Source organism: Ascaphus truei, chromosome 2 (genome assembly GCF_040206685.1).
Source record: "Ascaphus truei isolate aAscTru1 chromosome 2, aAscTru1.hap1, whole genome shotgun sequence".
Classification (NCBI taxonomy): domain Eukaryota; kingdom Metazoa; phylum Chordata; class Amphibia; order Anura; family Ascaphidae; genus Ascaphus; species Ascaphus truei.
Window position 1 is genome coordinate 57,055,415 of NC_134484.1, and position 121,896 is coordinate 57,177,310.

At 43.8% G+C, this 121,896-nt stretch overlaps 1 protein-coding gene and 1 long non-coding RNA gene across 2 annotated transcripts; both read left to right on the forward strand.

Annotated features, from left to right (window-relative positions):
* Nucleotides 1-19,848: 19,848 nt before the first annotated feature.
* Nucleotides 19,849-28,083, forward strand: LOC142488508 (uncharacterized). Its single transcript, XR_012799456.1, has 3 exons — nt 19,849-20,078; nt 20,331-20,406; nt 27,803-28,083. It is a non-coding gene; the product is annotated as an uncharacterized LOC142488508 (long non-coding RNA).
* A 33,031-nt stretch (nt 28,084-61,114) lies between these two features.
* Nucleotides 61,115-106,279, forward strand: EIF3E (eukaryotic translation initiation factor 3 subunit E). The gene is made up of 13 exons (XM_075582474.1): nt 61,115-61,273; nt 64,138-64,255; nt 66,281-66,398; nt 74,025-74,067; nt 75,096-75,200; nt 79,755-79,880; nt 81,315-81,439; nt 91,248-91,374; nt 91,713-91,814; nt 98,692-98,801; nt 104,096-104,198; nt 104,577-104,711; nt 106,111-106,279. The coding sequence occupies exons 1-13, from the start codon at nt 61,184-61,186 to the stop codon at nt 106,147-106,149; spliced, it is 1,341 nt and encodes a 446-aa protein (XP_075438589.1). The 5' UTR covers nt 61,115-61,183; the 3' UTR covers nt 106,150-106,279.
* The last annotated feature ends 15,617 nt before the right edge of the window (nt 106,280-121,896 follow it).

A 121,896-nucleotide genomic window follows, 5' to 3' on the forward strand; every position in this document is an offset into this window, starting at 1 on the left:
ACATGCATAAATAAAAATACCAGTTCTCCATATCTGCCACAGAAAAACAAAATCTTATTTCCTAATAAAATCATTCTCATGTGGCAATCAAAAGCATCAAATGCCAATCAAAAGATTGAATTGACATTGTATACATGATGCATAAAATCTGAGCACCAAGTACACTCTACCAATCAATGTTAACAATAAAATATTCAGAAGAAAATACAATGAAATCCAAACAAGTATACTATTTAAACCAAGCAAGGCAAGCCAAATAAATTACCATTAATTAATGACATCCCAAAACAATTAAAATACCATCCAAATCAATTACACAATTAACTCTTTTAATCGTTAAACAAACCCATTCTCCAAAAAAGTTAACATCTGACAAAATAGTAGTACCAAAATAAAACCACTATAACAAAGCAAGCCTCACCCTGACCTAAAGTATACCATAGAACATCAAAAATGACATCTATCTAATTAAACATTACATTACACACATTTAACAATAGCAGCATATCAAAATACATTTAAATAGTGCAAAACAAGCATTTCCAACCAAATCATTTCTTACCCTGTATGTATATATCGATAGAGACATACATACATACATATATACATACAGTGGCAAGAAATGAGAATGGAAAAAAATTGTATCACATAGAATAAATGACAAAAAACAGTTAAAGTTCCAAAAAAATACATTTCTTTAGTTAACTTACCATTAGCTGGCCAACTCACCGACTCCCATTGAACACCAAGCTCTCCAACCAATCCATGCACAGCAACAGGAACCCATAAAATAACAAACCATAACAAAATAAACTAAGACTTTTTTTAAATCCAAAACGTCTACAGTATCTTCATCTGTGTTCTTCCGTCTTCTTTCGTGCTTTCCCTGGCCTTAGAGCGCGCGCCGTCAGTGGGCATGTCTGGGGGCGGGCCAGTGACGTCACAGAGCTGGTTCGCCCTTATTGGGTGAATCGCTCACGTGACCGGCCCTGCGCTCCGGCAAGCGAAGAAATTAAAGATTTCTTAAGCCACACGCTTCCGCAGCCGTGCGGAAGCGTGCGCGAGCCTCTGCTAAAGCCGCTCTCATGCGGCTGCAGGGGCTCAGTGCCGAGCAGCAGCACGCCTCAGCATGGGTCAGCGCTTAAGCGCTGACCATGCCCTAGGCCTTAGGTCTCTTATGTGTCCCAGCATCTAGATAAAAAGAGAGGGCTGTTTGGAGCCATATATAAATGCCAGGTAGTCTTTATAGATTCAAGTGAGCAAGGGCTGAATGTAAAAGCCTTTTAGATCCAGTCTGGGTATTGTCAGGCTGATGCCGTTGTAGAGTTAGATATCAAAGCCCTGTGACTATGGAATAAACAGTGGATGGCCAGGATAGGGAGGGTAGGTATTCCTCTGGCCCCGGTTCCTCCGCGCTTCTTTCCCCCCCCCCTCTTCTTACCCTCTGGTGGCTGTGGGGATAGTTGCGTGTGAGGGGAGGGTGAAGGGAGGTGAGCACATCGCCGGAGACACGCTGTGAGCACAGTACAGGGCGCCACCATTTTAATGAAGCTTGCGCATGTGCGACAGAGCACCCGGCGGCCATTAGAAGAATTGTGCATGCGTAGTGCATTACCAGCAGCCTCAGGGGCTGCTGCAACACATGACCCACAGCAGCCAATAGGGCGCCCAGGATCTCCTGCAAGGCGATAGATACATTTTGCGCACTTGGCAAGCCACGCCAGTCGGAGCTGGGACAAGGAAGGGGTAGGTTGCATGTGCAGGTGTCTGTGGCACCTGCACTAGGCCAGATACCCCCTGTTAGGCCACAGCTAGGCCGCAACTCCCCTCAGCTTGTGGCTGCTGCAGGGACAGGCCCATAGATAGGGACACTGTGTCTATAGCATAATAGTGAGGGGCACAGGCAGGACACGCTGCATCCTGGATCAGGGTGATCTGGGACCAGATCATCCATCTGTGCTAAAGAGACTATTAAGGTGGTACCATCCAGTAGGGACCCACCCATCGTAGAGGTGGAGGCATCACGGTTCATCATTGGATCCGTGGATCCCATCTGCATCATCTGCACGCCCGGGTGTGGACACGCCGAGCAGGTACCTCATCTCACCAAGTGCACCAACTATACATGGGCTAGTGGGGCAGTGCTGTCTCACACACTTAGGTGGGTGGTTGGTTCTGTGGACACTGGGATGGTCCTGTGCCCGGAGAAACTCAGTACATTGGGGTAGACTCTGCAGGGGTGTGGACACGGTGTTGGGAAGGCACGGTGAGGGGTTGCGGCCCTGCAAGGCCTAGTATTGCGGTAGTGGTGCTATTGTTTATAATTGTTTCTATGCATATAGTAAATTGCTATTGTTTTACTACATCAGTGTGTATTGGTCATATATAGTCCTGCACGGGGCTATCCCACATAGTTAAGATCCCACGCAGGTTGAGGCGCTGTCACCCATCAAATCATGTACACCCCAGGCTCCCTGCAGCGGAGGTTCAGGCCTCTTGTAAGCCACAGGTAACGCACCACACACACACCATAGCCGCCATATCTCCCAGGGAGTGGGGGAAAGAGCGCTACACTTATTTTTCATATTAATGGTTTGTGCTTTGCAGTAAGCCAAGAGTAACTCAGAGTAATGAATGTCTGAGAACTTCAGCCATCCAGTGTTATCCCCAGGGCTAACAGACTTATTTGGGCCCATGGGACTGCCCATGGCAATGAAGAAGTCCATGCCTTCTTCCTGAAACACTGTTTTTATTTCATTTTTGCATCTCTCACTCTTTTGCCTGTTAAGAGACCAAACAAGTAAGCTACCCCAATTACCCTATATACATAATGTGGAATAAAAACACATACAATTTAGCAGGGAAAACTTTCAGTTCAAGCAATACCCTGCATGTGTGTGAGCAAATACATGTAGCATTTAAAAAACATTTTTTAAATACATTCTTAATGTATTCTAATGTAACAAGCATTTTTGTTCCTATAGCAACCATTTACAAAGTCACATCCCTTTCCGCTACTGAAACAGCATCACCTTTTTGAGCCCTGACTTCTCTAGCAGTGAACAAATTGAATCTAGTGCCTGCTTCATCACATGTTCTTCCTCACAGAACTTTGTCTGCAGCAGAACAAGACCCAAGATGCATTTAGTAAACCCCATGCCAAATCTTCAGCGACCGATTACAGGAGAACGGATCGATCAGCAACTTAGTTAATCACTTGTCAGTGTTTAGATTGTAAGGATGTACATATTGAATGAAAAAAAAACTTTATTTTTTTTAAACAACAGCTTGAACTGCAGTTTTAATGCATTAACCTAGATTTTTACAAAAGAAATTCAATTCCATCTTTACATTAATCAGAGAAATACGGGAAGAAAAAAATGATATGGTAATATATCAATAACTAACAATACATGTAATTATTGTAATTATTGTCCTACAAATCCATATCTACATATCAATAATCTGCTCAATCCATCATTGCTCTATTCTTTTGTGTATAGAAAGAAATTGATCTAATCCGCTCGCCTAGTACAAATGTAATGGAATTTTAGCTATGGTGCAAGGGAGGAGATAATATAGTACAGACAAATTGATCCTTAAGGATCAGAAAGATCCTCCAAAAATTGTACTCTATGGCATTTGGGAACAAATATGCTGAACAGGTAAATCCTGCAGATCAATAGACTGCTTCGGCTCTTCTGGACTACTAGGATCAGTTCATTAAAAATGAAAACAATATGGATAAAAATGTTTGCAATGTCTGATGTACATGTGACCCTTCAATAAAATTTAAGTTGAAAAAAAAAAAAAGATGAAAACAATAAAATTGTATTACATCAAAAAAATCAATGTGACACGGTGTGAGTTATTTACAGTGTAATATAGTTACAATAGTGGAGTGGAGTGGAAGTAGTTTAATGTACTTGGGATATTGGAAGCGTGGGAATTAGTTAAATTGAGAAAAACGTGTTGGCACCTATGGTGAGGTTCAAGATTAATAAACCAAAATATTTTAGTCTTAGTAGTTACTATTTTCCTGATGCCAATGTTTGTCTCAAATTGTATCTAATGTTGTAACAATGGTGTCTGTGGTATATTATGCTATTGATCACATATGCTTTCCTACATAAGTAACATGTGGTAAAGTACCTATTTCCACTCAGCTGAATGTACAGTGAATGTAATGGTGGTTGTCAGGGCCATCGAGAGGGCTGGGGGGAGAGCTGGGACGCTGGACATGTGTCCTAGGCACGGTGGCTATGAGGGGCCCGTTCGGCACTGGAAGTTGGGCCCAACTTCTTGGTCCAGTATGTTGATCCTCTCGTTGCCATCGGACCCCGAGTCTTCCCAGCTGCGAGACTCCCTCACTGACACTGTCCCACGTCGAGACTCTGATGTCGGCACACGCCGGAAGCTGGGCCCAGCTTCCAGCACACACCGGCGTGAGAGGTTACCTTGTTTCACCTACCCTGGGTGGTCATCATTGAAGTTGGTATCCGTTCTGCAATTGGCTATACTAAATGTGGTCCGTTTGACAGGAACCCACTGGTCTCAGAGAGGAATATATGCCTTATCTCATGTGATTAAACTTACCTTTAGAGGGTGAGTCAGGGCAGTCAACACTGTTTGACTGAGCTGACACATTGTAGTCACTCAGTTTCATCTGTCCTGGAATATATCAACCCTGAAATACATTGTGGCTAGTCAGTCTTTTAGTTACAGCTATGTTTGTCATATGTGGCTAATAGCTATAAGTAGCATTATCAGTGCGCTATTACCATTTTGTAAGGAATCCACACCTCGGTTTACTGCTTACCTTGCCTTACAGACCTGTGCAGTCCTGGAACACTACCCCTGGATATATTCTGCAGCTGTGCAAGCTATTACTGCAGCCCCAGCTTGGGTTCAGTCATTAGAGCAATGCTTTAATACACACCCCTTTTGCTGACCTTTAAATACAGCTTTCCCACAATGCTTCTCTGCCGAGCATAATCCTTCTTGGATGTTACCAAGTGTTCTGCCATAAGCCCCTGGCTTGTTCTCTCTTGTTACTAACTCTGTTATTGTCCTAGTTCATGTTCCTGGTTTCTGGGCCTGCTGCTCTCTCTCCATTGCAGAGTGTCCTGGTTCCTGTGCTGTAGCGGTGGATCTCCAGCGTAACTTCAGCTCCCTGTTTCCTGAGACCTGCTGCCCTTCCCATAGCAGAGGTCTGTCTCTGAGTCCTGAGGCCTGTAGCTCTCTCTCCCCGCACAGGCTCGTTCTGGACTCCTGCGCTGAAGCATTGGTTTACCAGTGCTGCCAGGCAGTGTGCCCACTCCGGTCAGCCTTCCCCTTCCTGAGACCGGTGCCATGGGCCATAGACGCCACTCGCGCAAACCCCATTTCCGACCTGCAGCAATTTTGCTGAAGCAGGAAGACCTGCTTGGTTCTCCTATTGCCGACTCCCTGCTTGGACTATGTTTACCATGATGTCTCCAATCCTGACCCTGGCGCGTCCACTGACTACGCTGCTCTCTCCAGTCCCGACCCTGCTATGTATGACTACGAACTGTGCAATCCGGATCAGCCTGCGCGGTCTAAGGTTGGTGCTTATACAACCCCACCTCAGCCACGCGGTCCGACCCTGGTTTGTGGCGAGCACAACCGTGACACATATACACCAATTCATGACTGGTATATATCTCCAGTGTGGGATTAAGGTACTAATCTCATATATAGCAGCTCTGCCTAAGGGAGGGGTCTCTTGTTTTGTGTCATATAGGCATTTATTGCACATTACACAATTACTATATGCTAATGAGCAGTTTATTCAGGACACTACTATCAGTATAAGCGCTAGAAATAGGTTTTAATCAGAATTTTGTTTTCCATATATCTGTATATTATAATAAAATTTATTTGTTTTACATATTAGTGGAGCAGAGTGCATCTAAGGGGATCTTACTCTATTTTTGTATACACATTTACCCTTATCCTCGATTGCACCACTCCAGTAAGTTTAAATCTTCAGCTGAGCAGGATCCATCCCCCCTTGCCCTTCCCTGTTTATTCATTTGGAGACTCTGATGTCGGCACACGTCGGAAGCTGGGCCCAGCTTCCAGCACACACCGGCGTGTGAGAAAGGCTCGGCAAGGGACAGTGAGGTAGGCCCGCAGCTGAGGAGAGCCTGGGCTCAGTGGCAATGAGAGGATCGGTATCTGGACAAAGAAGATAGGCCCAGCTAGAGGGCGGGCCCAATTGCTTTGTCCAGCCACCGGGCTGCGGGCCTTCCGTACTGTCCTGCGCAGAGCCTCTGTCTGACGTTGGAACGTGCAGCAGTATGAGAGAGCCCCAGCGCGAAAGCGTGAGAATGGCCCCTTACAGCGTGGGAGAGCCGGGGTCTGAGACCATCCCCAAGGTAAGTGTGTGTTTTGTATGTATTTGGGGGGGTATATGTATTTGGGGGGTGGGGGTTTGGAATTTTTTTGTGGAGGTGTAGGGGAGTAATTATTGTGGGGGGGGGGGTGTCCAGTGGGGGCAATGAAGGAGCGGGATTGAGTGAGAGGGTGGTAATTGATATAGGGGGAGGAGAGTGAAAGGGGAGTAAGGAAGAGAGAGGGGGAGGGGAGGAGAGAGTGGGTTAGGGTGAGATGGGGGGAGAGAAATACATGGGAAGAGGGGAAAATAGGTGTGAAATGGGGAGGTCCTGTCGGAACACTAGTCCTGGACCCCGGGAAATCTGTCTGTTGCCCTGGTGATTGTTGTCACTTTTTGTTATCTTGAGAAAAGTCCAAATGAGGGACTGAAATGTTGATCCTGAAATAAAGATGAGTCCCACTTTCTTCTGTACATTTAAGCATTTCTCCAGTGATAGTTTTACAAGTGGATGTTATCGTGAGTGCACTTTTTAACCATTTCTACTCAACTGAATGGAAATTAAGGTGCATTAGAGCTTAATATCATATAAAGTATATAAAATGTAACTTTATTTATGACTTTGTCATACATGTTAAGCATAAAATCGTTAAACGTTAATGTACATAGCTACAGTATAAGGCATTACAGGAGTTTGGTTGCCACCCACCAATCCAACCTTTGAAACTAATGTAGTTGTCTGTATTTTGTGCCTACTTAGGCCCCAAAAGAATGGATTATAACTGAACTGAAACCCGATTTTCCCTAAATATTTGCCACTTAATTGAATGTTACACAGCAACATCTACCACACTCTAGTGATTGTTCCCTTTACTCTCAACAATAACATTGAGATTGCTGCATCATTTTTGCATGATATACTGTGTGTATATATATATATGTAGCCCCGGGTTTGTTTTACCCTCCTTGACCCTCTCTGTAGCGTGGCGAGCGATTGCGGGTGCCGCCGGAGCCAGCGACGGACCCGCCGGCAGAACCCGAGGGTGGGGGCTAGTGCAGGGAGCCGTGCGCTGTTCCCTGATGCGGCCGGTTGCCGGGGACGCGAGCGGTCCGTTGTTAGGGCCGCGATTGCGTTGCCGAGGTCCCGGCGGCTCGGGGAACAGGGCGCCGCCATTGCGCGATAGTTCGCGCATGCACAGGGACAAGCAGGCGCAGGGAAGGCCCTAGACAGATCGCGCATGCACAAGACAGCGCAGAGGAAGCCCGCGAAACCCTAGCCTACCAGGGAAGGCTCTAGGCAGGGACTACGAGTCCCAGGAGCCTCTGCGCGCCCCACGAGATGCCAGGGAGCCAATAGGGCTGAGGATCTCCTATAGGAGAAAGGATACATTTCGCGCGCTGAGCCCACGCAAGCAGTTGGAGCTGGGAGCAGGAAGGGGGAGGAAGGGTGCAGGGAGCAAGTGGCTCCTGCACCAGGTAAGGATTCCCAAGTCCTAGGCAGGCCCCAATCCCTGTTAGGGTAGGGGGTAATTGATAAGGGACGGCCCGAGATAGGGAGGTTGCCCTTAGGTGTGAGAGGGTGCATGCTTGTCAGTGTCACGGCTGGTAGTGCTGTGAGCGCTGACAAGTAGGCACAGTGTGTGCTGTGTATTGTTGCTGCATGTTGTTGCTGCATGTTGTTGCTGCATGTACCGAGTGCAGTGTGTGCAGCGTGTGTTGCTGTCTGCAGGTTGACTGTGTGTGCAGTGTGTCTGCTGCAGGCACTGTTAGTTAGCTAGTTGTTAGTGAGGCTTAGGGGACTTGGAGAGTTAGGGGAGTGGGACAGGTCATAACCCCTGCAGGCCCATAGGAGTTCCCCAAGCCACCACAGGTTGCTGTACTACAGGGACAGGCCCTAGGTTAGGGTTCCTGTCCCGTTAGTGCCACTTAGATAGATAGGGACACAGCGGCTGCTGCTGTTCCTGGGAAGCAGTTCGGACCCACGTTGGGGTCCGCAGAGACTACTCCAGAGTGGGACCGCCCTGACGGTCCACGTGCCGGAGTTCGGTTGGGGATCAGATGACGTCATCCTACAACTGACCCTTTGCGAAGAGTTGCTGACCCGAGCACCGGAGTGCTCGGCAGGTATCACATATTCCTAAGTGCACCACCGGGCCCTTAGCTTAACTGTGACTGCGCAGTCACCCACGATCTCTGCAAAAGTGCGGGACATTGGGTGGGGGATTACTGGACACTGGGTGGGAACACCCGATATTGTGTGTAAGGTTATACAGTTATAGCATAAGGTTATATGTGATGATATTCTCTATGCATGTAGTAAAGTATTAGTTAATATAAATCACTGTGTATGTGTTTATTGAGCGTCCTGCGAGGAACCACTCCCCCTTTGGTGGGAGCCATCGCAGGTGGAGGCGCTGCGCTATGTAAATATGTGAGTATTACCCCAGGCTCCCAGCTAGCGGAGGCTCAGATCTCCTGGAGCCGCAGGTGTTATACTGCGACCAGTAGTCCCTTAGGAAGGTGTTCAGAAAAAGGGCTACATATATATATATATATATATATAGCAACTGTAAATATTACTGTATGTTCATTTGCATGTCTTAGACAGGTCTGCAACCCTGTCTTTCCCCATTATCGCCCAGCATACAGCGCTTCCACTGCAGCAAGGGATTCTGGGAAATGACATGCAAATGAGCACTCAGTGCCACCTTTTGTCTCAAGCTCGTATTAAACAAGCTAATCCGAGCTTGAGACTAAAGGTGGCACTGAGAGCTCATTTGCATGTCATTTCCCTGAATCCCTTGCTGCAGTGGAAGCGCTGTATGCTGGGCGATAATGGGGAAAGACAGGGTTGCAGACCTGTCTAAGACATGCAAATGAACATACAGTAATATTTACAGTTGCTGTATGCTTTACCGTGGAGGGTTTTTGTCACTTTTTTTACCCACCATAACCTTAATAATTGTTATATATATATATATATATATATATATATATATATATATATATATATATATATATATATATATATATATATATATATACAACTGTATGCTCATCTGTATGTATATATATATTTATATATAAAATTATATTGATGTTTTAGTGCCTTTCTAGATACATATTGTAGAAGGTGGAACCCTATTTAACTGCAAAATAGAGATTTGTCGTTTTTACTTCATTTTAAATCTCTCTCTAACTATACGATGGGACTGATCGCTTATATCAGTCAGACAGATGTACCCTCCAATGTTTCAAATGTTTTGGCTCCATGTTAGCTCCGTGAATTGAAATGTGGTTTAGGTCTTTCAAAAACGTTGATATTGAGTCTAAAATGAAACCAGCTGCAGATGTACTATAGCACTCATGATGGTACCCGATCACAGATGACTTTTGGCGCACGTTACTGTATGTTTGTTTGGATGGAGCTTCTCTGAAATATCTTGTTATGGATTTCCTGCCAAAATGCATTCAGAAGTGCAATAATGGCAGCCACATCGGAATACCATATAAATATAATGCCAAATACATAGAATTTGTTTATAAAAAATACTAATAACATTTTAATTGCCCAGCTCACTTTAAATATATATATATATATATATATATATATATATATATACACATATACACACACACACACACACACACACACACACGCACACACACTGGTTACATGGTATGATTAAATATACTGTATATATATAATGATTATAGCATAAAATACTGCCACCTTTTGGTTAACTTTTGATCATAAAAAGTAGCTTGTTTGAAAACTCAAGGATCGAATTAGAAGACGTTTGTTTCTATGAAGACTAAAAATATACTTAAGATTTAAGAGCTGAATGTCATATGCCATCAAATTATAGATTACATATACATCGATGGGAAGGAAGATTAAGCTCCTCTCAGCTATACATGGCATTGTCTATGTTCCCTCAATTTCAAAGGCAGGACCAGCACCCAGCCCCACCCTGATGAGACCCAACAGGATGGTTTTTCACATAACTTGTTTTTGTAGGTCAAATTCAAGGACAAACTCTCCCTGATACCATGTTCTAGGTAGAAGTGGAACAACAATATGGCCCCAATTGTATAAAAAAAAAAATATTATTAAAAGCAATGTGATTTTGACCCGTTGATGCATCTGGTACAATTGTATGCCCCAGAATTGCACCACTTTTACCATGATACTGTACATAATGAATATAGAATCACCGAGAAGAATACTGTGAGAAGGTTTGAAGCATGTGGAAGTATGGGTTGGTAAACATTAAACTGTGGTAGTGTTAATCGGGTCACTTTTGCATCGAAACTCCCATTGACTTCAATTGGAGTTTCTGTGTCATAGTGCCCCAATTGGCAATAACACCATTTAATGAATAACCCCCAAAGTAGCAAAAGTAGCAAAGTAGCAAAAGCCAAGTTAAGATCTCTCCTTTTTTTCCTCATTCCCCTGTTTTTATAATGCATCATGTTCAGGGAGGCTCGGGAGAGGTTATGTGATTTGAAAAATAAATAGCCAATAAATAGACAAAGGGTAGCAACCTTTCTCTTGTTAGCAGCCACATTTCTCTAGTGCAGAACTGGAAAAAAACAGCAATTCATCCAACCCTGAAGTGGAAAGCTAAGTGTTGGCAAATGCTTTCATTGGAAAGGCTTACATTTGCTCTGTGTAATGTATTACAGTGACAACTGCAACCCTGATCAAGTGTTTAAAGTTTATTTTCCTCCAAAAGTATCTCTAATATTGCCATGCGTGGTACTATGATTCGTTTCTCAGTTGATATTATGCTGCCAATGGTATGCAAACTGGCAACAACCAACTAGAGGGCTGGGTAGGACACAGATGTGCCGAATGTGCCTGATTATGATGTGGAGCAGGGCCGACTTAACAGCATTCTAGGCCCCCGGGCAAAGCAGTGCACTGGGCCCTGACTACACAGCAATTGTTATCCCCAGCTGTTAATTGCCTCCCGCAAATCCGTTACAATATTCTGCTTCCATAACATTGCAAGCAATAAAAATGGCAAAATGTCTCTCGCTAATGCAGACATGCCAACTCTCCGCTACAAGTCGTAATTTTTATTCCTTCTACCAAGTTAGCGGGAGATTTGAATGTTGAGGCGGGTGATCGGAAAATTAGTGTTAAATTCTGGTCTGCGCATAGATTAGCATTGGGCCCCTATGCTCGTGGGGCACCCAGGCAACTGCCCAGCGTGCCCATGCGTTAAGACGGCACTGATGTGGAGCTCAATATCACTCTGTGTGTGCTGTGGGCTAGAGAGTTCTTGTGTGTGAGTGGTGCTGATGCTATCGCCTGCTGAACTGCATGTCTCACTGCTTAAATAATTTGAACTTAGAGGCCGTGTTGTAAATCCCGATCCAAAACAAGTCTCTTCAGTGGGACTGAGAACTACTGGACTAACAGGATAGAGTCTTTCAAGGAACCAGAGACTGCAACTCTGGGGTGTGGAAACTTTTAGTTGTTTTGCCTATTTTGTTGAATTAAAGATCTGCGTCTGTTGTCCATCCTCTCATTACCCTACAAAACACCTAATAAATCAAAATACATAAAAATACAAGCCTGCCTCAGTCTCATAGTTCCAACATGGAACTATACAAAAGCTGTAAAATATTTCAACAAAATATGGTTTCTTTTGGAGTTAACAATCGCTTAGGTACAGTATGTTGTAAAAAAATGTCTACAAGCAAAAAATGAAGCGATGGGAGTCTGAATGAGCACCTGAAACCTATTCAGCACTGTGTCTACACCACTTTCTGTATGTTGGAATAGACAGTGTTGGCCAAAAAGTAAAATTTACAACATGCATTTTTATAGTGGCTGAGTCCATCAGAGCTTTACAACTGGAAGGTTGGTGGCGTTTTTTCTCAGGAATGGGAATAGTAATACCTATGCAGGCTTTTCCCTAAAGTAGCATTGCTAATAGTCATGGTTCATCTCATGTAGCCCCCAAATTAGGTTTTTCCTGTCCCATGAGTTGGAGAGGTAATGACCTTTTAAACACTGTTACACTGCCGTACCTTGTGGTGGGTAACGCAGAAGTCAAGGCGGATCTAATAGAGAAATTATTTTTGAATCTCTTTTCGTTTTGCCTCTGTAGGCGCATAGAAACTGAAAAGCTGACATATGTATTTGTAATGTATGGGGGATTCTCCTCATTTTAGCAAAGGTAGTTATTTACACCTGATTCCTTGCATATACTGTGGCATTGATTTTTCTTCATGATGTAATTTGGCTTAAACCAATATCTGCTCTTCCCTCCGTCTCAATCAATCTCCTCCTTTTAGAATGGCCCCACACTTGGGGAAGAGAAAGGCCAACGCTATCCTAATCTAGAAGTGCTAATCAACCCTCTACACTTGTATAACCTAGATATCCATGCGACAAAGCCTATTTCATGACGTATTAGGAATGATTTACGAAGTATTGTATGTCTTTATTTATATAGCGCCATTAATGTACATAGCGCTTCACAGTAGTAATACACGTGGTAATCAAATAAATAACAGATAATATAAATAACAGATCATGGGAATAAGTGCTTCAGACATAAAAGTAACATTAAGGAAGAGGAGTCCCTGCCCCGAGGAGCTTACAGTCTAATTGGTAGGTAGGGAGAACGTACAGAGACAGTAGGAGGGAGTTCTGGTAAGTGCGTCTGCAGGGGGCCAAGCTTTATGTATCATGTGTTCAGAATATCCACAGTGCTTTCATACGCTTGTTTAAGCAAGTGTGTCTTAAGGTGGGTCTTAAAGGTGGATAGAGAGGGTGCTAGTCGGGTACTGAGGGGAAGGGCATTCCAGAGGTGTGGGGCAGTCAGTGAAAAAGGTTTTAGGCGGGAGAGGGCTTTAGATACAAAGGGGTAGAAAGAAGACATCCTTGAGAAGAACGCAAGAGTCTGGATGGTGCATAACGAGAAATTAGGGCTGAGCTGTAAGGAGGAGCAGAAGAGTGTAAAGCTTTAAAAGTGAGGAAAAGAATGGAGTGTGAAATGTGGGATTTGATCAGAAGCCAGGAGAGGGATTTCAGGAGGGGAGATGCTGAGACAGATCTAGGAAAGAGTAGAGTGATTCTGGTAGCAGTGTTTAGGATAGATTGTAGGGTAGACAGGTGAGAGGCAGGAAGGCTGGACAGCAGGATGTTACAGTAATCAAGACGGGAGAGAATGAGGGCCTGAGTCAGAGTTTTAGCAGTCGAGCAACAGAGGAAAGGGCGTATCTTTGTTATATTGCGGAGGAAAAAGCGACAGGTTTTAGAAATATTTTGAATGTGAGGGAAGAATGTGAGAGAGGAGTCGAGTGTGACCCCTAGGCAGCGTGCTTGGGCTACTGGGTGAATGATCGTACTTCCAACAGTAATGTGGAAGGAGGTAGTAGGGCAAGGTTTGGGAGGAAGTATGAGGAGCTACAAGTTCTAGCACCCATTTAGAATTAAATATCGTAAACATGAATTCAATTTAAAATATGAGATACTTTAATGCAAGAGACTAAATTAAACATTAGGAAAGTGGAATAAGTACCCAAAAGAGCTGGCCATCCAAATGGTAAGGTGGGAGACATACAGAAACATTAGGAATACATGGAATAGTCCAACAGCTTTGTCACTGGTGTCTGTGACTAGAACATTTGGTAATTGCATTGAGAATGTTACAAGTTTATTTTGTCATGCCAATGCCTACAAAAGTACAAATTGCATTATTTCAACATTTGATTCATCAGTTGGTCTTGTATCTCTGTTTAATTTTGTTTAACACAAGATGTGAATATAAAATTATGTGACAATGAAAAGCAGATTTTTCTTCTGTGAATACAATTTTATTTTAATTGTCTTCACTTGTATCAACGTAGTCAAGTAGTGTGAGGCACATGTTTTATAGTCAAAAACTGGAATGCAAAAAGTCATAATTCCACAAAACATGTGGCCCACCACTCATTGCGTAAGTGAGCTATCAATTCCAATAGCCTTTAAAATTTCTCATGGGGAACCATATGCCATTCTATGCCATTCTAAAATATTAGAAGGTATTGAATGACTGTTCTTTTCCAGAGCTGCTTCTCTACAGTTGTTTATTAAAATTTTCATTTTTGTCCATGTTCTAAAATACAAAATAAAGCCTGTATTAGAATGACTGCATCAAGCGCAGTACAGGACTGCTCCTACAAAATATATACCCAGCTATAGGGTAAATAGGTATTTCATGACCGTACGATTTAGATGCATAGAGATCTTGAGTAAGCAGTATAAAAATAAGGTTGACGAGGATCTAGGAGAATGAAGAAAGTTTAGCATGCAGGAGAACGGACTTTCAAGTACTTTGGAAGCAAATGGCAGGAGGAATACAGCCGGTAACAAATAGAGACTTGTAGGAGGATGTTTAGACACAAGCAGTGTAGTAGTGAAAGGTACAGATGGAATACCTTTGAGAAGGGTTGGCTAACTCCAGTCCTCAAGGACACCTAATAGGTCAGTTTTTAAGGATATCCAAGATTCAGCACAGGTGGCTCAGTTGTTGACAGAGACACTGATTGAGATACCTGTGCTGAAGCAGGGATATCATTAAAACATGATCTGTTGGTGGCCCTTGTGGACTGGAGTTGGCCGCTCCGGCCTTAGAGGATAGATCTTGGCTTCCAATCAACAATTTTACTTACTTTAAGAGATCTCTTTGTGCTTTTGTCGATGCTGTTTATATTGCAATCCATTGCTTCATTCAGAAGATATAAGCATTTGAAAAATGAAGTGTCTGGGGGTCAGAATTGAGCTCTACCTGTAGCCAAGTGCAGTGTGAGGTTACAATGGGGTCGTTTTTTTTAAAGAGCAGGACATGACTTGGGGGGGAAGGGGGGGCTTACATTTTATGGCCTAAACTCATATAGGCTTCTGGGGGAAATTGGCGCTTTCAAATAGTTAGCTATGGCTTGAGATGAAGTAAAGAGAGAGCGAGAGGAAGGAGGTAGTCAAAGAAAGACTGTGTGGAGTTGTATTTTTGAATGTTAAGCAGTAAGGAAACCTAGTGTTGTTTAGTAAGAAAGGTGATATATAAAGAGGAGAAAATGTACGAGTGTGAGACTTCCTCCAGAAGTTTTCAGAGGAGTGCGTTCAGGTGCCAAGTATGTGTATTTGTGAGTTTATCCAAGGCTGAGGTCAGTGAAGTGAGTGGGATCAAGGATAGCAGGGGCTTATTGATCTAGAGAGGTGTAGGTATTGACAAGGTTGTCAGTGTCAGAGGAAAACTAAACTGAAGTGAGGTGCACAATTAAATCAGATGGTGGTCAGAGAACAGAAAAGTGGAGAAAGAGAAGCAAGAATGGGAACAGGTTTATTAAAGACAAGCTCCAGGTAGTAGTAATCTTTTGTGCTAGACTCAGCCCATTAGGGGAAGTCAAAGGAGGAGGTTAGAAAGAGAGATTAGTGACACAGAAATCAGATGGATCATCAATATGAAAGAAAAAATGATGATCGATATCAGCGCTGCTCCTTGGGATGACAGACTCACCAGGTAGGTAATAAAATCATTTTATTACATCTACATAAAACAGATACTAGAACATAACAAAAAAGACCTCCTCCCACATGTTTCGGGTAAATTCGCCCTTTCTCATACTCCTTGAGAAAGGGCGAATTCGCCCAAAACATGTGGGAGGAGGTCTTTTTTGTTATGTTCTAGTATCTGTTTTATGTAGATGTAATAAAATGATTTTATTACCTACCTGGTGAGTCTGTCATCCCAAGGAGCAGCGCTGATATCGATCATCATTTTTTCTTTGTTACTTCTGGATCGTGGTCACGCAGGAAGTGCGTCATTACCCTTTCAGGTATCACAAGACCAGGAGAAACAGAGGGGACGGACTCTCGTGAGCTGTGTGAGCTCCATCCGTGGGCTGCTGCAATTGCGGCCGCTGGACCCACATGGACCCCGCATCTTCAAAAGGTCTTTTTTCCTGCTCCGCACTTATATCTTATTTGGCTACTAGCTGTGGGGGGCCAACCTTGAGTGGACAGACGGTTCGTTTGGATATCTGGATCATCAATATGACAACAGAAGTCTCCATTTAAGAGAGTGGGAGTAAAAAGAGAGAAGGAACATCTGATGCAGGTTATCACACATACTGAGAGATACTGGGTTAACTGCTCTTCAAGTTAGTGTATCCCATCCAGGGCCATAGTAACAACATTAGGGGCCTCCAGGCAAAGCAGTGCACAGGGTCCTGCCTACACTGTCGCTCCCAGCCTCCCACGCACTCACTAGCAGCAGCAGGCACCGGAAGTGCTGCACTGCTAGGCTGCGAGCGGTTGTGGCGCGAGCCGGGGTGCCGGGCGGAGAGCGAGCGGAGCCGGGGTGCCGGGCAGGGGGAGAGCGAGCGGAGCTGGGGTGCCGGGCTGGCGGGCGGAGAGCGAGCGGAGCCGGGGTGCCGGGTGGGGGGAGAGCGAGCGGAGCCGGGGTGCCGGGCGGGGGGAGAGCGAGCGGAGCCGGGGTGCCGGGCGGGGGAGAGCGAGTAGGGTTGCCAGGTGGCTTGTCCAAAAATACTGGACACAATGGTGAAAGGTGCGACGCACGCGAGAATCGTTGGTGGGGAAGAATGTTATTTATAAAGGACCTGACTGTTATGTCATTTGTTCTAAATTTCACTCCAAGTATTCACCAATTTATATTCTATTTTGTAAAAAATCTGGGGAGGAGTCTTGGGAGGGAGCACCATTCCGAGGATTGTTTTGGGAAATAGAATATTAATTAGTGCAAATTGGTGCATGCTTGGAGTGAAATTTAGAACGAATGACGTAATGGTCAGATCATTTATAAATAACTGACCTGCAGTCATACTGTACATGGCGAGCAATACTGATCTTACTGCTCCTCCCACAAATTCCAAGATTGTTGCACCCCCTCCTCATCCTCTCTCTCTCTCTCTCTCTCTCTCCCCCCCTTGTCCTCTCACCCTCCCACCCCCTTTGTCCTCTCCCCCCCTCCCTTCATCCTCTCATCCCCCCATGCCCCCTCCTTTCATCCTCTCACCCCCTCCCTTCTCCTCTATTACTCCCCATCCCTTCATCCTCTCACCCCCCCCTCCCTGTCATTATCAGTACAGTAGCTTTCAAATTTAGACTTCAAAATCCAGCTTTAAATTGCATATTAAATCATGCCATTGGATAAGTAATGCGATATCTTCCAGGTCAGGGGAGCGCTGTAAGTCTCAGTGAATACACGTGAGAGAGTGGGAGACAAAATATATGATGGTGCAGACAATAATCAAAAGTGAATCGAAACTATAATGTGTCAGTGTCACTCACAAATTTCTTCTGTCAGTAAAGGCAAATCACAGACACTTCTCTCACTGATAGGAGCCCTTGTACTGGACTGTCAGGTGGATGGCTGTATAACGGTAATCCGTCTTGAATGGTGTGCTGTTCGTGTGATAATCCCCTAATGAATCCCTCCCAAGGATTGGGATGGAAAAGGAAAGGCGCACAATGGTGTAGTATGTGTAGCCAGGTCCCCTCTTCATACCTGCTGCCCCGCGACCCCTACCTCGTTTCGTCCGCTGCCGTGGGTCACTCGATGGACCCGCCGGCACGTCAGGAAGATGGGGGCCAGTGCAGGGAGCGCTTTGGCGCTCCGGCGGTCCCTGGCGGCTCCCGAGTAGGGCGCCGCCATCTTACTATAAGTCGCGCATGCGCAGTGAGTCCCGACGGCCCTGCAGAGTTGCGCATGCGCGAGGATAGCGCGAGGGGAGCCCGCGAAACCCTAGCCTACCAGGGAAGGCTTTTGGAAGGGACTACAAGTCCCATGAGCCTCAGCAGCACCCCAGGTGACGCCAGGGAGCCAGGGAGAAAAGAGATACATTTGGTGGGCTTGGGGCACGTTAGGCAGTTGGTGCCAGGAGAAGCTAGGGGAAGGAGGTAGGGTGCAGGAGTCAGTGACTCCCTGCACTAGGCCAGCAGCCCCCAAGGCACCAGCTAGCCCTGAGTCACCCAGTAGTGTGAGTTGTGTCAGGGACAGCCCCCAGTTTAGGGACCCTGCCACTTACTGTCTAGAGCCAGATAGGGACACAGCAGAAGCTGCGCGTCCGTGCAGAGGTTTGGGCTCAGACCCTTGCTGTTGCTGCATCAGCCATCCGGGTGGGATCGCCCCGGACGGTAGTTCCGGTGTACAGTCGACGTCGGGATCCTTTGTGAAGTTCCTTGGCAGGTCCGGGCACCGGAGTGCCCGGCAGGTAACCTACAAGTGCACCAACGATTACTATCATATTCACAAGGGACATAGTGGCTGCGCAGTCACACATATCATTCTCACTTGAGTGTGGGGGTAATACTGTGTGGGGTTACGGGACAACGGGTGGGATCATCCAGTGGAGGTGGAGGTAGCGTCCTGCGCGACGCTGTGTATTGTGTCTCCTCTAGGGAGGGACACCAGTTGATATATATGTGCATATGTGTACGATATGGCCTGCCAGTAAAGTCATTGATTGTTTTACCTACGTTGTGGAGTGATATATGTATATTTCCTGCGAGGAACCACTCCCCCTCTGGTGGGAGCCATCGCAGGTGGAGGCGCTGCACACAATATAGTATTGCGCGAGTAACCCCAGGCTCTCCGTGGCAGAGACTTAGGCCCTGAGAGCCTACAGGTGACACAGCACATAGTAGCGGCTTGCTAGCGATAGGAAGCAGGGTTACATATGCAAAAATAATCTATTACATATCACACAAAACATATGTATGGTACGCTCACATTTGAAATTTAGGAGCAGTATGTGGGAGAGAGCCGATGGTACACATAAGGGGTATGTGCCGACTTCACTGCTAGCTCGTCTGCTTCCGCATGCGTCACGTCCTGTGACGTCTTGAGTATGGGCGGAAGCAGCTTCACCGGGCACTCGAGTATAGTAAAAGAAAAGTAAGGACACACACACACACACACACACAGAGACATTCACTCACACACTCACTCAAACACACACACACACACACACACACACACACACACACACACACACACACACAGGCAGGACACAGGACACAGACAGAAAGACAGACACACTGAGACACACACATACACTCACACACAGATACACACATACACACACAGATAAACAGACACACACATATACAGACAGGACCCAGATAGACAGACACACACTGAGACACACACACACAGGCAGGACACTGAGACACAATGAGATACTAAAACACACACACACACTGAGACACCCACATACACTTACACACAGATAGACAGACACACACTGAGAAACACACAGTCAGGACACAGGTAGACAGACACACTGAGACACACAGGCAGGACACTGAGACACACACTGAGACACACAGACACAGCCTCACCTCTCTGCAGCATGGTTTTCCTCCGCTCTTTGGCCCCACCCCCCAGGCTCCTGCCACCTCCCGATTGGCTGAATTACACTGCAGCAACCAATCAGAAGCTGCCCAGCCCCCTGCTCTATCCCATGTCCGGTATTATTTCTCATATACCGGACAGGGGAAGCAAATACCGGACACCTGGCAACCCTAAGAGCGAGCCGGGGTGCCAGGCGGGGTGAAAAGCATTGGTGGGCACGCATGGGCCGGGCGTGTGAGGCCCCCCTATGCTGTGGGGCCCTCAGGCAACTGCCCATCGTGCCCATATGCTAAGACGGCCCTGATCCCATCCCAAGAGAGATTAAGGGAGATGATGTAGAGGTAGGTGTCTGATAAACAACAGTAACCTACAGAATTAGTATGTCCTCATATGAATGACTAAAGCACATCTTAATGTGAACTCATCCTCCTTTAAGAATAGATATAAATCAATGATCAATGAATACTCTTTGATAAAGCGCAGTGAAACGTGAAACGCGTAAGAGATTTTTCCCTTGCTGCTCTCAATGTGCCAATAAATAATTTTTTTTCAACTAGTTGATAACAGTCCTGTTTACTTTTTCCCACAAGCAGATGCACCGCCTTACAGCTTAATTTTATATCAACTCGCTTTCGGTAGACAGTTCATGAGGATCCATGCAACAATGAAGTGAGTAAAAAAACTTTAATACAAAGTATCACTCAAATGTGTAAAGCCACCATGCTATTATGTTGCAGAGTTACTAGTTTTGTGCCTAAAATATTGGGCTAGTTAACCTGCAGGTTAAGTGGGAGTTCGTGGTGAATACATAAAGTGAACTCAATGTGTTTATTCACACTGTTGGACATCTCCTCTGAAATCTAATTACACTGTCTGGGATCTTTTTATAGGCTGAGACCTGTGTCTATTTGCATGTTTACATGGACTTATCTTAGGGAAGCATCACCTAAGAGTTTTACTCCTACCGTCTCTCCTTTAAGAATAGGCAACAAAGTTAATAAATACATTTGTCATCTGTTGTGAAGGCTGTAACAAACTAATTTGCACCTGTAAATTGTATTGTTAATCTATTCATTGTACAGACGTTTTAAAGCAGCAATCTCATCTGTAAAAAAAAAAATGTTCCTATGAATCATACCTGAGACGGGGGTCCCACTGAGGTGATCGGTGGCTCGACGTCCAGGAACCTCCTGGTTCTGGAGAAATGTGTCTGTTTTTTGCGCCAGCTTTTCATTAAAAAAATACAAATATTGTGGCGTATTACAAACATAGCCACCAGGGTCACCAATAGAAGGCCGCAATGTTATCTCCTGATGTAAAAAGTACAAATTGCATTATTTCGACATTTGATTCACCTGTTGGTCTTGTATCTCTATCTAATTTTGTTTAACACAAGATGTGAATGTAAAATTAAGTGACAAAGAAAAGCATATTTTTCTTCTGTACATACACTGTTATTTTAATTCTCTTCACTTGTATCAACGTAGTCAAGTAGTGTGAGGCACATGTTTTATCGTCAAAAACGGGAATGCAAAAAGTCACAATTCCACAAAACATGTGGCCCACCACTCATTGCGTAAGTGAGCTATCAATTCCAATAGCCTTTAAACTTTCTCATGGGGAACCATATGCCATTCTAAAATATTAGAAGGTATTGAATGGCTGTTCTTTTCCAGAGCTGCTTCTCTATAGTTGTTAATTAAAATCTTCATTTTTGCCCATGTTCTAAAATACAAAATCTCTGAGCCCCAGGGGGTCTTAAAGACTGTATTTGAATGACTGCATCAAGCGCAGTACAGGACTGCTCCTACAAAATATATACCCAGCTATAGGGTAAATATGTATTTATGGCCTTAAGATTTAGATGCATACAGATCTTGAATAAACAGGAAACAAAAAAAAGCGCAAACCGCATTGTGAAGTATATCAAAATATAATTCAGTTGTGATAAAGGTAAGTATTAGGCGTACATCAGATTAAAAGAACAAACGCATTGAGTGCAAACAGCACAAGAAGTTACCACTCCGCAACAGGTATCATGAAGCACTGGAAGTCTGGAAGTCACAACTATGGAGATCCGTGGGGTCCTCCTCACGCCCTCGGTGCAGAGTGTTGCAGGGATCCGATCAGTCCGGTGGAACACCATAGAAGAAATAGGCTAAAGCGCTCCAATGCAGGTATAATATATAATGTAAGCCAAACCACTAACCAAGGTAAAAAAAAGTATGATATAGTACTTAATATGCACTGGTATGGGTACTATCCTCCTGAAGACAGGTGGTAGATGGTACAAGCCCACTCACCCTCAGTCTCATTGGCAGGTTCCCCTGAACATCAGCAATACTCACATCTTGGTAGTGGCAGGCAGGCTGTGCAGCTTCAGATATGCAGTATACAGGAAATATGGTGAACAAAAGCGCACTAGCAAAAACGGAGCAGGAAGGACCCAATATCAAAAATGAATTAAAAGGGCACTTTAATGTGACAAAAGACCCATCCAACGCGTTTCGAACGTCACAGCGTTCTTTTTCAAGGATAAAACACAATGTAATAACATCCATTAAATACCCTCTTACCTGTGAGCCGTTTCGCGGCAAAAATCGGAACATGATGATGTCATGACGCAATGCGCGTCATTGCGCATGCGCCGAGCGACCCAGTGCCGTTCTAAGGGCAAAAACGTCCCACCAGCAAAGTAGCCATGTTTGTTAAGGGCAAAACAAGAGGAAATATCACAAATCCAACCACCTTCAATGCAGTACAAGTTGCCATGGCGCCCACACGCAATGCTAATCATTGCGCATGCGCAACACGGCGCTGCAATGTCAAGAACATAAAAATCACAAAAATTAGAAAAAAAGGGGAACATTCTAATCCATAAGGGAAAAATATATGAGCCAAGAACAAGTAGCTGGCCTCTTTATCTAATCATAAAAAGAAAAATTAAGGATAAAAAAACATACATAACCACAATAGATAACAACCAAATGTCATAATTTAAAAACATATAAATGACACAAAAAACATGTAAAACACAAAATATGTGTAATGAAACCTAAAGACCAGGGATAATATAACTTAAAGTAACACATAAACAGCATTCTATAATACCTCTAAAGTATACACAAAACGTAAGAAAACAAGTATACTGTATACTGTAAGAACTTAATCAATGTTAATTTGATCAAAATCCAATTATTATTATCCAAAATTATTACTTTCATAAACAAAGATGAATAGTATATTACAGAAAATGGGTTAGCTGCCAATCAATTTTCAGACCCATAGGGAAGCGCGTTTGGAGAATGAAGATCCAATACGCCTCCCTACGGTTCAGAAGATTGACGCGATCACCTCCTCTAGGTTTACAATTGACCAATTCAATGACCAAAAAAGAGAAATTCCTGATCCCTCCTTGACCACATTCTGTGAAGTGTTTAGAAACAGGATGATTTGTATCTTTCAATCTAATGAGCCTTAAATGCTCTAACATCCTGACCTTAAGAGCTCTAATCGTTCTTCCCACATATCTTTTGCCGCAGCCACATGTTATGAGATATACAACAAATTGACTTTTACAATTTATAAAACTATTAATATAAAATTCCTTGATTTTAGATTTTATCCCATCATGTGACTGCGGCAAGACATCTTGTAAAAAACTTTTTGCCGGCTTCATATGTTTACATACATTACAGGAACCACATTTAAAGGAACCCCTGGTGATATAAGGTCTATCAGAACCAGGAGTAATTAGGTCACTTGGGGAAACATATGATCCAATTGTTCTCGCTTTACGGTATACAAAAGCAGGGCCAGATTCAACATATTTTTTGAGGACAGGGTCCATGGATAGGACATTCCAATGTCTGGAGATAAAAGAGTTGATTTTTCCACTTTGTTTATTAAATTGCGAAATGAAAAGAGGACATTTATTATTGGAATTTGCCAATCCATGCGCACTATGCTTTTTCACATGATTGTCCCTATTAGAACCTGCTCCGTTTTTGCTAGTGCGCTTTTGTTCACCATAAGTCCGGTGGAACAGCCTCGTAAGGGGAAGATTCCTCCCGATGGTATTGGCATGTGTGGTCTCACTGGAGTACCCCGTCGCATCCAGATGACGTCACGGCGACGTGAGTCAGAGTCCCATCCGTAGACGTGGTACGTGGAATCAGTCCGGTACGGAGCAAAGTCCCAGTCGCACCAAAACAATGGGGACACTCCCAGAAGCCACAGTTAAGCCACCAAGCAGGAAAACAAGGGCTGATATCGGGCAGTACACTTATCCTACGCGTTTCATAGCTAACGCTACTTCATGTATCCCTGGCCAACTCCAGTTCTCAAGAGCCCCTAATAGGTCAGTTTTTATGGATATCCCAACTTCAGCACAGGTGGCTCAGTTGTTGACAGAGACACTGATTCAGACACCTGTGCTGAAGCAGGGATATCTTTAAAACATGATCTGTTGATGGCCCTTGTGGACTGGAGTTGGTCACTCCTGCTTCTAGAGGATAGATCTTGGATTCCAAGAAACAATTTTACTTACTTTAAGAGATCTCTTTGTGCTGTCTCGATGCTGTTTATATTACAATCCATTGCTTTATCCAGAAGATATAAGCATTTGAAAAATGAAGTGCCGGGGGTCAAAATTGAGCTCTACCTGTAGCCCTGTGCAGTCTGTGGTTACAATGGTGGTGTTTATTTTTAAAAAGCAGTACATGACTTGGAGGGAAAGAAACTAACATTATGGGCCTCATGCAGTAAAGTCCGATTTTTAATTCGCCATTTTTGACAGCGTTAGTATCACGGTATGCAGAAAGCCCCGAATACCAGTGATAGAAACATTTTCAAACATGGCAAGTAGTTGGCGACAAAATCGTCCCTCTAAAAAGGGCTCACCCGGTGAGTTGATTCTGCTGCAGAGAGAGAGAGCTTCCTCTCTCGGCCGACATAAAAAAAAATGTAATTTAAATTTTATTACTAGTGTAGATGAGCAGGGGATTCCGGAGCAGAACCGGTCACGTGACGTGGGTCATTTACATGCATAGGAGATACTGGCACCCCATAACTGGACCTGTATCTCAGGAAGCAGGGGTCCATGGACCTGAAAATAATGTGGTTCTGCTCCTGAGACCACCTGCTCACCTACACTTGTAATAAAATTAAAATATGTAGTAAGCACCAATAAACAACCCACCCCCTGTGCCCCCACATAAAACCATTATTTATTTATTTGAACACACGATTGATAACATAGGCCAGTGGGGTTCCCCGGGTGGTCCCCGCTGGCCTGCGGTACAATTCGTGTTGTAAAAAAAAAATAAAGATGGCCTACATTTCAATAAATACACCTCCACCTCCCAAACACATACAGTACAGTAATGTGCAAACTAACTATTATCCAGATATGGATAATAGATAATTTGCCCATTATTAAACAAAACATTAGCCAGCCCGCATAAATAATGTAAATAAAACCACTCTACTTACCCCTGCCATAAAAAAATACAATCTAATGGCCCCTAACCCTTTAATCACCTAGCGGTTAATAACCACTATAGTAATTAGGGGGTTAACCCACACTCTCGCACTACCCACCCGGGAGGCCTAACTACCCACCCCGGACCCACTATACCCACCCTGTACCCATTGATTGGCATAGAAATATATCATACCAATACAATATGGGCATAAGCTACTATAACAGTCAATGGTCATCCTAATACAAAAGCATGAATGTCCAAAATAGACAATAATAAAACATATACAACAAGCACCTAAACCCCCAGAAACAAAAGTTAAAATCACTAGCCAACCAAGCAATTACCTAAATAAAATCACTAGTTAATCAATTAAAGAAATAAAACCACTAGGCAAACAATTACATAAATCATATCACTAGCCAAACAATACATTTAATACATAAAAGCAGTAACCAACACAACAATTAATTAATACAACCACTAGGCAACACACAAATTAAAACCAGTATCCAACAAAATACATAATTAAATAAAAACGCTAACAAATCTGTCAAAAAAACAATAAACAAGCCATCACAATTCAAAACAATTTAATCTAAACAATAAACAGAAATAGAGAATATAACAGCCAATAGAAGAAATACATTTGGCCAAAAATGCATTGGCTACCACTGTATTAATCTGTACCCTAAACAGGCACAGATTAATACATTAGCAATCAATGGGTAATGAAAAATATTAAAAAAAAAAAATCTAATAAAAAAACCTGTAAAAATAAAAGTACATACTTTCAATATTTATCTTACCTTTAGAAGCGTTGGCCCTCCGAATCCTGGGGAACCAGCTAGCTCTTGTACCGTGACATCATGAAACTCAATCCAACGCCATCCACCGTGAAGATCCGGAACAGATAACAAAATTCTTCTTTCTTTAATCTTCTCTCGTCTTCTTCTTTCTTCATCTGTGATTATTTCTTTATTTTCTTTATCTTCTGTTTTTATCTTCTGTCTTCATCTGTTAATCCAATAACCCCATGTTAAATCCACGATGTTGACCCGTCGGCTTCTTGAGCTCAAATTAGACGGCAAATGGTTCATACGCCATCTGATTGGCTGAGAAAATCATGTGCCCTTTTTTTATGTGACGTCATGTAAAGGGACTGAAGCCAGCTAATCAGAATGGCTGTACTTCATATCCCTTTAACATGAAGTCACAAAATCCAACATGGCTGTCGTCACATGGTACTTCAGCCAATCAGATTGTGAGAACTACATCATGAGACGGGGGTCCCACTGAGCTGATCGGTGGCTCGACATCCAGAAATCTCCTGGTTCTGGAGAAATTTGTCCGTCTTTTTTGCGCCAGCTTTTCATTAAAAAAAATACAAATATAAAGTTATAAAAAAAAAAAAATACAAATATTGTGGCGTATTACAAACATAGACATTGCAGCTTTTCTATTGGCCACCTGAGCAAAACCTGACCCTGGTGGCCATATTGTTTCTCCAATTTGTCAAATGGAATCCCCGTCCACTTGAGCTCACCAATACAGAATGGGGGGGGGGGGGGCACCAATGAGCTCCAAGGGTCTCACGGTAAAATTGTAGACAAAAAAAATTGTAGGTGGGATTGCTTCTTTAACGAATCACTGATATTTTATTTAAATCTCTCAATTTGGCAAAAACAGCTACTCATTCTTGTGAATACACTAATAAGGAACATTCCATTGAATAAGAACTGTGGAAAACAAACCTATTTTCTCAACAAGGTTTGCTAATAAACCCTAGATTTCCGACTCATTTTTACACCCTAAACATGTTATTTAATTCAGAGATGAAGTTACACTTTCAAAGTTTTATTTTCTCTGTATTCCTATTCTCCAGATCTCTTATGCTACAGATTTCCACGCAACGCCCCTTTAAATCCCCTCAGGTGTTAATTTATTCTTGAAAATATATCAAATCTATGTTCTTCTTTCATTGAACTGTGCTGTCAGGACTTAAAAGTGACAAATGTGGTATTCAAATTTCCTATGCTTACAACCTCCGTAGTATCCATGAAATGAATGAATCGCTGGATTCATAAAGACATATAGAGGTGCAATTTGCAGAAGTGACAAGTTAATCTACATGTCTAAATAGATCAGATTAAATTGTTTTAGGATTTTGTCAAAAAGAGTGTTCACATGATAGAAAAGCAAGAAAGAGAAGTACTTACCAGAACAAGCATATAATAGGTTCCAAATGTTTCCTTTACTCTCATAAATACACTTTTCATTGTGATCTTGCCAAAATTTCAGAAGTCTAAAATTACTGGCACATTTTCAGCTTTCATTAGATTTCACTTTAAATTAATTACACTAGCGTGCTGGTATCACACCTTTTCTGCTTATACATCTATTTGATTGATTCCATGTTTTCTAACACATGACAGACAGTGCAATTCAAAGGAGGGAAAGCCAAAATAAAAATTTCAGGCAAAATAGAATTGTGGTAGTAACCCACCCCTCCTCCAGCTTATATCAAATGTGTATTTGGAATTAAATTCAATCTTTTAATGAAAATCTCTGTCTAATTCCAGATTGCTTCTCTGGGCCCTCGCGTCTTATTACTCTGGTCCAGTGAAGATTCTTGGATGACATTCATCCTCTGCATGACCTTGAATACAAGATGCAGGTTTTTTTAATCATTCATAGACTGCTACACAATGTTCTGAGCCATTGTGGTTTCTAATTTTGGATTTCTGGTTTTGAATTGGGGTTATTTATTGCTCTATCACTTCCACTCTCCTCTGGCTGGAGAGTCTTAAAACAACACTTCATCTGACTTTTGATCAACTTGATTTCAAGATAATGCTGGCATTTGTATGTATGTATAGCCTTATTTATATAGCGTCCACGGCTGTACTCAGAGTTTTACTAAGGATACAGTACAGGGAATTATATTACAATAAGTACAACAAACAAAGTCATACCCACCCCCTCTCACCCTCCCTCCTCTTTTCCATTCTCCTGTGCCATTTGGAATGCTCGCTCCCTTTCTAAGAAGTTCCTCACTGTGCATGACTTCTTTCTCTCTCACTCTCTGCTTCTCTTTGCTATAACTGAAACTTGCTTCACTCAGTCTGACTCTGTACTGGTAGCTGCCCTCTCTTATGTTGGCCCTTCTTTCTCCCACACACCTCGCCCTGATAGGGGTGAAGGTGTGGGGCTCCTGTTCTCCTCTATCTGCCTCTACCGAACCCTTCCTATTCCTCCCTCTCTGGCTTTTCTCTCCTTTGAGGCTTACACTTTCCAGATTTTCTCCCCTCTCCCTGTCCATGTGGCGGTTATCTATCGCCCGCCTCATCCCCCTTCTGTCTTTCTCTCTCACTTTGAATCCTGGCTCTCATTCTCTCTCTCCTCAGACTCCCCTGTTCTTCTCCTTGGGGACTTCAACTGCCATATTGATGACCCCTCTCTCCCTTGGGCCTCCCGCTTTCTCTCTCTAACCTCTTCTTTTGGCCTTTAACAGTGGACTGCAGCCAGCACCCACAAGGATGGCCACTACCTAGACCTGGTTTTCACTAAAAACTTTTCTCTCTGTGTTTTCTCCATTTCCCCCCATTCCTTTCTCTGGCCATCATCTCATCTCATTTTCTTTCTCTCTCTTGTCCCCTTTTCCATCTCCATCTACCCCTCGCTTCTGCAGATTCCTGCGCTCTATGAACTTACAAGCTTTTGTTTCTACTTTACACTCCTCTCTCTCCTCTCTCAGCCCTGCTCCAGACCATGACAACCTGATCAAGAACTACAACTTTGCCGTATCCTCCTCTCTTGATCAACATTCCCTGCTTTCTCTCTGCCGTTCTCGCCCTTCTGATCCCAGACTCTGGCTAAATTCTGACACGGGCATGCTACGTTCCTCCACTCGTTCTTCTAAACCAGCAGTGCACAAACTGAGGCGCGTAAGATTATTTAGGGGGGGCGCAGGCTGCGTGAGGCGAAACCTGGGGGCGGGCAGATGCTGTGCACAGGCGGCGTAGCTCCATGCTGCTGCTTTTCTGTGGCTTGCTGTGGGGGCGGGGCTTCTCTGTGCTGTCTGCTTCTTTCTCTGTGCTGCGGGGGCGGGGCTTCTCTCTGCACACAGACATCCCCTCCTCCTCCCCCTGTCTGTTTCCCCACCGGAGCATGCTTAGTACTCCCAGGTGAAAGTGTATGACTTATGAGTGTGTGTTGTGATATGAGTGTGTGTTGTGATTATGTGTGCTGTGTGGGTGCTGTGATTGAGTGTGTGTTGTGAGTGTGTGTTGTGCCTGTGTGTTGTGATTGAGTGTGTGTGTGTTGTGATTGAGTTTGTGTGTGTGTTGTCAGTGTGTGTGTTGTGAGTGCGTGTGTGTGTTGTGCTTGTGTGTGTGTTGTGCTTGTGTGTTGTGCTTGTGCGTGTGCGTTGCGATTGTGTGTGGGTTGTGATTGAGTGTGTGTGTTGTGATTGTGTGTGTGTGTTGTGTCGGTTGTGATTGTGTGTGTGTTGTGATTGAGTGTGTGTTGTGATTGTGTATGTGTGCTGTGTCTGTGTTATGCGCGGGCAGGGGAAGAAGTTGTGCGCGGGCAGGGGAAGAAGTTGTGCGTGGGCAGGGGAAGAAGTTGTGCGCGGGCGGGTTAGGCGAAGAAGTTGTGCGCGGGCAGGTGAAGAAGCTGTGCGCGGGAGGGCAGGTGAAGAAGCTGTGTGCGGGAGGGCAGGTGAAAACGCTGTGCATGGGAGGGCAGGTGAAGAAGCTGTGCATGGGAGGGCAGGTGAAGAAGCTGTGCGTGGGAGGGCAGGTGAAGAAGCTGTGCGCGGGAGGGCAGGTGAAGAAGCTGTGCATGGGAGGGCAGGTGAAGAAGCTGTGCATGGGAGGGCAGGTGAAGAAGCTGTGCGCGGGAGGGCAGGTGAAGAAGCTGTGCGCGGGAGGGCAGGTGAAGAAGCTGTGCGCGGGAGGGCAGGTGAAGAAGCTGTGCATGGGAGGGCAGGTGAAGAAGCTGTGCGCGGGAGGGCAGGTGAAGAAGCTGTGCACGGGAGGGCAGGTGAAGAAGCTGGTCGTGGGAGGGCAGGTGAAGAATATCTGCGCGGGAGGGCAGGTGAAGAATATATGCGCGGGAGGGCAGGTGAAGAAGCTGTGCGCGGGAGGGCAGGTGAAGAATATCTGCGCGGGAGGGCAGGTGAAAAAGCTGGTCGTGGGAGGGCAGGTGAAGAATATCTGCGCGGGAGGGCAGGTGAAGAAGCTGTGCATGGGAGGGCAGGTGAAGAAGCTGTGCGCGAGAGGGCAGGTGAAGAAGCTGTGCATGGGAGGGCAGGTGAAGAAGCTGTGTGCAGGAGGGCAGGTGAAGAAGCTGGTCGTGGGAGGGCAGGTGAAGAATATCTGCGCGGGAGGGCAGGTGAAGAAGCTGGTCGTGGAAGGGCAGGTGAAGAATATCTGCGCGGGAGGGCAGGTGAAAACGCTGTGCGTGGGAGGGCAGGTGAAGAAGCTGTGCATGGGAGGGCAGGTGAAGAATATCTGCGCGGGAGGGCAGGTGAAAACGCTGTGCGTGGGAGGGCAGGTGAAGAAGCTGTGCATGGGAGGGCAGGTGAAGAAGCTATGCATGGGAGGGCAGGTGAAGAAGCTGTGCGCGGGAGGGCAGGTGAAGAAGCTGTGCGCGGGAGGGCAGGTGAAGAAGCTGTGCGCGGGAGGGCAGGTGAAAACGCTGTACGTGGGAGGGCAGATGAAGAAGCTGGTCGTGGGAGGGCAGGTGAAGAATATCTGCGCGGGAGGCCAGGTGAAGAAGCTGTGCGCGGGAGGGCAGGTGAAGAAGCTGTGCGCGGGCAGGCGAAGGAGCTGTGCGCGGGCTGACGAACAAGATAGCGGCCACGTGATGGTGTGTGTGTGCACGCGCGGGGGCTTCGGAGGTATGGGGGATGAGCACGCCCCAGTGCTGTGATGTCAAACTCCCCTCCTTCCAGTGTCTGCCCTGCAATAGCGCTGTGTTCCTGCTCTCCTCTGCTGGGAACCTGCTTCGCTGCGATCCTCTGCAAGTGAAAGGGTAGGTGTGTGTGTGTTGTGATTGAGTTTGTGTGTGTGTTGTGACGGTGTGTGTGTTGTGAGTATGTGTGTGTGTTGTGCTGGTGTGCATGTTGTGATTGTGTGTGTGTGTTGCGATTGTGTGTGGGTTGTGATTGAGTGTGTGTGTTGTGATTGTGTGTGTGTGTGGTGTGTGTGTTGTGATTGAGTGTGTGTGTTGTGTCGGTTGTGATTGTGTGTGTGTTGTGATTGAGTGTGTGTTGTGATTGTGTATGTGTGCTGTGTCTGTGTTATGCACGGGCAGGGGAAGAAGTTGTGCGCGGGCAGGGGAAGAAGTTGTGCGCGGGCAGGGGAAGAAGTTGTGCGCGGGCAGGCGAAGAAGCTGTGCGGAGGCGGGCAGGCGAAGAAGTTGTGCGCGGGCAGGCGAAGAAGCTGTGTGCGGAAGGGCAGGCGAAGAAGCTGTGCATGGGAGGGCAGGTGAAGAAGCTGTGCGTGGGAGGGCAGGTGAAGAAACTGTGCGCGGGAGGGCAGGTGAAGAAGCTGTGCGCGGGAGGGCAGGTGAAGAAGCTGTGCGTGGGAGGGCAGGTGAAGAAGCTGTGCGCGGGAGGGCAGGTGAAGAAGCTGTGCGTGGGAGGGCAGGTGAAGAAGCTGTGCGCGGGAGGGCAGGTGAAGAAGCTGGTCTTGGGAGGGCAGGTGAAGAAGCTGGTCGTGGGAGGGCAGGTGAAGAAGCTGTGCATGGGAGGGCAGGTGAAGAAGCTGTGTGCGGGAGGGCAGGTGAAGAAGCTGTGTGTGGGAGGGCAGGTGAAGAAGCTGGTCGTGGGAGGGCAGGTGAAGAATAACTGCGTGGGAGGTCAGGTGAAGAAGCTGTGTGCGGAAGGGCAGGTGAATAAGCTTTGCGCGGGAGGGCAGGTGAAGAAGCTGTGCATGGGAGGGCAGGTGAAGAATATCTGCGTGGGAGGTCAGGTGAAGAAGCTGTGTGCGGAAGGGCAGGTGAATAAGCTTTGCGCGGGAGGGCAGGTGAAGAAGCTGTGCGCGGGAGGGCAGGTGAAGAAGCTGTGCATGGGAGGGCAGGTGAAGAAGCTGTGCGTGGGAGGGCAGGTGAAGAATATCTGCGTGGGAGGGCAGGTGAAGAAGCTGGTCGTGGGAGGGCAGGTTAAGAAGCTGTGCGCGGGAGGGCAGGTGAAGAAGCTGTGCGCGGGAGGGCAGGTGAAGAAGCTGGTCGTGGGAGGGCAGGTGAAGAATATCTGCGCGGGAGGGCAGTTGAAGAAGCTGTGCGTGGGAGGGCAGGTGACGAATATCTGCGTGGGAGGGCAGGTGAAGAAGCTGGTCGTGGGAGGGCAGGTGAAGAAGCTGTGCACGGGAGGGCAGGTGAAGAAGCTGGTCGTGGGAGGGCAGGTGAAGAATATCTGCGTGGGAGGTCAGGTGAAGAAGCTGTGTGCGGAAGGGCAGGTGAATAAGCTTTGCGCGGGAGGGCAGGTGAAGAAGCTGTGCGCGGGAGGGCAGGTGAAGAAGCTGTGCATGGGAGGGCAGGTGAAGAAGCTGTGTGTGGGAGGGCAGGTGAAGAATATCTGCGTGGGAGGGCAGGTGAAGAAGCTGGTCGTGGGAGGCCAGGTGAAGAAGCTGTGCACGGGAGGGCAGGTGAAGAAGCTGGTCGTGGGAGGGCAGGTGAAGAATATCTGCGCGGGAGGGCAGGTGAAGAAGCTGTGCGCGGGAGGGCAGGTGAAGAAGCTGTGCGCGGGAGGGCAGATGAAGAAGCTTTGTGCGGGAGGGCAGGTGAAGAAGCTGGTTGTGGGAGGGCAGGTGAAGAATATCTGCGCGGGAGGGCAGGTGAAGAAGCTGGTCGTGGGAGGGCAGGTGAAGAATATCTGCGCAGGAGGGCAGGTGAAGAAGCTGTGCGCGGGCAGGTGAAGAAGCTGTGCGTGGGCAGGCGAAGGAGCTGACGAACAAGATAGCGGCCACGTGATGGTGTGTGTGTGCACGCGCGGGGGCTTCGGAGGTATGGGGGATGAGCACGCCCCAGTGCTGTGATGTCAAACTCCCCTCCTTCCGGTGTCTGCCCTGCAATAGCGCTGTGTTTCTGCTCTCCTCTGCTGGGAACCTGCTTCGCTGCGATCCTCTGCAAGTGAAAGGGTAGGCTGCAACTATATCAATCATACTATCAATGTACAGAAATAATTTAAAAAAAAGTGAAAACACAACATTGAAAACGGAAAAAAATAAATACATAATACTGTGGGTAGGAGTTTGGATGACACTGGGGAAAGCAAGCCAAAGAGCAGGGAGAATAAAAAGGCAAATGGGAGAAGGAAAAATGGGAGTGGGAAGGGAAAATAAAGGGGGGTGGGGGAGAGAGGGAAGGGAGGTAGTAAAGAGGTGGAGGAATGCCACACCCCCGCCCCCCAAAGTATTGCCTTTGTGCACGTACGCTCTCCCAAGCTTGGCGCTTGGGGAGACAAACAAAATTGGCTTTGAAGCACGCTCAGCAGCAGTCAATACACACACACAGCCACACACACACACACACACACACACAAATAGCCCCGATCCACCCTTGCAAAATTATGCAGGACACCCTGTGCTCATGCTTGGAGAGTTGGTGATGTCACCGCTCTCAGCGGCAGCGTGGACACAGCCTAATTTTGCAAGCGCGAGCTGTTGAAATATGTAAGTATTTAGACATATTTGTATTTACATTGTATACCATTTAATAAAGGTTTTTTTTTTTTCATGTGATTTTGATTACATCAGGCAGGGGGGGCCCGAGAAATTTCATGGATGAAAAAGGGGGCTCGGCATAAAAAGTTTGCTCACCCCTGCTCTAAACGCCTCTGGAGGAAATCTCACACTCACGCAGACTTCCTTCACTACAAATTTATGCTATCCTGGTTCAACTCTGCCCTCTCTCAGGCTAAACAACCCTAATTTTCTTTATTAATCAACACGCACAAGTCTAACCCATGCCGACTATTCTCTGTCTTTGACTCCCTACTCAGACAACCCTCAGCTGCCTCTTCTTCCTCCTCCATCTCACCTCAGGACTTTGCTAACTATTTCAAGGAAAAGGTGGAATCCATACATCAGACATCCCCTCTGTTTCCTCCTTCCATCCAACACCTCTTCCTAACTCTCCTCCTGCCTTCCTTGACTCTTTTTCCGCGGTCACAGAGGAGGATGTGGCACTGCTGCTCTCCTCTTCTCCATCTACCACTTTTCCTCTTGACCCTATTCCCTCCCATCTCCTAAAACCTCTTGCTCCTACTATAATCCCTATGCTCACACATATTTTTAACTCCTCCCGCTACTCTGTTACCTTTTCCTCCTCCTTCAAACATGCAACACTTATACCATTACTCAAAAACAGGAAGCTTGACCCCACCTGTCTTTCTAACTATCGACCTGTCTCCCTCCTGCCTTTTCCCTCTAAACTCTTGAACGTCTTGTATTCACTTCCAGAGCCCTTAGGGATGCGTACTTCCAATTTAATCTTGCTCTCTCTCTCTTACAGAGAGTCAGCTGACTCCTCCATAGTGCAGGCACCTTCCCCTCACCAATTCTCAACTATAAACCCACTCCGCAGGATGAACCTCGTATACTTTAACTCAGGAGCATACCCCTGGAACAGAGGATACCACCAATAACATTGGTCAGGTGATAGGAGCTCAGATCCTGCGCTATCAGATGTGGTATGCACAGGTGAAAGGGCATTACATGATACAGAGGTTGAAGATATTGTTATAGACACCTCTGACAGAGATCCCGAGGACCACCTAAATGAATTATAGGATCCTCTACTCCCTGGCCTATTAATACATCGGGATACAGTTATTTCTCCCTTAGACTCCTCAGAGCTTTCACTCAACCATCTTCCCTCTTTCACATCCTCTGGAAACCTGGTTAGCACAAAAGGCTGTACAGTAGGATCTACATGTGATACTCTTTGTGAACCACAAGGTGATGATGGGGCTGTGGCAGGGGTAGAATGGGCCTGAGCGCAGTCCTGAATGTCCAACACAGGGTTGTGACAGACGGACATCTATTACTAGGGCCGGTGAATGGGGCTTAAATACGTCCATTAACTGGGGTATGGAAAGCGGCTTCCCTTTCCTTTCAACTGTGGACTTTGCCTGGGATGCGGTCACGCGATGACCCTTTCCCCGCCCTGCAGGGACACGCTTCTCCGTGGTACAGTCAGCCTTCACCAGGCTGGTGACTTCTGTCGGGGGCAGGCCCACACTCACCACTTCTGGGCCCAGCGGTGGTGCGACCGGCTCCGCGGCTGCCATTTTGGTGACGTCATAGCTGCGCGCCAGTCTCGCGAGACCACTGGAGCAGCTCACGCTGCTGATGACGTAATTTCCAGTGGGACCGGAAGCTCGTCACCGAGACCGGAAGCTGCGCACCGGACGAGGCCACACCCGGTGCCTCAAGGCCATAGGCAGCAACTGGAGCAGCTGAAAGGTAAGAGTTGGACGGCTCACCCACATCAAGGTATGAGAGGTCTACTAGTTCCTCCGCAGGCAGCATACGGACAGCTTCAACGTCATCTGGGATGGCAGATCTCGGCAGACGCTCCGGAACCTCCGCAGCCTCGTGGAAGGACGCCTCTGGACCGGGACTCATCAGGGATGGACAGGTACAGGAAGATCTCTCTTCCGCAGGGTCCACCTGGTAGAGATCTTCATCTAGGGGGGGACACCTCCGCCACGACGCGATGACGGGTCAAGCCAATCGCCCAGGCAACCAGGCTTATGGAGCTACCATGTTCCGCGGTCACCAGGGGACTCACACCCGACATCCTTGGGGCAGTAAACTCAACCTTGTCGGTGTTGAGAGGTACCGATCCCAAGCCCGGGACCATGTGTACCATCGTTGTAGGCCGGACTGGCCGTTATAGGGCACATGGGCCCACCACAGGGTCCGCTACCGCAGCTGAGGTAGGATTACGTGGCATGGAACCACTAACGCTTACGCACACATCTATAAAGGCGCATGGGCCCAAAGCATCCGTGGCTGAAAACAGGAATGGAACCGCCCCCGTCGGGGTGACGGCTCGCGAGGTAGGCACATATAGCTCTGCAGACACAGGGCTGGCAGGCCACAGATAATAGGTGCCACAGTGTTGGCACCGCGCACTTAGGCTCACAGGGCCACCAGGCAGGCGACAATGCACACACACACAGCGCAGATGGAATTGTTCTCCCACTCTCACTACCAGGTAGCCACCTGGAAGAGAGTAGTTGGATACAAATCCAGCCATGGTACAGTGATTTCTCACGTTGGTAAAACAGCTCCTCTTACTTTCACAGCTCACTGATGAATGAGCCTTCAGAGGCAGGGCTAACTCCTCCCAGCTATAGCTTCACTAGGATTGGCTGAAGGACTCGCTTATAGCTCCTCCCCTGGGTGGTATTAGAGGCAGGGTTGAAGCAAAGTGTGACCTGCTCTAACTATGCCAGGCACGTTTAGGGTCAGGACCAGGCTTTGGGGCCGAAAGAATGCAACTGAGCTTTGCAGCTTTTGCAAGGTTTTGCAATTGCAAGCCTATGCGGTCTACTGCTCTGGCGGAAGCGCCATTTTGGATGACTTAAGTGCACACTCACCATGCGGTGACAGCCATTTTGGATCGCACCTAAGGTACACAGGATCCCTGCCACATACAACAGAGCCTGTTCCTTTTTGTAGTAAAAAAAGGGGTACATGCTCCCAGGACAATATTCCCTTCTGGGAGCCCCCAATACAGAACATATCATTAGCAAAGTGGGGGTCATGTTGCCACAGATGCACTATCCGGTATGACTTCCCCACATTACGGGGTACGCCCAGCACAGTTGCGCTAGTTTACTGTACCCCTCCCCTATTTACCCCCTTTGAGGGTCAGGGTGCTGCCGGGTGCACCATTCCTCAACAACTAATGCAGCAGGTTGTCCCCATACATAGCAGAGTATACAAATCACGCTCCCAGGACACGCAGCCCTGTTGGGAGACCCTCAGATAACCAAAACATGGAACGTGGGGGTCACGCTATGATTGGACACTCTAGCCGATGTGACTCCCCCACAGCACAATGTACGCGCAGCACAAGTGCTATTTTCAATATATCCTGTTTTACCACCTCTGAGGGTCAGGATACTGCCGGGGCCCTGATCTCAGCCACTAATGCAACAGGGGTTTCCTTAATGGCAGCTTGCACAGATTGGGGTACACGCTCCCAGGACACGCAGCCCTGTTGGAAGCTCCAATATAGAACATACTAGGTGAAGGGTCTACTCGCTCCCTGATGCTGAATGTCACCAGGGTGTGCCCCAAACACCATCCATTAAAGGAAAGGATTAGGGATTTCCGTATCTCCCACCGGCTAGCCCAGTGAGGATTCCCCCTTTCCCTGCACAGTCTATGTGCTTGGTGCCCAGGGGGCCCCCTCAAATAATGGGGCTTACCCCTGGCCCTCTTACTCCAAATTAACCTACAGGTGCCCAAGCGTCCCTGGCATTATACCATCAGGGGCCCTGGCCCCTTTCTGTATTTGCTGAAGTCTGAAAACCTGTCCTGCTTACTGCATCTCAGCAGCGCCTCGAATTTTAACCCATATCCCCCTCCCCCCCTCGGGAGAAGGACTGAATTACTATATACAGGCATACCCCGGTTTAAGTACACTCACTTTAAGTACACTCGCGAGTAAGTACACCTAGCTCAATAGGCAAACAGCAGATCACACATGCGCCTGTCTGCACGTCCTGAACAGCAATACCGGCTCCCTACCTGTACCGAAGCTGTGCGCAAGCGGGGAGACTATAGAGCCTGTTACACATGCGTTATTTACATCAGTTATGCACGTATATGACGATTGCAGTACAGTACATGCATCGATAAGTGGGAAAAAGGTAGTGCTTCACTTTAAGTACATTTTCGCTTTACATACATGCTCCGGTCCCATTGCGTACGTTAATGCGGGGTATGCCTGTATGAAATATCAGGGATTGAACCCTATATAAACTGATGCTGCAAACAAGGCAGGTATTGTGGATATGTAGAAACCAAAGAGTAGACAGAGTGTGAACACAGCAGCAACAAAAATAGAACTATAAATAAGTCCATGAATGAACCTCCATACTGAAACCATAAAACCTTAGATGGGGGGCTTAAATAGCATGGCTGGTAGAAGTACAAAGAGCCGTATCTCAACAGAGCCCCAGAGTAAGTCATAAATCCAGCTACTGCTAGCCTCACCTGCATCTGGCCGAACGGAAGGTTTCTCAGCCGGTATGTATCATGTAATGAACTGTGAAGCTGCCGGGTGCTGCTGAAGAGAAAAGCTGCTGCTGTTGCTGAACTCGGTGGCGTGCTCCTGCTCGTGGTATGTAGACACAGGTAAGGAAGAAACTCGGCGGTCACTGCTGCTCTGAAAAACTCCAACCAGGCGCCATAAAACTAAAAAGTCTTTTAGTTTTATGGCGCCTGGTTGGAGTTTTTCAGAGCAGCAGTGACCGCCGAGTTTCTTCCTTACCTGAATTACTATATAGTATGGTGCTGAGGCATACCTGCTAGAACAGGAGAGCTGAGTCTGCCGCGGTAGTAAGGGGCAACAGGACAGGCTTTTGGGTTGTCTCTGGGTTCTGGTTCATTGTATCATCGCCTCCAGCTGTGATGGGAGTCTTGGTGTATGGATGTCAATCCCCACCACTGCACTCCTTACCCTTCTGCCAACGAACTGACACCCAGGCAGAGGTATAATGAACAGGTTGCTGTATTCGACATGCTGAAACTCTTCATACAGCATAGGTGATAGTGTCCAACATCCCAGGACTTCAGATGGTGCTCACCCCGATAGTATGGGGCCTTGAGTCTTGATGTTCCCTAGGCCTTTCGGCCTAGGGTGGGCCAGCTCACCCACGCAATGGGAGAGTCTGACAGCCCATGGTTCTACCGTGGAAGGCAGAGCAAGACTGCTAACTTTGGGCCACTCCTCTGATTTGGATTCCAGAAAGGGCGGGCTCATTAGCTGTACCTATCCTGATAGGCTTACATAGGTCATGAGTCACCACCTCACTTCTGTCCATCACAGAGGAGGCTGCAGGGGGTGTAATACCCACAGAATTAACCTGCTACTGCCCTGAACTTACTAGGGGCTTACATAACAGTGGGAGAGACAGGTAGAATGGACTTACCTTGTTACACACGATATATAGGAAATTAGGGTTAATACTTTTAGAGAGAGAGTGAGAGAGTGACTGACTGAAAGACTAGGTGGGACTTTACGTAACCCTGATGAAACAGCCCATGTGACTGCGGTACGGGCATTGCTATATGTCACACACATACGTCATGTGTCACGTAATTTAACCCTTATTCATTTTGAAGTGAGCAAACACCATAGCTACTCATACAAAAGATTTATTTTTTTAAGCTGACAAAAAATGGCGGTTGACACAAAGGGAAGCCATTTTTAGCACATACTAATATGAGATCAACTTTGTAAAGTTTAAGACGTTCCTTTAGCCTATATGCTTGCGTTATTTTTAAATTAGGTGTATATTTGTTGATTTTTTTCTATGTTTTATGCTGTTTTATATGTAACACATGTATCCCTCACCTCAGTGTTGTGATGTGACTACATCATGTGTGGTGCAATACCTGTGGCTCCCGCGGAGGTCTGAGCCTCCGCTGCAGGGAGCCTGGGGTGTATCCCGAAACAGGACCCATATGTATGTACACATATATATTCACACAATAACCACACTCTGGGTAACATAAAATAACAGTTTACTATATATATATGTTGGCTACTAGTTACAGCTACCCGCCAGCCGCACACAGCCGTAACCACCCACCAACGTCCCACACTCTTGTCCATAGTCCCCACAGTAACTTATGAGGCCCTCGGGCACTCAACCACCATAGTGTCCACAAGGATATATCCTCTGCCTTTATATGTGGTCAGCGCAGCCACTATACTGTGTGTGTTGTGCATTTTGAGGAAGGTACCTGCCGGGTGTGTCCACATCCGGGCGCACTGTGTCCTGCGACGGGGTTCACGGACCCAACTGTGCTTGACAACTCCGATGTGTCCGTCCTTGCAGGGGAGAGTCTCCATGTGAGGTATCCACCTCAACGATAGTCTCTTCAGTGGTAATCTGGTCCCAGACCACCAAGGGCCAGGATGCCGCCGCGTCCTGGCTGTGTCCCTCACTTATGCTGGTTCTACATGGCCGTGTCCCTATCCTATGGGCCGGTCCCTGCAGCAACCACAAGTTGAGGGGGAGTCAGGGCCTAGCTGGGGCCTAAGGGGGTGATTCAGGCCTAGTGCATGAGTCACAGACCCCTGCATATACCTCCTACCCCTGATCTGTCCCAGCAGGGCTGCCAACAGCGGGGGAAAAGGGCACTGGCGTCCCGGGCCCTGTGGGTAAGGGGGGTCCAGCCGTCCGGGCGCCAGTTATTTAAATAAATGTATTTTTTTTAAAAAAGTTTTAAAAAATTACGGCGATTCCCCCGCGGTCCCGGCGCGCATGCGCTGGGCAATCAGGGCCCGCTCACCCCTCCCCCCACCCCCTCCCAACGCGCATGCGCAGTGCCCGCTCCCCACGTGGGACAGAGGGGGAAGTACCAGCTCCTCTTTTGTGGCCGCTCCCCCCTCCCGCTCCCAACGTAGGACAGAGGGGGAAGTACCAGCTCCTCTTCTGCGGCCCGCTCCCCCTTCGCTCCCAACGTGGGACGGAGGGGGAAGTACCTGCTCCTCCTGTGGCCTGCTTCCCGCACGGCCCCCGAGCCCACCTCCCGTGCCCCCCCCCCTGGAGCCCACCTCCCGTGCAACAAAATTAGATGGTAAGCTGTTTGGAACCCCCCCCCCTGAGCCCACCTCCCGTGTAGAGAGCCCACCTCCCGCACCCCCTCCCCCAAACCCACCTCCCATCCCGGACAGCTGCCGCAGGGATATCGGGGGCAGGAGGAGGAATCGTCCGGCGGCAAGCTGCACCCACCAGGTCAAGGTAAGTCACCCCACCCAGTCACTGTCACCCACTGTCACTGTCACCCACTGTCACCCACTGTCAATGTCACCCACCCAGTCAGTGACTGTCACCCACCCAGTCACTGACTGTCACCCACCCAGTCACTGACTGTCACCCAGTCACTATCACCCACCCAGTCACTGTCACCCAGTCACTCTCTCCCACCCAGTCACTGTCACCAAGTCACTGTCACCAAGACACCCAGTCACTGTCTCCCACCCATCCAGTCACTCTCTCCCACCCAGTCACTGTCACCCAGTCACTGTCTCCCACCCAGTCACTCTCCCACCCCCCCCAGTCACTGTCTCCCACCCAGTCACTGTCTCCCACCGACCCAGCCACTGTCTCCCACCCAACCAGTCACTGTCTCCCACCCATCCAGTCACTGTCTCCCACCCACCCAGTCACTGTCATCCACCCAACTATTCACCCACCTACCGTAATTCATTCACCCACCATCATTCGACCGTCATTCAACTGTCATTCATTCACCCACCCACCGTCATCCATCCACCCACCCCCTGTCATTCACTCACCCACCGTCATTCACCCACCCACCCACCGTCATTCACCCACCCACCATCATTCACCCACCCACCCACCGTCATTCGACTGTCATTCATTCACCCACCCACCGTCATTCATTCAACTGTCATTCATTCATTCTCCCATCCACCCACTGTCATTCATTCATTCACCCACCCACCCACCGTCATTCATTCAACTGTCATTCATTCACCCACCCACTGTCATTCATTCACCCACCGTCATTCATTCACCCACTCACCCACCGTCATTCATTCAACTGTCATTCAGTCACCCACCCACCCACCCACCCATTGTCATTCATTCACCCACCCACCCATTGTCATTCATTCACCCACCCACCCACCCATTGTCATTCATTCACCCACCCACCATCATTCATTCACCCACCCACCGTCATTCATTCACCCACCCGCCATCATTCATTCACCCATCGTCATTCATTCACCCAAACCCACCGTCATTCACCCACCCACCGTCATTCACCCACCCACTGTCATTCACCCACCCACTGTCATTCACCCACCCACCCACTGTCATTCACCCATTCACCCAACTGTCATTCTACTGTCATTCACCCACCCAGTCACTGTCATTCATTCACCCACCCACCCACTATCATTCATTCAACTGTCATTCATTCACCCACCCACCGTCATTCATTCACCCACCCACCCACCCACTGTCATTCATTCAACTTTCATTCATTCAACTGTCATTCATTCACCCACCCACCAACTGTCATTCATTCATTCACCCACCCACTGTCATTCATTCACCCACCCATCCACTGTCATTCATTCACCCACCCATTGTCATTCATTCACCCAAACTGTCATTCATTCACCCACCCAGCCACCCATTGTCATTCATTCACCCACCCACTGTCATTCATTCAATTGTCATTCATTTTTTCATGGTAGTTGCGCTATGGGTTTGGGGGAGGAGAGTGCGCTATGGGTTGGGGGGGGGGGTTCCTGCTCCTTTCATTTGTCCCGGGCCCCAAGATTTCTGTTGGCGGCCCTGTGTCCCAGCTCCGACTGACTGGCGTGGGCTGAGTGCGCGAAATAACTATATACAACAGTTATATAATAAAAATGCATCAACTCATATACAACATAACACATTATATCGGCTTTACATAAGATTGTACATTTCAGTGAAGATCACTATGACGGATTTCACTCTAATGTGGGCCCACTGCTGAGCCTCATAATGGGGTGCCCCAATTTGATGATAAGTCATCCTCATTGGAGGCTGACCAACTCTTTGTCTCCGGTGGAGCTGCTCTTCAACCACTCCCTCTGGAGAGTAACAAGCATAGTCTCTTGCTGGCACAAAGCACGGGCTCCGTGGATCCAGAGGCTGACTCGTTGGAGCCACCCTAGTAGGCTTTTGTCGAGAGGGCCCTTTACCTGTAGCTCCTCCAGGAGATGCTCCTTGAATTCGAGGGTCCCTTTGGAAGGGTCCCTCCATTGGATCTTCTACAGTCTCTTCACCCTCTGGGTGATCAGTAGTGGTCTCTGAGATAGATTCGGAGCTATCGTTTGATTGGTCTGGCTCACCATCCAGTGGTGTAGCCAGTATTTCTGCTTCCTCATCCCACACTTGTGAAATGGGGAAGAGATGAATACGGTGCCAGATCTTTACCAGGCCCTCAGTGTCTTTGATACAATAGGTATGGGAGGGAAAAAACGGCGGTCACTGCTACTCCAAAAAGAACTCCAACCAGGCGCGTAAAAACTAAGTTACTTTAATGATCAAAAACAAAAAAGAACATCCACATGGTAGTATACCTCTGACGCGTTTCGTTCTATAGTAGAACTTTATCAAAGACAGCAGTATTTTCCTTCAAGCAGCCCCTGGCGGTTCTACAGTTTGATCGGAGATGTGGGCCAGCTGACACAACCCCTCTATTACCAGATGCAGGTGAGGCAAGCAGTAGCTGGATATTTGACTTACTTTGGGGTTCTGTTCTGACAGGGCTCCGCTGTACTTCTACCAGCCATGCTTTAAAAGCCCCCCATCTAGGTCTATGGGTTTATTATAGAGGTTTCTTATGATATTATTGGACATCTATATTTTGTTGCTGCGGTGTTTTACTCTACTGCTTCACTATATATCCACTTATCTGCATCGTTGCAGCATCAATGCTGTGGGTGTAAACCCTATTCTCCAATCTTTGATACAATAGACCGGGAGGCCCGGCATCTTTGACTATACCTAATAGACACCGTCACGCCAACGGTCAGCAAGTTTATGTTTTCCAGGAACGCCTAAATTGCGGAGAAGCATTGAATCTCCAGGATGGATTTCTCGGTGTCTGAAAAATATGGTTATGTTGTCAGCATTGAGTTTAGCAGTAGACTTCTCGGCTTGTTGGTAATCCTGTTGCAGATTTGCCTGAAGTCTCTGCACATATTTAAAATGGGTGGCATTGTGTATCCCATCCGTCGATACCCGTAGACGTACATCCACTGGCAGTCTGGCTTCTCGCCCAAACATAAGCAAGTATGGGGAGAATCCAGTTGACTCGTGGCGGGTACAGTTGTACGCGTGTACCAAGGCTTCCACGTGTCGGCTCCATTCGGTCTTCTGAGCGCCCTTCAGAGTTCCTAGCATGTCCAACAGTGTCCTGTTGAACCACTCTGGCAAGGCGTCTCCTTCTGGATGATATGGGGTCGTCCGCGATTTGGTGATATTCAGCATTTTGAGCAATTCCCGAATCAAAGTGGTCTCAAAATCCCAGCCCTGGTCGGAGTGAAGACGGTTTGGAAGACCATAGTGCACAAAGTACCTTTTCCACAGGATCTTCGCTACCGTGATGGCTTTCTGGTCTTTAGTGGGAAAGGAAAGCGCACACTTCCTGGTGCAAATAATGTTTTTTACTTAATTAATGAGACAGACAAATAACAACAATACACTCACAAACATCCAGTACATTTGAGCAGTAAGTGGTAATCCACAGATCCATGCTGGAGATATGCAGAACTGTCTTCACGTGGAGATACTGCGCCTGTTGCTACAGCGCGTCCGCTGCCGCTTCCGCCCTTCCAGTATCAGGAGTCTCCTTCAGCCTCACGTGACGCCTCCCTAGTGCATCACCACGTGACCTCCTCCTCCGTAAGGCGTCGCAGCAACGCGGCGATTCAGGGATGATCTCCCCACAGCCCGGACAGGATAGGATGGAGGTTTAGAATGGACAGAGGCAGTTCATTGGTTTCTTGTAGGTATGCCCTGATTATTGCTCGTACTATGTCAGTGTTAGTTCCCAGGATAATCAGGTACTTGGGGTTCAGGACATACTATTGCTTCCACATCCATGGGGTGCGACTTGCCTGTGTTCAACTGGAGTATCTCCAGTCGAACCTTCACAATCCCATCGATGGGGTAATCCTCATTACTTAGCCCCCTTACCTTCATGTGCTCCGCCGACTGCAAGGGGCGATGTTTGAGGTGTTGATCATATAACTTTCAGTATACAATGGTCATCTGCGACCCAGCATCCAACAAGGCGGATGAATAGACACCGTCCAGAACAACCCGTACGATGGCGGAAGGGCCTACTCAACTGTAAGCATCCAATCGTGGGGTTCCATCTTTGGGGCTTGGCTCAGGAGGGGTTTCGGAGGACTCTGTCTCTGCTGTCTGTACGCGGCAAATCATGGACCTAGCAGAGCTCGTTCTAATTGGAGGTTTTTTTGTTCCTTCTCTGGGCATTCCTTGGGGAAATGGCCCTTCTGACCGCAGGCATAGCAGATGACTTCACTAAGGTCAGGGCGAGCCTTGTATGTGGAGGATGCTCTTCCTGATGGTCTGGACTTGACGGAGGGTGACTTGGGTGGAGCCTCCTCCTCCCGACTATAAGGTTTCTTGACTTTTGGAGCGGATGCTCCCTGGGTGTCACTCTTTAGGGGTTCTTTGGTCTTTTTCGGGTCATGGAAATACAGCTGCACCTCGTGTCTTCTGATGTGCCGCATTAAATCCATGTAGCTGGGAGGCACTGTGGTGGCCGGGGCGGCTCGCATCACCAGAGCTATGGGGTAACTATGGGCTAGTTGTAGAAAAACGTGATTTGTTGCACAGAAAGTGTATTTATGGAACAGGAATTGAGCAGTGATGGTATGTTCAAAACAGTAAAGAAAAATCTTGGATCTAGTCTAAGTTATTTAATTGCTATTAATTGTTAAATTCAGTGGGAAAAGTAATACTCACATATCAGTTTGTATATTTACAAGAAAGTATTTCCCTTCTAATTGGAAACAAAAGCTGTTATGTACTGTATGACACACCTGTGAGCACGTGACCAGTATATGAGACAAGGGTTAATAAATAGCTCTTTAGCTGGTCAATTTTTCACCTTCCACAAAGCTCCATCAAATGAACAATATCTCCCCTCAATCCGTCTCAATATACCATCCGTCACGGACAGCACACTTGTAAGCACGGTACCCGGTGCTTTTTCAGCTACCCAGACATAACCCAGACCCGGCAGCAGGGGGCTGGGCCCAGCACCGGGTAGGAACCAGCGTCGAGTAATGTCAGAGTAGCTGAAAATACATCATCACTTACCTGTAGCCGGCAACGGAAGGGGAGGAAGACCGGTGAGGAAGACCGCGGTGACATCTGGGAGCTGCAGCAGAGCTCCTGTGGCGGTGGCATAAACAGAAGTCTGTGTTCAGCCGGCAGGAGCTGCAGGAATACAGCACACAGCTGATACCAGTGTGAACCGGATGTAAAGCCTGAATGCCCGCAGACCTGGCCAGTCCCCAATACTGAGGTGGGTAAGGGTATAACACGCACCCACACCAGTGAGGGCGTGCCCGGAGTGTGGTATGATGCGTTGCCGGGCCTGGTGAGAAAGGGTTAGCCTGATACTTGCTGTGTCCGGGGTGCCAGAAGTCCGAGGGTAGAGATCCGAGAGCCGTAGGTGAGGGGCAGGAGAGGGCAGCGTGGTAAGGTTCAAAGCCGAGTCCAGGGAGTAGCGAGGTACACGACGTCAACGAGAGCCGAGATCAAATCCAAGGGTATCCAACGAGGGCAGGGACTGGAACTAGAGCTGTAATACAGAAGAGAGCCAGGCATATACGACCGAACAACCGAAGCCACAGAAGAACTATGCAGAGCGAGGAAGGAGAGGGCAGACTGGGGTTATATATGTAGGAGGACCAATGGGAGTAAGAGGTGGAGCGGAGGTCTGTCCGAGCAAGCCCAGGGATAGGTCCAGGTGCCCAGAGTGGGAGTCAGTCAGGTGAGTGGTGGAGATAGCCTGTAGCTGATGGGAGGCGGAGCCAGTGGTGCGGGAGGACGGCAAAGAGGATCTGGTGCGCGCGCACCCTGTAAGGTTCCTGTGCGCGCATTCCGGACGCGTGTGGGAGGATGCAGCGTGCGCCGCGGAGGAGCGGCATGGTGTCCAACCGGAGGAGGTAAGGAGTTGACAGGGGGAAGTCTGGGACGAGCGACTGTACTGGGAGCCGGGGTGACGGGGACCCGCTGAGAGGCGCGTGTCCCCCGATCCCTTACACCAGGGAACCATGTGACCGGAGCAGGAGCATTCCTATTGGACAGCCGGCTCCTCCCCGGCTCACACTCGGATCAGCTGTGTGCTGTATTCCTGCTGCTCCCGCCGGCTGAACACAGACTTCGGTTGCTGCCACTGCCAGCAGGGCCTCTGCTGCTGCTCCCAGATGTCACCGAGGTATTCCTCACCCTGCAGGTAAATGCCGTCCGGGTAGCTGGGTACCCGGCCGGTTAAAATGATTGATTTTGCCAGATAACCCGTTACCCGGTTTTCTAAAAAATGAGGACCCAGTACAACACTACACTCAACACATAAAAAATTGTTTGTAGCAAAAGAACATACTGTTAAAAAAAAAATGCAGAACACTTTCTTAAAATAAAAGGATAAAACATAAGTAGAAATTTCTATACTTTACCACTTGTATGAAAGATGATAACTCACGTGTCTGATCCCAAAACACACCTCTTGTTGAATTCTCCCTTAATAACTTCTTGCTAAGCCCTACAGTATGTGCCATTTTTGTCCCATTGAAGCAACATGAGCCCACCCCTGTTGTAAATTAACTCGGCTGACATTTATGACTTAAGCAAAAAACTCGGCTATAAAGACATTTAAAGTCTGACTAAATATATGAAAGACCTTATATCTAAGGCCATGATTATAGAGAGCGTGACGCGAACAATTTACAGCACTGCTATGAGGCTGCCCATAGTGTGCGTGACCAATGAAGAGCGATTGCGCGGCAAATTTTTTAATTATTTTGTCTTTTCGCGTGACGGCCGCGTCACGTGAACTGTTAAGCCAATGAGGGCGAAGCAGCATCGTGACATTATGGCCACAGCTCCCCCATGCCTCGGATCACAGTGCAGGGATCGCTCTAGCGACAAGCGCGCGACACCATGCGCTCCGTCACGCGCCTACTATATACTTAGCCTAATATTTAGATGCGAGTCACTTCAAAAGGTTCAGGCGAGTCTGCTGATTGTAACTAATTGCTACTACTAATTGCTTGCCCCCCAATTTGAGCGACAAATGGATATCTGTCCCTTGCCACCTCAGAAACGTCAAGTGTTTGGGCTTATTGCATTAGTTCCTTGAAACGATTACACATATCTAAACGTCATACTTCAGAATAGGTGTCAGGTCCAGGATTTCGAATTTCATATCTTTTGAACGGTAAGGTTAGTCACACCCCCTTAGCACTCTGTAGATCCCTTCCAGGAATGCTTTGAAAGTACCTTTAATTGAGTGTGAGAAGAGCCACAATTTAATCCAATCTCTGCCAAAACAAATGCCCTTATCTCTAGATTCTATCAGTCCCATACATACAACAAGGCCTGATGAAGGGTTTAACAGACCAAAACACATTTCTTTGTATTTTTAAGTCAAACTGTAACCACATTAACCCCTGAAGTACCAGATTGATTAAAATATATAATATCTCATGATATTACCGTGACACGAAACATAAAACAAGGGTCCAGAAAAACTAAACAGTGGTACAAACCACATAAAATGGAGCAGTATGACAATATCAAATAGGATGGTTTGTACAGTGTATGTTTATCTTTATTTATATAGCGCCATTGATGTACATATCACTTCACAGCAGTAATGCATGTGACATAATAATATAAATAACACATAATGGGAAGAAGTGCTTCAAACATAGAAGTAACATTTAGGAAAGGAGTCCCTGCCCCGAAGAGCCTACAATCTAATTGTTGTTCAGTTGATTCATGCCAAGTCATCTTTTTATTACTGTATTAGTATGCATGGTCCCTCATAGCTACTCATTGAAGATTTGCTCATTAGATGGGTGCAAATAAATGTACCACCTTACAATATATATCAAATAGTCCACGGTCCGGTTCTTTTTTCAATTTAATCAGAGACAATAGAAAACATCTTTCACAGCATCATTTCAGTTGGTTACATCATTCAGGCATATAGAATTTAGTTATAGAGTGGAGAATCGTTAGCTTGCTTGTTCTTAGCTTGGATGTTAAATGATTCTGAATTCTATAAATCCAAATGCAATCTTTATACATTTCTCTTAGCCAGTCTAAACTTAGCAATCGCCTGTTTTTCTCAGTCAGCACAAAATGTTTTTAGTCAATCATCAATGTTTAAACCAAAGTTCCTTCATTTACCAATATTTACTGATTTAGAAGACCCTTCCTTGTTCTGTCACTAATTAACTATAGTTAATTATATTTAATTTGCTTTGTTTGTATGTTTCATTTGTTGAATGCTTTTAAGACCTATCTCTATTGTATTGTCTTACTACTGTAAGTATTTAACAAACCTTTGAATACAAACTCGAGACCATATACTATTCAACTCAGCAGACATTAAACATACCAAGTTTCTTAAATCACATAAAGCATGTCTACATCTGCCTGTCTTCCGCTTATCTTTGCAGAGTCAGCTAATCATATTCTAATATAATTTCTAACGTAATACTAAATTACTTATTTTAACTAGTTACCTTCTGAAAATATATCAATATAGAGAATATAGCATAATTAATATTTAGGCTTGAAATCATCCTCTCTTCACTCATGTCTTATCTTCTCACTGTACCTCTAATAAAACAAGCCGTTCAAAACTGTCAAGGCAGCCAAACACTTCTATTATGAACTAAGTGATTTGGTCAAGGGATAAAATCCTTTACTGCAAGGCTTTAGAATGAGTTTTCCAAAACGGCTGGATGAAAAAAATAACATTTACGAGCAGGAGATTTAAAATGCACTATACTTCAGTGAAAGAATAACAATGTGGACATGTTCCAGAAATATTTGCATTGTATGTTTCCTATAGTTTCTCTTTGAAAAATTGCATTTAGCTGCTTGAGCAACTGCAAAGAAAGTAGCTGAAAGAGATGGTCCATGTACACTCATAAACCTTTCCTCAGCTGGATTGGGCCCCATGAGCCGCAGGTTGAAGAACTCTATTCTTCTGATTTCCCAAATTAGAACTTTGATTTAACATCTATGAGGCCAGATGGTTTAGCATCTGGTTGCTAAATAAATACCACTGGTCAACATTAGGCAGTAATTATTATCGTAAGCAAAAACTGTCATTTTAAAATGAATAACTTCATAGAATGTGGGTTACAATTATGAAACTAAATGATTGAAAATATAAAAAAAAATGAATCTTCCACACAATTTCTTAATAAAATGTATTTTTCAAGGTCTTTATTCCATTGCACTGGACAAACAGACATTAAAAGCTCATGAGGTTTCGGGACACCAACGAGTCTCTATATCAGATGCGTGTCGAAATATTGTGTGTGGCACAGGGAAATAAAGGCTTTGGAAAATACATTTGATTAAGAAACAGTATAGGGAAGCTGCATTTTCTATATTGTAAGTTTTTCCATTGGGCCGAGGTAGTGATTGGACGACCACCTCGGTAATCTATACAATGTACAAATATTATTTCTGCAAAGAAAGCCAACACTTTATATCAGTGATGGGCGACTCCAGTCCCACTAGAAGGTCAGGTTTTCAGGATATCCCAGCTTCAGCACAGGTGGCTCAGTCGGCGGCCATTACACCCAAGGGCTCCGCGAGGGACTACAAGCTCCATAAGGCATAGGGGCTGGGAGTAACATGCAGGCGCACAGCCAATGGGTCTGCAGGATTCTCCTGTCGGCAAGATAGATAGATAAAATTGGCGCGATTGGACCACGTTAGTCAGTTGGGAGCAGGATGCAGAGGAGAGAGGTATGGTCCCAGGTGCCCCAAGTAGCCTTGGGACTAGAATGGAAGTGAACTGGGGCGCTCCCTTTACACAATGCTTGAAACTGAACAGAAGAATAAGGTCAAAAATAAATATACATATACCACACTTCAAATGCTCAGTGTCTGCTGCTCAACCCCTGGAAAGGATCTTCCCACGATCCTCAAGAAAACATAGGTAGAAAGAGAGACAGAGGGGCGCAGACAAGGGTCAGAGTTAATATCAGACCAGTACTTGAAAACACATACAATAGTAAACCAATGGTTATGTTACGCCGGTGCTGCCCGCAGACCAGACCCATCCCCTGAGCTGAAGGGGGAAGTGGTAATACACGCACCCGCAGCAAAGGGAGCGTGTCCGGAGTGTGGTATGAAGCGTTGCCAGGCCAGGTGTAGTAAGGTAGACAATACTTGCCGGTACCGGTTGTAGAGATAGAGTGAATGATGCCTTGCCGAAGTCAGGGAGTGGAGAGTGGAGATAGGTCGTAGTCCAAGCCGTGTTCAAGGGGTTACCAGAGTAAGCGTTGTCCAAGGAGTGCCGAGATCGAGAGCCAGAGGGGGTAGTCGTACGAGCTGCGTCAGAACCTGTGAAAACACTGACAGAATCCAGAAGTACTTCCATACAGAGACTATGTCGAGCAAAGACTGAGAGCAGAGAGGAGCTAGATAAAGCAGGAAGGTCCAATTAGGAACGGAGGCGGGACAGGAAGAGCTACAGGGAGACACTGCAGATTGGTGCAGGCATAACAGGCCAGGAGAGTCTTGTTAGTAACCTGAGTATGCCCCTGCAGTGTGCGGGGGCGGAGCCTGAGGTCTGGGGGACGGGAATAAGAGTGTGCAGACTGAGCGTGCTCCGTAACTCGTGTACGCGTGTGAACCGAGCCAGTGGATGGTGCAGGTGTGCGTGCAGGAGGGCGTGGGCGCGCCCGGCGCTGAGCAGAGGAATCGCCGAGGGGAGTGATCCCGCGACGGCGGCAGGGGCGAGGAGCCGTGGAGGCTGGTAAGGCAGGATTGTTTTGTGTGTCCAGGGGCTCCCTGCGGGGAGGGAGTGCCCTGTGTGGGGAGCGAGGAGAACGCCGATTCCTGACAGTACCCCCCTCTTCAGGAACGGCCTCAGGATGGTCCAAGAACGGTTTCTCTGGAAACTTTTTCCTGAAGGACTTAAGAAGGGCCGGGGCATGAATGTTCTTTGAAGGTACCCAGGATCTCTCTTCAGGGCCAAAGCCCTTCCACTGCACGGTAATGGGATCCGGTTTACGAGTCTGATCTGGAAAGAAGTGACTGGTGATGAATGGTTTTAAGAGGGACACATGAAAGACATTGGGAATCTTCATACTGGGTGGTTGTTGGAGCCGGAATGCCACGGGATTGATTTGTTCACAAATAGGGAAGGGACCCAGGAACTTAGGTGCCGGTTTAGGAGATGGTACCTTGAGGTGGATATTCCTAGAGGATAGCCATACCAAATCCCCTGGTTTGTAACTGGGCGCCGAACGACGACGACGATCGGCCTGTAGTTTTGATCTGCGGGAGGAGTTGAGAAGGGTAGACTGAATCCTGGACCATGCGGTTTGGAGGGAAGAAATGCGTTCATCTATGGCTGGTACTCCAGAAGGAATGTTGGGGATGGGAAGACAGGGAGGGTGGAACCCATAATTTATAAAGAAGGGCGACTCCCGGGTGGACTCGTTTTTTGCAGAATTGACGGCATACTCTGCCCAAGAGAGGAGTTGAGCCCAATCATCCTGGAAATCGGATATAAATCATCTCAGGTACTTCTCCAGGGATTGATTGATTCTCTCCGTTTGTCCATTGGACTGAGGATGATAGGCGGAAGAGAAAGAAGAAGAGATGCCCAATCTCTTCGTGAAAGCTCTCCAAAATTTGGATACGAACTGAGAACCTCTGTCAGAAACAATGGACGATGGGATCCCATGAATCCGGAAAATCTGCTCCGTAAAGATATCAGCAAGGGCGGGGGAGGTGGGTAATCCTTTAAGTGGAATGAAATGGGACATCTTCGAGAACCTGTCCACGACCACCAAGATAGTGTTCATTCCTCTGGACCTGGGCAACTCCACGATGAAGTCCATAGAAATGTGGGACCAGGGGCAGTCGGGAACTGGAAGGGGTAACAGAAAACCCTGAGGCTTTTGACGGAGAGTCTTGCTTTGAGCGCACGTGGGGCATGCGCGGGTAAACTCCAGAATATCTTGAGACATCCTTGGCCACCAGAAATTCCGGCGAATGAGATCAGTAGTCTTCTTAAAACCTGGATGACCTGCAGATTTAGAGGAGTGACCCCAAGACAGGACCTCTGGAACAAATGTGGATGGTACAAAGAGTTTGTTGTTGGGAACGACCAAGTATTTGGGAATGCGTCTCTGGGAGTGTAAAATCTTGTCAAGATTCTTGAAAGAAGACGTGGCGAGAATCCTCTCATGTGGAAGAATAGTCTCCAAAGATTCCTCTGGCCTCTCTTCAGAAGAATGTATTCGGGAGAGTGCGTCTGCCTTTACGTTCTTGGTCCCGGGGATATAGGAAAGGTGAAAATCGAATCGAGGAAAAAAAAAGAGCCCAACGAGCCTGTCGTGGACCAAGGCGTTGAGCGTTCTCTATGTAAAGAAGGTTCTTGTGGTCCGTCAGAATAGTAAACGGCTCTTTCGACCCCTCTAGCAGGTGTCTCCACTCTTGAAGAGCCATCTTCACGGCCAGAAGTTCCCTGTTACCCACGTCATAGTTCCTCTCGGCAGACGAGAATATCTTGGAAAAATATGAACAGGGATGTAACTTATCTTGGGGCGTGGGTCTCTGGGAAAGAGCGGCACCAGCGCCGCAATCATAAGCGTCGATCTCCAGGACGAAGGGAAGTTCGATGTTGGGATGACGGACAATAGGTGCAGATATAACGGCTTCCTTGAGTGTCTCGTAGGCGGAGATGGCCTCGGATGACCAAGCAGAAGGATCAGCTCCTTTTTTGGTGAGTGCAGTGAGGGGTGCCACAATAGTGGAAAAACTCCGTATAAACTTACGATAGTAATTAGCGAACTCTAAAAAACATTGTATGGCCTTGAGAGAGTTGGGTCTTGGCCAATCAGTGACTGCTTGAAGTTTACCGGAGTCCATCATAAACCCCTCATCGGAAATGATATACCCCAGGAACGGAGTAGAGGTCTGATGAAAGGTGCACTTCTCCAGTTTGGCGTACAAATGGTGTTCACGGAGACGGGAAAGGACGTAGGAGGTGTGGCGTATATGGTCCTGGAGACCTTTGGAAAAAATCAGGATATCATCCAAGTATACAATAACAAAAATATTGAGTACCTTACGAAAGACATCGCTGATGAAATCCTGGAAGACAGCGGGAGCATTACATAAGCCGAAAGGCATTTCAAGGTACTCGTAGTGTCCACTACGCGTGTTGAAGGCCGTCTTCCATTCATCCCCCTTCCTGATGCGCACCAGGTTATAGGCACCACGTAGATCCAACTTGGAAAAAATGTTGGCCCCCTGTAATTTATCGAACAGTTCGGTAATAAGGGGAAGGGGGTAACGATTTTTAATAGTGATGTGGTTTAAACCCCTGTAGTCGATGCAAGGCCTCAACGACCCGTCCTTTTTCTTGACGAAGAAAAACCCAGCCCCTGCTGGGGAATTGGAGTGATGAATAAAGCCTTTCTTGAGATTCTCCTGGATATATTCATCCATAGCGTGAGATTCTGGTAACGACAAGGGGTAGGTCTTGGACTTGGGTAGGGAGTAACCAGGAACTAGATCGATTGGACAATCGTAAGTCCTGTGCGGCGGCAAGAGGTCTGACTGTACCTTATTGAAAACGTCCCGGAATTGATGGTAAACGGAAGGTAGAATAACTTCGGGAACAGAGGTATTGGCCAGCAGTTGATGAGTCGCGTCTGACCTCGGCCTCCAGGAAATGGGAGCAGAGGAAGTCCAGTCAATGAGAGGATTGTTAAGCTGTAGCCAAGGAAGACCATGGGTGATGGGTATCCCAGGAGCGTGAATGGCATCGAGAACTAAGATCTCCTTGTGCAGATGTGAGGACAGAAGCAAGGGAGCCGTCTCTAAGGAGATGTGGGCCGGGGTAAGAGGACGTCCATCGATACCGACGAGTGCGATGGGAACCTTCTTTCTCACGAGTGGTATGCGGTTTAACCTGGCGAATTCAAGATCTACGAAGTTTCCTCCAGCTCCTGAGTAAATGAAAATGGCGGTAGAAGTCTTGAACTTATCGCCTGAAAGGGAGACTGGAAATGTAAGTTTCTTAGGGAGTTCACCTTTAGAAAGCTGACGTGGAGACATTACACCCAGAGAGAGCCCCTCTGTACTCACTGGGTGTTCCCGTTTCCCGGACGCAGTGGAACCACCCGAACCAGATGTTCCATGGATCCGCAGTAGAAACACAATCCCCCGGCGTGGCGGAACTGCCGTATCGGTGTGCGGATGCGTTGTACCCCCAGTTGCATTGGCTCTGGCAACTCCAGTGCAGGACGAAGAGGTATGGTAGCACTTGGGGGAGCAGGAGTGTTGCTGGGAGTACTGGAGAACGGAACTTGAAAGTTATGGACGCGAGTGCGCTGACGCTCTGATCGGCGTACCTGGATACATTGATCCACTCGGACAGCCAAATCAATGAGGACCTCCAATTGATCCGGCCTGGATTGGCGAGAGAGTTCATCCTTGATGGGATCTGCCAGGCCTTGCCAGAACACGGAGACGAGAGCCTCTTGTCCCCAGTTAGTCTCGGCTGCTAGAGTCTGGAATTCCACAGCATACTGCGTCACCATTCGCCGTCCCTGAGTGATCTGGAGGAGAGAAACAGATGCCATCTCCCGACGAGCGGGAGAATCGAAAACTTGTTGAAACTCGGCTTTAAATGCCGGGTAATCTTGGGTAAGGTCAGAACGTCGCTCCCCAAACCGGGGAAGCCCAAGCCAGGGCGCTGCCAGTGAGGAGGATATAAATGTAAGCTACCTTCTTGCGATCAGTATTGTAGAGATGGGGGGCCATTTCAAACTGCACCTCACACTGGTTTAGGAAACCCCTACAATCTTGCGGTTCACCTGCATAAGGCTTGGGGGGAGGAATCCTTACATCTGAGCTGCTAACTGCGCTTGCGGAGTGGGGGCTTACATCTGGCAGATTCGCGGTCGGTACCCTGTCTGAGAGTACTGCGCCCTGGCGTGTATGTGCCACAATTTGATCCGCCATGGCCTGGTTTTGCTGAAGCAGATTGGAGAGAAACTGTTGAAGTTCGGTCTGGTCTGCGTCTTGTGGGCTCGACATAATGTTACGCCGGTGCTGCCCGCAGACCAGACCCGTCCCCTGAGCTGAAGGGGAAAGTGGTAATACATGCACCCGCAGCAAAGGGAGCGTGTCCGGAGTGTGGTATGAAGCGTTGCCAGGCCAGGTGTAGTAAGGTAGACAATACTTGCCGGTACCGGTTGTAGAGATAGAGTGAATGATGCCTTGCCGAAGTCAGGGAGTGGAGAGTGGAGATAGGTCGTAGTCCAAGCCGTGTTCAAGGGGTTACCAGAGTGAGCGTTGTCCAAGGAGTGCCGAGATCGAGAGCCAGAGGGGGTAGTCGTACGAGCTGCGTCAGAACCTGTGAAAACACTGAGAGAATCCAGAAGTACTTCCATACAGAGACTATGTCGAGCAAAGACTGAGAGCAGAGAGGAGCTAGATAAAGCAGGAAGGTCCAATTAGGAACGAAGGCGGGACAGGAAGAGCTACAGGGAGACACTGCAGATTGGTGCAGGCATAACAGGCCAGGTGAGTCTTGTTAGTAACCTGAGTATGCCCCTGCAGTGTGCGGGGGCGGAGCCTGAGGTCCGGGGGACGGGAATAAGAGTGTGCAGACTGAGCGTGCTCCGTAACTCGTGTACGCGTGTGAACCGAGCCAGTGGATGGTGCAGGTGTGGGCGCGCCCGGCGCTGAGCAGAGGAATCGCCGAGGGGAGTGATCCCGCGACGGCGGCAGGGGCAAGGAGCCGTGGAGGCCGGTAAGGCAGGAATGTTTTGTGTGTCCAGGGACTCCCTGCGGGGAGGGAGTGCTCTGTGTGGGGAGCGAGGAGAATGCCGATACCTGACAGGTTAAGAGCACAGGAGTGATAAGAGTATAACGCAATATGTACTCACACGGGCCTGTGAGGTACTAGGTAGTACTATAGGTATCTTTATTTTCTTTCCCTCCTTCTTGCTAGTCAGTCATGCTCCTTCTCCCTCTGTACATCATGGATGGGCCACTCAGGGCGCATGTAGTGGAAGACAGCGCCACACAGATGAATAAAAATACGTTTATTTGGCAAAGAATGTGAGACAACAATTCACTGACATGTAAAAAACTGCTCAGGGACGGCGACGTCAACCTCCCGCTCTCCGGTGCAGTGTGCTCCTGTTCGCCGCGTCCGGTCTACAGGAACAGTTCTGTAGATGATTGACTAGCAAGAAGGAGGGAAAGAAAACAAAGATACCTATAGTACTACCTAGTACCACACAGGCCTGTGTGAGTACATATTGCGTTATACGCTTATCACCCCTGTGCTCTTAACCATTGGTTTACTATTGTATGTGTTTTCAACTACTCGTCTGATATTAACTCTGACCCTTGTCTGCGCCCCTCTGTCTCACTTTCTAGCCCTGGGACTAGGCCAGTTTTCCCCTGTAGGCCCAAGTTAGTCCCCGACTCACAGTAGGCACCTGCAGCTGTATAGGGAAGCCCATAAGTAGGGACACTTTCCCTGTATTGTGTAGTGCCAGGGCCACAGTGTCTACGCCATGCTGTGACAGTTAACCTGCGGTCTGGGATAGATCCAGGTGTACATCACTATAGACTATCTTATAGGGGCACACTCCATCGGGAAACACCTCCAGATCAGCGCAGCAGAGGATCCTGCCGATCGCGTCGCAGACCCATGTCGCGCATCTACAGATTTAGCTGCTCAGTTAACCTGGTCTGGACTGAGACCAGGGAGGTATTCTCTTCTCAACATGCACCAACGGCCATACACACTGTGGAAGCGCTATCCTAAACACACTCTTTGGGGAGGGTCTAATCTGTGGACACTAAGGGCTTAAGTGCCCAGGCACTCCAGTACTTTGGGAATCCATCCGGGAGGTGTTACTGTGGGGGTGCGGTCTTGCAAGGCCTTGTTATTCCTGTGTTGTGGATTGCATGTCAGTAAATACTGTTGATATATAACTGTGTGTAATTACTGTATATATTGTTTCCTGTAAGGGGCTTATCTCACCATGCAGGGATCCCTTACAGGTGGAGGCGCTGCACCGAGATGAATCATATCACCCCAGGCGCCTAGTGGCGGAGGCTCAGGCCTCCTGGTTGTCGACAGGTAATAGCAGCATTGTTAGTTCCTCCCCAGGTACGGGGAAACAAGGGCTACATTTACTAGATTAGCTAATAGACTACCAGCTTTGTTTACTTCTCTAAAACATCTGCTGTTTTGGAAGTCTAATTTTAATTGAGTTTGTTCCTTAAGCAAGGCTTCATATGTGGTCATGATTTCTATATAATTTTCTTTTGAAATTTAATTGTTCACCGACTTACACCAGCAGCCGTTTGCTGATGTTTGAAGTGCTCTGTTACAAATCCCCCAAAAATATATTATCTCTGATATGTCTAAATTGAACGTATAACCTATATTCATTTAATGCAACTGTGACAGGGTAGTTTCCTTGCCTAATTACCTTGCGTGTATAGCTGCTGAGTCGGTTAAATCTCAGCCTGAGATAATTATCCAGCCCTCAGCTAGATCTGCAGTCTGGAATTTCCTGCAGTCTGGAATTTCCTGCAGTCTGGTTCTAACCCTGGACCAAGGAACTACAACCTTAGAACCCTGCAGGACCATGCTGCAGAACCTCTCTTCTTGCTGACAAAGAGCTCAGCCCTGTTCTGGGCTATGAGAACGAACTATAGTAAACTGCTGAAAAGGAGCTCCTTTATGTTTTCTTTGTAACATGCTGAATGTAAGCTCTTTTTGTGTTCCACAGTTTTGAGGCTAAAAGAAAAGGTTATATTCAGACAGACCCACGTGTCATTGCCTTCTCACTGTAAAACAGTAACCATGTGGAGAGTTGTCATCATAACTCTATGCCCAGGACATACTTGAAAACAAGAGGTAACTCTCAATATATTACATCCTGGTAAAACCTTTTTTTAAATATGTAACAGGGTATGTCCTATTATACCTTTCTTTTCCCCTGTTATCCCTGTTATGTAAGTCCTGTTAGCTGCAGGTTGTAACAGGTTAAATCTATGGGCTCTTGACCCCCCTTATGCCTGTGACGGTGAGGGGGTACCCAGGCCAATAATAAAGGTATTATGCCTGGCTGGGTGCCCCTGAGCCATATTGGGGAGTTTGAAGTGTCAGCTCTGCAACCCTGTTATGGCATGTGCACTGTATTTCAATAAAGATGTATGTGTGTGCTTCATTTTTCCAGGAGTGCTAACCAGCGGAGATTCACAGGGCATGAGTTTCGGGGATGATTTTATGGTAAAATGTTGTCAGGGTGTGTTTGGGTAGAAGGGGGTCAGACTTGCTGGTTACCCCAAAACATGTACTCTGTAATCCTACCAGATTCCTGGGGACATGAAGACACAGACCACCGGACAACATCCTCCCTAGAAAGCAGTTTGCAGCTCATTACCAGATCTCCCTGCTTCAGCACAGACCAGAACAGCAAGACCAGGCAGGGGGAAATCACATTCCAGGGTCCCCCGGTATATGCCCAAACCCCCAGAACTCAGTATAGGGATTCAGTGTCTTTCCCACCAGGTAAAAGGTGGCGAAAGGAAAAAAAAAATTAAAATCAGAGCTTGAGGAATAAAAGCGGCTGTGTGCTAACTTTGGTTAGAAAGCTCCTAGCGCTCTGAAACATGCTGTGCGCGTAGTTCAGTGAGGAACATGAAAAACACCCATAGCGTCATTTTGATAAGTTTGTATAAAAATTGATGAATGAAAGTCGCCCTCAAATAGTGTATCAAACATGTTAGGCACATTTGGGATTTCATTAAGACTACCGGGGACTACTCATTTAGTGTAGCCCCCACTTAGTATGTGTCTAGTGACTCACTAAAGCAGATAAGAATGTGCAGCTTCGGACTTCTAAGACATCCCGCTGGCTTGGTGCCCTGATGTCTGTAAAAGCCCGAAGTTGAAAGGGCTCAGTGTCCCCAAGGTGTTAGTTGGGGAGGGGATCCTCAAGTACCCCCCATCCTAGTGTAAAGTCCAGGCAGTTTGGCAAAAGGTGGCCAGCCAAGACTTAGTGTCACCAGGAAGAGGGGCTGGGTCTCATATGTTAAGGAGCAAAGGTACTAGGTTGGCACATGCTCTTAGCAGAATGAGAAGCCCCCTCTGCCAAGTATCTAAAGTATTGGCAACTCCAGGATAGGTGGGAAAACTTATTTCCACGGAGGGATTGGATGCACTAGTTAGAGATAGGGATTTAAACTCTATAAGAATGCATGTAGCCCATCGGGAATCAGATGAGTGCAGCTATATATTAAGCTGAGGAAGTAGGGGGGTTACATCTGCGTATTCATAGCGTAGTTTGGATAGGAGCATGAGGAAGCCCCCATAACAATTTCCCTCATTATTTGTACATTAATCTAGTTTACTTCTTTTCATATCCGTTCTACACTTTTAAATGTTTTTCTTAATATCTTTCATCATTCCAGCTTTTCACTTCTGTTTTTTGTTTCACTTTCGCCCATTCACTCACTCGTCCCTGTGCATTTTTTTCTGCCATGTCTTCTATTTTATCTTCTTTTATATTACTCCATTCACCATCCTGCTCTCTTATCCATGTCTGTGCTCTCGCCTCCAAAATGTTGTTTCCGTCTAACTGTTACTAAACCACGCCCACATCGGTCTGGACAGCGCCCCGTGTCGCCAGGGGTTAACCCTTCTCGGAAGACCCGCCCACTCCGTGACGCAAGGTGTTGCTGCTCTGCTGACGCCACTGCCTCGAGGCCCCGCCTCTGTCGCTTAGCTGTGGTATCGCGCTTTGTCGATTCTGTCTGTTTAATAAAGTTTCGCCGGATTTGAACGCCGCCCCCTCCTTTCCTTCCTCACCCCCCCGGCAAGATGGCGGACTACGATCTGACCACGAAGATCGCGCATTTTTTGGACCGGCATTTGGTCTTCCCTCTACTCGAGTTTTTATCCGTCAAAGAGGTAAAGGAAGCCGGTGTGTCCGTGCTGTGTGCGCGGGCTGAGGGAGCGTTCGGTGCCTGCGGTATCCGGCGCGGTGGCCCGGCCTCGTTACAGCGTGCAGCGCACGGGGATGTGTATTCGCCCGGTCAGGCAGCTCGGGGCTGCAGAAGTGCGGGGGATGTGTTGTCAGCGCACACATGTAATACGTGTTGGTAGTTCGGTAAATAACCCCCTTTCCCATGAACACGGTGTGACCGGCTGTCCCAGGCCCTCGTGGTCTCCTTACGCACACGGGTAACCACCCTATGTAATATCCTCTCTATTGCTGCAGGGCCCTGTCATGAATTGCAGGAGGCGGAATATATTTTGTATCCCTGTAAACTATGTTCATCCCACTGCAGTTTCATCTCCCACAAGAATCGTAATCCCCCTTTTCAATGATGTAATTTACTTGGTAAGTCAACTCATTGTGAAACTAAAACACAAACTATTGAGCTGCCAGTTTGCCCTGCTTACACGTTTACGATGTCGCCCACACATACAACACTCGTACATCATTTTGCCCTCATAAAATGGTGTGGTACTTTATGTGAAGGTGTCCAATAAGGAGCAGGATGAAGGATCCTCTGAAGTTTTCTCTGGAACTCGGTCAAGGATTTTTTAGGCTGTGCTTATAGTGACAGCGACGTCACGTAAAAACAAATGCATTGTCGCGTTCGTTTCTAGTAAACGCGTCACGATCGCTGGAAGTCACCTCTGATTTTTTTTTCAGCGACCGCAGCCTGCCGTTGCGTCGCCGGCACTCGAAGCATAGCCTTGGGCCCCGTTCACACAGCGCACTTCGCGACGTGCACGCGTTCGTCACCAACCCCTGGCGGCCAATGGTAGTGTTCAGTCTTGAAACTACCATTGGCTGCAAAGTACGACGTCCACGCTGCTGCAGTAGCTGGAATCTTTTGAAAGTGTGATTCCTGGCTGCAGCAGCGTGACGTCCGTTTCAGCAGCCAATCGATGCCCAGACGGTTTACATTGATTGGCTGCTGAAATTGTGGGGACAGCAGTGGGGACGGGACGGTAAAATAAAATGAAACTAGCTTCGGGTGCACGGACACCCCCGGTCCCCGCTGTGCACCCCCTCCCCCGAAGGTGAATTTTGTTCACGTCCCCCTCCGCAACCCAACTCCTGCAGCTTGAGCAGAGATCGCTGGCCTGCAGGAGCGCACGGCCATAGCAGGCAGTGTGAGCTCGGCCTTAGGCCGTGCGTATAGTGACGGCGCCGCCACCCAAAAACAAGTACATTGACGCCGCCCTGTGCGCTTATAGTAAGCGCAACGGCGGCAATGCGACAGAGACGTCGCGGACTTTGGAAGCCGGGAATATTTGATTTTTCAAGGGCTGTCGCCTCGTGACAGCCCCTGAACAAATCAAATGCCCGGAAGCCCGCGACGCCGCCGCAAAGCGAAATATAACTTTCGCTAGCGGCGATGGTGACGTCACCCGTCCCGTCGCGGGAACTATACGTGCGGCCTTAGAGAGGTGTCTGCAGATTGATATATTAACCCCATGCAATTTAAGTGGCTGGTCTTAATGAGGCAGTGCTAAATCACTTTAGCCTGCAAGTATTTAGTTTGCCAGTCTACCATTGCCACAAGATGACTGGCTACTGTTTTGGACTATTCATTAAAGTGTCTTGGATCCACAGACCTGGATTGCTATTTTTAATTCACAAGATTTGTACAGTATAATTATGAAAAGTGGACACTGTCTCAAAGGCATAAGTACCAGTTACTTTTAATAATGGGCTGTTGTGTAACTTGTTCCCAAACTGAAATGTAATTCCTTATCAGTGACTGGTTGTGACGTCTCTTGTTAGGCCGCGTATATAGTAAGTACGCGAGACGGCCCCAGGGTCGATCCGTGGCCATGGGTGAGGGGTTATGCGACAGTGTGCCCCTAATGTCACGACAGCAGTTAACCCTCATTGCCTGAATCGGGCACGTGACCTTGCCGTTGCACGACCAAATAAAAATGATTTGTCTCCGAAATCGCAAGCGCTGTCACGCTTCGTTGTGCGCTCTATTGCCTGCCTCAAGGTACAGCTTGTTGCTTGCATCGTACGGGACGTATGGACGCTGTCTAGAGGTGTTTTTTGTATTGGATTTTTAGATGTCAGGCTTAATAGCGAAGTGAAGTTTGTTCGTTCACGGCTGCTCAAATAACTTGCTTGTTAAGTCACCAATAGAAAGCTACAACCTCCAGAGGAAATGGTGTGATTACTTTTTATTGTAATGTTGTCCTTTTAGTAGTTGTACTTGTTTTAGTTTGTATTTGTGCCCTTGTTGATGCCCTCTGTGCCAGCTTGTGCTAACAAGTTTGTCAGAAATCTGGTAAAGATGCACTAATTATTTTGAAGTATTTAAAATACAATCTACAGTATTTGGTGTATTAGAGATATATATTTCCTACTGCACTTATAATTCCAACATTATAATAAAAACAAAGGTGAATTTTACACTTCCCAGGCAGGTTGCAGTGCCACTCACAGTAAGAATGGCCATCAGCCCTTAAGAAAACCTGATCCAAGAGCACTGTGTTTTAGATGGTTAAAACATATTGTTTGAATTATGTGCATAGCTCAGGCTATTATTATTTTTACACATTTTGACCAAACTTGCTCTTTAAATGACTGTTCAGTGCTTGTGTGTACAGTATTTTATAATGTAACTAAATTAGACCTTATTCTATTATAGAAAGTGGGTATAGAGCAATGAGCTCAAATTGACAAGTACATTTTGAAGGTAACTGTTGCACAAGTGTTTAGTGAGTGGCACTTGCACCAGAAAAACTTTTATTTTTACATTTTCGTGATCCTATTTTCATTACAGATTTACAATGAAAAAGAACTACTTCACGGAAAACTTGACCTGCTTAGTGATACCAACATGGTTGACTTTGCAATGGACGTATACAAGAACCTTTATGCTGATAAAGAAATTCCTCTTGGTAAGGGTTTCCAAAGAAAGTGCATAGCTCTGTGTTTTTTGTCTCTGTAGTACCATGGAGGCATTTTGAGGTCAAGTGCTACATAGCAGCATTTGGTGAAATTAAAAAGAAAATAAAATGACTCGTCCACTTTGTGTGAGGTCCTGATTGTGGACTGGAATGGTAACTGTTGGTTAAGGCTTTTGCCAAATGCCTGCGATTTGCCTAATTCCCATGTATTTAATTTGAACATGTTTTGGTGCCCCTGAGAAGTATCATTGGTTCTCTGGAGCATCTTCTATGTGCTGTAAACAACCACAGTATACAGCACTGTTATGTCCTATTATTAGAGGCAATTGGGGTTGATTGTGCTCCCTATTAAATATGAAATATTAAAGACAAGTATATTAAATATTATTCCTAATGTATAGCCATAATTGTATGCATGTATATCTTTATATAGTGACAAAAGTGTACTCAGTGCTTCAAAGAATACAGTACAGGGAATTATAATACATTAAGCGTGGCAAAATCAGACAATAGGAGAGGAAATCCCTGCCCCGGAGATCTTACAATCTAAGTGGTATGATGGGAGACTTACAGAGACCACAGGTGAGGGAATAAGTGCTGTAAATGGCAGTGCTTGGCCACAATACAGGCATACCCCGCATTAACGTACGCAATGGGACCGGAGCATGTATGTAAAGTGAAAATGTACTTAAAGTGAAGCACTACCTTTTCCCCACTTATCGATGCATGTACTGTACTGCAATCATCATATATGTGCATAACTGATGTAAATAACGCATTTGTAACAGGCTCTATAGTCTCCCTGCTTGCGCACAGCTTCGGTACAGGTAGGGAGCTGGTATTGCTGTTCAGGACGTGATGACAGGCGCATGCGTGAGCTGCTGTTTGCCTATTGGGCGATATGTACTTACTCGCGAGTGTACTTAAAGTGAGTGTACTTAAAGCGGGGTATGCCTGTAGTTTGTAGGAGTGACTGAGTGTGGGACAATGGCCATGAGTGCAGGCTATTGGGATGCTTGATGTGTGAGGCGAGTTTTAAGGTAAGTCAGATAGGTTTACACCATTAGCAGGGGAAGAGGTGGCAGGGAGGTGTGGGTGAGTGCAGGTGTGTGTGTGTGTGTATGGCTGGGTCCAGGATTAGGAGATGTATATCCCCAGCAGTAGGAAGGAGTAGAAAGAGGGTGTGAAGAGGATTTGTGGGGGTGCTTTTTGAGGGGTAAAGAAGTTGTTGGGAAAGCGGTTTTATAAATAATGGTGCAGTGTATGGGCACAGGCATAGGTGAAGGGGAGGAGAGATGAAGAAATGTGGATAGGAGGGGAGTGGAGAAGTTGGAGAGAGCAGAAACATTTACAAAGGAGTGATGAAACAGCAAGTAAAAAAATCAATAGGGAGGGCATATTGAGATGCAGGAGGAGAGACTTCCCAGGTAATGGAGGATAGAAACAGTACAAATTATCAGAGCATTTAGAAAGTCAAGTTCTCACAGTTGCAGAGTTCTTGTTGTGCAGAGTCCAGATCTTCTTGTAGTATTCACCTACAATTATAACTTCAGTATTAACTTCACAGACACTTTAGATGTTAGAAACAGCCAAGATAATCTCTCTTAAATAATCTAAACACATTCACTTGACTAATAATTAAGGAAGGGGTTTGCGTATTCAGTTCCGACAAATATTTTTTTTATTTTATTGTAATTTTATATGATCCACACCACACTCGCCTGACCTGCCATTTCAGTAATATCAGGTAGCTGGTGACACGGCTATTCTGAAATATTAGCAATATAGTGTGCTGAATAGGGATTAGAAATCTTGATAAAATGTAACCGTATTATAGATGTATATCCAACGCTCCCTGCCACTGATTAACAACGGTTTCACAATCCAACGCTACTTCCAGAACGGATTCCGTTGGATAACCGAGGACTGGCTGTACTGGACTGCATTCATTGTAAAAGACTTGTGAAATGTAACCAGATGTAATGGACTGTTTTTTTGTTTCTGCTAATCCTATAGGTTTGAGGGAGAAGAGGACCACAGTTGTTGCACAACTAAAGCAGCTTCAGGCAGAAACAGAACCAATTGTGAAGATGTTTGAAGATCCGGAAACTACTCGCCAAATGCAGTCTTCCAGGTAATAAATTGGCTGGCCATAGGACCCGTTTGTATTATTCGGTATTTACTTTATATGAAGCAAGTCATACCTGGTTTACCTTTTAAATCGTTTTATTTTTAACACTGGCAACACTTTGTTGCCATTTAACCTTAGCCCAGATTCTGCTGTTTTTTGGGCAGGGGAGGTCCTGCCCTCCATTAAATTGCCTCACTGTATTGACCCATAGTTCAGGATTTATAGAATAATTTGCACAAATATGTAAAGAACGGATTGCATTGCAATATTGAATAAATAGTAAGTTATGAACTAAACTAAAGAACTAAAGCTTTTTTGTTTACAACTTATGCCTGTAGGTAATGCTTCCGTGTATATCCTCCTGCTTCGCAGTGAAAGCTGACAATGCGTTTCCTTTATTGTTGGTTAACCTTTGAAGATCCCGTTCCATTTTGTATGTCGAAAAAGTGGTTTGTAGTTTGTGTTACAAACGGTAGTCAACAAAAGACACAGGAGCCCAATGCTACATCCAATTGATAAAACATATGGTAATAAGTACAGAGTTAAATACTTCAATAATAATATGTTCTTGGTTATTTTGTTAACCCTTTGGCCAAAGCGTCATAAGCCTGCATACCAACGCCAAGGTATAACCAGATATGCACTACACTGTGAACCTTTCCTTTTCCCTCTGTATGAGGGGAAACAACCACAGGGGGTCTTGTCCTTACAGCAAAATGCTAGAACCCCCCAAGTTAAAAAGGGCCTACTGGGGAAGTGTGTTAATTCAATTTCTAACTGGCAACAGTTGTTTGCAGGTAGGTGACCCCTCCTTCCATAGCTCACCCCTCTGCACCTTTTTAACTTGGGAGGTTTTTTCATTTTACTGTGTGGACAGGACCTATTAATGTTTAAACCCCTCATGCAGAGGTAAAAGGGAAGGTTAACAGTGTAGTGTTAGGACCTGCAAATTTGGTTTTACCTTGGCGTTGGTATGCAGCCTTATGACGCGTTGGCCAAAGGGTTTAACTAAATAACCAAGAAAATATTATTATTGAAGTATTTAACTTTGTACTTATTGCCATGTATGTTTTGTTAATTGGATGTAGCGTTTGGCTCCCCTGTCTTTTGTTGTATACATTTGCCAAGCTCATTACCACTCCTTTTGGTGTGTGTGTTACAAAGGGTAGTGTCTGCCATTTGCTGCTTTCATGGTTTGTTGTGCTGTTCAAGGATGGACTTTTTTGCCAACATTTGAAACCTTGTCTAAATTATCATGAATCAACTGCGAAATAATTTTCATGTCTTACATTGCTGGCTACCTTCACTCACTTGCAACTTCTATGCAATATCCTACATGTGTTTTTTTTTTTTGTTAGTTTTTTTTTATCCATCCGTTCTGTAGTATTAGATAATAGTTAAAAAAAAAAAATGCAACGCTTAATGCAATTTTTTGAGTTTTAGTATACTCAGCATCCTTTAATTTCTATAGCATGTTTTAGCCCACCTTCCCAGCAGTGAGATCTTTGCAACACTTTCCTTTTGGTGGGAATTTGTTGCCAATATTCCTAGCAGTTTAAGTTGTAAACTAACAATAGATAATGTTACCTTCGTAATATAAGAGTACATTGTAGCTGCTGAGTTACACTGACTGACTGAAGGATTGATTGAGACTGAAGGCTGTAACTTAGTCAGTGCTGGGAGGCAGGATTTTGCGGATCTATCATGGGAGAAAGAATCGATCGGCAGCTTTATGTAATTAGTTCTCAATTAAGGTAATCAAATGGTGTGTGTGTGTGTGTGTAGTCATGTGAAAAAGAAAGTACACAATCCTTTGAATTCCATTGTTTTACATATCAGGACATAACAATCATCTGTTCCTTAGCAGGTCTAAAAATTACAACCTCAGATGAACAACACATGACATTACACTGTCAAGATTTATTTAACAAAAATAAAGCCAAAATGGAGAAGCAATGTGAGAAAAACGAATTATACCTTATGATTCAATAGCTTGTCTTTAGCAGCAATAACTTGAAGTAATTGTTTTCTGTATGACTTTATCAGTCTCTCACATCATTGTGGAGGAATTTTGGCCCACTCATCTTGACAACGTTGGTTCAGTTCATTGAGATTTGTGGGCATTTGTTTATGCACAGCTCTCTTAAGGTCCAGCCACAGCATTTCAATCAGGTTGAAGTCTGGACTTTGACTGGGCCATTGCAACACCTTGATTCTTTTCTTTTCCAGCCATTCTGTTGTAGATTTGCTGGTGTGCTTGGGATCATTGTCCTGTTGCATGACCCAATTTCAGCCAAGCTTTAGCTGTCGGACAGATGGCCTCACATTTGACTCTAGAATACTTTGGTATACAGAGGATTTCATGGTCGACTCAATGACTGCAAGGTTCCCAGGTCCTGTGGCAGCAAAAACAAGCCCAAATCGTTACCCCTCCACCACCGTGCTTGACAGTTGGTATGGGGTGTTTGTGCTGATATGCTGTGTTTTTGGCTTTCGCCAAACGTGGAGCTGTGCATTATGACCAAACATCTCCACTTTGGTCTCGTCTGTCCAAAGGACATTGCTCCAGAAATCTTGTGGTTTGTTCAGATGCTACTTTGCAAACCTAAGCCGTGCTGCCATGTTCTTTTTAGAGAGAAGAGGCTCTCTCCTGGCAACCCTTCCAAACAATGTGCTAAGTGAAGGTGAAAAAGACGGCGCTAACTCTATTAGTGTACACTTGTGTTATACAGTGATTAATACAGGTAGTCCTCGGTTATCCGACATAATGCGTTACTCAAAATGGCGTTGTAAAGCGAAACACGTTTTCCCATAGGAACACTGTTTAAATGAAAGGTTCCGTTCCTGAAGGCATTTTTAATGCTAAAATACACCAAATATTTTACGCAGACAATAAGATATGCAGCACACACATAAATTATATAGTGTATATACTGTATTATATATATAATATAACATAATAAATAATATATTATATAGTATAATATAATATTATATAGTATAATATTATATATATACGCTCTTAGGACGCTTTGCAACGTTGTTTATGTGAATGTGTATATATATACACACATACACAACGTTGCAAAGCGTCGTAAGAGCGTTGGATAAGCCGTTTTGGCGTTGTAAAAATGAATATAGGTATGCATTGCATAGCGTTGGATAAGTCATTCGTTGTAAAGCGAAGCGTTGTAAAACGAGGACTGCCTGTAATTATAATCAATTGATTAATAAACAATAGTGACGTGATGAAACAACGTGCAAACAATGATAAGTTCAAACCCCCTGCTCAAACCCAGCTGGTAGGGACTGGTTCCTCTAGTCCCACAAATCGTCACTTTTCCAGTTGCAATCCAGGGGGAGCATAGAGGGAAATAGAACAAAAAACAATCTAAGTGCAGACAGTTTTATAACTGGTGTATAAAATCTATGGTGAATCTTGGCTCATATGTGTTGCCTACTTACAAGATGTAAGTCAAAAACAAGCGATTTGACACAATGGTCTCAGCAAGGAGGGTTTCTCAACCAGGGATATGGGGACTCCAAATCTCAGCTCAGCAGCAATGTGTATGTAAAAGAAAAGATAACCATAGTGCAGACCAGTACTATAAAAAAACTCGACTTTATAGGGTTAAAAATGAACACTTACAATAAAAACAAGTATTTCATGCGTGTATCACATTCAATGTGATCAAGGAGAGAAAGCTGTTAACTTCAGGCTCACCCACAACCTCCGGTGTGGACTCTGCGTGGGACACCGCTCTCTGGGACTCTCCCCCTCCTGAGGAAGCCATGCACCCTATTGGCGAAACGCGTAGAGTGGTAGCCGCCCTGAGAGGAGAGAATCTGTAGCAGAGCTTGCAGACCCACGACCGGAAGTGACGTATCACGACCAACCGGAAGTGACGTATCGGAGCCTGCCGGACAGGACAGTCCACCCGAGAGGGAGCTCCAGGCAGAGACCCAAACAGCGTCCTGCAGTACCAACGAATCGGACGGGAACAACACACCCCAGAGGGAGCCCACGAGGGGGAGAGTCCCAGAGAGCGGTGTCCCACACAGAGTCCACACCGGAGGTGGTGGTTGAGCCTGAAGTTAACAGCTTTCTCTCCTTGATCACATTGAATGTGATACACGCATGAAATACTTGTTTTTATTGTAAGTGTTCATTTTTAACCCTATAAAGTCGAGTTTTTTATAGTACTGGTCTGCACTATGGTTATCTTTTCTTTTACATACACATTGCTGCTGAGCTGAGATTTGGAGTCCCCACATTCCTGGTTGAGAAACCCTCCTTGCTGAGACCATTGTGTCAAATCACTTATTTTTGACTTACATCTTGTAAGTAGGCAACACATATGAGCCAAGATTCACCATAGATTTTATACACCAGTTATAAAACTGTCTGCACTTAGATTGTTTTTTGTTCTATTTCCCTCTATGCTCCCCCTGGATTGCAACTGGAGAACCCTTCCAAACAAACCATACTTGTTCAGTCTTTTTCTAATTGTACTGTCATGAACTTTGACATGCTAACTGAGGCCTGTAGAGTCTGAGATGTAACTCTTGTTTTTTTTTTTGCAATTTCTCTGAGCATTGCACGGTCTGACCTTGCGGTGAATTTGCTGGGATGTCCACTCCTAGGAAGATTGGCAACTGTCTTGAATGTTTTACACTTTTAAATAATCTTTGTCACTGTAGAATGATGGACTTTAAAATGTTTTGGAAATGGCCTTATAACCCTTCCCAGATTGATGGGCAGCAACAATTGCATCTCTAAGATCATTGCTGATGTCTTTCCTCCTTGGCATTGTGTTAGCACACCCCTGAATGCTCCAGACCAGCAAACTGCTAAAACTTCGGCTTTTATGGAGGTGGTCACACTTGCTGATGATCAATTAATCAAGGGCATTTGATTAGCAGCACCTGTCTGCTACTTAGCATCTTAATTCCTGTGGAAGCAGTAAGGGTGTACTTAGTTTTTCACACATAGCTTCTCCATTTTGGCTTTATTTTTGTTAAATCGTGACATAGTGTAATATGTCATGTGTTGTTGTTCATCTGAGGTTGTATTTACCTAATTTTAAGACCTGCTAAGGAACAGATGATTGTTATTATGTCCTGATATGTAAAACCATAGAATTCAAAGAGGGTGCACGTTATTTTTCACAAGATTGTATGTATGTATGTATGTATGTATGTATGTATATATATTTTTTTGTTTTGTTTTTTGTGCCTCGCGATCTGCCCCTAAGTGGGATATATATATATATTTTTTTAATTAAAGGCTCTTTATAATCTCAATCATAAATGCTCCATACCATTTACAGATTTAGAACACATTTCAAAAAAACCTTTGCTATTTGTATGCATTTCTTGCTAAATACTTTATTAATCTCTGGTAATTACCTATTTATGGCATTATTAATATAGGTGAATTTACACAAGTCCCATATTTTTTCACACAAACTTAATTTTTTGTTTTAAATATACAGTAGTTATGTTTAAGTAAATCGACCTAAACAACTGAGCCCATATGGCCATTACTTTTCTTAGTGGAATAATTCTACATAAAGCTGCAGACCAAGCAATATCCTACAGATGGTTTTTTCTTTTCTATTATTATTGAGTCTGTACTATGAGAATACTAAAAAAAAAAATCGCTGACATTTTTAATGTAGTATAATGTAACAAGCCTTTTTTGTTTCTATACAACCATTACAATTTCACATCGCCTTCCAATTCTGAAACAGGCTCTGGCATGGCCCTCTAGCCGTGCACAAGCTCATTTGTATCCAGTGACTGCCTGGTCACATGATCTTCCCCACAGAACTTTTGTTTGGGAATTGCCCTGTTCCAAATTTTCCCTCAAATTAGAGAATACAATATTGGGCTTTTACTAAATCCAATTCGTAATTAAAAAGTTACGTTGCAATTTTTTTTTTATGAAAGTGCAGGTAAGTGTAGCTTAATGTGCACAGTAACACGGATATATTTTACATTCTGAAATGCATGTTAAACGGACATTAGTGGAATCACATTCAATAATTATTTCATTTTGCTGGTTAAAATAGCAGTCACATTTATGGGATTGCCCCTTTTAAAGTTGCAATCTATCCAGTGGACTATATGAATTTAACTCCTATAAACGTTAGTATTAGTAAACATGTCCTACTTTGTTTTTCTCTTCAATTTAATGCTAAAACCCTGATATTCTTCATCTCTAGCTTCTGGGATTATTATGTACCTTTATACTGCAATGAGCTGAGGGGAGAACTTAATTTTAACCTCCTGGACACAATTTCAAGCTTTTAGCTATTGAATAAAGTATAATTTAAAAAAAACTCAAAAAGTAAAAAAAAAAAAAAAAAGTCGATTTGCGTAGACTGCTGCTTTAAAATGGCAGAACGTGGTGACACTTTTTAAAAATTGTTTTGAAACAGGGGAACTCTGGAGCTTAACCACGTTAATTTCAGCTCCGGTGACCCCCTACTTCCCGAGATACTGAGCTCCTTAGTGGGTGCTGGTATCTCTGTAGGTTTAAATGTCCCGGTCACATGGGCAAATAGGAAGACTCATCGTTTTGTTTTCTTAAGAGATCCCACGGTGCTTTATAATTAACTACTTAATTTACTAAAGGTTTTACATTCAAATCTCAATGATGGTGCCTCAGAAGTGTAACCTTGATTTAAGAAAAAAATAGTTACTGTCACCTGTAGCACTGACCCTTCCAATTAGTGTACTAATGATCTTAAAAGGTTGATATGAGGAACGTTTTCTTCTGCGTAATTGTCACCAAATGATTGTATTCCTATAGTAAGTATTAGGGGTCTACTTTAACACAATGGGCTGCTTTTTATGGGTTCATACCCACCAGCATATAAAGGCTTTATAAAATTATAGAAAGAGAATTTGTATTTTTCATCTGTGTAATAAGAGCTTATTTAAAGATGGAACATCTAACCCTGTTGTGTTGCATTTCCCATGTTGTTTTATAGCAAAGTACTTTCTAAAACGTTTCTTAATTATCTTAAGTAGTCTGTTTTAAAGAAGGCCCAAAAGGGTAGTTTTATTTAATGCAAGTCATACCTGACTCTGTTTTTAGGCCAATGGAGCTGCTTGGAAGCTGGAGTTGCTGGATTTTTCCTTATAAAGTTTGCTAATGCGATTTGAAGGCTTTTAGTGTACAGTAAAGCGAATTATATGTGGCAGGAAATCCCAAATGAGCAGATCTAAAGGAATTCACTGGTTGGGCCGGTACTTTGGTTTCTCAGAAGGGAGCTTAGACTTGGATGATTTGGTGTCATTAATATTTTACTCTGACACCTGGTAAGTTTAGTGAGAATTTGCTAACACAGTTAATGATGCATAACCTTCCATTCAAGTGAATAGAACCAATTCATAGTTAACTGGGCCTTAACCCGCTTGGTACTATTCTGAACAGGAGCTGGTAGGTTTATTTTAAATCCTGCTTTAAAACATGGCATACATTTAGATGCAATACTGAAATAGGAATAATCTTGTCTACAAATTACATGGTATTACTTTTTAATGGCAATCAAAAAATGAAAAATGTATAGTCGGCGGTAAGCGAAAAATGTTAATGCTTAAATGTTTTTGTCTTAACAGAGATGGGCGAATGCTGTTTGACCACCTAGCGGAGAAGCATGGGGTATGAACCAATGTGTTTTTTGTTTTTAGATTATCGGTCATATACAATCTGCCTTCAAATTTTACAGTTGACGTTTCTGAATTATGACATTAAAAATATTGCATTGTAGCATACAAATATCCTATTAGGACAAGGTATCTTACACATTTAATAGTGGTGTCTTAGTGAAAATATAAAACATTAAGAAGACCATAATGGGTATTCTAAAATATCTACCTTACTGCATTCCACAATCCGTGTTCCTTTTTTCTAAAAAATTACATTTAAGAATATACCACAGCAGCTGCAAAATTAAGTACTATTAAATGCCTTTTGTAAACTTAGATTTGAAGTGTACAAAGGCTGTACAAAGGGTGCTATGGCTGCCCTCAGATGTTATGGCTGTCATCTGTTAAATAGTTGCGTGTGAGGCAGTTAAGAATACATAGAATATGGGAAAGCTAGATCTACTCAAAGCAAAGGAAAAAGTAGCAACTACTCACTAAAACAAGCTCAATCACGAGTTCCATTTTGACCTCCATATTGATTCATGTTTGTAACTAACTTGTAACGTTGTCAACATTATTTTGTGCCCAGGACATATACGTGAAAACGAAAGGTGACTCAATGTGTGTTTCCCTGCTAAAATATTTTATAAATCATTTTCTTTGAGGTGATTTTTACTTTCAGTAACGGTTACTGCAGAAAATCCCCTTTTATAGGTGGGGGGTTAAAGATGAGGCGTTCTGCTTATATCCCTTTTATTGCATTAATCGACACAGTGCCATATTGATGCAATTAGTTTGTATAAGTTTATTAACAGACAGTGAATGTTCAGAGTTGTAAGGGATTCTACATTTAAAGGTTATCCTCTTCATCCACTTTATATAATAAATAGCCTGTTTCTTTAGTCTGTTTTCCAACCATATACAATCTTTGTTGGGAGCGGTCTCATTTAGAATACTTTGTCCTTAGAAGTAGGATTTGTATGGAGTCTTTACATTGTAATCACACAGCCTAACCATTGCAGTGTTTTCCTCTCTCTGCAGTTTAAACAAGAGTACCTGGACACGCTTTACAGATATGCAAAGTTTCAGTACGAGTGTGGCAACTACTCTGGAGCCGCGGAGTACTTGTACTTTTTCCGAGTGCTGGTGAGTGCAGCACTGCATCTATTGGCTATTTGTTGGATTCCAAGAAACTTCTTGCCCTTTGTTTTTATATATATATATATATATATATATATATATATATATATTTGCTGGTTTGAACTGGCAACCACTGTTTCAAAAGAAATGATCAAACTTCAACTGTTTAATATTCATAACGTGAAAAAAATCTGCTTTTGTAAATAGTGGCTTTAGAATCTCAAATTTCTGTTAATAGTTCTTAATACTGATGGCTTCTTTAAAAAAAAAAAAATGAAATAGTCCGACCTATGTTGGCATGACAAGTTTAGAGTTTTAAATGTAGGCGATTGCCTTATTTTTTTTATTTTAACAATTGTACGTTTTGTTTCAGATTTTGGTAAACTTTATTTTCATGTTGACCAAACGCTTTAGAGGGTTATCATCTCTAGCAGATCTTTTTGCTGGGCCTGTTTCTGAAGCCTACCATATACAGGCATTGTCATTCTTATTTTCTTCTTTTTTTTCATAAAAGTTTTGATGCCTCATTGAACTGTAGTGGAGGACAATAAGTATCTGCTGATCATTTCACAAGGCCCTTTAAGTCCAATCTGACACTGTTGTTTGGTATTTTTGTCCTCCATTAAGTTTACTTGCAATTTTTAATGGCCCAGATTGTGTTCTTTAAGACCAGAATATATTTTTAAGTACTTCCCGTTTCCCCATCACCGATACACTTTATAGAATCAGCCTAGTTTGGCTAACAGGTGGACTGCATCAGTATTTGTAATCTAAATCTTGCATATCCACACAAGTGGTGAAAACTAACCTGGTAATCAGTAGTAATGTTGCATTGCGGCCCTGCATCTTATCTGTGATTTCCATCAGGCGTTTCGGGAATATTATGAAGGATTTGAGAGTCAGAGTCTTTTACTTGGGAAATGTAAACAGCTTAAATGAGGTTAATAAAACCAGAGCGGTGGTTTCATTACAACTCCATGAAAAGAGCTGGTTATTCATATCATCTGTTAATGCTGGGAGTGAATTTTGAGAATGAAGATTTAATGTCGTGTTCAAGACTCAGCACAGTAAATTTATTGTTGCTGGCCAGCGAGTGAGTGTGCCATTTCGCTAGCAAATGGAAACTTAAGGTAACCCCTGGAAAATCCAGATATTGAAACTATTCTACCATGTCCACGACTGAAAGGTTCGTATGTAGAGCCAACTGTAATGACATGGACCTGGGCCAAAGTAGTTCACATGAACCTTGGCAAAAGAGAGACCAGCATAGCTGATAATGTGCATCAAGAGCTCTGAAACTGGCAATTAGTGTGTATATCTATAATAACCCCATTCTTTTTCTATAATCTCATGGTACAAAAGTTATGGGCATGATGTGTGAAATACTAATTGAATTTCTTCCATTTTTTTTTTTTTCCCCCTGTTTTATCTTGTCCAACTTCTCTCAATTGGATGTGGTCTTTGGGGACCCTGAAATAAATAGGGTGTTGAGTGGAGCTTTGAAAGCTTAGACAATTTTTTTTTCAGTTAATAAAATAATGGGGAAAGGCAATTTAGAACAGGTAAAAAGGAGATAGATGTTAATGGCTGGACTCTAAGGCTACGCTTATAGTGCCGGCGACGTCGGGCTATGGTCGCTGGAAAAATCGAATTGAGATGACTTCCAGCGATTGCGACCAAGCCGTCGTGTCGCGCTTAATATAAGCGCATGCGACGTTGGCAATGCATTTGTTTTGATGCGAAGTCGCTGTCGCCAGCACTATAAGCGCAGCCTAAGAGGAAACTTTACTTCTCGGGTAATCTTCTTGTTAATGTCGGCGCTGCTTTAACTGCGAGTTAATCTGAGGAATAAAGCTATCGGTACTTCAGAAAATCTGTTCCCCCTGACTGCAAACCAAAGCATGTTACACATTCCACCCCTTTATATACCAGCAAATCTTAGACCTGCTTTCTAAAACAATGTTCCTATTGGTAGTCAAGCAAAAGAATATGATGCATTAGAGGGCGGCCCCAGTCACTTCTACAGCGCACGGCTCGGCGTGCGCTGTGCTATCAAGCCCCGCCCCCACAGTCCGGCCGGTCCCAGTCCCTACCTACTGCTGGGGAAAGGTGCTCGACAGGTTTTCGGGGAGGCAGGGGAATTTAAAATTAGCATCCGCGACGGAGGCGTGGCCACGCCCTCGCCGGCGGTTCAGCCAATAAGGGCGAACCAGCCGCGGGACGTCATGGCCACGCCCCCGCAAACCCACAGCCACACCCCCTCCCCTCAGACCGCCTATCGCGGTGTAGCGCTGTGCACGCGCCGGGCGCGCGTGCCACAGTGAAGACTGGGGACTCAGCCTTAGAGAGATACCTACTGACATTGTAATGGAGGCAATGTATACTTTTTGTGGTTATGCAACAAGGGACATTAGAACATAAATTACATTTTTGTTACTTCGTGATTATTTAATAAATTAAAAGAAAGTGGACTGCTTTACAATGTTGCAAAACAACCCAGAACCTGTGTTGACTTTTAATGCCCTTTGTGTATGAAGTTGCAATACTGTATAGTATCAATAATATTAAAGCTTATAAAAAATGTATTCTTGTCATCTGTCTTTCAATGGATTTATTCAGTGGTAGGCGTTCTATCGATGACAAACGTTTACTAGAAGCCAATATCCAAAGGCAGCACTAGGGACCAAGCGCTTTGTTGTTGACATGTTGTTTTTCATTCTGGGCTTTTAGTTGACCCCTCCTATAGGGTGCACACACTTCATTCAGACTGACCACCACATATTTAGGAGGGTGTTAGATCAGGGGTGCGCAAAGTTTTTAACTTCCGCCCCCCTGCCTGCTTATCGCCCGGCTCGCGCCCCCCCTCCCCCCATCTCCTTGGCTTTAGCGTCAAAATTATGTCGTGGGGTCATGTGACCTGTGGCGTCATTTGCCGCTATTTACCATGGCGACGCATCACCGAAGATAAGGTAGGCGAAGCTGCAGAGGCCTTGCGCGGTCCCCCTGGCATTTCATTTAAATGCCGAGGGGGGGCGGGACTTTCTGTAGCTGCCATGCCTCCCTCCCACCCTGGAAATTCTCCTGCCCCCACTTTTCGCACCCCTGTGTTAGATTGTCTTAAATAATGAAGTAAACACTTTAATAAACGTTAGTATTAGACCCGTGGTAATGCTAATCTATTGTTTATGCCTGAAAAAGTGATGAGGCAAACTATAATGGTGAACATTTAGTTGTAGTCGTGTTTTTTTTTGACAAGTGTTAAAAATCCTTGGTTTCCCTCAGAGCTTTGCTTTTTTTTTTTCATCATGGAGAAGCCTAATAAATTAGCAGTATTTCACCATTAGAATACTATATTGCAGAACCATTACTTTATTTACTTGTGGTGGGCAACTGTAAACATTTGCTTTACAAACAGTCCAGGTTTCAGACATTTTTAGAATCCCTGATATATAGTAGGGGAAGGAAAACACTAAATGTCTATTTTCCCCGACAGAAATATCTAGACTCTACCATCCTATTGCAATAACTTGCTTTGCGACTTCTACATCCAACTTGTTTGTTTGGGGAAGATTCATTTAAAGTGGTGGCTAGAGAAACAGAAGCTATGAATGAGCCATTGTAACTTCTCTCTGAGATTAGAATTTGACACTCTGAATGACCTAGTGTAGTTCAATGTTGTATAAATTACAGCTTTATGACCCCAGAATTACCCTTGCTTTCAGAAGACTTGAACTGAACTAGATAAAATAACTAGAGCTGTTCTCAAGATTGAGCAGAGTGGGTGGTTTTGTTGATTTTAGTGTTTTGTCCTTTTATTCTATAAAGAGTTTCAAATGTGTAGACTGCCATCTGTAAGTAGGACTTAAAGATTGATATGAAATATCTGTAATGTTAATACAGTGGCAAATACAAAAATTCTATAACCTGTTGGTCATACAGGGTAATTGGTGTTCTCGACAAATTGACTTTAGGTCACAGCAATGTTGTATTGTACTTATAAACAGTTACCAGAAGTATACCACCAAAACGGCAGGCTATTTTGGTTCATTTAGTTTGTTTTCATACTTTGTTGCTGTGTAAACCAAAACATCTTTTTAATCTTGGAGTATAATAACTATAACTAAATGTAATGACCCTCATTTTGCAGGGTATAAAAACATTTAATCTTGCAAAAGAGGAAGAATGCCTTCATTGTATAAGTGTTTATATGTTGGGTTCTCCAACGTTTCATGTATTGAAAAGGCCAACCTATTTGCCTGAAATCCAATGTCTGTCATGTAACTCCTGCTTCACTGCCTTTTTTTGTTACATTTCTCTCAATCGTGTGCCAAAGCATTTGTCTCACAGTGCTGTCTTGCAAATTAAAATTAGACCTTTTAGCCATACATTTGTCTTCTTTACCTCCCATTGCTATTCCTCTTAATACTTTCAATATTCTTGCCTTTTTATATATACACATCTACATCTATCTATCTCCCACTATTTTTATTGTTCTTTATTTTTTAATCTCTTAGTACCGCAACTAATATTTTGCCACTTCTTGTTCTCTGCTTGAAACAGGTTCCATCTACAGACCGAAATGCTCTTAGCTCTCTCTGGGGGAAACTAGCATCTGAAATTTTGATGCAGAATTGGGATTCAGCCATGGAAGATCTTACAAGGCTAAAAGAAACGATAGATAACAATGTAAGCTGACTCATAAATATTGTGCAGTTGAGGTAAAGAAGAAAAAGTTTCTAGATCTGTCCAGATTACGAGCATCTGAAACCTTTTTATTGCCTTCTCCCAGTGCTCGTCTCTAAATGTTTGAACAAACATTTGTTTCAGTAAAACCATTGAAATGGGCTGTACAGGCCAGGTAGAATAATGGCCATATTTAATTAACTATATATGTCGCTGATGTTTGTACAGGCATACCCCGCATTAACGTATGCAATGGGACCGGGGCATGTATGTAAAGTGAAAATGTACTTAAAGTGAAGCACTACCTTTTTCCCCACTTTTGATGCACGTACTGTACGTCAATCGTCATATACGTGCATAACTGATGTAAATAACGCATTTGTAACATGCTCTATAGTCTCCCCGCTTGTGCACAGCTTCGGTACAGGTAGGGAGCCGGTATTGCTGTTCAGGACGTGCTGACAGGCGCATGCGTGAGCTGCTGTTTGCCTATTGAGCGAAATGTACTTACTCGCGAGTGTACTTAAAGTGAGTGTCCTTAAAGCGGGGTATACCTGTATGCACATTTACGGTTTGTGCCTGCTATTTTTGAGCGTTTTTTTATCAGCACTTTTTGCCACTTATTTCCTTATGAAACTTTTTAAGGGTGTTCTACTTATAACGGCTACCAGTATTTGGTCCTGAATACACAAATCATCTCAAACAATGTTTCCAGAAATTAAGGATATTTGTAGTCAAAAGTATTCTAATAACGGTAAGCCTGTAAATAGTATGCAATAGTCTAGTATTTGATCTACAACTGTTACAGAAATGATCGGGGTTAAGGATGGGGCCACTCAAAACATTTGAGGTTTGCTCATAACATCCTTTACTCACTTTAGGCTGATAATATACATTGAGTTTACTGTATTTCTACAGGGAAACTGCCAATAACTAGATGTTTTCCTTAAGTTCTGTGTTTTTTTTTTTTTAAATATATTTTGTGATAGTTTCATTTCTATACCTTTAGAAATGAGACCTATGCCCACTATACATACAGCCACAAGCATGCTGCACATTTGTGTGATGTATGTGAAAATATGGAATGTATTTGACCAAAACTACCATATTTCAGCCCAATTCTATTAGTCCACATAAACATCTAGAAAATTAGTTGACAACATTTTATCAACATCCCATCAGAACTAGTAACATCTGTTATGTTTGGCACCTTTATGGATGTGTCGGGAGCAGAAAATGGAGCTCGCTGAATTTAGAGGGCAACATTCAACACACAAGAACTTTGCTTTTCTTTTTGCACTTCCTGTCTTCACATGAGTTTGCATAACCCAAGACTGCTTTTCTACCTGGAAAGCTGTAACCTAATGAGCTCACCCTAATACTGCAAGACATGTGGAGGTTTGTGTTCCGATTTCTCATTTCTCTTTCATTCTACAGTCTGTCAGTTCGCCACTACAGTCCCTTCAGCATAGAACCTGGCTGATTCATTGGTCTCTGTTTGTGTTCTTCAACCATCCAAAAGGGCGTGACAACATTATTGACCTGTTCCTTTACCAGCCCCAGTAAGTGAATGTTGCAGCTTGATCTAATATACAAAGTAACCTCTTCTGTAGATTTTACATGACTTATGTTTTCTAATAGCATAGTTGTGCTACACCATTTTGTATCACACACAACTTTGCTTGCACCCTGATATTTCCCATCCTTTTGAACAAAATATCTGTTTGTGTGCTACTTTATTTTATTTAACGAGCCGGGTGCGGGTGCTGTAATTTAGTGACGGTGTCTCTACATATTCCAAAAGCGGATGAGGTTCCCCTCTGATAACGCTTCTTGACACTAGTTTAACCTTTTGGGTGCACCAGGATGGAGCCACGTTGTTTAGCACTCCAGGGACCCCATGGCTGCATCATGCCCTTTCAGTGCCTGTTATCGGAGGGGGATCGCAGTAATTTGTTGTGCAGGGAAATAGAAGAGGCCTCTTTTTTTCCGTCTCAAGGGATGCCACAATCACGTGAAGGCGGTTTGCTGGAGTGGCTATGGCACTCTGGTGGCTTGACCCCATCCGGCAACTACAGGGTTAAACCCTCACAGCCATTATCTCTCTTGCTCTTTGGGTTGATAGGGCTTATGTTCTGTATTTTCGTTTTGGAAACCTACGTGTTTGCAGTGGTTTAAGTAGCTTGTTAGAAGCGAGTGCTGAGATATTGTGACTAAAGAGCTCAGTGCTAGGTGAATGACTGAGCAGCAACTGGCAGAAATCTGTACGTAAAGAGCATCTGCTGTTTCACAACTCAGCAGGCTGTTTTCTGGTCATTTAAATGCTTGCAAATGTTCTGTATATCCTTGTGCCTGGGGCTGTGGATAAGGGCCTTGATTAACAGTGACTGATTAGAAAGAACGTTGGATGCTGATATGCGAGTAGTCAAGCTGCTATTCTTCTTTCATAGTTGTATTCCCAGATCATGTCCAGACTAGTAGATGGTTTGTATTATAGTTGTATTAAGAGTGACTGTCACGGTCTATTTACCAATAGGGATATTCTTGAATACGCTCACACTTTTCTTGCCCTATACAAATATGATCACATGCATTTTGTTAAGTACTCGTCCGTTTTACTGTGCAATAATTGAAGCGGTGCAAGTCATTAATTGGGTAATGCCTATAAATACAACTACATTTGTAGTATTTTTAGCACAAAGGTTCTTGGTGTACTTTGAATCCGGTTCAGGACTGTACCAACTATTCTAAAATAAAATTTTAAATGCAACGCTGTCAGATTTTTACCTCAAATAACAAAAGCAATATCTTATGGTAGGCTAAAGTATATACAGTATTCATAAATATTTATGGAAATTAAAATGTCAAAGCAGGCATTTCTGGAAAACCTGCCCTGTTAATGGTCCTTGAGGACTGGAGTTGGCCACTCCTGTACTAGTGTAATAAGTTTCCAAACTTTTTTTTTTTTTAATTCTGTATTGTTCTTCCTGCATAATACTTCAAGTCGCCCTCACAGTTATGGGTTGACCAGCTGTTTGATGTTAACCCCCATCTTTCAAACACCTCACAAATGGGATTGAATGGAAACTTGCCTTTTTTTTGTAAGTGTCTAGGTCCACACATCTTTTCGTGAAATTTCGTAAATTTGTAAACTGAGAAATATGTAAACATTAAGTTATTTTGACACTTAACTCTTTTTTTTCTTAATGTAAAAATTGCTGAAGGGGCTTAGGTCAGTAATTTATATTTGTCGTTTGGTAAGTTTATGATGTAAAACTTCTGTTTGATATGTACTCCCACCCCAGCCCCGCCCCTCCCAGGTAATCATCGCTTAATGTATATTTAGGGCACTTATGTGGCTTGTAACTTGCAGTTTGGAGCAATGCATCTTCCACATTAGTTATTCACCTGAACTCTTAATTCCCAATAAGCTTCTCTACATTAAGATGAAATGGGCTCTCTGGATTTTGTACCTTCTTGAGGGAATGAATGCAAGTCTCAACTGCAAATATATATAAAAAAAAATAAGAATATCTGCAATATCTGCATCATCCTTTTCTGAACAAAAAATCTTAATTATGCACCCTGATTTTTTTTTTTTTTTAATATACAATACTTGGTAGCCGATGAAAATAACACTAGTACAGTATGTGATTTCAGGGCAAAATACTTTTTTGCCTTTCACGTAGAAAATGCCAGGTGCTTGGTGCATTTTGTTGTTGAGCCCTCTGGCATAGAATGGGTTACTCCAGTTTTATGCAGCTGCCTACCTGATTAAGAGGAATTGCTCTACAGGCCTTGTACGCTCAGAAATTACAGCTGCACATAAAGTTTTTTTTTTTGTTTAGCGCTGTGCTCTCCAAGCATCTAGTTTTTGAAACATCTGTTTGCTATCAGCATTTTGTCTGCTACAGCGAGAAAAGCAAACACAGACACATACAGATGTCTACATGCTACTGAAATGCATCAAGGTCACATTTGGCATTTATTTCTAGGATAAATGTTGTACTTGCAGTGCTTGTTGAACATGAGAATTCTGATTTTCATTTTGCAATGTTTGTGTATTCTTGAAAAGCGTACTCCAATATAGATTTAACACAAATAAACCTTCGATCTCTAGAGAACCACATTTTAGGGGTTTGTAGACAGAACAAGCTCTCGGACATAATTGATGAACTTCATTTAAAGGTATATTTGCTCTTGCAGGGCAATCAAAGATTTATTTTTAAAGTTGAAGTCCTTCCTCACCTTCCACTAGGCACATTTGTGCAATAATGTGGACTTGGTTAAAAGGACAGTCCCTTGTAAGACCTAAGTGAACGCATGGCCGCAGCATTTTCTGTAGGTAAAATGTAGTTGTCGGACACCATTTGTAAACAAATCGGACAAGTATATAAAAAAAAAAAAATTGTCTCAATAGTCCCTGTGTTCTTTTTATTATCTTTACCTAATCTCTTTCGTGGTAAGACTGCTTTAAACCGTTATTTATTCAAGGAGATTGTTCACCCAGAGCCTATAACTTTTGATGTTCTGTGTGACTAAAGATGGCAGCATACTGAATTGATTGATACTGGGAAAGAGGATTATCAGATGACATTCAATTTAAGTGCAACACCTGAAAACTTGTTAAAGAATTTACCATCTAATTGGCTTTGTTAAACAAATGGTAACCATTCTTCGAAGATCTTGCTGCTTTTGTCCCAATTTAAATAAAATATTGAAGTTATAGATGTGTATGCTTTTATGCTGCATGATAAAAGTAATAGTTGATGATTATGAAATGTTGGTTTAAGGTTTATTCATTTGTATTGAACCTTTTGTTTTTAGCTTTATGGGCCACTCTTGAACAGTATTGTCTAGTAAACATTAAAACATTGCAAGTACTATATATACACTAGACGAGCCTATGCTGAACCAAGCATATGTGGGAATGCTTCTCTGTATTGTACACAAGATGTTGGGTTAATCTCCATGCGCTAGTTTTCCAATTGTGCGATCTCTACAACTATTCTTGCTACCTTTGTTTATTGCTGTATTGATATTGCTATCCAACAATATGTAAAGATGGATGGCAGGGCATAAACATTTTCAAGTGGGATTCCTTTTCATAGAAAAGCTGGAGTAAGAGTTATAATCTAATTCTTAAAATGTACAATACACAATTCTGTAAAATACAAAATTGATCTGAATGTGTCTGTTTCAACCACATTAAAGAGGGGACTACAACTAAAATGATTACTAGTTTCTAGAAACATGATTCACATTAAAGTAGCTGACACGATTGGTTGTGATTTTTTTGTGTGTGTTCAGAAGTTGTTTTGTTTAAGTTAAACATATTTTGCTTGTTAACCCATTGGTTACCACTGCCATGGAGACGTTCCACCCTCCAACTGTGATCAACAGAAATCTACCTGTGGGAGGACCATAAATAGCCCCTCCTTTCCTACCCAGGAAGTCCTTTTTTTTATTTTTGTATTTCTTGTCCTACCTAGCAGAGGTAGAAGTTTAATTTTTTTTTTTTTTTTTTTTAAATAATTTTGTTTATTTTTGGGTAATGTAGAGGGAGCTTACCTGAGTAAATAGTTGATCCACGGGAGTTGTCTGCCTCTCTCCCGCTGAAGCCCAGATGTCCGCACGCCAAGGCGTTTGCTTGTTCTGTGGGGCTGAAGGGAGGCCATGCTGCAAATAGCCGCTGAGGCTCGCAGCTCCAGAAACCTGGTAAGCGCTGCTTGTGCAGGAGTTCTGGTAGACGCCATAACATGTGGATTCAAGAATGCAGCAGGGAGCTGTCACAAGGGGGGAAAAAAAAGCTGAGGTTTTAAAAAGTGGCTGTCAAACAAACTCTGTTGCTACTCTGCACCTCGCACAAGGATCACACGTGCGGAGGGCAGCATTTACACTGGGAAGCCTGCTCAAGTGCTGCAAAATAAGATGCAAGTGCTACTAGCCTGCCTAAGGATACAGAGAGAGTGGGAGTAACACTCCCAAGTGATGCTTCACTAAGAAAAGTCCATATACATTTATAAAAGACTCAACATATAAACAAATCCCAGACCGTATATTCAAGTATTTAGAGATGTCCCACGATGTCAGCCAAAATTGCTGCTGAATTCACTTTGAAAGCTTGTATATATTCAATTGAAAACTCCCACTGGTCTGCAGGTCAACTAGCCCAATCACTGAGGCATAACATTGGTAACTCTGTAACATGGCGGCATAGCGGCACATGTTTATAGTGAAACAAGAGTGATACTTTGTATTGAAGATTTTTTTACTCACGTTGTGTGGATCCTCTTGAGCTGTCGGCTGCTCCAGCCAGAATCAGGTCAATGTGAAGGTGAAGTTGTGAGGCGATGCATCTGCTATGCGGGAGAAAATGAACCGGACTGCAGACTAAAGGCACAAAACACTATTTCTTGGCACATAAAAAAAGCACTGTGTATATCGGTGCAAGACCCTAGCAATAGTGGATAGCTTCCCTCCCAGTATATATTGTTCTCTCCTTCCCATCTCTTAGAATATTAAAATCAGTGTTCAATTATTTTTACTTTTTGAATTGAATAAATACTATGTTTTAATTATCTTTATTACTCTGATCTAATAGAAGGTTTTACATTCAACTGTTCCTAATCATACACTGATTTTTAAATGGGCTCACAACTAAAAGGTGTCTTTGGAGACTCACTCCCCAGTTCTGTAGTTTTGTTCAACTACTTACCTCTGTGTAGCACGTTGATATAGTCCTAGGGCGGTCAATCACCCCTCTTCAACTTGTGATACGCCAACACTTAAGAAGGAAAAAAAAAACACAAATAAATACATTTTGTTGAGAATTGCCTAAAAAATGTGGCAGAAGATCTGATTTGTACCAATGTCTGATTTAATCGCCTTGATGAAAGACACAGTAATCCAGGCTATTGAGGCAACCTATTCTAAATCTGGACACATAGGCTAAACGAGCAAGATCAGATACTAGCCTAGAAAGACTGCAAGGCTATTCTTCTGAGACTTCAGAGAAGGAACAATTCTGCAAGAGGAGCTGGACATGGAATTATCAGATAATAATTGTTGGCAGCTGAATTGCCCACGTTTTGATCTCGAGCTCATTGATAGTCTTCTCAAGACGGTAAGAAAGATTTTACAGATTAAGCTGGAGTCATCCCCTTCGGCGCCTAGGAAATAGCCTATTGGGGAGCCTGCATAAGAAGCCAATAACCTTCTTGGTTCACAACGTGCTTAAGGCTATGATTAAAGTGGATTGGTCGCAATTTGGACACAAAGGTATCAGTCAGTAGGAAATTTTTGAAAATGTGCCCTTTTGTGGTGAAGCGGGAGGCTTGGGGTTGTTTCCCAAAGGTGGTCACAGCAGTATCAAGGTTTTTGTTAGACAACCTTGTTGGTAGATGATCCTTTCGAGGTGCAATGGCAGGCGGGTGGAGGAAGTCTGGAAGTCGTTTACTACAGAAGGCGCAGCTTGCAGGCCTTCCATAGCTATAACATCAGTATCAAGAGTAAAGAATTGCTGCTAGCAGCAAGGCCAATGGCATGATCTGTCGCAGTCCGAGGAGCGCTTTGTCTACAGCCTTGGCAGGCAGATTTATCGTCAAAGAACAATGTGTTCAATGCCTCCCGAGGGATATCTGTTTGGCAGGAAACTAGATTCCATCATTGAGAACCTCCTGAGAAAAGTCTGTGTTTTTTTCCACGGGTAAGGAAAGGATTTGATAGCCCTTATTCATACTTGAGTTATGGGGTAACGGCCCTTAAGAGATTACTCAAAAGCAATCTCTTGGTATGGATGCCAGAGCTCTCGTTTGTGGGTCAAGAGGCAGTGGACCCCAATATAGAGTGACTGGGAAGTTTGCATGAGATGAAGAGCTTGAACATTTTCAGGACACTTGGGAACAAACAAATGCTGATTCCTGGATGCTCAACGTCTGTAGGGGATATTGTCTGGAGTTCACTATGTTACCCCAAACACTGGTTTAGAAGGTCCTGGCCGCCAGGAAACAAGCTGGCCAGATATAGGCCTAACCAACAGTGTCAAACAGCTGTTGAATGACTGAGCGATCCAACCATGAGAGAAATATTGAGGTATTTACTCGCCAATGTTCCTCGTAAAGAAGGCTACGGCCGCAGTCTCACCTCTAGCACACGCACCTGGCGACACGTTCACAGTTTAAAGCCGCGTTCTGTAGGGGAGAATGGGGGCGTGGCCATGACGGGGAACATGATCGTCACAGCGCTTTGCGTGCACAGCCACTGGGGCTTGCCCCATAGAGGGCTGTGCTGTTTGGCGTGCAAGCCGTAGCCGCCACTGGGGACCTGACCCCTTAGAACAGTCGGGTCCATTCAAGAGCTAAGGGGAGAAAACAAACTGCTCAAAGTAAGGCTGTTCAAGATGGAGTCACGCAAAACCATTATTTCAGCAGTGGACCAGGGAGAATGGCCTGTCAGTAGATCTGAAAGATACCTACTTCCGCATGCCTATATGGTAGATATGTTATGTATCTAAGATTTACGATAGGGTAAAGCGCTATCAAATTGAAGGCACTTTCCTTTGGCCTCTTGACTTTGCCAAGGACATTCACAAAAATGTTAACTCGCCGAACTAAGGAAGGAGGGAATACAAATATTCCACTACCTCCACGATATTTTAATAAAAGCACGGAGCAGAGTGTAGTTGCTCCAGCACCAATCAACTCACATTACGGCTGGCTAGTCAACACTGAGGAAAGTTAACTTGATCCAAGACCTAAGATTCTTGAGTGCGGTTCAACACGCACTGGGCATAGTTTTTCTTTTCTCTGGTAAGAGGTTTTTTTTTTAAGGATATGATCAGAGCAGCCAGAGCCTGCAATCCAAGGCAGGGCTCAACAATGCAATAGGCTAGTAGGCACTTTATCTGCAACCATACAAGTGGTAAAATGGGCCAGATGACACACAGGAATAGGCCAACAGAACATCTTGCACCAATGGCACAGATGGGTAACAAGCCTAGTCCAATTGAACTCCTTAAGGGAATGGAATCCCTAAAATGGTGGGAATGCTACAAACCTAAAACCAGATGTCCACTATAGAATAAAGTCTGTCTCTCCTCCTTACAACAGACGCAAATGGCATGGGCTGGGTTGCCCAACTCTGGACCGAGAGATCCCAAGGGAAATTGCCTATTAGAAATCAAATGTTGGCAAACTTTAGCCAACGGAGGCAATCAGGCACTTCTCACAATGGTTATGAGGGTGCAGCATTAAGGTCAGGTCAGAAAACCGTACGACGGTGACCTATGTAAGGAGGGAAAAGTCCCATACTCCTCCTGCACGAGTTATTCCTGATTCTCACCTGGGCAGAGCCTCATTTAACATACCTTACAATGGTTCATATCGCAGGGGAAAGAATCTACAGGCAGATCTTAGCAGGAGGGCCCTAGACCCAGAGTGTGGTTTCTAACAGGAACGACATTCAACCATCTGATCAGAAGACCAGAGAGACCTCATGGCAACAGCAGGCAACAGAAAACAAGGTTACTGCTGAGGAATGGTTTACCCAGAGACGACCAAGATATACCCACTTTCTTTCCCCTGGCAATTCCGGCCTGCATACATATTTCCGCCATTCTCATGATACCAAGAGTTCTCAGGAAATTCAGACAGGGCATGGCAGAGATGGCTGCAATACTCCCAAAATTGGCCACACAGAGCCTTGTTACCACAAATAATCCAAGTTCTTAGCAGATGATGAACCGTGGCAACTGCCAGTGTTTTAAGGCCTGCTATCCCAGGGTATGGTGCAGCAGCACCCCAATCGAGGGACTGGACTTTGACAGCATGGAGGTTGAGCTGGAACTGCTCAGATCCCGATGGTTGTCACACAAGCTGGTACTAACCTTGATGGCGGCAAGGAAGAAAACTTCTTCTACAGTGTACCATAGAATCTGACACTAATTTAATCTGTGGTGTCAGCACTAAAATGTAAGCTGCTTGGTACCTCTTACTTCCACAATTCTGGAGTTCCTGCAAGAGGGTCTAGAGCTTGGACTCTGCACTTGCTCACTGATGGTACAGGTTTCAGAACTATTAGCATTGCTAGGAAAGCACTTGGTTGACATAGATCGCATGGGTCGATTCTTCTAACCTGAAGAGAATCGGACCACAATAAGTATCCAGTTCCTGCTTGCGATTTTGCCATTTTAGTATTACGGACTCTTAACAGGTGCCCCTTTGAGCCACTTTTTTTCTTAAGCTTCAGATATGAACCTAATATTAAAGACAGTATTGTTGATAGTGGTGACGTCAACACACAGGATTGGTGAATTACAGGCATTGTTGGGAAAGGAACCTTTCCTTATCTTCCATGAAGACTAGGTCGTCTTGAGGCCAGTTCAACTAATTACCCAAGGTCATTTCAAAATTCCATCTCAACCAGGAGATATTACCATCATATTACCTAAAACCGGCAAATGACAAACGGATTCAACACACATTAGATGTGGTAAGGTGATTAAAACTCTTCCTAAATCCTGCCATTCTGAAAGGTAGTCAGATGGATGTTCATCCTGCTAAATGGATCAAGGAAGGAACAAGCAACCTCAGTCTACAATAAGTCACTAGATCGTAATGGTTATCAAGAAGACCTATACTATCCAGAAAATTCCAGCCCAGTACTGGTAAAGGCCCAATCTGTGAGACAGGGCTACATCTGAGTAGCAAAGGTGCAGACATTTCCTTTCGATTTTTACATAGAGCGCCAATATGGAATTCAATTAGTACATTTATTAACTACTATTCTTTGGATAGGCATGCTTTGGCCGGAGGGTACCATTGTCGCCACTTAAAAGGTTGTATTTGATTTACAAGGTGTGGGTTTTATTCTAGACCCCCCCCCCTCTTTTGGCAAGCCCCATTAGTGACCACTGCATGGGGACGACTAGGAGAATAGAAAATTGATTCCCAAGTTACCTTCATTTTTATTTTCCCGGAGAGTCGATCCATGGCAGTGCTCACCAATACCCTCCCAAAGTTATGTCAAAGATATTGATGTTTGTAGTTCTATATTTCGTCTTTTGTACTGAGCCTACCTGGGGAGGAGAGATGGGGCTATTTATGGTCCTCCCACAAGTAGATTTCTGTCTTATTTCAGCTGGAGGGTGCAACTTAACCCATTGGTTAGCACTACCATGCCATGGATGGACTCGCCAGGGAAAGAAAATTACGGCAAATTGGTTATCAATTTTCTATTTTTGCCAATTCTGTTCAGTAAGCCCATATTTTTTTTTTTTTTATATCTCTGTAACTGCATAAATGACCATTGTCATTTGAAATCTATTTCACTTTCTGACATACTGAAGATGTATTTTTATTTCCTTATTAGATATCTCAATGCCATTCAGACTATGTGCCCACATATTCTTCGATACCTAACTACAGCGGTCATCACGAATAAAGATGTGAGGAAACGTAGGCAAGTCCTGAAAGATTTGGTCAAGGTTATCCAGCAGGTACAGTAAAAAACAAACCAAAAACTTTTTTTCCCTTTGAAAATGTGCTTTATAGTTTATAGCGATCAATACCTATTTTTGTACTAGGTTTCTTGATCAGTTCTCTTATATGGGGAATTAACAGAAACCATATCACAGAGGATACTTTTGGCTACTTTAAACTTGCATATCATTCAAGGATTAAAGCACTGCCCGTCCTTTTCAATATACACTGCCATTGACCGAATCCTGTATTATAAAAAATAAGTTTTTTATTTGCCCTAAAAATCACAAGTTGTCTAATTCTGTGCTGCAAGGTTTGTACATGTAATTACCATTTCTCTTTCACTATTTTGCAGGAATCCTATACTTACAAGGACCCTATTACAGAGTTTGTCGAGTGCTTGTATGTCAATTTTGACTTCGATGGTGCCCAGAAAAAATTAAGGGAGTGTGAATCGGTAAGCTACTGAAAGATTTGAATTATACATTCATAGGTGCAATATTCCTGGGTTTAATATGAAGGCCTTTTCAAGTGACAATGGCATAAGTACATTCCCTTGTAACAACATATAAATAGTGCCCCAAACCCCCACAATGCAACCTGTTCAATTAGTGCTGATGGAATTCATGTGCTGATTCAGTCCTTCTAGCCAATGTCCAGTCTGTATCTCTTGTTAGATAACCCCAACAGCTATTAGCAATCCTCGTGGAATTTACATTCTCATCATTTCTGTGTATCCTGGCATCCATCTTGCTGACGTCATCAATCCGGGTCCTTAGCAGTTGGAACGCTTGCGTTTCAGGTTCGCGCATGTGCGGTAGTTATCCGCTCGATCCTCTTCACCCTTCTATAATTTTGGAACGCAAAAATTGCAGACTACTTGTGAGTCATCGCGCACGCGTGAGCCAGTCTCCCTGCGGTCCTGCAGGCATAAGGGGGGTTAGTTGATCTTCCGTTTTCATCCTGCTGACGTCATCAGTCCGGGTCCTTAACAGTTGGAACGCATCCGGATGTCTCATCTGGTGCGTTGCAAGTTCGCGCAAGTGCAGTTGTTGTCCGATCGATCCTCTTCCCCTTCTGTGATTTTGGGACGCAAAAAGCGCAGACCAGTTGTAAGTCATTGCGCACGCGTAAGCCAGTCTCCCTGCGGTCCTGCAGGCATAAGGGGGGTAGTTGATCTTCCGTTTTCATCCATTCACATCCATCTTTATCTGTCATGCAGTGGGGGAGGATATCTTCGTCATCAGAAGTCCACGATGTGAAAAGATGGAAAAAAAAGGGGGGGGGGGGTTCTGAATCAGCATAACACTTTTTTGAACAAGATGTATGATATACAATCTTACTGTGAAAAGTGATTAACCATAAATAAGCTAAAAAAGGTTGGTCTTTGTCAAGTCTTTTCAAAAACATAACCCACAAGGTGTATTCACATGACCATTTATTAATATAACTACAGCAGGCAATGGCAGCAACCTATGGAGAAAAAGGGGTTTTATCTCTCCTCAATGAAACAGCTCAATGACAAAAAATCATTCAGTCCATTGGGAAATACAGTGTCTAATGTGTGGATCCAGAAGGATTCCCGCTGTAATAGTAAAACATCCTTGTCCTGACCTGCCCTAGCTTTTTTAATATGTTCAATACCCATTAGTTTCAATGACGATATTGGGTGACTAAATTCGGAGCAATGTTTGAGAGCGGTATCCTCTGCACGATTACTGATTTTACTCTTATGTTCTATAAATCTGGTTTTGAGCATGCAGGGAAGAGCAATCGTATGCTCAAAACCAGATTTATAGAACATAAGAGTAAAATCAGTAATCGTGCAGAGGATACCACTCATCAAACATTGCTCTGAATTTAGTCACCCAATATCGTCATTGAAACTAATGGGTATTGAACATATTAAAAAAGCTAGGGCAGGTCAGGAAAAGGATGTTTTACTATTACAGCGGGAATCCTTCTGGATCCACACATTAGACACTGTATTTCCCAATGGATTGAATGATTTTTTGTCATTGAACTGTTTCATTGAGGAGAGATAAAACCCTTTTTTCTCCATAGGTTGCTGCCATTGCCTGCTGTAGTTATATTAATAAATGGTCATGTGAATACACCTTGTGGGTTATGTTTTTGAAAAGACTTGACAAAAACCAACCTTTTTTAGCTTATATATTGTTAATCACTTTTCACAGTAAGATTGTATATCATACATCTTGTTCAAAAAGTGTTATGCTGATTCAGAACCCCCCCCCCTTTTTTCCTTCTTTTCACATCGTGGACTTCTGATGACGAAGATATCCTCCCCCACTGCATGACAGATAAAGATGGATGTGAATGGATGAAAACGGAACATCAACTACCCTCCTTATGCCTGCAGGACCGCAGGGAGACTGGCTTACGCGTGAGCAATGACTTACAACTGGTCTGCGCTTTTTGCGTCCCAAAATCACAGAAGGGGAAGAGGATCGATCGGACAACAACTGCACTTGCGCGAACTTGCAACGCACCAGATGAGACATCCGGATGCGTTCCAACTGTTAAGGACCCGGACTGATGACGTCAGCAGGATGAAAACGGAAGATCAACTAACCCCCCTTATGCCTGCAGGACCGCAGGGAGACTGGCTCACGCGTGCGCATTGACTCACAAGTAGTCTGCGCTTTTTGCGTTCCAAAATTATAGAAGGGTGAAGAGGATCGAGCGGATAACTACCGCACATGCGCGAACCTGAAACGCAAGCGTTCCAACTGCTAAGGACCCGGATTGATAACGTCATCAAGATGGATGCCAGGATACACAGAAATGATGAGAATGTAAACTCCACGAGGATTGCTAACAGCTGTTGGGGTTATCTAACAAGAGATACAGACTGGACATTGGCTAGAAGGACTGAATCAGCACATGAATTCCATCAGCACTAATTGAACAGGTTGCATTGTGGGGGTTTGGGGCACTATTTATATGTTGTTACAAGGGAGTGTACTTATGCCATTGTCACTTGATAAAGACCATTATGGTCGAAACGTCATGTTGGCTCAATAAATGAGTTTGATTTGCTAAACCCGTTGTGCCCTATGTTCCTTTGTTCATCTGTTCAGGACTGATTGCAAGCTTTCGTGCAAACACTGGAGCACCGGTAACTGTATCATTATTTTTCTTTTTGAGGTGTGCAGCATTTCTCTTATACAGGCATACCCCGCATTAACGTACGCAATGGGACCGGAGCATGTATGTAAAGCGAAAATGTACTTAAAGTGAAGCACTACCTTTTCCCACTTATCGATGCATGTACTGTACTGCAATCGTTATATACGTGCGTAACTGATGTAAATAATGCATGTGTAACAGGCTCTATAGTCTCCCCGCTTGCGCACAGCTTTGGTACAGGTAGGGAGCCGGTATTGCTGTTCAGGACGTGATGACAGGCGCATGCGTGAGCTGCCGTTTGCCTATTGGGCGATATGTACTTACTCGCGAGTGTACTTAAAGTGGGGTATGCCTGTATTGTCTTTAATATGAAGGCAGCAGAAGAGCTCCTCAATGTGTCTCAATGGAAAGCAGTGTTCTATATCACCTTACTCATTGATGTAGGTTTCATAAGCATTTAATTCACTACCCTACCTTTATTCAGTCTTAGATGGACAGCCATATATATGTTCATCTGTTTCACAGGCCTCTCACAATAAAACGTTTAAGCAATTAGAATTTGAATGAAATGGTTGATGAAAATGTGTTGGATAATTTCAATGTAGTGTTAAAATATTGCATTTGTACATATATAGTATAGTGGGCAACTATTTAAATAAGTCATGAAACACACTGTTTTAGAGATTATTTTTGTCTAAATATGGGGATTTACCTGCGTGTCGAAACCAAGGGGCCCAAGTCTCCGAAAATTGTGAGGTAGAGCCATTCAGGTAAGCTGAACGTTTTTCCATATAAACTATATGCCAGGTTTTGCAGTTTATTTGGTTCAGAGATGGAGGGGTTAGGTTGTTGCCAATTCTTGGCAATTGTGCACCTAGTGGCATTCAAAATTTGAGATCATTTTTGGCTTTTTTGTTTTGGTTGGCCATTGATTTTCCTAGATATAGATAGATAGATTTAGAGATTAGAGATTTATAGGATCCGGTGGCACAGTGATCCCTAAGATCCTATATATTAGGGCGGACACCTCCCCCCATATTGGTTGGATCTTGGGGCATTACCAAAATATATGCAGTATATTCCCCATTTCAAGTAACCAAAAAAAAAAAATTGCCACAAATATTGTCAAGGTTTTTTGCATTTTCTTTTTTTTGCATTCTCCCTCCCCCTCTCCCTCCCCTCCAGGTCAGTGGACATTAAAATGCAGTTTGTTTCCTTTATTCTATTAGAGGTACAGTCACCTTTTTAGTGTCCCTATGTACAGTTAATGAAAGCACATATATAAACTTGAAAAAAAAATCTAAATACTAGTTTGCACAATCTGTATACTAACTACAGTACTTGTTAGTCAGCACCTTTTTTAAGGTAGCAATCCCCTTAACTGGGCATGTTATTGATTTATTTGTTACCCCTGATATTTGATTACTGGGAACCTCATGGTCCGTGAAGTCTGCTGGGAAAGTCCAGGTGCAAGGAACGGGCCCTGTTGCAGCCAACATACGGACAGAAGCATGATTTTAGTTCTGTAAAAGGCAGTTTCCAAATATTTGTTACTAGAACTGTTCACGAAGTTTAATTTCTTAACATACACCAAAACACGTATGTGTATGTTTTAGCAGAGTAATATTTTTCTTTCAAATTATAGTGTACTGTACAGTTTTTGAAAACCTCAGTTTCTTCAAATGTACACTTACATTGTAATAGATTAAATTAAAGTTGGTCTTGAAAAAAGTATTGTAACCTACATTGCAAATGCTTCTCTCCAGGAGCATTACCCCTACAACAGGAGTGGCCTACTCCAGTCCTCAAGGGCCACCTACCGGTCAGTTGTCCAGGATATCCCTGCTTTTGCACATGTGCCCAACCAGTGGGAGCCACTGATTTAAGCCCCCTGTGCTGAAACAGGGATATCCTGGAAACCTAACCTGTTTGTGGCCCTTGAGAACTGTGGCCACCCGTGACCTACAAGAACATCATACCCATAGTAGTTGCTACTTAATTGCAGCATAACTTGCACGCTTGCAGATTTCTATAATAATTTTGTAACTTAACATTCACAAGTAAAACTGTAATCCACAAGCCTTGAAACACTTGCAAAAACTATTTTGTTAGTAGTCCTCAATGAAGCCAAAGTTATTTGGAAGATTTCCTATTAGATTTTTTTGGGGGGGCCACTATGTTCTACTTTGGGTGAATGCAATGTTACTTAGGTTTTAGTTGGTGACTGAATTTATATTCTGAGTTAATTAGAAACGTAAGTTTTAGGATTTCAAAGCTTGGCGATATGGTATGTTTTCTAAAATGACTCAGGGAAGCCTTAGTCTAGGAGTTGGGTGTCCTGATTAACCAATACACCACACCCTTTGATGTGATGTGCTAAATACTTTGTTCATCTGAGTCTAATTATGAAAGCTGCTAATGATGATGACAAAGCATGAAAGGAAGTAAATAAACTTTCCCAATGTTTTTATAGTTCTCTTTTCACACAGTAAAATGTCAATATAAATCAGGTACTGTACATAAAGATCAGTTATGCATTCTTGGTAATTAAGCTCAAGTTATAGAAGTCAAAGCATTGCAAAGTTACTAATGCTAGTGACTGCTCTGAGTCATACAAATCCACATGGAGTTTTGCACACTGTTAGTCATGTATTGCATTCTGTATCTGGCTTGCATTATTTGTACAACCGTCCTGTAAGAAACATCTAAAAAGCATGTTTTTAGATTTAAGGAGAAAAAAAGCTGAGTCACGTTTTCATCATTGTGATCCTGTGCAGTTTTTACATTAGAAATGTAACGGTTTACAATCGAATTGTGTTGAACCCCAGTTCTTCTTCTGTGTTTTAATAGAAGTTTATTGTTGAGCAATATGGTAACTGTGGACTTTCCTCCCTCACCTCCAATGACGGTTGAACGAGAACAATATTGATGCTAATTGCACAAGATATGTTCTCTGCTGTTTTTAACTTATATGTGTATTTTCTTTAAACCCATGAAAAAGCAGTAGCAAATGGGATTCTAATGTTTAATTATAGCAGCAGGTACAACATATTGGTGCCATAGATGAGCAAGTCTGAAGCCCCCATTCCCAGTTTGCGACAGTTATTAGAGTTGAAATAAAGTTAAAGTACTCAACTGGGGAAAGCATTATTTTGTATTGTTATGGATAATATATATATTATACTCTTAATCTCAGAATACAAAATACAAGTGTCACAGAATATACATACATGCATGCTGGTTGAGGGGTCATACATGAAGAAAGACTGGATGCAGTTGCAGACCCAAAATTTGGTTTTAAGACCGGGTTGAAAATCCGTTTGAGGTCTTGCACAAAAAAATTTATATTGGTATTTCTCAAACCGCTGCTGGAGAATTTCCTATTGAAGTCTAAGGCTTGGTCCCCACTGGCTACTGCAGCGCTCGCTATGGCGGGGACAAGAGCCGCCCCTCAATGGGGCCGGGCCTGCTGCGAGGGGGAGGTCGCCGGGCTGCGAGGCGACTTTTTGCGGCACACATGAAAATTGAGATGGGAACTAGCGATTGAACACTAGGCCATGCCACTAAGCCATGCGCCCCCCGGGGGTTCAGCCAATGAGGACGAACCTGCCGGGTGACGTCATGGCCGCGCCCCGTCATGTCCCGAGCGCCCCCGCCTTTCCCCCTGCAGCTCACTGCAGACCGGGGAATTCGCGCAGGCACTGGGGCCGTAGCCATGGGGTCAATATGATGAGATGAGTTAAAAGGCAGTTTTTCATTTTTTATTCTTTTTCCAACCACTATTGCGGATCTAAGAAACATTCCTACTGTTTGCAAATTCTTCATCTTTACCAAATAGCAACCCATGCCAAAATAGTATTTGTCTTGTTTGCAAGAAATCCAAGGCTTGTACTCTTTAAGAATGGGGTGGGGGAGGGGAGAATGTAAGGGTTGATGTCTAGTGGGACATGACATGAGAAGCTGAATTGTAGCCAAAGTTTGTCCTGTTAGTGATGCATACTTTTCAACTTAACATGGTAGTGCATTAAGGATTGTTATTAGAGAGCAGAACGTAAGAAATCCCCAGGAGTTTAACCCCAGTGTTGCCTAATGTCCAACACATGGGTTAATTAAGCAGAATGTACATACAATTAAATTGGGTAATATTAAATTGTACCATGTATTTGTCTTTTGTTCCCTTTCAGGTGCTTGTAAATGACTTCTTCCTTGTGGCATGCCTTGAAGACTTCATTGAAAACGCCCGACTTTTTATTTTTGAGACTTTCTGCCGCATCCACCAATGTATAAGCATCAGGTAATATTTGATACATGCAAGTACTGCTCTGTCTAGTTTAGCGTGACTGAATGTGGTGATTGGAGCTTGTGAAAGTCTTTTAAACTAATGGATTTTAAAAATGGCAAGAAATATACTAAAGTTAGTTTTAAAAGAACATGTTTTTAGAATAAAAGGATGAGTTGTCTTAAAATGGAATAACCACGCAGAGTATCTGCAATTTCAACCTCTGCCTTGCAGATAAAGGAACTTGAACTATATCTGCCTAAAGTAAAGATTTTGTGCAGTTTAGAGTCCTAAATTCCTTTTATTTGGTGTTTGTATGAGGATAGATCCTGAACAGAAGATAATACAATACACTTTGAAGTGTGGCCTCAATATAGCTGGGAAATGTACTTTCATACTTTTGCTCTATAGAAGGTGGCAAGGGAAAATGTCTGGATTTGGTGACTGCACGAGTTCTTCAAATTCACGTGGTTCTGGGAACTGTTCTGTATGTGATTATTTTTGAGAAGGTAACTTGGCCTCCAAATGGCCATTAATGGAAGTTTCATTTGGATGCAATCGATGCTTACACACATGCTTTCTACATGGAAATTCAGTGATGTCACCATATTTCAGGTTTACCTCAAAATACACTTCATATCGTTAAATGACGGAAATGTTTTTTTTGTTTACTAAATCTTTGCTTTGTTGCAGTGATATTTCCATGGAAATCAGTAACTCGCAAAGTTGGTAAAACAGGAACTAGATTGAATCATATGGTGCAATAAAACATACATAAATGTAATTGTAAGCAATGGCCAATCTACAACTTGGGCTAGGTCCAAAAGTATAAGGCATAGCTGGTTGTGAGCTTCACTATGAAAGTGTCAATTGATATGTTGTCTTCACAAAATAAGGACATAGAATATATGGAACATTACTATTACTTTGCATTAGCAGCCAGTTTTAAGTTCGCCAATATATCGGTCTCTACACATATATATTATACATAACATTGAGGAAGGAAATTAACCTTGGGCATATGGATACAGGCATACCCCGCATTAACGTACGCAATGGGACCGGAACATGTATGTAAAGCGAAAATGTACTTAAAGTGAAGCACTACCTTTTTTCCACTTATCGATGCAAGTACTGTACTGCAATCGTCATATATATGCCTAACTGATGTAAATAACGCATGTGTAACAGGATCTATAGTCTCCCCGCTTGCGCACAGCTTCGGTACAGGTAGGGAGCCGGTATTGCTGTTCAGGACGTGCTTACAGGCGCATGCGTGAGCTGCTGTTTGCCTATTGAGCGATATGTACTTACTTGCGAGTGTGCTTAGTGAGTGTCCTTAAACCGGGGTATGCCTGTATATACTTACGGTCAAAATAGGTAGTACTGTAGGATAAGTTCAACACTACACTTTACCTGTTGAAGAGCGACCGCAAACATTCAAATTGGTAGAAAATACACTTCTTTAGTGACAGCATTAATTTCAGGGGGATTTAAGTTAAAGCGCGTAAAAAGTTGTGCCACCGTTTGGAGGTTCAGGAATCTGCAATGTGCTGAGCTTTTCTATGAAGCGTTTACTACAATCTGAGCTTTAAGATGCGTAAACAGCTTCATTCCCCGCCACTTTGTCCAGCCTAATACACGTGCACATCTGGACGGACAAAATTAAAGTTTTTTTTTTTTAAGTTGCATGTTTTCCTTTGAACACACTCTTTAATCATTCACATAATCGTTAGACATGCAGGTGACCTTTCTCCCCCCCTCACCCCCCACCCCAAGTTATTTACAACAGGTATTTTGAGAAGATCTATTTTACTAAATGAGTAAACCCTAGAGATGTCCTATCTTCACCAGCATTTCCATACTACAGCCACAACTATGTAGGTTTCAGTCTTACTTTGTTTTTGCCTAACGTTATGTTATCAGTTTACCTCTGTATTGCAAAGTGCTCTGGAGTGCTTTTGAATCAAGACTAAAATGTGTGCTAGTTATTTGTTCCTTTAAAATGACCACACATTAATCATTTCTGTCAATGTTCCCAGCAGCAATATTTTACTACTGTGTTCAGTTACATAAATATGCAATCTATAAATGTAATTAGAAATGTATAAAGGTTCACTTGATTAGGGGTTTTTTTTTTTTTTTGCTTCTGCTTTGCACAATCTCTCAGAATTGGCATCATGTATAATGGAATTGTTTAAATCCCTTAACAATTTATTTTAAACATTTTCATGTAAGATATTTTTTTTTTTTGTGAGTGGATGGTCCATCAACATAATAGTCACTGTCAAAAGTTAGGACTTCTTAGAAATTACCCGTACAAATGATTCAATCTAACATTTTCTGAATGTTTTAAGCCTGAACATATAAGTACTCTAGCGAAGTTTTACCCCAAGGATTGGGCGTCAATACGTGTTAACAATATTAAGACCTTTATTGATATGACAATCTTGATTACAATAAATATATGTTCAAAAGTGACAACTAAAAATGCTTAATTTGAGAGCATGCTTTCTTAATGTTGGAAATACATTCCAAATTATTTTTGATTTAAAATAAAACGCCCTCACTTCCTCTTCATGAACATCAGAGATCGTTGTAGGGAAGGGATTAAAATGAAGTGTGCAAACTAATACCTCAATAAAAAAAATTAAGGGCCACAGTTCTAGTGTTTTTTTTACCAGGTGACTGGAGCTTGTGGACATATGTCTATTATGGAAACTTACTCTTGAGACAATAGGTGTGGACTACTTTATATATTTTTCCCAGTGGACTCCTAAGAAATGTAATCTTATTTGAAAAGCTGCAATAAGTAAATATTTTTTTTTTTTCTGTGTGTTACTGCTATCATAGCCGTTTATTGCCCAACACTATTGGGTAACTTAATTTTAATGTGTGGATCCTATTTTTTTACATAAATTACAATCAAATTGTGTGCAAAATTACAGCATTATGCACCACTTGTTTACTGAGATGAAGCAGCAAAATTAGGGGTTACTAATTATTTTCCACCACTTTCTACAAAAAAAAATGTCAGTTTGCTAGTTCAGCAACTTGTTTGTTTACAGTTGGTGGGTAAATTTTTTTTAAAATAAATATTATCTTATTTTGTTAAGGTGGAGACATTCATTTTATGCTTAGTTATTTTAAATGTGGCAAAACTATGTACAGGAGGAAATATTTAAAATATAATAACTGCCAGTGCAGGAAGTCGGTACCAGGAGAGGGGGAGTCAGAGCATGTAATACAGTAAGTGAGGAATAGGCAGGTTCATTCCTCCAGAGTAGCCCATACGTTTTCAAGAACACTCTAGATCTAGAGCACTTAATAATAAACCAAGCGCTTATTAGCACAAAGACCACACACTTAGCTCTGTGGTTTCCTTAATGCCTGACCTGTTTACTTGTGAGGGGAGCCCTGCTATGAGTCGTTGGGTGTGATGCATCTACAGCTATATTGAGAGAGAAGTGTTGAATAGTTCAGTCCATTATGGCAGCAGTTGAAGCAGTGAAGCTTCAGTGGGCCCGTAATCCACAAACTGCAGCCCTACCGTTGCCCTTCTATTAAAACGGCAAACCATGCTGCTCAGGTTGTGTGTGTGTGTGTGTGTGTGTCACGGTCAATACAAAGTTGCAATGTCATAAGGAGAGGTCGTGACTTTCTATTCGCGACTGTGGCCGTATTTATAGTTTTGTCAAAATAGGCACAAAACTATAAATATATTGGGGGGAGGGGAAATCTGGTGTGCTCCAAGGGACTGTCCGGCTCAGATTAGCTTTAAAAATGGCTGCTTCCTTTTTAGCCTCTTGTTGAAATTGTATCTAATCTTTTATCTCTGCTTTTTACAGTACTTTCATGTTTCTCATTTTGTGGGTGTTGCTTGCAGAGACTGAATAGTGGCCATCTAAATATATTCTGCTTGGTCTAATTGTAGAAAGATGAACACCTTATGAGTTACAGTAAAATCTTTTAAAATATACATGAACCCGTTTACTGCAAGACTGGGGCATGCAAACCGTTGAGCATTGTGTGGCAGGTTCAATTGTCGGTTCAGTGATATCAAACATCTGGTGTGGTTTGTGCGTTTTTTGGGTATGGTTCTCTACTGATTCACACAAATGTATTCAATTTTTTTTTTAAAAAAGTGTGGAAATTGATCAGAATCATATTCTGATTATTTTTATTAGATGAGATATTAAATTCCAAAAAGTAGGTTCCAATGGATACTTTAAAATGGAATTGCCATGACCAGAAAAAACAAACAAAGTAATATCCGAACCTCTCTCTTTAGTAATTTGTGAAAAACTTTGCTTAAGTAGCAAGACCACATCATAATATAAAGCTAACTTAAAATGTATTTTGCTGGGATTTATTAAGCAAAAGTTTGTTGTGACGTGGAAAATGCACCTATGTGCCCCGTAATGTTTTCCACTGAAAATAAAGACAAAAGAAGATTTTTAGCATATAAATTGGAAATATTTAATTAGACCAGTTCCCTTGTCTGCTTCACAACGTATCATGTTCATGCAAACTAACGTTCTATTTGGGAAACATGATATACTCTTAAACTTGAATGATTCAGAGTTATGTTCCTCACTAGCCGCTTTTAAGTTTATGTACTCGCATGTCTAGCGTGAGAGTAAAACAATCTCTATCAGGCTGAAAGTTACACACTGTTTCTTTTAGGTAATGAAAAGGTAAATTGAAACAGGAAGTGGTAAAATAGTAAGGCCATACGCTATAACTTTAATATTGCTCGTTTGCATATTAAGGCACGCGTCATCAGACATTGAGCAAGTCTGGAAATTGGTTAATTGATGACCAGAAAGATATGTTTATTTTTTCTACTGGATGCATTTGTAGGTCTGATTGGTGTGCAAGAGGTGACTAGAGTAAGATTGAGAAATTGCATGACCTCTGGTAGTTGGATGCATGTTATAAGGGCGATGTTAACAGTCACAAATGTATGTATCAAAAGCCTTCTGATGTTTGGGGAACAAGTGTTGTGACAACGCACATCAAAGTACACCTCCAACTGAGCTACTAATTGAGTTAATGGGAAACACTTCCCTGAACCAATTATATCCGTCTTACAGGTCTGGGCAACATTTAAGAACCGAAGCTCGCAACTGTCTCCTTCCTTCACTGTATATTGGTTTTATAATGCCACCATTCTGCACAAGAAAATACATCTAGTTAATATTGAATCAAAACTGATATTAATTATTGTTTGTTTTGGCTGTCAAGATGGTCCCTTGTACGTATATTGCCATTCTCATTCTTATACTCTTTCTCGCCCTTTCATCAAGCATGTTGGCTGATAAACTAAATATGAGTCCTGAAGAAGCTGAAAGGTGGATTGTTAATTTAATTCGCAATGCAAGATTGGATGCAAAGATAGATTCCAAACTGGTAAGATGTTTAAAATCGCCCGCGCATGATGGAGCACTATTGCTAAGTAAAGTCATACTCTCAATATCTATGCCAATAACAAAAAAGTTGACTTAACATATATTGGACTGATATTGACAGAACGGTACAATAAATGTATTGAGCAGATTTTAAATTAGATTAAAAAATATAGGCGCTTTTCCTAATTTCTGTAACAATTGTTATACCTTGTGTGCATATTTTTAAATTTAAAACAATGCAGTCATTCTGTCATCACTATAAATATTCTTTGATTTATGTAGCACTCAGTGATTGCCTTGAACATTCTGTTCATATTAAAATATGACCATTAATATTGGCACACTGTGCATAATGTGCCTTCCTTATTTTTATTTTTAGGGTCATGTCGTAATGGGAAACAATGCAGTATCTCCCTATCAGCAAGTAATTGAAAAGACGAAGAGTCTAGCTTTCCGCAGTCAGATGCTGGCTATGAATATTGAGAAGAAAGTAAGCCAGAGCTCTAGAGCGGAGGTAAGTCGGTTTTGTTTTCCTTGCACTGCCTCTTCACCTGCACCGATGGAGGGGTATCCTTAATTGTACTGTATCAAAGGAGGGAGAGCTTCGTGGAAACATGTTGCAGGACAGCTTTCATTTCCTACATAGTGAATTGCCCAACACTTTGCTTACTTGGGAGGGTCGTACCCTAATCTAGTAATTCGATTGGTGACAATCTTGGTGCCCATGGAATTACATTGTAGGCAAAATAGAGGATCATCAGTTCTTAACAGCATTTTGGTTATCGGTAGAGTAATGTACGATCCTTTCATGAGGTATCAAACGATATGAAATGGTCCCCGTTTTGTTTTTTTGGCGCAAGAATAGGTGGCTGTCGGTTTAGCAGATGATTCACCATTCATTAAAAATGCAATATCCTACATTTATTTTTTTTAGACATCAGTTCTGTACTATGAGAAAATACTTGTAGCATTTTTTTAAACAACTCTGAATTACATTAAAAATGTATTATAATGTAACAAGCATTTTTTTTTCTAAGCAACCATTTACAAAGTCACATCCCCTTCTGAAACAGGCTTTGGCACACCCCTTTTTGAGCCCTGCCCACTCTATAGCAGTGCAGCATATGTATCTAGTGACCGCCTTGTCACATGATCTTCCCCACAGAACTTTGCATCTTTGGTCCTCTTCTGCTGCACTGACGGCAATTTAGTTAACCCCCAAGCCGAATCTTTGCGTATCGATGACCAAATGGATCGATCGGCAACTTGGCTAATTACCTCTTGTGTGGATTGTATTGATGCACATATATTAAAGGGGATGGGGTAGCTTGGACTGCTGCTTTAAGTCCATGTTCATCGCAATTTTCATATGTTAATTTGAAAGACGCTGTAGATTCGTTAAATTCTCAAATCGTTGAATACTGAGATTGTGTGATGTGCACACAGCACGTTTTGCTCATGGACATGTGGTGGTCTTACTACATGTATTTGCTCCATAAGGCTTGGCAAAATGTTTCACAGGGAATAGTGCGTTTCGCACATCCCTATTTAGGATAAAATCAAAGCATTTTTATCTATTGCGGCATTTTGCTAATTTCTATGATATGGGGGGGGGGAATTGATGGGTTTTCTACTAATTCAGGCTTTCTTTAAAGTGTATTTCACAGGTCTTGTCCAATTTATATAGTTGCAGCCTCGGTAAAGTCTTGTTTAATTCCGCTATTTACAATACTGCTGAGTTTTTGCCTCAAGTCAATATGATGACTTCAGGACTTTCTTCCTTTATTACAAATGTAAGGAAAAGTGATCCAATCCTATTCATTGAAATGAATAGTGTTTCAGTTTCTCTGGTAGTAAACAGGCTCGCAACATTACTGCATAGTAACTATTTTTATTTGTTTTTATATTTGCAGGCACCCAACTGGGGAGCTCAAGAGTCTGGATTCTATTAATCCGTTAAACAGGACATTATTTACATTGGATGTAACGGACCCGTACAAAATTTAGCTTTCTCTTACAAAGGGTGAACACATTTTAAGTTTAAAGGATGTTTTTTTGAATAAAATTGACTACATCTTTTAAGTGTGACTTCTTCTTTGTGTTTAACTTTTTTTTTCTGTTAATTTTCAGATGATTATTATGTTTGCATTTTTAAGTGTAAACCTCCGATTTATTTAGTGTAACACACTTTTTTTTTCTCTCTGATACTCGAAGCATCAGCTCACATTAAATGTAGCCGTCTGAAGTCATATTGCATGTACACAAACTGATACATTAGACAGCCGTCCATATACCTCATCTTAAATTTGTAATTTAACATTTTGTTTGTATTTTCGGTATATATTTCTTTGGACCAACACATCTAATATTGCAGCTTTTAAGTGAAAACCGATGCAAGGGATCTGAAGGGCATGTTATGCTATTAAAGTCTTGTATCACATTATACTACACTGTACGTTATTTTAATGACTTTGGTTCATATAGTGTTTTTCTCCCAATGGGACTCAAAGTGCTTCACAATTACAGAATAGTGCGCAGTATGCTGAGCATAGACATTTTTACAGACTGTTATTTTTTTGGACTCCCAAACACTAAATGACCAAAGGTCTTCATTCTTAAGTTTATATTTATGTTATGGTCTTGGAAAGCCTAATTTTCTCTTGATGGTTATTATATGAATTTCATGCTTGCAAAGACCTGACAAAATCTGCAGTCTGGAGATAAGCAAACTGATTAGGAAAGGGAAATGCAACAGTGAAGTGGTCAGGCATTTATTGGGAACTTTCTCACCTGGAACGCACACGCGTGCATACGCACACTCCAATGTGGCAAACCTTGTTTTTGTCTCCTTAGACAAAACTAAATTTGTGTCCACTTCTATAAATAAAACATTCTATATAGACACCGAAGTTTCAATTATTTCAGGCAATTGTCCTACAAATACTAGTGTAGTAAATTCTGCGATGCTTTGTAAAGCCAGAATTGTAGATATAGATAAAAACATAACCTATTTGCAAGTTTAACTGCGTAAGTGGGGTGGCTTGAAGCCTTCTGCTGCTCCTCTTACATCTGTCTGGGGGTTTGGTAATAGGGTCTTCTGTTTTGTTTTATAATGCACATTTTAGCAGTAAAGAAATTGTACTGTTCATAAAGTTCAATTTATCAAGAGACGAGCCATGAACTGGTTAACCAATCACCTCACGCTGATGCAAGCCAATACAATTTATTTAATTGGGTTCTATGCTATTACAATTGTGTTTAAGCCTGACAAACACCTATCAGGCGTTTTTATATTGTTACATGTGAAATTTTTATGCATTTAAAAATCCATAAAACTTCAGCAATGATATAATTAAGTTTCATTTCAAAGTATACATTTTATGCTCTTAATAGAACGTGTCCAACTTTATCAGAAGTTTAGGTTCAGTATCGCTGCCAATTTTGGCAACAATAGAAAGTTCTGATTTAGAATATAAAACATTCAATTGGAGTACAAAGATTTTGTATAGCCTCCACGGTTAGTTTGTAGTTTGAGATTTTCCAAAGACTTTTAGTGTGTTTGGATCCTCCGTAGTTGAGCTGTTTGGCTTAATGCTATTAACAGAACATTTTCAAACTGCAGAGTCTTGTCTACTTGTCACTAGAAGGTCTCTATCGATGATCCTGGGCCTATCCTACATATCAATTGGTGGAGGCAACTAAAGAGTGGGGTGGGAAACAAGTCTTATGTCTGTAATGCAGAATCAACGTATTTGTCCAACATAAGGAGCAAGGATGCAGCTTTTACAAATGTATTGGCTGTCTCCCTATTTATTTGGAAGATTTATATTTTATCTGACATATTTAGGTGAGTACAATTGTGATATCCAGTCCAATATGGTTTTCCTATAAGATTACTCCTTTACTTGGTGTAGTGAGAGAAATTAACTTTAGGTTTATTTTATTCTAGATGTATAGGAATCAATGACTCTTACCAAGGCATGACAAAGGGTAGATTGTCATTTGTAAACATGGTGGCAGCATCGAAAGTTATATCCCCTGGTTAGAAAAAATAAATAGATAACACCCCCCCCTCGCCTCGATAAAGCTATACCATGTCATCTTATACAACACGTCGTGACCTGTCTGCTCACCATCCTTATTCTCAGACCACTTTACAAACTATTTGTCTGTATTGGTTTACCCTTACAAACCATGTGTTGTACATGCACAACCACCACACTTACAGCCAAGTGGTTTTCTTTTAAATATATAGTGACCTACTGGGAACTTGTACAAATATGTACCAAATAAGCTGGGGTTTTTTTTTTTTTTTGTAGCTATAGTAAAGTTTGGAGCAATGTATGCAGGGTCCTATCTGAAGAGATAGGAAAAATAATGGTGGTCGAAACCAAACCGATCTATGGCCTCATCATATGACCTCATCACAAGGGTGAATAAATTAAAATGGCAGTGGGTCGCACATATTGCAAGAAATAACCATTGTAGGACAAACCTGGTACTGTATTACAAGCGAAATCAAGACAACCAAAAGTGGGATGTGAAAATGAAATCAGCAATGTGGAGAAGTCTTGCAACTGCAATAACGTAAAGATCAGTGGGGAAGCCTTCATCCAGAAGACCACACCACACACTGAAGACGCAGCAATGCAAATGTTTTTTTTTTTAATGTATATGTCTTCATTTAGTCTGAACCAGGGTTTGGGTAATGCATACTTCTTACGTGATGCATGTGCATTTACATTTCTGCTTAATCCTGGGGTGTGCGCGTGCGACACACACCCCTCGACAAATGCATTCGCCCCTCGCCTGGGGCGAGTGCATTTTACCTACTGGTGAGAGTTACCGGCGGCGTCTCCCGGCATTCTGCATCTCCCCCTTCAACGCTTGGTATTCTCCTGCAGCTTTTGACGCCGCATGGCCATTTTCACTGAAGTTGCATGAGAATGCCGGGAGTTGAAGGTGGAGACGCAGGAGAATGCCAGGAGATGCTGCACCACGCCGCCGGTAAGTCTCGCTTAACGATTAAAGAGGGGGTGGGCGAGTGGCTCTTTTTATTGTGTGTGTATAAATTGTACAGTGGCAGGTTATGGGAAGCGAATAGTCATTTACTTTCTAGGTTGTATATTGATATGAAAAGTGTAATAACATCCTGAATAATATTTGCCCATCTGTCTTTAGAGGTGAATATAATGGTCAATATGGGTCATAGTGCCTTATATGTCTAATTTCACAAGAAACTTTACAGCCAGTTGATTTGGGCCGGCACTGTTAAAGGTGTTTTGTGGGAAAGGCTAAGAAAATATGGCTCTGTACTTAAGATTCTTCATTACACCAAAGCAAAACTGTGGCAAAGACATGCTCTATTTAACAAGGAATAACATCTGATTTCAACTTATCGTTTTTCCTCTTTAGCTTACTCCTTTCTCCACATTCTAGTTTTGCTCCAGATAATTTGTAACCCTTATGAGGTCATTTATTAAAGTCTCTGGGCTACACAAGTGATGCAAAAAGTTGTATGAAAATAGCTTAAGAACTGAATTGGATTTATTGCAATGTTTTTAAGTTGTTGTTTTGCACTAGTATTGTCTCTGTTTTGCAAGTAGGAGACGTTGATTAATAACCATTTGCCTTCATTGTATTTGATCAAAGCTTTAGTTTGTCTTGCTTTAATATATTAAGCAATAATTGTCAATATTTTAATACCGGTATGTTATTTATTGGGTGGGATAGATTTCTGGAAATATGTGGATTCCTATGCATAAGTAAAGTATCTATCTTAACAGTTGAGTAACTGGTATAGCAATTTGCCCATGATCTATAAAGGGTATTTGGTAGACTTGGTCACAGATACCAAAACCATTTGTCACAAGCCTTATACCACTAACCAAAATCTGCACCACAGTGATCTTCTACACTACTGTGCATTAAAGGGTTTCTTGACTCACTAACATTGATTGACTGGAATCATTATATTAATATTCCAAAATACATATTTATTTCACAGTACTAGAACATAAAAAAATTTATCCCACTTTGTTCTAAATTATATACTTGACAATTATTGAAGTCGATGTTCTTTTCCTCTATAGATTTATCTTATCAGGCAAAGTAAAGGGTTTTTAGTGAAGGGACCCAAAAAGGTCACGTAAAAGATGGTCCGAGACACAAAGTTCCATTACCCCAGCATAATGCATTTATTACTTGATGAGGTGTAATGTTGCAATGCATAATGAAAAAAAATGAACTTAAATGACTATAGCCTTGGCTACATTTCTACAGCTCTGACGATCAGGCAGGTGGCGTGTCTATTTGTAATGAAATGTTGCTTTGTAACCAACTTCATTTACAGAGGATGTCTTCGGGTGAATGAAAGCTGTTTTTTTTTTTTACTGCATTACACTAATTGAAGATCTACTAGGAAACATGTCCTTTTAAGTGAAAGACCAACTCCAGGGGGTACTACCAGAAAATCCTAAAAGAATGTATTTACAGTGATTAACATCCTAGTCAATGTTTAGAGTGCTCTGATGTCTGGTTCAGATGGTAGACTAGTAATAAACCTTTTGTGACAGACACACATGTGATCTTACTTTTAATGGACTTGTAACTTTGTGTATTTAAGAGAGACTTGTTCAAAAATAAAGATAAGCAAAAATTGCCAGATAGTAACACAGTCCTTTAGATCTTGAATTACTTTATCTACTAGATACATCCCTTGAAAAGGAAGCTGAGAAAGACCCAACAGTTATCAATAGCACTGGTATCTGAAAGGGTGTTATGCTTGTCAACTGCTAAAAAAAAATGTTGATATCAATAAAATGTACATATGGATTACTTAAACGCATGCAGCTTGGGGGTCATACAGTGCAGAAATGGAGGGAGAAAAAAACCGAAGCACTATATCCAGCGCTAGATGCAGCAATAAAACCAACAGGAGTACGTTCCCAATAAAAAGCTATTTAATGAATCAAAAAAGGTTACAAAGCACACCAACGCACTTTGGACCTCTACAGTCCTTTATCAAGGTTTATCACCTTGATAAAGGACTGTAGAGGTCCGAAACGCGTTGGTGTGCTTTGTAACCTTTTTTGATCCATTAAATAGCTTTTTATTGGGAACGTACTCCTGTTGGTTTTATTGCTGGATATAGTGCTTTGTTTTTTTCTCCCTCCATTTCTGCATGAAGATTACCGCAAACGGAGGCACATTCAACCCTCAGACACTGGCTCTACTGGACTTTCTGCTTATGGTGGACAAAGATTCCCAAGTGAGTTTATTCCAGGCTGTCTACATTTATTTTGTCTGTCAGCAAAGGGTGTTTCATCTACCGGTCACCGGCAGGTGCTATTGATATTATCCTTACTGCCTTGCCTTGTGGGATTTATGTCAACCGGGCTGCACCCTTTGGGACATTTTTAGCACATTAGCTTTAGAGGGTTGTCTTCCATATATGCCTACATACTTCTCCCTACTACGGATTGTCTTGAGAGCACCACACATTTTTTCCTAGGGTCATACAGTGGACAGGAATTGTTCTCACCCCCAAATAAATTGTTACTTTAATAATTTGAATATTTGAAATCCCAGTTATAAAATTAGCTTTAAAAAAAGTTTTAATGGAAATTAATGTCGCCCAATTTCTCCACGACAATCTGCAATACTGCATCTTCACATCAGCATGTGACCTTGAAGCTATTGTGTGTAGCAATGTAATAGTACGGGAGTGTTTTGGGTACTCAGTCTTAACCAACAACATTTATCTTGAGTTTAACATTTGATACTGATTCTTACATTTGTGTGTTTTCTCATTTTCATTTATACATATAAATTACAGGTTGTTTTGAGCAGTTTCGCTTTGTGGGTGGAGGGATTACAATTTAACAGGGTTATGCTTTTGTCATTGATAATTTCATAAACATTTTGATGTTTGGTGCTTTGTGGTTAACCTCCATATCTCGACATGGTTTCCCTGTAAAAAACATGCTGGTTTATAACCAGACCATTAGTCTGCAGTTATCCATAGAGACTCCACACAAGGTCCATCTTTTGTACAGAGTTCTGTGCTGATGTGATATGATGTGCGATATTGTGACACTGCAAGATTTACCAACGGATATGTAAAATGTCTGATAGTTTTGTGTCACTATGGCCAATGGAATAGGTTATACCTGAAGGCGAGATGACATCCAAGCTATGTGTGCTGCATTCAATGTTGTAATTAGTGTACCTGAGCATGCTTATTTCTTAATTAAACATAAAAGACCATTTTAGTTGCATATTTTGGACATACAATGTAAATAAATGGTGCTAAGCCATGGCATGGTGAACAAAAAAAAAAAAAAAACAAAGCGGTAGAACTTGGCAGAGTCAAAAGGATGACAAGTAGGTCTCTGACACCACAAAGGTAGTTAAAATGTCTTTAGCCAACAATCCATTAGAAAGGGAAAAGTACATAATGATGATGAATTTGAGGATTTAATGGTGTAATAATGTGTATTGGTGCTACATTGTGTCTTTTACATGTGTAGTGATATTTTAGCAGTACCCGTAAATCGATTTTTTTTTTTAATGATAATATGCATTGGGTGATTTTTTTCCCCAAAAAAAATATGAATACCGGTCATATAAGTATATCTAAAAAGAAACAAACATGTTTTCTTCTCACATACTGCCTAATAAGTACAAATGAGGGACCGTAAACTGGAATAATGTTTTGAAGCTTGGAGTTCTGTGTCAGACTATCAAGCTTACTTAAACCTTTGTTGACTGCCAGTAATAAGGTGGCATGAGAATAAAGATTATTCCTTATTGTAGGATAAGTCCTAGTTAATCCTGATTAGTGCAACCGATTTCATGATTCCAAGAAAAGGTAAACAGGAGAGAACACTGCATTATACTGAAAACAAACCTACTTAAACGGTACATCACATAATTGAAAGGCTAACCAATGAGATTATTACTTTAATAAGAATGTAACAAAATATTGGTCTCTGACATAAACATAAGCCCATTAAACACATGTAGGATAAAAAATGTCTTATGGTATTTATTTCTCATTTTACCTGTATGCACACTTCTCCTGTTTCCTGCTTCAAAGTTCCAGTGGCACAATACCTGGCAAGCTTTCCTGGGTGTGAAAGGGTTACATGTACATCTACCTATTGTCTATTAAATTGTACAGCAGTGCCTTAACCACTTCAGTGCTAGGTGGTCTTGCAACACATTTCTGATTGGACTGTTTGGCATAACAGGGCAATGTGCCAAACCCTCCTCACAACTTAAGATTGTAACATTAATTCTGATATACTGACTTAATGGCATGTAGTTGTATATAGCCAATATACAACGATTGTATGCGGAGCTGAAAGGAACGGACTTGATAAACTGCCTTGGATGCATTACCCCTTTTTACATAGAGCTACACCTAGATTTGATTGTCTCCATGTCAAGTTACAGAAGTACCACCATGTCAAAGTATAATATTGCGTCTCTCACTATTGTGAGCAGTGGCAATATTATATGTAAAACGTATTTGCTGTGCTCCCATGTATCTCATTCTGTATTAATTTCTCCTACCTGCCTCTCACAACAACCCATAACCCCCATTGCTGCACTTCTGTTATCTCCACTCTATTCCTCCTCCCAGTCTGCTGGCACTCTATTGCTAAGACAGGAGAAGGTCATATTCAGTAATAAGGCTATGGTAATAAGCCCTAAAGGTTGCAGCGGCTGTCTAAGCACAGGCTCACATATGGAATACCTGGGAAACCTGGTATGTTTTCTAGCGCTTGGCGATGGCATCAATATTTCACATATTTAGATATCAATAAATATATGTACGTACGTTATTACCACTTTACTTTGCAAATCCTCTCTCACGCTCTTACCACTATTCCATAAAGAGAGATACACCTGGCTCACACTTTGCTAGAATGAATAGTGCATTCAATCCTCTTTTTCCTTCTCTTCACCATCTCTACCTTTGCCCATGATTTTTTACATTCCCCATATTCTGCTCACTTTTCCTTAACAACACTTTTACTATCTCCTTTATCTTGTATCCCTTCTCTTTCTTGTCTGAGGAGGTTGCTTGGTATGTTCTCATCCTCTCTCCATGTAACATACAGTAGATGGCCTCTCTAGTCGGGCCAGACATGTTGCTGGTGGTCTAGGACATTTGGTTTTGACCAAGTCGTCACCAGCGTTTGGCCGCCACTCACACTCACCTTGCCATGGGGACATTTCTCCGCCAAGGTAAACCCCTAATCTTAACCTAAAAACCCCTTAACCAAGAAACCTTACCCCTGTCCTCTTGCCCTAAAAACCTTACCCCGTCCCTTTACCCTAAAAATCTTATCCCGGTCTCCTTACCCTAAAAACCTAACCCGCTAACCTTAAAACCCCTAAAGTTAATCCCTAATACTAATAAATGTGTAACCCCTCCTGCCCCCACAATGGGGTTACCAGGTTACTGTGATGAGTTAATAGAGGGATAGTTTGTGCTGGGCCCCATTTTGTGTTGCAATGGGGATGCTGTCAGATGGGATCTATAAGATAGGGGGAAGGGTCTAGAAGTCAGATTCCCAGAGGGCAAGTGGTGAGTATCCTCGGGGAGAGTAGGTAGGGATGATCATAATGTAATAGTACAGACCAAGCCCCCCTGTCTTATTATATGTAGATAGGGACAGTTCCCCTTTAAATTAGGATCCCAGAAGGCGGCCAATGGAGTCCTGAATATCCAAGAGATAGGAAAACAGCATGTCACAGCGGGCCTCAGGAAAGAGGGCTCCCGGTGTCGGCGGATCAGCTCTAACCGCAGATCTGAATTCATATTCAGGGAGGAGTGGCTCAGTGAGTAAAGACACTGACTGGCACTGAGAGTTTGCAGCAGGGGAACCTGGTTCAATTCCCGGTGTCGGCTCCTTGTTACCTTGGGCAAGTCACTCTATCTCCCTGTGCCTCAGGCACCAAAAACATAGATTGTAAGCGCCACAGGTCAGGGACCTGTGCCTGCAAAATATCTCTGTAAAGTGCTACGTAAAACTAGCAGCGCTATACAAGAACAAACTATTATTATTATGATTTTTATATATTCCTCATCAGTCTGCATGGAAGTGTCAGTTCCCAAACATTGGCATGGCATTGAGTCACTTGAGAAGGGTCAGCTAGAGCTCCCGAATGGGCCTAGTGTAACCAGAGTAATACCGATGATGATGCCGCCAAAGTAACAAAGGTGACTGCAGCGAGATGCCGGCGGCAAGATGTCCCCTTCCATGTTGTTGGCCCCTCTGGGAGTTAGGGGGTTGATAGTACACAGCACCAGAGATGGTGAATATTGGATCTTCACAGTCTGTGTACAAGACAAACAAAAATTACTCAAAAAGTCGCAATTTGTTTAAAAATTCTCTTACATTTTAAAAACTAAAAATATAGATATAAGAAACAAACCCTGCAAAATGTCGCAATTAGTAACGCTGTACCACTTTGCCGTGATTTGTGAAGTCATGTTTTAAGAAACAGTTTAAAACATAATTAGCCCAATAACTCTTCACAAAATGATAAACATGCCACCGGAGAGGAGTTATTTCCTGCATATTATAATAGACTTTATTAAATAAACTAATCTTACTGATAAAAACCTGTATGTATAGTTTAGAATTTTTGGAGAAGGACACAACCCCTCCCCCTTTCTTGTACTCCCCTGACTGTAACCTTCTACTATGCATACCTGCTATTCTGGGAGGCACCAAAATTCCCCAATTTAAAAAAAAATAAAAATAAAACTATTTCACTTTTTATAAGTGGCAAAACAGTAGCCCTGCGACTTAAAACAATTATTTGACAAGTTTGATCGAATTTCGAAAGTGAAAGTAGTGCCCTTTGACTTTTCAGCGTTAATTGAATTTGCCGCAAACTTTTGTATCAAAGAGACCTTCACTGGCTTGGAATAGGTGATATTCGCCAAGTTTTACTAAGCGTGCAAAATATTATGGTTTGTTCACTTTGACCAAGTCATATTTCTGAATACCTGATCTTCTATACAGTACGTGTGTAAATCTCTGTGGATGCTCTAAATAGATAACTTGGTCTAGGACAAATTTGTGCATGCGTTTAACCGCCACTTATCTCGCCGCCATGTTAAATCCCTAACCTTATGCCTTACCCTAAAAACCCGTAATCTTAAATCCTAATACTAACGCTACCCCTACCCTAAAATCCCTTACTCTAACCTCTTATCCTAAAGCCCTTACCCATAATCCCCTTCTCTAGAAACCTAACCCCCCTACCCCAACCGCTAGATGAACCCTTAAATTAACTTACCTTGGTAGAGCGTCCAGCGGCGGAGCCGTTGCAGCGGACGGTCACTCTGCAGCCTAACGCTGGTGGGGACTTGATCGCGGCGAGACAGCCCGACCAAATGTCCCACTCCGTAGATAACTTGCCTACAGATCGACCTTCTCACTTATATTATTAATAGCTGTTGATTAAGAGCAGGGATATACGGGCATGTGATCTATACAAAGATGCATATGCACCATAGTATATTAAAGAGGCAATCCAAGCCTGCACATTATTTTTTATATAAGATTGAAGCGGAGGGTCTCCTGGGACCCCTGCTTACGGAGATGCTTACCTCCGAATAAGGCCTTGGGCATTGTCAGCGCTTATGCGCTGACCCGTGCTGAGCCGTGCTGCTGCTCGGCACTGAGCCCCTGCAGCCGCAATGAGAGCGGCTTTAGCAGGGGCTCACGCACGCTTCCGTACGCTTGCGGAAGCGTGTGTCTCACCGAGTCTTGAGACTTTTCTGCTTCCCGGAGCACAGGGCCGGTCACGTGAGCGGTTTGCCCAATGAGGGCGAACCAGCTCCGTGACGTCACTGGCCCGCCCCCAGACCCGCCCCGCACACGCCCACAGACGGCGCGCTGTGTAAGGCCAGGGAAAGCACCACTTTCCCTGAGCCTCAGCGCGCCTCCGCACTGTTAAAGGCACTATGTCCCAGGCCTAAGGCTGCGGCCAGGATGAATGAGAGCACGCTGGCGCTCGAGCTCAGTGCTCATTTTGCTCCGGCGATTTCTGTCCTGTTAGTTGTGCGGGTTGTCACATGACGCATCAGCGAGCACCAAAATCAAATTTGACTGTCTCGGCAAGCAGCAAGCGCACGGGCACGTATGCACGCACCCTGGACAAGCGCATTCAGATTAATCACTCTGATCGCGCTAAGCACGAGCACGCGCTTCACCCTGTCCGCAGCCTTAGGTGCCGGAAGCCGCTTTCCCCAGCTGCCAGGGATCATGTAATGGCCTCTGTTCAAAGCTTCCGCGCCCTGTGGGCCAATAGTAAGCAGTGACGTCATCAGTGCGGCTTTCTATTGGCCCATGTGACACCGGAGCTTTAAACTTTAAAGGCCAGCTTGCTGAGCCAGAGCGGCTATCGGCACCCACTTCAGAAGTAAGTATCTCCAGAAGAAGGGGGTCCCCTAAACTGGAATTAATGTGGGGCAGCTACAGAGACCCCCTGCTTCAATCCTATATTTAAAAAAATTAAAACATTTGCAAAACAATTTGCTCCTTTAACAGCTTTTGTAAATCTGAAAGCTGACATTTTATCTTTAAATGTATTTCACATGTGACTGATCTCAAATGATCATATTAATGAAATAACATTTTCTCTTTTACATTAATAGATCCCTTAGGGCAGGGATGACCTTCAGGCAGTTTTTCTTTCCTTATTACCCTATTGTTTAAAGACATTAGCAACTATGTGCTAAACTGGCTCATCTGAATGACAAAGGCTAAAGGGCGACCAGGCCTACTGTTTATTAGCACATCTAATTTAAAGTAACTTTTTTGCACTGGAGTATGAACTGTAGAAACCCCAGGAGGGCAGCATTTGTAAAACAGCATGTAAACATTCAGAAAACCAGATTAGGTAAACAAAAGACTAAAGTCTCGCCACCATTTACAGAGGTCAATTGTAACGCCACAAACATTTAATTCTCTTCACTTAGAGGGAAAGTGGGAATTTAAACCCCTTTTCTGAATCAAAATATTTGGGGAACTTATTAACAATGTTGGAATGATATCAAGATTTACTGAAGATCAAGTGAATGCATTGTCACGAAACAACTGCGCAGTTCATTTGCCATCTTTTTTTAATAAGCTACATCTCATAGCCTGTCAAACGTAGCTCCTCAAGTCTTGACAACAAATAGCATGATTTCAAATACCAAGGAACATCTCATGTCCACTAATTTTCTCACAGCAGGTGCGACTGAGGACAGTGTGCTGAGGTAATGACACCGAGTTATATAGAAGTTCTCAGATAATCCACAATTCTCATTCATCATTTCATTGGTCTAATTCATCATTTCTCCATAACCTTACTCAAATTGACACGTGTTGAGTTACACAAAAATATAACAGTACAGTGTCCTGGCTGCTATACTGAGACAAACCAAGTGCAAGAAACAGCATGGTGTTAGCCAAAGAGGAGGAAATGTCATTGAAAACCATTGGAGGTTTTTCTTGTGCAAAAGTGGGTGAAATCCATTTGCACGGATTTATGCCCCAGATTTGCTGCCCAGAGACTTTAATAACCATCAAAGTTTCTGCAACATATTGCGATGTCAATCAACTTGAATTATGGGCAGTAGATCAAAATCAGTTCTATAATGTTTTATACAGATAAATAACCACCTGGATTACCAAACAGCCTCATTTAGTATTAGCATTACATATATCATTCAAATACATTTCTGCTGCAATACGAACTGTCTCAGTTTACTTTAGTAAAAAAAAAAAAAAAATACAGCAGAACACGTATCCGTCCTTCTTACGGGAAAATAATGTTTTGATTCTTGTTTTTTATTTAAATTATTAATATTTGTAGAACACGAAGTAATCGTTGGCTCTTGTTTGAGAATCTATATACTTTTCTGTGTACTAACATCATAAATTACAAACCATCAGTCCAAGTGAGACTGAACTTGCGCGCCCAGATTTTTTTGTTATGCTCCATTTACGGCTTGAATTATTCCTTTTTACATGCAGAAAAAGTAGCGTTGGATGAGTCAGTACTAAGAAAACTTGTGACATATATTATAACTGGTGACCAACGTGTTGCTTTTGTTTTTCGTTTTGTCAAATTAGCAATTAATGATTCTTTTGTTAACCCACTCACTGTAAGAAATGCCAGCAACATATTTAACCGTGACCCTCTCTGCAACTACGTAATTAAACGAGGAATGGTTTGCTTCATGCTAGGACTTTCCCCCTGAGCAGTGGTTCCCAACTTCAGTCCCCAAGAGCCCCTAACAGGTCAGATTTTAAGTGTAACCCGGTATGCAGAAAGCCATGTACTCAGCCACCCCCCCTCCCACCCCAGCAGGATCACCATCAAACCCACCCCAGTTTCTCCAGTCCTGGGTAAATTTAGTGTCCTGAGTGTCTGGCAATGTCTGTTGAAGCCTTAGGCTCTGCAAGGTTTCTAGGTGTATTTGTCTCGTATGCCTACCACAGCCTGTTACTGCCAGCACTTGATGCTTATCAGGGTCCTTTGGGGCCTTACGTCCTCGTCCCTTGACTCTGTCATGGTATCACTGTACAAATAGGTCAGTTGGGGCCTTACTCACCGGAGCGGGTGTATCAATGTCCTCCTCCGCCCCGACGCTCGCCTCTGTGATACCACATCCGGTCGCACCGGAAGGGTGTTGACGTCTGTGGTGTGGAAAGAAGTACCAGTTCGTACCTCTCCGATGGATCCCGCCGCTGGAACCTGGGAAGGAAACGCATCCTCACTGCTCCGTTGGTCATTGGCATCCGCGTGGTTCTCCCGGCCTGGAGCAGGCACGTCCGAAGCCGTCTCTCGAGGAACCACCAAGGCCTTGGCACTCCTCTGTTCCGGATGCACCGTTGCCTTCGATGACGCCATCATCACGGGATTCTATTCCCGTTCGCTCTTGGGGTTGTGTGTGTCCACAGCAGTAGCACTTGGGTAACACTCCGGCTGGAGCATCACAATGGAGCGCCCCCCCTTCACTGTCGTCCGATGTCGCGTTGGATACACCCCCTGGGGAAGAGGACCGGGACACCTCGCTATCGCTGGCGGCGGCTTGCAGGCAGCAGTCCCGCTCCTGCACCACAAGCGGAAGTGCCTCAGCCTCCTCCCGGACGGTCACCTCACAGGGTAAGTCCTTTTTATGTTCTGGAAAAGGAACACATGGGTGCCTTGGAGCATCCGCTCCTGAAGCTGCGGTCCAGTTCGCCCGCCTCTGTAGGCACGCCCTGTCTTTCCTCTGGGTCGGCAGGGTTGGTGGCAACACTTTGGACTTTAGGTGGGGAGTACCACACCGCTGGCACCTGGATGTTAGTCTCACCTCTCCGCCCAGAAAATCACAGCAGGGGCAGATGCAGTGCAGGAAACTCTTGCCTACCACTTGCACTACCAGGAAGCCTTCTTGTAGTCGGTAGTGGGATACAATACACTCGGCCATAGTAGAGTATTGCGCGGGAATAGTGGCGAATAGCTCCTGCTCTGCTGACTCCCCAAAATCAACTGAGGGTGCGGTAGCCACGTCCGGCTACACCCCTAGTGGTGACACTCACTTCGGTAGCACAGTGCCTCCACCCCCGGTGGATCCAGGAGTACAGGCACAATGCAGATGGGCACGGCTTCGGCACTTGCGCCGAACCGAACGCGTTTCAAGCCCTGCACAATTTTGCAAAGGAAAAGATTGCAACTTGCAAACTCCTCGATGCGGTCCTCTCGATGTTGGCGGGAACCGCTTCTTTTCACGCACTGCAGCTCCTCTGGTGGCTGGGGACCACTATTAGTATTGTTCTAGCTCCTCAAACGGAGGTTCTGGCCTCCTGACTTTCAAGAGCCCCTCCTCGAAGACTACCCACCCATACTGTGAACACCATCCGTTTGGACTGTGATGCTATGGTCCCCTTACTGAGGTTTCTGGATCCAAAAACACCCCCTCCAAGCGCCCTACACATCAGTCCTTAGGATGGCATGAACTAGCACACATAAGGAAGCAACATAGGCCGCAGTTCCACTGGTGGGGAAGTTGGTCCATTGCTGGGCAAGAGTCCCATGGACACTACACCTGCCCCCCCTTCCTCATACATAACTGGAGCATACCTCTTTTCTCTTACTTGCTTGCTGTAAAAGCCTGTCCTGATTATGATCTCAGCAGTTCCTCCAAATGTAACCCCTTTTCCCTATGCCTATGGGAAACTGTGGGCGATTACAAGTGCTGCTGTTACCTGTGAGGCTCACAGGAGGCCAATGCCTCCACTTCTTGGGAGCCTGGGGTCCCAGTGCAGTGCCTCCACCTATGAGGATCCCAGCGTTAGCGGGATGACTCCTCATAGGACACAATAATTACTATACAACCAGGTATATTATAACTGCTTTACTGTATTACAATACTAAACACACATAACACACAATACATACGTACCAACAGTATAGTGCAGTAACCCCAACACAGAGTGGTTCCCCCAAAGTACTGAGGGTGCCTTGGCATCAATAACCCATGGCGTCCTGTCCCAGCAATTCCCACCCAATTGTGAGGTAACGCTACCCCTGTGGATGTAGGTGCACGTTGCGTACCTGTCTAAGTACCCCAGTACCCAAGTACCCAGGTGCTGCTTGTTGCGATGGATTGGAGTGGGTCCAACATAGCAGGG

Bases quoted from the DNA above. Each gene is read 5' to 3' on its own strand.
- EIF3E (XM_075582474.1), top strand. From the start codon at position 61,184: ATGGCGGACTACGATCTGACCACGAAGATCGCGCATTTTTTGGACCGG. The intron at 79,881-81,314 runs GTAAGCTGACTC...TTCATTCTACAG, and splicing joins AAGAAACGATAGATAACAAT to TCTGTCAGTTCGCCACTACA. The intron at 91,375-91,712 runs GTACAGTAAAAA...ACTATTTTGCAG, and splicing joins TGGTCAAGGTTATCCAGCAG to GAATCCTATACTTACAAGGA.